The sequence below is a fragment of the Phyllobates terribilis genome, unplaced genomic scaffold (assembly GCF_046119375.1).
Source record: "Phyllobates terribilis strain yellow unplaced genomic scaffold, ASM4611937v1 Scaffold_4__5_contigs__length_816908805, whole genome shotgun sequence".
NCBI lineage: Eukaryota > Metazoa > Chordata > Amphibia > Anura > Dendrobatidae > Phyllobates > Phyllobates terribilis.
The window spans coordinates 419,390,562-419,534,740 of NW_027362764.1; the positions used below are offsets into that span (position 1 = coordinate 419,390,562).

The window sequence follows — 144,179 nt, forward strand, 5'->3', positions numbered from 1 at the left end:
CGGGCCAGTCCATAGCTTCAATGCCTTCATCTTGCAGGAACTGCTGACACTCCAGCCACATGAGGTCTGGCATTATCCTGCGTTAGGAGGAACCCAGGGCCAACCGCACCAGCATATGGTCTCACAAGGGGTCTGAGGATCTCAGTACCTAATGGCAGTCAGGCTACCTCTGGCGAGCACATGGAGGGGTGTGCGGCCCTCCAAAGAAATGCCACAGAACACCAGGATTGGCAAAGTCGCCTCTGACGCCCTGTGCTCTTCACAGATGAAAGCAGGACCACACTGAGCACATATGACAGACGTGACAGAGTCTGGAGACGCAGTGGAAAGCGATCTGCTGTCTGCAACATCCTTCAGAATGACCGATTTGACAATGCCAGACCTCATGTAGCTGGAGTGTGTCAGCAGTTCCTGCAAGATGAAGGCATTGAAGCTATGGACTGGCCTGCCCGTTCCCCAGACCTGAATCCGATTGAGCACATCTGGGACATCATGTCTCGCTCCATGCACCTCAGACTGTCCAGGAGTTGACGGATGCTTTAGTCCAGGTCTGGGAGGAGATCCCACAGGAGACCATCCGCAACCTCATCAGGAGCATGCCTAGGCATTGTAGGGAGGTCATACAGGCACGTGGAGGCCACACACAATACGGAGCCTCATTTTGACTTGTTTTAAGGACATTACATCAAAGTTGGATCAGCCTGTAGTGTGTTTTTCCACTTTAATTTTGGGGGTGACTCCAAATCCAGGCCTTTATTGGTTAATAAATTTGATTTCCATTGATGATTTTTGTGTGATTTTGTTGTCAGCACATTCAACTTTGTACAGAACAAAGTATTCAATGAGAATATTTCATTCTTTCATTCATTCAGATCTAGGATGTGTTATTTCAGTGTTCCCTTTATTTTTTTGAGCAATGTATGTTTATACATAGAATGTTAGAGTTGGAAGGGGCTGCCGGGGTCAACGCAGGATTCACTAAATCATCTCAGACAGAAGTCTGTCCAGCCTCTATTTGAAGACTTCCATTGAAGGGGAACTCACCACCTCTTGTGACAACCAGTTCCACTCATTGATCACCCCCTCACTGTCAAAAAGTTTTTTCTAATATCTAATCTATATCTTCTCCCTTTCAGTTTCATTCCATTGCTTCTTGTGTTTCCATGTGCAAATGAGAATAATGCTGATCCCTCTACAGTGTGACATCCCTTCAGATATTTATAGACGGCTATTAAGTCTGCTGCACACACACACACATATAAATACAATAATATGGAAAGAATAAAGATTTTTTTTTAAAAAATAAATACATTTAACATACACACTTGATTTAAAAACTAGGTCATTTTCTGTTGACAATTTCACTTTAATTTAAAAGGGGTATTCTCATCTCCAAGATCCTCTATATAGGTTTAATAATAATAAATAATAATAATAGCAAATACCTCCAATTAGAAATTTAGTATAGTTTTTCTAATTTGCTATGTTTCTTAACCCATGTGCATTGCAATAGCTTAGGCGTCCATGCTTATGACCACTCAGCGAATCAGAAGAACTATACAACATTTCTAATTTGAGGCATTTGCTAATATTATTACACCCATTACATATTGGGATAGGATCTTGGAGATGGAAATACCCCTTTAAATAAAGAAAAAACAACACCTAAAAATGACTACCTTAAAAAAAAAAAAACTTTTGATGGAGTAGATTGTAGTTTTTTTTTTTTCGGATGCTTATCATAGGTTTACCTGATCTTTTGGTGTCTACTACATAGGCAGATATTAATCAAAAATAAGTATTTCATGCTGTTTACCCGATTTCTCATTACTGGTTGGAGAACTCAGACTCTTTGGGTATTCGCCAGCAGTGACAATACTGAACGCTTAGCCTATAATATCTTCAATTCCTCTTTATAGCTAATGTATTTGTGACTGCACTAAGAATTTAAGAATGTAAAAGAGAATCAACAAGCACTATTAAAAATGTAGAATTGGGTAAGAATAATAAAAGCCATTAGACTTACTTTCATTGAAATAAAATGATGAAAAAACAACTGCTAAGCATGTGTTTCTTAATTATTTTACTTTTATTACTGTTGCACCATTTATACAATTACATATATTTTCAATGCATCCATTTTACATCTTCCGTTGTTTTTGTTTTTTTATTATTATTTTGCACTTTTTTTTTACATTTTCATTAGTATCTTGCTTTCCAATGAGTTTTGTGTTGGTGTCTGTGACATAGAATGGAAGAAAAACTGGAACTGCAAATCAACGCAGACTTTTTTTTTTTTTTTTTTTTTTAAATTATTCCACTGACCAATAAACAGAACTACAGGTGCACCCAACCACAGACATGCATTAATTCATCATGAAAAATCTAGGTAGACTAAGTAGAATGAGGATGTTATTACTTCCAAAATATCTGGAGAGGAATAAGAGACAGCTAAAGTAGGTTCTGTTGGAAAAGTTTGGCCGTTGCTTACTGCTTTTAAAAAAAAATTGACTGTAAATGAAAGCTAAGTTCTAAAAAGATTTGATTGCCTTGGCACAAGCCCTACGGGCAAATTCAAAAACATTTCTCCTGCAATGTTATTGCAGAAGGCAAAAAAAAAAAAAAAGTATAACTGTGTGGACTTTCCATATTGTAGCTGCTGCTCAGATGTAAAAAATAAAAGCAAATGATCACAAACATCTATAATCTAAATCTTTCTTAATTTACTTATTAATTGACATAGTTGGTGGAATGTGCATTTGTACATTTTCTCCCCCACAAAAATACTATTTGGACTTTTATATCATTTTTTGGGCATTACATGTACTTATTTCAAATCTAAACCAAGTTTGTTAGTATAGCTGAAAAAAATATAATCAAAAACAAAGAAAACATCATCGCAGGTTGTTTTAAGTGGTTATTTCAAACAGGCTGTCCATCTTACTCTTGAACTGCTACGGTTTGATCAGAATTAGCTGCTGGGGTTTCAGTAGCTTTAACTTCATCAGCTGGCCCTGCAGGCTCAGAGGCCTTAGTAGAAGAACTAGGTGCTTCAGGTTCTGGAGACTTCGCGGAAGATGGAGCAGCCTCACTGCTAGGTTTTGAGTCTGAAGCTTGAGCGGTCTCAGTTTTGGCCTCTGGTGCGGAGGGAGCCTCAGTCTTTTTGGCTTCCCCATCCTCTTTGCTCTTGTCATCTACTTTACTTGGTGCTGGTTGTTCTGTAGGCTGGGAAGTTTTTGCTTCAGTGGTAGGTTCAGAGGCTTTAGTGCCTTCACTATTGGCAGCTGGAGCAGGAGATGCAACAGTTGGTTCCTCTTGCTTGGCTACAGGAGGTTCAGCATTCTGAGCTTCTACCTTGGCTTCAGAGGAAGCCTCTGTCTTCTCAGATTCAGATTTTTGTACTGCATCCTTACTTGTTGCATCCTTCTCTGCTTCTTTGTCCCCAGTTTTATTTTCAGCAGCCTGTGGCTCCTTGTCATTTTTCTCTTCTTTATTTTCTTTTGCATCAGCATTTTCTATAGGTTGGACCTCCTCGTTAGTTTTAGTTGCCCCTTCTTCCTCTGTATTTGCTCCTTCTGCCTTTTTGTCCTTATCTTTTGATTTGTCATCATTTACATTGTATCCCTTCTTCTTCTTGCTCAACTTTCCTCCCATAATTAAAGCCCTGGAATCAAAGAAAAAAAGAAAAGGTTACTGATGTTCCAGTGAGAGTTTTTATATTATATAATTCAAGTAAAAACACACATCGAATATACATTCTTTGGATCTCTGTTAAATATATGTTCACATTACCATTATTTAGTTAGCATTCGCAATGTGATGTATATCTATTGATCTAAATGACCAAGTGCTCTAAAATCACAGAAAAGAATGCTTGGAATGTGCAAAAAGAACCAGATATCTGATATAGTATCTACAAAAGTTACTCATTAGCCAGTGGGTAATTCACTTTTTATATTTATCTATTGACAATGGAAAGGTGGATCTTATATTGGGTTTACATTTACTAAAAGTTACATACATAACGTTGACTTTTTCCTTGATATTAAGCAGCACATTTTAGCCCAAAAAAAAGGTTATACAGCCCAAATAAAGAACTCCTAACTTATGCAATCAATTATCAAGGTATAGCATACTGGCTGATTTTAGCTTTCACACAAGAACTCTCCTAATACAATTATAGTGATGATTAATGCACTCATGAGTAAATTAAAGCCAAGGTTACGCAATGTTAGCTTTACATCAAAAACTAAAAACTGCAAACTAAAACATATCAGATATAAAGAAAAACATCAAAAATCATCTAACTAAATATGTAAAAGTGTCCTCATTCTGCCACACAAAAACACTAAAGCAATCTTCTACAAAATCCAGGGCTGACTATCTGTCACATTAAATAAGCAACTAAACACAATTTTTTAATGTCAAGTGACAGGTAGATTTAAGCATTATAAACCTGATTTCACTACCACTTTAAGGGTTATTCTTGCGTAATAACACAATCCAGTAAATTGAAGTAACACGTTCTCCAGTATTTAATCAATAATTCATTTTCTGGGGTTAACGTAGACAGGAGTATACATATTTTGATGTATATTATAGAAATTCATGGTTTAAAAAGTGGTAAAATCAGGGTACTGCAGATGGAGCCATGTTTCAATGTGCTTTAAGATATAAATCTTAGTCTCAATGGCATTGCTTTGAAATGCCAGAATTGACTCTTGGGGTCAGGCTTGGACTGGCCCACAGGGGAACAGGTGAATCCCCAGTGGGCCCCTGTGCAGGATTGAGCCACTTGCCCTCCAACGTGAGCAGTAGTTGACCCAGTACATTTGATTCTATATGTACAGACAAAAGCAGCATCTCATCAGTTATTCTACAAACTACCCAGTTTATTATTATACAGGAGATCGGATACATGATGCAAATATTACATTTGCTATCAGTGGACCCCAGAGTCAAATGTAACTGGTGGACCCTTTGCAGCTCAGTCCGACATTGCTTGGGGTAGTGTTTGGGAATGAAAGCAGTTTCTTATCCCATATAACCCCTTTAAACAAACACTGGATAAAATTCAATCATATCACAAATATAGATTTTAATATTGTTCTGCTGAAGAAAATCTTTTACACGCTTCTCAATACAATACATCTAATGGCCATATAAGTTAAGCTAGCAAACAGAGCCATAATACAAATAAATGTTTTGCTTCTGCACATCAGTATTACAAGATCCATATCTGAAGAAAATACAAAAATGATAAAATATGTAGAAAGATAGATTAAAATCAAGCAATAGCTATGCATACAGAACTAAACTCTGAAATAACATTGCAGACAAAACAATGCATTTAGGACATCTAGCATACTAATATGCAAGCACTATAAAAAAAAGTTACCATTTTACCATTTTAAAATGCCAACTTTATATAAAAAGAAAAATCTATAAAAGAGCTGCAAAAAAAAACACAAATTAAAAACAGAATAAGGACAAAACTTCAAAACTAGCTTGTATTCTTGATCATCCAGTAATTCATTAATAGATAAACTGGAATGCACAATTATTCATCAAAAATAAATAAGTTACAAAAATCCAACAATTCATCGAGAAGAAGGTACCAAGAATCAAAAACACTGCTAATGGCTCACCAAATGCCATTTAAAGAAGCCCTTCTATGAAGTATTTATTAAATGTGTGTATATGTGCATGTACTATAGTGTGTATGTGCTAATATACTCCCATACCGCTGCTCTCTCGGGGATCCAGGGCTGTTCTGCTCCTTTTCTCAGTGACGTCACCACCCTGAAGACTCTCCAGGTCATGCTGCACTCTGTGTGACCCAGAAGTGGGTTTTACAATCCAAGTCTATGGAGCATCAGAATGATGCTTTTGTTGTAACAGAGACTTCTGGCTCATGCATAGACACAGAGAAAAGTATGACCCGAGAGTCTGATGAGCAGTGACATGACTGAGAAGAGGAGCAGAACACAGCTGGATCCTGGAGATGGCGGCGGTAGGAGAGTATATTAATACACCACACACACACACACAAATTTTAGTGAATGAAAAAAAAAAAAAACTTAACTGGAGGACTTCTTTGAGAGTCTGCAGGACAATATCCAGCATCCCTATAGGCATTTTGGTCTTGACCCTTCATGTATTGTTGAATGTGTGTCACTTTACTAAGTTATTGCCTAATGAATTGTTTGTTCTTATTTCTTCATGAATTCTGATGTAATGAAGTGACACATAGAATGATCTGACAGATTGTATCCTTTTTCCCCTGATTGCAAAGGATGTTTAAATATTATAATCCATCCATACACACACACACACACACACACACACACACACACACACGCACACAATTGGGGTGCAAAATAGGAAAAAATGTTTGTTTGTTTTTTTAAATAAAGTGGTGCGCCTTATAATTATTTTTACCTGGGGGCAGCGGTGGTGGAGCGGGGGTCACAGGAGCCAGGGTCAAACATACCAGAGATTGGCGGCAGAGGTGGCTGCGGCAGGAGTCAGGTGATGCTGTGGGCCCCATCCTCAGAAGAAGTGTCAGTGATTCAAGGCAGCGGTGGTGGCGGCGGCAGCTGGGCAAGTTCAGTGGGGCGATGCTGCGGCTCCATCCTAAGAAGTCGGCGGTGAACGGAGGAGAGGTTCCCTATCCGGTACATAGCCCTGCACTGTGCTTCAGTAAAACGGCGCCGGAGAATGCGCAGATCAAGATCTTGGTAGATGAGATCTCGATCTGCGCATGCTCCGGCGGACATTTTACCGAAGCACAGCGCAGGGCTATGTCAGGGCTATGTACAGGATAGGGAACCTCGCCTCCTCTCACCGCTGACTTCTGAGGATGGGGCCGCAGCATCGCCCCGCTGAACTTGCCAACCTCCCGCCACCACCACCACCTTAAATCACTAACAGTTCTTCTGAGGACGGGGCCGCAGCATCACCCCGCTACCGCTGCAGCCGCTGCCATCCTCCTGTGTCTGGGACCCCGATCCGATGCCACCGCCCCCACCCACAGGTGAAATACTGTAACTTCTCTTATTTCCTCCCAAATTTGGAAGGAAAAAAGTGCTTCTTATAATCCGAAAAATACGGTAAATACTTTTCTTGTTTCCCTTTTCCATCACATGTTGCTAAAAGCAATTGTATTCCGTTACAATTTGAACTCCTTATTTCAATGTATACTGTACAGTGGTGGGCAAAAGTATTGGCACCCCAGCAATTCAGTCAGATAATACTCAGTTTCTTCCTGAAAATGATTGCAATCACAAATTCTTTGGTATTTTTATCTTCATTTAATTTGTCTTCAATGAAAAAGCACAAAAAGAATTGTCCTAAAGCCAAATTGGATATAATTCCACACCAAACCTAAAAAAGGGGGTGGACAAAAGTATTGGCACTGTTTGAAAAATCATGTGATGCTTCTCTAATTCGTGTAATTAACAGCACCTGTAACTTACCTGTGGCATCTAACAGGTGTTGGCAATAACCAAAATCACACTTGCAGCCAGTTAACATGGATTAAAGTTGACTCAACCTCTGTCCTGTGTCCTTGTGTGTACCACATTGAGCATGGAGAAAAGAAAGAAGACCAAAGAACTGTTTGAGGACTTGAGAAACCAAATTGTGTGGAAGCATGAGCAATCTCAAGGCTACAAGTCCATCTCCAAAGACCTGAATGTTCCTGTGTCTTCCGTGCGCAGTGTCATCAAGAAGTTTAAAGCCCATGGCACTGTGGCTAACCTCCCTAGATGTGGACGGAAAAGAAAAATTGACGAGAGATTTCAACGCAAGATTGTGCGGATGGTGGATAAAGAACCTCGACTAACATCCAAACAAGTTCAAGCTGCCCTGCAGTCCGAGGGTACAACAGTGTCAACCCGTTCTATCCGTTGGCGTCTGAATGAAAAGGGACTGTATGGTAGGATACCCAGGAAGACCCCACTTCTTACCCAGAGACATAAAAAAGCCAGGCTGGAGTTTGCCAAAACTTACCTGAGAAAGCCTAAAACATTTTGGAAGAATGTTCTCTGGTCAGATGAAACAAAAGTAGAGCTTTTTGGCAAAAAGCATCAACATAGAGTGTACAGGAAAAAAAAGGCATTCAAAGAAAAGAACACGGTCCCTACAGTCAAACATGGTGGAGGTTCCCTGATATTTTGGGGTTGCTTTGCTGCCTCTGGCACTGGACTGCTTGACTGTGTGCATGGCATTATGAAGTCTGAAGACTACCAACAAATTTTGCAGCATAATGTAGGGCCCAGTGTGAGAAAGCTGGGTCTCCCTCAGAGGTCATGGGTCTTCCAGCAGGACAATGACCCAAAACACACTTCCAAAAGCACTATAAAATGGTTTGAGACAAAGCACTGGAGACTTCTAAGGTGGCCAGCAAGGAGTCCAGACCTGAATCCCATAGAACACCTGTGGAGAGATCTCAAAATGGCAGTTTGGAGAAGGCACCCTTCAAATATCAGGGACCTGGAGCAGTTTGCCAAAGAAGAATGGTCTACAATTCCAGCAGAGCATTGTAAGAAACTCATTGATGGTTACCGGAAGCGGTTGTTCGCAGTTATTTTGGCTAAATGTTGTGCAACCAAGTATTAGGCTGAGGGTGCCAATACTTTTGTCTGGCCCATTTTTGGAGTTTTGTGTGAAATGATCAATGATTAGATTTTTGCTTCATTCTCTTTTGTGTTTTTTCCTTGCAAGCAAATTAAATTAAGATAATACCAAAGAATTTGTGATTGCAATCATTTTCAGGAAGAAACTGAGTAATATCTGACAGAATTGCAGGGGTGCCAATACTTTTGGCCACCACTGTAGGTGTGAAAAAACCTTATACTTTGTGTTTTCGCATGTGCTAAATGTAGTATATAATTCCATTTTATGTCCCACTTTATAAAGCACAAAATATACTTATCTGGCTAAAGATTAATCAATTAAGCTACATGGCATATGTACTTTCTGTTCCCAAGAAAATGAAAACTTCACACAGTGCTCCCAAGTGACTGTGCTAAAAAAATTCTTCTTCTCCCTTTAGAACAGATTTGAGGAAACCAAAAAATTAATTTGTATGGTAAAAGCACAAAAGGCAGCAATCTGTTGCTGGATATCAAAACCTTAAATTCAGCAGTAAAATGTGCATTATAAAGTTAGCAAATGCTTAGTTTAAGCTTTTAAAATGCTATGGGAAGATTCATAAAGCAGATTTTTCCAGAATTATAGCACAAAATGTCTTGAAAGGTTACAAAGATTTGGTGCATCAAATAATGTAAAGAAATTCCTAGTTTTCCAAACCAGTGTGAAGGTTTGACATTTTTCTTTATTTTATTTTATAATGGATCTGTAAGCAAATGTGAATACAATTACCAGGGCCATGATGCAATAGCTAACACCTGCTACAGCTATGCCCCAAAAGAGGAAAACTTATCTAAAATTGTGTGCTTCCATAGGCTAGGGTCATACCACTGAATTTTCTCTCAACTGAGAGGATCACACTCTGATCACACTCTGATCACACTCTGATCACACTCTGATCACACTCTGATCACACTCTGATCACACTCTGATCACACTCTGATCACACTCTGATCACACTCTGATCACACTCTGATCACACTCTGATCACACTCTGATCACACTCTGATCACACTCTGATCACACTCTGATCACACTCTGATCACACTCTTTTGGATGTGCAGAAGATGGAAAAAATTCTACTTCATTCTGACAATCCATGAAAATCTCACCACACTCGGATGACATCAACGTTTTCCACAGACTCATTGACTTACATGACCAAATGCGATCCAAATATTGGATACAAATCGTTCACGCTGCAATTTTTTTCCCTCGTACAGACTGATGAAGAAAAACATTAAAACACGTGCATGGCCCCATAGAATAACATTGGTCAGTGTGCAATCCAATGTTTTGTCGGACCGCACTCGTAGTGAAAATACTGTCTTAAGGGCTCATTCACACATCAAGTTATCTCGTACGAATGATACATGTCTGTTTGTCATGAATAGCACTCGTACCTATGACATTATGTGGCTGTTCATGTGCTCATTTTTTCCTTGGACCGAGTGGTCCGCGAAAAATATCAGAGACATGTCCGACTTTTATCCAAGTGTCAAATCAAAATTGGCAATGCAAGTCTATGGGTCCGTGAAAAAAAAAAAAATCAGACCGCACTTTGATGTCATCTGAGTGTGGTCCAATTTTCATGGACTGTCAGAAAGGAGAAAGTGGTGACACTTTTTTTTCTTTACATGTATGAGGAAACACTGATGACAAATGGACAACACTATTTTGATTGGAGCTTGATCAGTCTGTTTTTCTCGCACATGGAAAAATCGGACGTGTGAAAAATGGGACATAACTAATAGACATCCCTTTATATTGTTTTCTGTTGATTTTTAGCAAAAATATATATATATATATATATATATATATATATATATATATATATATATATATATATATATATATATATATATATATGATCTGCTGAGTAATTGCTAATGCAGTATTAATACACTTATGCTGCACTGAGGAGCCTTCTTTCGTATGTGTATAAGAAGGCTCCTCAGTGCAGCATAAGTGTATTAATACTGCATTAGCAATTACTCAGCAGATCATACAATATTCAACTCTGCAATGTAAACTTGTCCCAACTATTTGTCAGCATTGCCATTGTTGCATAGGGCTTTATTTCATGAATTTATTATTAAGACATAATACAACATGTGGGGGAGGGAAGTATTTAAATTAGGGAATAATGTGACTATAGCGGTGATACCCCTTCATTCTGATGAGAAAAATTACTTTGTGCGAAGCCTTTCTTTTCAGAGAGCAGAATTAGGTGCAGATAATGAAATTAACAAAGGACAGAGTCAATATAGTATTGATGGAAACATAGGATTTATTAGTGCCTGGTCTATCCATGTGAGTGCTTATGACCATCATTGCATGTTAATGATTATCTACCTTTGAATTGACTATATTGTATGATGCAAAACAACATAAAAAGCCTGTAGTTAAGTTTTAAGTAATGACTTCAGTAATAGTAGCCACAGAAACATGTGACTCATGTGACGGATTAGGCCAGAGCAAAGCCTTGTCTACTAGTTAGACACAATCAGCATTTGTACAGGCAACTAGCTACAAAGCAGTGAAGCTGGGATTGTAGGAAGGATTATAATCCTCTATGACACATGATTGAATAATCTCTCCTGGTAGCGCAGGGATCAAAATTAAAAACAAGAAAAGTTTTGTTTTAGCTTTGAACTGTTGCTAGACTTTGTCAGGACTGGTTTAACAGTTTACAATAAAATTTCAATCTATGCTGTTTGCATTAGACATTGATGCAATTTGTAATCATTAATCCTACGATCGTAAATTAGTTCTAGCTGCAGCAGATATGATAACAATATTCAGAAAAGACCTAGTTTCAACTTTTTTTTTTTTAAGGGTCTTTTCTGGTACAGGAAATACATTTTCAAAGAATCAGGCTAATTTGATTATTCTAGAAATTTTCAGAACTTTCATCCATTAGCTACCATAGAGGGAAGCCTATCAATATGCATGAATACAAGTCAAACTAATGCCATTTAATTATTCATTTTCATAAACAGAAGAACAAGGAACAACAGGATGCAACAAGTAAAATTCCATTTATACATGACAAAAAAATCTTGAATATTACGGGATTTTGTCAAGGATTCTACCTTTTCAAATGCACTGGCACTGGTGGCCTATCCATCTAATACAGAGCGATCAGCATATATAAGAAGTAGGATTTTAATCAATAACTCAAGGACCACAAGAACAATTTCCAAGATTTGGAAGTTTCACAGACCATTTTTTTCACCCCATAACATGATTGGAAGGTTATGAATATAACTTTCACTACAAAATCAGTTTTATGCAAATTAGTTGATGCAAAAATACAGCACACGTAAAAACAACTACATCTAGTATTTTGTATGACCTGCATGATTTTTAAGGAAAGCGCCAAGTCTTCTATGGATGGAATGAACAAGTTGGCGACATGTTGCAATATCTACCGTATTTTTCGGACTATAAGACACACTTTTTTCCTCCAAAATTTTGGAGGAAAATGGGGGGTGCATCTTATAGTCCGTCCGAATGTTGGGGGGGTGTAAATTTATGTCTGGTGTGGGGGGAGCGGTATCTGTGGAGGAGCGGAGCACAGGAGTCAGCAGCCGCCTACTGCAGCCTACACTGTCCCCGCTGCTATAGAAAATTTATATTCACTGCTCCCCACGCCCATGGGGCATGGGGAGCACTGAATATTCATGCTCCTTAATAGCGGTATACAGTGTATCTCCTGTGCCCCCTGTTAAAGGGCATGAATATTCAACCTCTCTCCACGCCCATGGGCGTGGGGAGGGGGTGAATATTCACGCCCTTTAATGAGCGGGCACAGGAGATAGCCGGCAGCAGCCGCAGCGCGGCTCCGCTGTGTGCCGGCTATGAAGGAGAGTGAAGTCACTGCTCCCCGCGCACACAGCCCCGGCGTGGGGAGCAGTGACTTCCGGCAGCTGCTCTCCCCTTGTGAGCCGTGCATGGCAGTGACGTCATGCACGGCTCACATGGAGAGATCAGTGCAGGCAGACCGGACGCAGCGCTGGAGGAGAGAAGAAAGGTGAGTAGGAGTGTTTTTTTTTTTTCCATGTGCAGCCTGATGGGGATTAGGGGGACCATGCATACTAGGACAGGGATTAGGGGTGCCATGCATACCAGGACAGGGATTAGGGGTGCCAAGCATACCAGGACAGGGATGAGGGGTGCCATGCCTACCAGGACAGGGATTAGGGGTGCCATGCATACCAGGACAGGGATTAGGGGTGCCATGCATACCAGGACAGGGATTAGGGGTGCCATGCATACTAGGACAGGGATGAGGGGTGCCATGCATATCAGGATAGGTATGAGGGGTGCCATGCATACCAGGATAAGATTGAGGGGTGCCATGCATACCAGGATGGAGGGATGCCAGGCATACCAGGATGGGGATGAGGACCACATATAAAAGGAAGGAGGGCGGCATATATACCAGGATGGGGGATATTGTCAGAATTGGGGGACATTACCCCTATACCAGTGTCAGCAGAAGACCCCCTCCCCCTTAAAAGTGCATCATGACCACATTTTTTGCTTAAGTTTTTATTTTTTTAATTTTCCTCCTCTAAAACCTAGGTGCGTCTTATGGTCCGGTGCGTCTTATAGTCCAAAAAATACGGTATTTGTTTTCCATTTTTCAAGAACGGTCTCTTTTAGAGCCTGGATGCTGGATGGAGAGTGATGCTCAACTTGTCTGCAGATAAGTTAATAAATAATATTTCTTTCATGTAATGGGTTAAAATATGTTCTATGAAACTCAGTCTTGTAAATTTTTTGGAAATTGTTCTTGTATTCAGTGAGATATTGAAAAAACTATTTCTTTTCAAAAGGGGTGTACTCGTTTATGTTGAGCACTGTATGTGCCAAAGCATTTCTTACACTGAGTGGGCCTAGTGAGAACATGAAGCATGAGTTTTCAGCTGCCTGCCACTTCCAGTTATTCTGCTTGGAGAAATAACTAGCTTGTCTGGTTTTCAGTGGTTTGTGCCGCTTAGTGAAAAGCGTATGTGCATGCATCAACATATAGTTAGCACTTTAAAAATGCAAGGAAAATTGAAAAACAAAAAAGGTAGTTTATTTTACTATATGTTCACCTGGCTTCCCAACAGTTAGTCAAATTTTCATCATTAATGCCTTAAACATATTTAGAATTTGGAATCTAGTTCAAAACACAGGTTATCATACTTCAAAGGGTTATTTCCATCTTCATAGATGAGTGTTGTTGGATGGTGCTTGTAAAAACAAGCAAACATTTTTACATTTTACTGTTGATTTAAAATTTACAGCTATTTTTGAAATATTAACACTTTGCTTTAGTTTAAAGTTCATTGCCTAGGTGACTGACCACTGCTGCCTAGTTTGCGAGCATTACATTAAAGCTGATCAGGATTAGAAGATAATAATGCACTCAAGCAATCCTGGTCAGCTTCAAAGCAGCACTTACAAGCTCAACAGAAAAGAGCTTGCAACCACGTCACGTTTGGTCACCGCTGCTACACAATAGTGGTGGTCAGTCTACTAGACAATGAATTGTAAACAAAATAAACAAAAGCGTTAGTATCTCTAAAATGGCTGCAAATTTTTACAAGCATTAAGTTGCAAAAGTGCTTGTTTTTTAAGCACTATCTGACAATACCCATATATGAAAATGGGACTAATCCATTAAAAGTCTATTCTCAAGTTATCCCTAGAGAAGCTCACAACTTTTCAGTCTCTTTACAGACTTCTTAGTTAATGGTGTCTAGCAGGGTGGACACTCCTTGAGTGACAGTTCTTGTGATTAGCAAAGCTATATTAGGAGAACTATAAAGCTCAGCACAAGTTCTGCTGTAACACATTCAACTATTAGCACTGTTTTGGAGTGTAGACTACCATCATTGTATTTTCATACGGAAATTACTGTACATTTGAACAAGCACAGAGCTGCAGGCAGTGAGAGCCATGGTGCTGTGATTGTGATTTTACAGGATTGAAAAGAGCAGCTCATCAGCAGCTTAGAGGGAAAGGGAAGGAGATGAGCAGCCAACCGCTGTAAAAAAAAATAAATAACCAAAATCAATGGAATGGAGAGACCTGACTGGTATGCTAGGAGTTAACTCCTCTCCTGCAATGTAACTCCCACGCACAATTAGCCAGGGACAGGGCAGGTATTGGTTGTCAAGCTCCATTGAAACCAGCTCTATACTATGAAAGATAAAAGCTCTCATTGCAGCAGTATAACATGTCAATTATAAACTTGCTTATTTTCTTGTTGTCAAATTAGACCACGTTCACACATTCAATATTTGGTCAGGATTTCACATCAATATTTGTAAGACAAAACCAGGAGTGGAACAATCAGAGGAAAAGTATAATAGAAACACGTCACCACTTCTGTATTTATCACCTACTCCTGGTTTTTGCTTACAAATACCGATGTAAAATACTGAGCAAATGCTGAACGTGTGACCGTGGCCTAAAAGCAATTTAATTTGAGAATGCCCCTTTAAGCCAAATTTTTGACAATTTAACGTTGAACTGCGTCCTTGTCCATCTTTACTGATGCTTTTAGCTGTTGGGACTTTATAATCGTTCAGCCGTGGCTGTAACGGATATTAGTATTAGCTTCCAGGTGAGCTTCTACTTATATAAAGCAGCATAGCTGAAAACACAGAGCTGCAGCATAAATAAAAGGGGAGCCAAAGCTAAAAATCCAAGTCATTCACGAGGCTTGACATACTTAACAGTGAGAAGATTCAGCCATCAGCTTGGTCACCTGATTCCACCATTAACATTTTATTTCAATGGGGAGAAAGAAATAAGCTGCTGTCAGACACCTCTGCAAGGCGATTATCTCTCACAAAAACAAAACATAGGGCCTGTTCAAATTCAACAAGACTGATCCTTCTTCAACCACTCTGAACTTTGCCAAGCAGACATTGAATGCATATACCATCAGTGTCTCTCCTGGGACAACCAGCTGAGATCTATTAGTGTCAGGGCATGTGCTACTGTACTCACTTTAAAATGCTCATATAAAAGATATTGTACATTATCTATATGGGGAGCTGTAGGAGGATACTAAGAATTATATTCATTCTACTATACTTCAGATGACTGGAGCCTTCAAGGTTTCAGTAGAATTGTACCTAAGGCAGGTAAGATTCTGCAGACATAGGAAATTCAGGTTGTCCAGAGTTACTGTGCAGAGTTACTGTGCCTACATAATTTAAAGGTAAAGGTTTGAGTGGATATGCTCCTTGTTTTGTTACCCTTCACTTTGCAGAGAAAAGGCTTTCATCTTCCTCCCCAACACCGTTCTATAGCTTCATACCTACCTTTTGCTTTTTTCTTTCCCTTGAATACTATCCATCTATGACAATATGAACCATTGTTTTACTCTACAACAAGGCAAGATACGCCAAAAAAATAAAAAAAAAATCACTAAACTAGATATAAATCCTCCCCCGAAATAAAGGCCTTAAAGCAGGGGACTACAATCTTGCCAATGCAGTAAATGCAAAAGAACACATACAGTCAAGACTCTGTGGTATTTATTAACCTGTTTATTTCCTAGGAAAAGTATGTGAAGTACTGTAACAGCTGACTACAGGACTGGGGCATTTAATCCCAGCCTTAAAGATCTAACTTGTGATCTGATTATTACAAGGATTCTGTATAAATGTACAATGAATACTTACGTCAGTGATCTAAAACCTGTGGCTCTCTAGTTGTAGGAAAACTAGAACGCCCAATAAACCCTAAATGCCAACAGATTAGTTTGCAGACAACAGATTTGCGTGCAGCTCATTTTTTTTTATAGTATGCAGGTTTTTCTTTTTATAACTGATTAAATATTAACATTGGTGACAGTGAATTTTTGTTATTCCTAAACTCAGAACTGAACATGGCTCCTGTATACATGCAAAATTCACTGCAATGTCCTTTGTCTGACATACAATGTTTATTTTTGTTATGAGGGCTGTGATTATTCTTCATTAGAAATGATCAATTATACAAAGAAAATCCTAAGGCAATGGAGTGCACGCAGAAGTAGGCAGTACATTTCAGGCTCACCATTCCATAACCAGTCATTATCCTGAACACTTGCACATTACTGCAGCACCTGTAACATGTAGAAAAAAAAGGATTCACTTCACTACATCACTAATGAAAACAGATTTTCAGACTTCTGGGACAGTATTATTTGGAGTGCTATGAACACCAAATTCAGAAACTTCAGTCTAAAGAAATCAAGCGGCATTCCCACCTTGCCCAACCTGATACTTCTAACACTGAAAGCACCACTCCAGTGTTTTTATTGCTGCACTAGAGTGGTGCTACTAATGTAAGGTTCTTGCCCCTAGTCTTATACTTACCAGCCATCGTATTCATCTTTTAGCCAAGCCGCTCCGGTCAGTCTCCAACAATCTGTGACCTGCCGGATCGCTCGAGTGTTTGCTGGAGCAAGCCAAGGAAAGGTGGGGCACTTTTTAATGTAAGTCTATGATAGCCAGAATGGTGGACAGGAATGGCAACGGGGAGAGCTGAAGATGGCGGGTGGCAATTATAACATTAGGTGCAGTGACCTTACATTATTAGCACCACTCTAGTGCTGAAATAAAAAAGAAACACTGCAGTGGTACTTTAAAGGATTATTCCTAAGGAAGCAAGTTTTCTCCTATCCATTGGATAGAAAATAATTGGCTGATCGTTGGGGGTCCCCCCCCAGTGATCCTGAGATCTGGGGTCTAGAGCCCCATTCTGAATGGATTGAAAGTGTGCATGGTGAGCCTCTATTCAATTCCTTTTTTTATAGGACACTTGGTTATTTATGTGTCAGTCCCATAAACAATGAATGGAGATCGAGCATCCGTATCTCCACTCCATTCAAGAAAGGACTACAGAGCCCTGTTCTTGGTGTTACAGTGCCCCAATTTTGCAGTTGGACCCTCATTGATCCGCAGGTTATTCCTTATCAATAGCTTGTCTTTTTTGGGAATAACCCTTCAATATAAGCAGATGGAAAAAGTCTTCAGGCAGGAAGACCAAGGCTATGTTCACAGATTGCGCTTTTTCATGCATTTTTTATGCAACTTATCAGCTGCTTTCTACAGTACCAGCAAGGTCTATGAGATTCCAGAAATCTCATGCACACATCTAGGTTTTTATTTGATCGGTATTTTGTGCTTTGCATGTTTTTTTGCAAAATAGAGCATGTCACTTCTTTCAGCATTTTTTCACCAATTGGAAATAATGGGTGGTGAAAAAAAACACACCAAAAACACAAATGTTAAGTTTTTCAGCGTTTTTGGTGCGAAAACCAGAATGAGATTTTTTTTCCATTAATCTTTATGTACATGCATAAAGAGACAAAAGGACAGTGAAAAAAAAGGCACCAAAAACCAAGCAAAAAAGTAAGAAAAATCCTGGACAAACCTCCTGGCAAGAGATCAGGTATTTTGCTGCAGAAAAAAAAACACGCTGAAAAAAAGCAATGTGTGAACATAGCCTAATACAGCTTTTACGAAAAGGCAGAACAATGGGGTACCAGTACTGGGGTGCAAGCAATCTGGAACACTTTGTGACTTCAATTTTGCAATAAGGAGGCCATATTGCCTAAGTGCTAATGTAATAATGATACAAATTCGCAAGTCATTGAAAAATACCAACTGATCAACATCCACTGGGCAAGCAAACTAAATACTAATCATACAGATGTAACTCCGCTCACAATCATCTAAGATATTACACAGAATTGCAAATCTTTTCACAAGGACATAATAGTCTTTGTATTATAGCCAATACTTCTACAGTCTATCGATGAGCTCCTATTCACTTTCAGTTCAAGCCAAGTGTATCTATGCAAGTCTTTGGAGAAATTTTTACTTAAGACAGACTGCTTCATCTCTAGGAAAAACTCATGCACCCTACGTATAAAGCACACCTTCTACAAAACATGACTTTTTTTTTTTTTGGACAGGTCCCCTTAAAAAGTCTGTATTTATTGCTAGTTTCTTCCGACAGAGTTTTCACATTGCATGTGACAAAGCCCCTGATTTTCAATTATTTTCACTTCTACCTTATGATATGAATCATTGCTTACCAACCGGCTTCCAAATTAAATATCCAGCTACATGTGTGTTGATCAGTAAACAAAGCTTTGGCAAGGGAAAAAACTGACTAAACTTGATAGTCCATGTATTTTATTATTTTTTTTTAAACACAATGCTTGTTTTTCCCATTACACAATTAAAAAGTAAATACCTTTTTCTATCTGTCCAGCATTGGGTGTGCTTCTCACAAATGATATTGCACCATTGACCTCTTCTGTATGGTATAGAGCTTTAGGAGTATAATATTAGCAAATACAACTATCCATACAATTCTCAGCATTGTGTATCATTAAGATTATCCTTTGTATGAGGATTTGCATGACTTGGCTTGTTGTGTAAGCGATGCTAGAACAAGTAGCATTCATGGAGATAGTGGAAATGTTTGTGGCATTATTGACTTATTAATCTTATAAATATTTTCATTGACTTCCTAGTGCCTAATGTGAATAAGGCTGCTGTTCAACTAAGCACAGGTAGCAAATTCAGCAGAAGTGCACATTGTTTTACTGCTGGCTTCCTCCTACCTATGTGAGTAGAGCACCAGCCATGCAGAACAATGTCACATTTAACACTGTGCTGAAGGTGACAGTCTGTCAAACTGCGTCTCCAACCGTGCTGAATGTTGTAAAGTGCAGTAATAAAGAACTTTTCTCCCTCTTTATATAACTACCTGAATCTGAATATACTTGCACAAAATTCTAGATCTTTAAGCTCAGGACTATATGGGATTTGTCATGATGAAGTGTGCCGGACTTCGATGGTGCGTAACCCTCATATGCTTACATAGCAGGTGTAATAAGATCCACAGCCCACTTGAATTGTTTCTCAATAACTCCAGCTATGAAATCTGTTAGTGGTTTTCTTTGGTGGGGGGTCGTATCTAGTGATGAGCGAGCACTAAAATGCTTGGTTACTCGTAGCTCGGGTCGAGAAAATTGGAATACTCGAGTGCTCGACCCGAGCAACGAGCCCAATGTAAGTCTATGGGAAACTCGAGCATTTTTCAGGCGGCTCCCCCCGGCAGTCTGCAGATGGCCTAAAAATTGCCCAAATCGATGGGAACAGTTCTCAAATGACATGGGAACAGCATGGGGAAGACCCCTGGAAGCATTTCTGACTCCCAGGTCACTGCTATCAACAACGTGGTCAGAGTATTACGCCACTTTTACGGACTCACAACAAAACATACAAAAACTAAACCAAAATGGATTTTCCTGGGAAATATGTTAAGGAACATCCTTTCCGGGGTAATGACTTGTATAGAAGGCAAAATAAATAACCAAAAATACTCCTCCACAACTTGGGCCATGTTCACACGTAGCGTTTTTGATGCTTTTTTGCACTTTTGCATTACTTTCAACCAAGACAAATGCATTCACCAGGAAATTTCATTTTACAACCTTATCTGGCCATGTGGCGTGTGACACATCATCAGACACATGCATACAGTGCTGAAAAGACATGAGAACAGCATGGGGAAGACCCCTGGAAGCATCTTTGAATCCCAGGTCACTGCCTAAAAGTGTGCCCATCATAAGTGATCCTTGGTGCATGCGAAGATGCCTCCCGCCCAGCACCTGTCGTTGCAGACTTGCAACAATCACCGTCCACGTTCTTGTCTCACTGCAGCGTTCAGTTGTCCCTACCCCATTCCTTGGAATGCAAGCGTAAGTATGCAGCCAGCCACCCACCCACCCACAGACTGCAATATTATACTGCCAAATTTTTGACAGGTACTTGCACTTGAAATGTGGCCTTTTAGGCTCATGGAGGCGGAAGCTTTTCATAACCCGGGTGTCCATACTCTGTCCCCAGCCGCCACTATATTTCCAGATATCGCCTCCGCCTTCCACAAGCACGGGTCCCACAACATTACCCGTGCCCTCCCCAGTGCACTTACTGGGAAGGACCGCCGAATCACAAACACGTGGACAGGTGAATGTGGCCAGGGATGGTACGGAGCCAGTCCACAAGTTTTTTTGCGGAGAATTGTATTTAGCTCGGTGAAAGGACTGGCATAGAGGGAAACCGTATCTACCCTGCGTGTCATTTCTCCCAGGAAGTCCTGTAATTGAGCTTGTTGCAGAAGCAATGGCAGCCCGTCCAACATCAACTCGCACTTGTCGGTGGTGCTTTGACACACAAACACACACACACACACCTTTCTTTGCGCATTTAATTTCTTGAATACAGAGTTGGACAATGGCCTGATCTGTAATGCGTTTTGAGAAATAACATGCATGAGCATGGCCGATCCACATTAAAAAAGCAGCCATAGAGTGTCAGGGAACCTTCCCCCACACTTTTCTTAGCCAGGGCTGCTTTTCGGCAGGGTTGGATGGGCCCACCAGAGAACCGGAGACCCCTCCGGCGGGCCTTGGCTTCTCCTTCAGGAGAGTTCATAGTGCCGAGGTGAGGCCATGATGATGATAGAGGCCACCATCAACTTGGTTTTCTGTCACTTGGAATGCAAGTGCAGGAACTAGGCCAGCCATGCTTTGTTGTTCTTATTATTAACAAGTGGGTCTCCTATACTGTTCTTGCGTATCCAGCGACTGCAAGGGCTGCCAAAATTTGGACGCAACCCAATACCCCTTTGAGGAGACAGAGGAGGGTCTCAGTAAAAAAAATGTTCCTATTATAAAGGAGCGGGTTTCCTATAGTGGTGATGCCAATGCTGTGACAGCAAGGGCTGCCAAAATTTGGGAAAAACCCCACTAACAATTTAAAGACACAAAGAGCAGGGCCACAATAATAAGGTACGACATGTTCCCATTAGAAAGGACAGGGTCTGCTATACAGTTATAGGGTATGCAGTGAGTCCAACTGACTGACCAATTTAGGAAAAAACCCAAAAAGAATTTAAAGACACACAGAGCAGGGCCACAGTAATGACAAATTCCCATTAGAAAGGGGAGAGGCTCCCATAGTGTTGGCCTATGCAGTGAATACAAGGGCTGCCAAAAATTTGGAGGCACTTCAATGACCCTTGGAAGAGACGTGGAGGAGGGCCTCATAAAAAATGTTCCCATTAGAAAGGAGCGGGCCTCTTATACTTGTAATGCCCATGCACTAAGTGTCTGGGCTGACAAATATTTACACCTGGGGGTATACATGAACATACGGTATAAAATTTTTTTTTTTTACAGGCATCATAAACACCCTTTAAAAAAATTATGTGGGTGTTGGACCACGGACAACGGTCACCATGGTGATATGGTGGTGGAGGATGAGGAGAAGGAGGAGGACAAGAGCAAATAGCCAAAATCAGGAAGCATATACCCATGTGTGGGTGTGAAAAGGTGCATGAGAATACACCTCCTAAGGAAAGACACTGGATTTGAGTTTATGTTATGCTGCTATCATTCGGTGGTGTTGAGAAGTCTGGCTCAATCCAGCCCTTGTTTATTTTTATAAGAGTCAGCCTGTCAGTATTTTCAGTTGACAGGCGGATGCGCTTATCAGGTATAATTCCACCAGCGGCAGTAAAAACCCGCTCTAATAAAACGCTGGCGACAGGGCAGGCCAGGACCTCCAAGGCATAGAGAGCCAGTTCATTCCACGTATCCAGCTTGGATACCCAATAATTATAAGGCACAGCGGAATCATGGAGGACGTTGGTACGGTCGGCAAGGTACTCCCTCAGGCTGTGTGCCCACGATGCGCTTAAGAGTTTCCGCAGCGGTAAAAACACAAACGCTTAAAAACATATGGTAGAAGGCCAGCCATGTTCCCCAATGATAATCCGCATGTGCTATGCACATGCTGCGGAAATTTCCGCTGCGGATTATCATTGCGGAAAAAACGTAGCACTACCAATTATTTTGTGGAAGTGCTGCGTTTTCGCCGCCATTGACTTGCATTAGAACGCGCCAATTCCGCAAGACTGCATCTGTACTTGCGTAATTGGCGCGTTCTAATGTGCGGATGATACCCCGGTGTGGAGATTATATTCACCTTCCGACGGCCCCCGGACTCCTTCTCTGTGCTTGCTGATAGATCGCGCAGGACTGAAGGACCTGCAGTGATGTCACAGTCATGTGACGGCAGGTCCTTCAGTACAGCATGCCGCGATCTGCTGGCAGCCAGCACAGGAGCGCAGCAAGACTGCAGGGGCCATCGGAAGGTAAGTATAGGTTTATATTTTACCATTCTTTAAGTCACACTATATAAATCCATGCCGTTTGCATGGATTTATATACAGTTAGGTCCATATATATTTGGACAGAGACATTAATGGAGAATGACATAACGAAGGGATTGCCCACACCTGTCCATGAAATAGCCTTGGAGTCAATTGTCCAATTACTTTTGGTCCCTTTAAAAACAGGGTGGCACATGTTAAGGAGCTGAAACTCCTAAACCCTTCATCCAATTTTAATGTGGATACCCTCAAATGAAACCTGAAAGTCTGAACTTCAACTGCATCTGAATTGTTTTGTTTAAAATTCATTGTGGTAATGTCTAGAACCAAAATTAGAAAAAGGTCCATATATATTTGGACAGAGACAACATAACTGTAGTGTGACCGAGTTGTCAAGCACTTTCCAAGTGATGCTAAAAATCGCTTGGAAAGCGCTTGACACCCGCATGCGGAAATGCAAGTGAAGAACGCTTCATTTCCGCATGTCCCTGGCAGGAAAACGCATGTACAATCTGCATGCGTTTTTTTCTGCCAGGGAGATGCAGAAACGCTCAGGAAAAGAGTACCCAGCGCCTCAGGGCCTGTGCGATGGGAGGATCTGGGAAAACTCTCCCAGAACTTTGACAGTGTTCCCCTGCCTCTGCTGGATTGAAGTTGAATTTTTTTAATAGTTCCGCAACAAGGGCCTTCTGGTACAGCCCCATTTTTGTAGACCTGTCCACATCAGGAATAAGAGATATAAAGTTCTTGTAGCGTGAGTCTAGAAGTGTCACCAACCAGTAAAGACTGTCACCCAAAATTTTGAGAACGCGAGGGTCATGGGAAAGGCAGTGTAACAAACTCAGCCATGTGTGCCAGACTACTAACAGGCAAGACTTCCATGTCCTCACCAAGAGGATGACAGTCAATGCTCTCCTCCTCCTCCTCTGTCCATCCACGCTGAACAGACGGTATGACAGCTGTGCAGGTAGTACCGTCTATAGTGCATGAAACTAGCTCCTGTTCTTCCTCCTCTTCCTCATGGTCAAACAATCCACATTGGTACGAGATGAAGCTTGGCTGTGTGTAATCACCCTGTATGGTTCCTTGCTCCATCTCATCGTGCTCCGCCTGCAATGCATCCTCTTTGATTGTGAGCAGAAGACAGAAGACAGAGAAGCGGGATGGTGATGCTAATTATGGCGTCATCCCCGCTCACCATCTTGGTGGAGTCCTCAATGTTTTGGAGGATGGTACACATGTCTGATATCCATGTCCACTCCTGAGGTCTTATGTGTGTAATCTGAACTGAATACCGACGGCCTGGTTGATGCTGGTACTCAACAACTACCCTCTTCTGCTCACAAATCCTTCCCAACATCTGCAGTGTAGAGTTCCAATGCGTGGGGACATCACACACCAGTCTGAGCCGAAAGCTGCAGACGCTGCTGAAACACTGCAAGGGCGGCGTACTTTAACAAGCAGATCCGGCAGCTCCAGGTAGGATTTGAGAAACCGCTGAACCACGAGGTTAAGCACATGGGGCAGGCATGGTACGTGCGTTAGCTCGCCTCACCTCAGAGCCGCCACCAGGTTCCGGCCATTGTCACACACGACCATGCCTGGCTGTAGGTTCAGCAGTGTGAGCCATAGATCTGCCTGCTCTTTCAGAGCTGTCCACAACTCTTCAGCATTGTGTGATTTTTCACCTAAGCATATTAGCTTCAGCACAGCCTGTTGCAGCTTGGCCGAGGCAGTGCTGCAGTGCTTCCAGCTTGTGACTGATGTGGTCATTTCGGAGATGGAGGCTGAAGAGGAGGAGGAGGTTGAGGAGGATGAGGTGCAGGAGCTGTAGACAGTGGGGGCAACCCTGATTGACCTAGGGCCCGCAATTCTTGGCGTCGGGAGGACGTATTCCATCCCAAGGTCCGACTGGGTCCCTGCTTCCATTATGTTAACCCAGTGTGCCATCAGCGAGATGTACCGTCCCTGCCCACAAGCACTTGTCCGTGGTTAGGTGGACTTTACCAGTAACTGCATTGTTGAGAGCACAGCTAATGTTTTGGCACATGTACTTATGTAATGCAGGGACTGCACACCGGGAGAAATAGTGGCGGCTGAGGACCGAGTACCGAGGGACGGCTGCCGCCATCAGGTTGCGGAAAGCTTCCATCTCCACAAGCCTAAAAGGCAACATTTCGAGTGCAAGCAGTCGTGAAATGTGAGAATTTAGTAGTGTGGACTGTGGGGCGTTGGCTGCATATTTGCGCTTGCGTTCCAAGAGCTGGGGTATGGACAACTGAACGCTGCACTGGGAAAAGGACAAGGACGTGCTTCCTGATGCTGCTACTTGAGAGTGTGCAACGACAGGTGCAGGGCAGGAGGCATCTTCGCAGGGGATTGGCTTGCATGCACAACAGCGGAAGAAGCAATGGTGCCACCCGCAGACACTGTTCCTGGACCCTGGGGTTCGGCCCACAAAGTCGGGTGCTTTGCTGCCATGTGCCTGATCATGCTGGTTGTTTTGCCACCCCTGCTGATGCTGGCCTGGAAGGTGGTGCAAATGGCCTTTTTGGGGATATCGGCAGAGTCTTTAAAAAACAACCAGACTCGGGAAGACCTAACAGTTGTACTGGCAACTTATTTTGTATTGGTGTTACGGGGAATGGTTGCCTGCCTTCTGTCTGCGACCACCACACTGCTTCTTCCTGACTGTTGGGGTGCTCTGCCTCCCTCCCCTTGTGTGCTGCTGTCCACGCTCTGCATGTCCTCCTGCCAGGTTGGGTCAGTTACTATATCATCCATCTACATCTTCCAATTCTGCACCCTGGTCCTCCTCCTGACATTCTGGCAATTGTGTCTCATCATGGTCCACCTCTTGTGACACTTTCCCACAGTCGCCTTCGTGTGACCGTCGCTGCTCAAATATTTGGGCATCGCTACACGCAATCTCCCCTTGCCCCGCTTCAAGTGGTCCAGGCGAGAGTCCCGAATCTATAAATGGAAAAGTGTACAGCTCTTCAGATTGTCCAAGTGTGGGATCAGTTGTCTCTAGGTACTCGGCATGGTGGGAGGAAGGAGGATCAGGGTGAGGAATATGCGGTCCAGACTCACGGCTACTGAGAGTTGACCGTGTTGAAGACAGGGTGGTGGTGGTGGTGGCTAAGTGACTGGAAGCATTATCCGCTATCCAACCAACAACCTTTTGACACTGCTCTGGGTTCAATAGTGGTGTGCTGCGGTCCCTTAGAAATTGAGACAGGAAGGTCAGGCGAGAAGATGTGGGTGTTTGTTGTGGCACAATTTCGGCTTGTCCTCGGCCTTTGCATGCACCATTACCATCACGTCCAGTTCCCCGTCCCTTGCCAAGTGCCTTGCCCATTTTAAATGGAGGACAGTATCTTCCACGCTCACTACAAATGACTGAGTTTGGAGCGAACTTATATGTGATCCATGTGACGGAGAAAACAGAGTTTTAAATACCTGGCCTGTAGGTAAGTAGTTTGAACAACAAACTGCTGTGAATTTCTTCAATGGCACACTAAAGGAAATTTTTACTGGAGGCGAGAAATGGCAGTATTTTCTGACAACGTATATGTCATCCGTTTGACGGAGAAAACACAGTTTTAAATAGCTGGATTTCTAGCGCTCTAATATGGTAAGGACCTGGCTGTATTCTGCAGTGCCAACAAGCAAATGGTGTAGAAAAAATGGTGTTCTCTGGATTGCTTTTTAACCAAATAATGAGGATTAAGATCCAAAAGAAAAGTATTCCTGGCCCCTGAGACCTGGGCCTTTGTATTGAAATATCTAACAGCAGCAGAAGGCAGAATTGGAATGGAGCCTCTTGTGCTATATACACTGCCTGCCTATACACCCTGCCTGCCTGATATCTCTGCAGATGGATTAGTCCTCAGAAGGACTGTTTGTTAAGATGGATATGTGTAATATACCGTTTTTCTCCCTACACTACCTAATACACAAGCAAATCTGTGTCTGACGCAGCAGCATCTCTCCCTACACTGTCTGATCCGGAGTGACTGACGAACATGGCGGTGCCAGGTCTGATATAGACCTGATGATGCTGTGCAGCCAGCCAATCACTGTGATGCCCACAACCAACATGGCTACGGCATTACAGTGCATGGAAGGCAATCCCTGCATGTTCATTGGCTCTCTAAAGAGCGCCAAACATGCAGGGAGGGGACCCGAGTTCCCGCCCGAGCAACCCGGAAATACTCGGCAAGTGCCGAGCATCTCGAGCAGTGAGATGCTCGGTCGAGCACTGAGCAGTATCGAGCATGCTCGCTCATCACTAGTGGTATCCAATAATGTAAATGTTCTTGATCCCATTATCTTGGGCTTTTAACTAAACCACTCTCCATTTTCTTACTCTTAAGTAGCCCAACAAGCCGGTGTGGAAGAACTGGCATACCAAGAATTGTGCACCTAATCCAAATTAATATAGTTTAGCTTCAACACTGGTTTGCTTTCTAAGAAAACCCAACTTCCAAGAAATTCTGGTCCAAATTTATTTTCTCTGAATCAATTTAGACCTCACACATTCGTTCTAATGTTACATTGCTTTCTGCATAAAACTGTAATCTGTGATTTGTTCCATTTTGTTTTGACCCGATTTGCCTCATAAAAGGACCATTATGGAAACGTTTTCTTTAACAATGTGGATCATATTTCTCACTTGATGATCTTTGCCCCTAGTTGAGCTAGATTTTTTTTTCTATTTTTATCCATTTTATTTTTTGATTGTTATCATCTTACATAACCTATAGATTGTAACCATTGAAAAAAACAAATAAAAAGATATTTCAAAAGAAAAATATACAAAAATTCAGATTGTGTGACTATCCAGCACCTTAACTAAACCATTATTCTGAGCCCTACTATAAAATTAAACTAACCAATGTAATTTAATGTTAAAGTCTGGACTCGTGTCAATTTTTTTTAAGTTGCGGTCTCATAGTTCTGGAGGGTCCGATTTCATGTTCAATACAACACAGGCAGAGCGCTTTCTCCTCCCTTTCTGTGTCAGTACCGAAATGAAGGTGGATGGCTAGCATGCTCATTAGATCATTAGCTAAGCCACCCATGCCCCCCAATACTATGCATCAGCTGTGCAGGAGGGGATGGCTGGCATTGCTAACAAACTAATAAAGACAGCCCCTTTATCATGTCAACAATACACAGAAAGGAAGGCTTAGGCCACGGCCCCACTATCAGTATTCGGTCAGTATTTTTTCTCAGGAGTGGGAGCCAAAACCAGGAGTGGGTGATAAATGCACAAACAGAATTAGTGACTTGTTTCTGCATTTATCACCCACTCCTGGTTTTGGCTCCCACTCCTGAGAAAAAATACTGACTGGATACTGACCAAATACTGGATAGTGGGGCTGTGACGAAAATCTGACTGTTCCAGAACCAAAGCAGAAGTGAAGCTTCTAAAACCATGGAAATGGCGTTGAAATCACAATATTGCTGCAAATTTCATAATTATTCTACCAAGTTTTATTATTTCTATTTGGAAAACAAAAACAATATTTTATATCTTCAAACCTCTACTTTAAAGGGGTATTCCCATCTCCAAGATCCTATCCCAATATGTAGTAGGCGTAATAATAATAATATTAGCAAATATCTCCGATTAGAAATGTAGTATAGTATTTTTGATTCGCTATCTCTCTTACCTCATGTGCAGGCATTACAGGACCTTAGGTATCCATGGTTATGACCATTAGCAACTAGCTAACTAACCGACTATCAGTGGACGTAACCATGGATACCTAAGGTCCTGCGATGCCTGCACATGAAGAAAGAGATAGTGAATCAGAAAAACTATACTACATTTCTAATTGGAGGTATTTTCTAATATTACTATTATTACACCTACTATATATTGGGATAGGATCTTGGAGATGTGAATACCCCTTTAACCTCTTCACGACATCAGTCGTACATGCACGGTGCATGTCGGAAGTGGGTGTATGAAGCAGGCTCACGCAGACAGCCCACCCCATACCCGGCAGGTGAAGGCTGTGGATTACAGCCAGGACCTGCTGCTAACAATCTCGAACAGAGCAGTGACAGCGGCATTTAACACGCGCCAACGTGCACGGGCATCATTTTCTCCACTCATCAATGCACCCATGACACAATCGCAGGTCACCAATGAGTTGTCATGACAGTCGGAGGTCAGCTGATGACCCCTGTGCCCTTCATTATGGAGCTTCTTTGAAACCCTAACTGTGGGTGAGTGTGATTTCTGCAATGTATATAGCACAAGCGATTGGATAATCGTATCTTCAAGTCCCCTGAGGGGGCCAACAATAATAGTAAAAAAATATAGGTTTTAAAAAAAAATATGAAAAAAATGAAAAAAAAACTAAAAACGTGCAAATTACTTTTCCTCATTGAAAATAATGATATTAAAATTAAAAAAAAAAAAAAAAAACCACACATGGTATCGCCGTGTCCAGAAATTCCCAATCAAAATATTAAAAAATTACCAGATCAGTAAACACCGTAAATGGAAAAAAAAGAAAGACAAAATTACGTTTTTTTTGGTCGCTATAATTTCACAAAAAGGCTGTAACAAGCAATCAAGAAGTCACATCTATTCCAAAATGGTGCTAATAAAAACGCTGTCTCGCTCTACAAACAAAAAGCCATTACACAGCTTTAATCAGCCATAAAAATAAAAATGTTGCTTGTTCCGGAAAATGGTGATACAACCCAAAGAATTTTTTTTTTTTTTTTTTGCAACCTTCTGATTTTTTATTTCCACTAAAAAAAAAAAGTAATGAAAACTGGACATGTTTGGTATCACTAATCATATCGATGAGAAGAATCATATTGCAAGGTCATTATTATCACAAAATGTACACTGTAAAAACAATTCCCAAAAAACAAAACTAACTCAGAATTGCAACTAACTCACAATTTCACCGCACTTGGATTTTTTTTCCCCCATTTTCCAGTACATTATGGGGTAAAATTAATGGGGTCATTCAAAAGTACAACTCATTCCACAAAAAACAAGCCCTCATATGGCTATGTAGACAGAAGAATAAAAAGAGTTATGGCTCCGGGAAGAAGGAGAGGAAAAAACAAAACGCAAAATTGGAAATTGGCAGTGGCGTGAAGGGGTTAATATTTGGTGGTGATTTTGGAAAAAGATGTTAAGCAAGCCTCATTGACCTATAATTCCCCCCTTTACGTACATGGCTAGAATGGAGATGCTGATAAATTATACTCTGGTACTGATATTCTTTAAGACTTTTTCTTTTATTCAAAATCAAAATAGTCTGATTACCACTTCTCAAATAATGCTACTTGAGAAACGCAAGAACCAGTTGCCATGCTAACCACTAAAATTAGGTTAGTGGCTAAAAACCTACAGGAAAAAAGATTTTTAATATAGCTATTCATCTCAGTAACTGCTGTTTTAATTTTTAAATCAATAGTACTCATGAAAATAAGCAACTTTGTAATATATCTTATCAGAGAAATTTGCTTCTCTCTCTTACTACTGGACTAATGTTTCACTCTCAGCGAATACAGATTTTCCAATTATAGAGATAGGAGGTGACAGTTAGTGCTCATAAGATTCTATGGAGGGAGGAGCTAGAGGGAAATACTAATATCCTGCTGCAAGTTCTCCTCAAACATTTTAAAGGAATGCTTCAAATACCACAAAATTCATTCGTTTTTTCCGTTTTTTGGTTGCTTTGCAGTATCTAAATAAGACTGATGACAGTAACCTAGCCATAAGCACAGCAGAATACAGGAGGAACAGCAAAGTTACTTACTTTCTAAAGAACCTTGTTGGCAAACCTACAGCCTGAAAAAATACTGATAGCGGGTACTGTATCAAATTAATAATCAGTCAGAACAAGATGGCTCTTATTCCTCAACTATGAAGTCAGGAATATAAAAAGAAAAGTATAGGGTTCTAAAAAGGGAAGCATATGTACCTTTAAAAATATACTGTAATCAAAAGTGCCATTCATACAAGAGTCTGATAAGGAAACGTTAGTGCAATATTGTCAGCAGACTGATAAAGAAAATTAGTTAGTTCGGTACTTTTTTTTTCCTAGCAAGTGAAATCCAATCTGTGGCAGGATGTGAACTTATATAAGTATAGGTCATCAATGAACGCTCTTCTGTGAGCCGACATTCAAAGGAGAGTGTAAAACATGTCCTAGTGTAAATCATTACGAACACAATGGAGCGATTCATATAGTCTCAAGGCTTTGGCAATTAGACATTCCTGGCCAGTCTTTTAGTGCACAAGCAAATTTAATTAGTACTTTAGACACATGAAAAGGCCATAGCACAAATAGCAGTGTCCTGGATTTGGCAACTTCAGAGGACTACAGAGGAGGACAGCGGAGAAGTTCAAAACACAAGTTCAATGTCCAAAATGTCATTATATGTGAAAGCAAGAACAGCGTGGCCGAGCAGACACCGCCAAAGCCACATGATAAAATAGGTCCTTCATATCAAATGACCATATATTTGTATAGAAAAAGAAAAAAAAAGAAAAGATTCCATCTGGTGTTGTTCAGTTACTGCTACAGAACTGACTGTGGAAAAGCTGCAGATTTGCCATACGTTTCACCCATTGCATTACGAAGAATGAGCTCCACTGTGAAATATGCAGTATAAGCCGGTCAATTAACGCTGCAGATTTTCTATGGAGTAATTGGATAAGATTTTGTAAATTCCCATAATATTGCATATACACCCATGCACACATACCCTAAAGGCTAATGTTTCTCCTTGTGGAGAGTGAGATGCCAGAGAAAGGAGGCTTAAAGGCCATGCAATGCCTGAAGAGCATTGGACGGCCTATAAGTCCTCTCACCCTGGCATGTCACTCTCCACAGGAGGGAAAAATATTACCTCTTAGACCCCAGTCAGAGGCCTCTCATACAGCCAAATCAGAGCTCATGCTTTGCAGTGAGGAGGAGCAAAACCCCAAAACACGTCTGCAAATTGAAATTCTGGTTTAGCTTTTATCCTACATCATGTGGCAAGGCTATGTAAAAGGGTTGATATTGACTTTTATGATTGCTACTTCCAATAGTGACACTAGAGTTTAATTCCTTTTCCCATGCTAATTTCCCAGAGGAGCATAGCATGGCCTATAAGTCTCCTTACCCTGGCATGTCAGGCATGTCACTCTTCACAATTAGAAATGCTACCTCTCATATCCTAAAGAGGACATATCTCTCCTGACCAGTCTGTTTTCCTTATTTCCAACTGGAAATGTAACAATGAATTCTGGCAGTATCAGACTGTAGGCACACACCCTTTGTATGCGGCTTGACAAATGGTAACCATTGCCAATTTATTCATGTAGGAGGATTAGCCTTGAGAGGAGATTATGCTGTTTGGACCATGGGCAGCATAAATCAGACACTGCAGCCATGTATATTTTTCTTTGAAATGCTTCTGAGTTTCAGAAAAAATATACTCTATAAAGCCGGCTGGGGACTATGGCCTAGCTTCATCAAGAATGGTGTTGTTCACGCCAGACTTGATGAGGAGGCATGCTGGAGTCAGACGTTCCTGATTCATTAGGAGACATGCCTGTTCATGAATCAGGAGCATCGGACAAGCGGTGTGCACCTTGTCACAAATCTTACTCCAGTCAGGGACATCATGAATTTGACACACCCCAGCTCCGCCTACATTGTTGTAGCTGTCCGAAAATCGCATGAGAACGTCATAAGTCACAAAATTTTACTGCAGTCTAGCAGTGTGCTAACATTTTGTGACTTTTCAAACCTTTTTATGCCAGAATTCTGGCGTAAAAGCTTCGATGAATCGGGCCCTGTGTGTCCTGGCTGACTAAACTGAGGCAGGCGACTTCTCCCTGGCCCGCTTTCCAAGGCAGACCGATCCTCCCCATATAAACAAATAAATAGTGAGACACATTTTAGCCAAAAAGGGTCAAATATACATTGTACAATAACACAACCAGAGTCTGATTCATGATACCTGTGGTATGGGCAGCCTGAATCTTCTGTCAGGTCCACTTTAACAGTGGAACAGCACAACTTCAAGAATAAGCTAAAAAAATGCTGCAGGGTTGGTATTTTACTAGGAAATAACATTTACCAACACCAGGACACAAGAATAGTAGGCAGGTCCTCTCAAATTACCCCAGCGTCTCTCGAGGGTTGAGCATTACATTTAACCGCTTTGCGACGCCCCACTGTATATAAACGTCGGCGCTGCCTGGGCTCTGTGCAGCGCCGACGTTTAAAAATGGTGGGTGGTCCCGCAGCGCTCAGGACCCCCAGGGTCCTGCAAGCTCAGCGGTACCGGTTCAGAGCGATAGCTCTGACATGTGGCATCATGGGACCTGATTGGATCAGGTCCCCATGATGTTAACCTGTTCCTATCTTCTAGATGCCGCGATCCATAGCGATCGCGGCATTTAAAAGATAGTGACAGCCGGTGGTCGGCGATCGGGACCCCCCACATACCTTAGTAGCGGCGGGGATCCTGGTGCTGTGACCTCTGACATCGAGACCTGATTGGCTCAGGTCTCGATGATGTCAGCATCACACCAGCCAATCAGAGAGATCACTAGGGAAGTTTGTTTTAGCAACAAACTTTCCCGGGCGATCTGGCTGATAAATACACTGTTTCTCCTCCGATCTCAGTGAGAGAGCATAGGAGAAACAGTGTGACAAGAGCTGTCAGCCTTGCCACAGTAAAAGTGAAAAAAAAAAAAGAAAAAAAAAGTAAGAGTTAGGGTTAGTCAGTCCGGTCCGGTCAGTAGTCCAGTCCGGTCCGGTCAGTAGTCCAGTCCGGTCAGTCCAGTCCGGTCCGGTCCGGTCCGGTCAGTCCGGTCCGGTCCAGTCCGGTCAGTCCAGTCCGGTCCAGTCCGGTCAGTCCAGTCCGGTCCGGTCCGGTCAGTCCAGTCCGGTCCAGTCCGGTCAGTCTAGTCCGGTCCGGTCCGGTCAGTCCAGTCCGGTCCATCCAGTCCAGTCCAGTCCGGTCCATCCAGTCCGGTCCGTCCAGTCCAGTCCAGTCCGGTCAAAAAATATAAAAATAAAATGGCCCGTCAGACTTATACCGCAGAGGAGGTGTATGCCCTGTTATGTTCTGACACTGATGACAGTACAATCTCAGATGGAGATATGGATTTTGAGGGCTTTAGTAGCGGCGACACAGAGCTCAGAAATGAGCAGTGATTCTGGTCCATCCTCAAGCCCAAGGACCAGTACAGCAATAGGGGCAAATAGCGCTACTGGAGAAACGTCTCCAAATCAGGGAACACTGCCCAGTACAAGCGCTGTCCCTGCTACCAGTGAATTGGCGCACGCCAGTGTACAAGGGGCTTTGACACATGATCTAGCATTTTCCAGATGGGAGGCTTCGGATTCGGCTGCTCCATTCAGCCCTGATTTCAACGCCACTCCTGGTATAAATGTGGAGGTGGAAGATTTTGGACCAATTCATTTTTTTAATTTGTTTTTTACAGACAGCTTGCTAGAGCATATGGTCGTGCAAACAAATTTATATGCGTCCCAATTCATAAGCCAGAATCCCCGATCTTACTATGCTAGGGCAAATTTATGGACACCAACTAATGTCCCGGAAATAAAAAAAATTTTAGGACTTACATTTGCCATGGGGCTTGTTAAAAAACCAAGCATTCGATCCTACTGGTCCAACCACCCTGTTCAAGCCACCCCTATGTTTTCAGTTGTTCTTACTAGGACCCGTTATGAAATGCTCATGCGGTTTTGGCATTTTAACGACAATAGTCAATGCCTGCCCAGAAATGCCCCAGAACATGACAGGTTATATAAAATTAGACCAATCATTGAAAATTTGTCAGAAAAATTCTTAAGGCTCTACACCCCAACACAAAATATTTCTATAGATGAGTCCCTTGTAAAATTCAAAGGAAGACTGCACCTCAAGCAATTTATCCCATCTAAAAGGGCAAGGTTTGGAATAAAGATCTATAAAATGTGCGAAAGTTCAACCGGATACACATCCGCTTTCCGCATATATGAGGGGAAAGATAGCCAACTAAACCCACCAGGATGCCCTACTTATCTGGGGACATCTGGAAAAATTGTTTGGAAGCTGATAAGTCCATTTTTTCAAAAAGGCTACAATCTGTACGTGGACAATTATTACACCAGTATACCCCTATTTAAAAGTCTGGTTGAACACAGCATCGGGGCTTGTGGGACCATCCGTAAAAACCGTCCGGGGTTTCCACAACCATTGGTCAACCAAAAGTTTCAAAAGGGGCAGTCAGGGGCTGTACGCAACGGAGAGCTGCTTGCCCTGAAATATAGGGATAAGAGGGATATTTTTGTCTTCAGCTCGATCCACACAGATGCCACAAGGGCCACTGTAGAACTAGGATCCACCACTCCGAAGCAAAAACCTGTGTCAGTCATTGACTACAACAAACACATGGGGGGTGTGGACCTTGCAGACCAGGTCCTACAGCCATACCAGGTATCAAGAAAGTCCTATACCTGGTATAAAAAGTTGGTTATTTATTTGTTTCAGGTGGCCACATACAATTCTTTTGTGTTGTACAAAAAAGCAGGAAATTCAGATACTTTTCTTGACTATAAAGAAAAGGTAATTGAAAATCTTGTCTTTCAAAGTGTTAGCCCCGCTCATCCATTAGAATCTGAGGATGTGAAAAGACTCACTGAGCAACATTTTATTGCACTTATTCCAGCAACAGAAACAAGAAGGAACCCCCAGAAAAGATGTCGTGTATGTACTAAGAGAGGAATGAGGCGTGATACCCGCTACTATTGCCCACAATGCCCATCATTGCCAGCCTTATGCGTCACTGACTGCTTTAAAATCTTCCACACATAACCACGTTTTTAAACTGTAAAGATGTATCCCAATTTGTCAAACAATTGGTTCATTTAATGAATGACACATTCAAGTAGAGCTCACTTAATTTCCAGGGGGGGGGGGGTCTCCAGAATCTAAACCTTCCATTGCGTGCTTGTTTCTGGAAATCATCCATTGAGTTAAAATGGTCACTAAACCCATAGATGAATTCCCAGAGGGGTGTCATTTCCAAAATGGGGTCACTTCAGGGGGGATTCTGCAGTTCTGGTACTTAGCGCCTCTGAAAAGTGCCAGAACAGCAGAATCCCCCCTGAAGTGACCCCATTTTGGAAATGACACCTCTCTGGGAATTCATCTATGGGTTTAGTGACCATTTACCCATCTACTTATTTTCCCACCACTAGATTAATTTATACAGAGGAGTAGATTGTAAAATTCGGTCACTTGTTGGGGGTTTCCTCTGTTTAGGCACCCCAGGGGCTCTCCAAATGCAACATGGCGTCCGCTATCGATTCCAGTCAAATTTCCATTCCAAAAGTCAAATGGCGCTCCTTACCTTCCGAGCCATGCCGTGCACCCAAACAGTGGCTTTGCACCACATATGGGGTATCAGCGTGCTCAGGAGAAATTGCACAACACATCTTGGGGTCCATTTTTTCTGGCTGCCCTTGTGAAAATTAAAAATTTGAGGTTAAAGTAGCAGTTTTGTGAAAAAAAGTTAAATGTTCATTGTTTTCTTCCACATTCCAAAAATTCCTGTGAAGCACCTGAAGGGTTACTAAAGTTCTTGAATGTGGTTTTGAGCACCTTGAGGGGTGCAGTTTTTTGAATGGTGTCACTTTTGGGTATTTTTTGTCATAAAGGCCCCTCAAAGTCACCTCAAATAAGATGTGGTCCCTAAAAAAATGTTTTTGTAAATTTTGTTGTAAAAATGAGAAATCGCTGGTCAACTTTTAACCCTTATAGCTTCCTAACAAAAAAAATTTTGGTTTGTGCTGATGTGAAGTAGACATGTGGGAAATGTTATTCATTAACTATTTTGTGTGATATATTGCTCTGATTTAAGGGCATGAAAATTCAAAGTTTGAAAATTGCAAAATTTTCAAAATTTTTGCCAAATTTCTGATTTTTTCACAAATAAACGCAAGTAATATCGAAGAAATTTTACCACTATCATGAAGTACAATATATCACGAAAAAAACAATCTCAGAATCAGGGGAATCCGTTGAAGCGTTCCAGAGTAATTACTTCATAAAGTGACAGTGGTCAGAATTGAAAAAATTGGCCCGGTCACGAAGGCAAAAACAGGCTCTGGTGCGAAGTGGTTAATGCATCCTACAGAGCTGGCTAAATTTAGGCCCACAACTGCATTGCATTGGGTCTACTAGGAACCTCAGTCACAGATTAAATCTAAAAAGATGGAAAAAGTAGAGCTATTTTTTGAAGGAGGAAGCCAAGTATTGGACAAAAGGTGAAAGTTTCTCTTTCTCAGTCTATGTGGAGGATTATGGCGATTGACAACATGTAAATAAACATAATGCGGCAGATTTAATAATCCTGTCTAATATTTAGACACTGTAAACTGAATATCTGCCAAATCTGTCACAGATGCTCCAGCAGGATTATAAATTTGGCACATCTTTATGGTCAGATATATTTTCTCTTCTCATGAATAATACTACACATAACATTGGATCTATTGGATCTTCCGACCAAATTGTAATGGAATTCTCTTCTCATTGGCAATATTAACAAAATAAAAAAAGACAAAAAAAAAAAGTATTAAAAAAAGGCTCCAGTGCCATAATGAATTAGGCCCAAAATTGTCTAAACACTTAATAAATGTGGTGCAAGGCATGTACTTAAATTTTTGGTGCAAGTTGAGCACAAATATGATTTAATAACAAACTGTGGAAAACAATGGCCTGGAAGGGGTATATTGATAATGTATTTAGAAAATGGGGAGAACCTCAAAAGAGACCCCTCTCTAACGAGCCATAAAACTTAGCTTTTATTTCATATTTGATTAAAAACGCCTAGGGGTATATAAAACTTTGTCCCTAATCTGCCTCTAGTATTTAATAGTGGCAAGATCTTTGCCAGTGTCTCATCCCCTGATGTCGCCGCACATGCGGTGAAACATGTTGGGGGAACTTGTGCTATAAGTACAGTTTGTCCTATTCTGCCGTTTCAACGAAGGTACCCCGGGGTGCCGCTAAGTGTGTGTAAAAATACGAATACCACTGTTAAATACTAGAGGCAGATTAGGGACAAAGTTTTATGCACCCCTAGGCGTTTTTAATCAAATATGAAATAAAAGCTATGTTTCATGGCTTGTTAGAGAAGGGTCTCTTTTAGGGTTCTCCCCATTTTGTAAACACATTACAAATATGGTTTATTTAGTTTAGCAAGTCTCCTGTGATGCAGAGTCACTTCTCACGGACAAGCTGTAAGTCAGGGAAGTTCAAGAATCAGAATTCAAGAGCCAGGAGATAATGTCAAATAGGAGGGGAGAGACAAAGGCATAGTCATATCACAGTCCGGGATCAGAATTCCAAGAAGGTAGGGGATCATGACAAAGGGGCTAGGCAAATAAGAACTCAGAGAAAATGCACAGTACTCGAACTAAGTTACAACTGGCAATGTTCTAATCATTGCCAGCCAGCTAAATAGCCAGGTAATCACCAAATATGGGCTACACCTGGCGGAAATCCCATAGGCCCAGCCAAATTGGACAGCAGAGCTGTTATTCACAATACTGTCAGCTGATCCTATAGGGTAGCTGAGCTGTCACTCATAGCATCCTTAGGTAGGACACTGAGTGGTAGAATCGTGACATCTCTCCAAATATATTTACAACACAAAGCCATTGTTAGTGTTTATAAAACTATGTATTTCACATAAGATGATATATTCCAAAAGTATATCAAGCTTGTCCGCAGATTGATTGCATCTTTTATGTTGCTTAATGTTCTCTTTATTGAGCGTTGTGTATGTTGGTATCATAAATAAGGAATTGCAAAGCAGAAATCACAAGAGCATTGCTATTCTCCATGGGTGAGTGTGTTATAGTGACTTGTTTTATTACATTTGGGGATAAATAGCAGAACAAAACACAAACATAATAGACTAGAAACATATTGACTTTGTACCGAGAAGCATTCTACTTTGTTCTGTGAGATTCTCTCTGTAGTATTTTTCCTGTTACTGCACTCTGCACTTTTGCTGAGCCAGTGACCAATACAAACCCAGTCTAATCTACTTGCAGACATTGCAATTGGCTGAACTAATTGGTTGACCAAAATCTATTTCTGCTGACTTACCTACACTAGCTTGTTATGCATGGTATACTATACTAAAGAAGTGACTGAAACAAAGGATTGAACAGACAAATCAAACCAGGCCTTTTTATCCTCATGTTAGATAGTGACATTTGAGATGTAGCCGACGAAAGCAGACCAAATTCTTATGTCCACGACACAAACTTAACAGATACTGCTTATGGATTACAAACAGACTACTGTTTCTGAAAAAAAAAAAAAACATTTTCTCCAATTCCAAAATTCAGAATTCCTTTACAGTAAGTACAACCCCTGGCAAAAACTATGGAATACCCGGGCTCGGAGGATGTTCATTCAGTTGTTTAAGGTTGTTGAAAAAAAGCAGATCACAGACATGGCACAAAACTAAAGTCATTTCAAATGGCAACTAAAAGAAATCAAGATTAAAAATGTGATACCCAGAAGGGTAATTTTTTTTCAGACCAAGCAGAGGGAAAAAATTATGGAATCACTCAATTCTGAGGAAAAAATGATGGAATCAGCCTGTAAATTTTAATTTCCAAAACTAACACCTGCATCAAATTAGATCTGCTTAGTCTGCATCTAAAAAGGAGTGATCACACCTTGGAGAGCTGTTGCACCAAGTGGACTGACATGAATCATGGCTCCAGCACGAGAGATGTCAATTGAAACAAAGGAGAGTATTATCAAACTCTTAAAAGAAGATAAATCAGCACGCAATGTTGCAAAAGATGTTGCTTGTTCACAGTCAGCTGTGTCTAAAATCAGGACCAAATACAAACAACATGGGAAGGTTGTTAAAGGCAAACATACTGGTAGACCAAGGAAGACATCAAAGCGTCAAGACCGGAAACTTAAAGCAATATGTCTCCAAAACAGGAAATGCACAACAAAACAAATGAGGAACGAATGGGAGGAAACTGGAGTCAATATTTGTGACTGAACTGTAAGAAACCGCCTAAAGGAAATGGGATTTACATACAGAAAAGCTAAACAAAACCCATCATTAACACCTAAACAGAAAAAAAACAAAGTTACAATGGGCTAAGGAAAAGCAATTGTGGACTGTGGATGACTGGATGAAAGTCATATTCAGTGATGAATCGCGAATCTGCATTGGGCAAGGTGATGATGCTGTTCCAATGAGATTTATAAAGATGACTGCATGAGGAGAACATGCAAATTTCCACAGTCATTGATGATATTGTGCTGCATGTCAGGTAAAGGCACTGGTGAGATGGCTGTCATTACATCTTCAATAAATGCCCAAGTTTACATTGATATTTTGGACAGCTCTCTTATCCCATCAATTGAAAGGATGTTTGGGGATGATGACATCAGTTTTCAAGATTATAATACATCCTGCCATAGAGCAAAAATTGTGAAAACATTCCGTGAAAGAAGACACATAAGGTCAATGTCATGGCCTGCAAATAGTCCGGATCTCAATCCAATTGAAAATCTTTGGTGGAAGTTGAAGAAAATGGCCCATGACAAGGCTCCAACCTGCAAAGATCATCTGGCAACAGCAATCAGAGAAAGTTGGAGCCAGATTGATGAAGAGTACTGTTCGTCACTCATTAAGTCCATGCCTCAGAGACTGCAAGCTGTTATTAAAACCAGAGGTGGTGCAACAAAATACTAGTGATGTATTGGAGTGTTCTTTTGTGTGTTTGTTTTTCATGATTCCATAATTTTTTCCTCAGAATTGAGTGATTCCATAATTTTTTCCCTCTGCTTGGTCTGAAAAAAATTACCCTTACCGAGTACCACATTTTTAATCTTGATTTCTTTTAGCAGGGGCGAACCTACCGCCCGTGCAGCCTGTTCATTGAACAAGGGTCCCAAGGGAGAGGGGGCCCCTCCAGCCTCCAGCAGGGCCACCATCAGGGCATGACTGTCCTGACTCCAGTATGGGGCCCGGCCAGTCGGGGCCCCCCTCTTGTGCGTCTCCTCTTGGGGCCCCCGCAGGGCCGGCGTCAGCACCCGGCGAACCCGGGCAAATGCCGGGGCCCTGAGCAGGCGGGGGGGCCCTCACAGTCGGGCACCCCGCGCGCTATGGGACCCGTGAGCGGAGGAGAGCGGTGTCAGTGACCTCTCCCCTACCGCTTGCTCAGGGCCCCGGCACAATACTTACCCCTCCCCGTGCCTCCGCAGCAGCTCCTGCATCCTCTGCGGCTGCTGCACTGTGACATCTCAGGTCAGAGGGCGCGGTGACATCTTTACACCGCGCTCTCTCCTGAGCAGTCACAGCGCAGAGCAGGATGAGGCCGGCGACGCTGGAGTCCAGAGCAGCGGCAGCAGGTGAGACGTGAGGTGAGTATTTGTTTTTTTTTATTGTATGGAGGCCTGTGGCAGTATAAGGGAGGGGGGTGAGGTGGGGGTGTGTGACATCCTGCATGGGGCATTAGAAGGGAGGGGGTGTGTGTGACATCCTGCATGGGGCATTAGAAGGGAGGGGGTGTGTGTGACATCCTGCTTGGGGCATTATAATGTGGGGTGACATCCTATATGGGGGGGGGGGGCAGCCTGAATGGGGCATTATGTGGGGGGGGGGAGGGGGATCAGCCTGCGTAGGGCATTATGTGTGGGGAACAGCCTGCGTGGAGCATTATATGGGGGCTAGTATTCTGTATGGAGCGTTATATGGGGGCCAGTATCCTGTATGGAGTGTTATATGGGGGCCAGTAATCCGTATGGAGCATTATATGGGGGCCAGTATTCTGCATGGAGCGTTATATGGGGGCCATTATTCTGTATGGAGCATTTTATGGGGGCCAGTCTCCTGTGTGGAGCGATTCGCTGGTTTCGGAGCTATTGTGGAATTTACAATAGATATCACTCATGTAATGTAAGAAGTGAAATCTTTGCATTGTAATATATATATTTTTTTTTTTCTTCGGTATCTGTGCATCATGAATCGTGGTATGTGTTAAAAGGGCCCACTGAGACTCTTTCTCCCGGGGCCCACAAAAACCTGAGAGCTAAGCGCCGGGACATCTCAGCGCTGCTTTCCTCTGTGTAGCAGTGCAGCGCTGCTGCGGCAGCACCTTCATGATTCCCCTGACTTCCGGTCATGTGACGGCGCCGTCACATGGCTGGAAGTCAGGAGAACCTGGTGGCAGCGACGTGGACGAGCGCCAAGATTCTGCAGGGATCGCATGGGAGTAAGTATAACAAGTTTATTTTTTTTTAAATACAATTAACTAGGAGTGGGGGGAATCAGAGATGCACGGGGGGATGAGAGCTGCACATGGGGGGGGTGAAAGCTGCACATGGGAGAGGTAAGAGCTGCACATGGGGAGGGGTGAAAGATGCACATGGGGGGGTTGAGAGATGCACATGGGGGGGGTTATGTTTACATAACTTTGTTGCCCTATGAAGGGTGGGGGGGGGGGGGCAAAAAATTTCTTGCACAGGGGCACACTACAGTCTGTGTCCGCCCCTGTCTTTAAGTGTTTCTTAAAGTCTTAAGGCTGCCATTTGGAATGACTTTAGTTTTGTGCCATGTCTGTGATCTGCTTTTTTTCAACAACATTAAGCAACTGAATGAACATCCTCAGAGGCCGGTGATTCCATAATTTTTGCCAGGGGTTGTAGTGTAGGTATTTATTATTCCTCCACAACTTAAAAATTTCCAATTTACTTTTACAGATGTGTCTCCTTAACTCTTCTCTTGACTACAGATAGAAAGACAGATTTCAATGGGTTTCGGGTTCAAGTTTGGGTACAGTTCTGGTGCCCGAACCAAACTTCGGACAAAAGTTCGGCTGAACCCGAACTTTGAAGGGTCCACTCATCTCTATTCTTAACTGCACATAACTGTCACAGAAAGGTATGGAGGACACATCTATACATTTTTAATGCTGTCAACTACAGTTAGTGTCGATAAATCCACATTACCCGATTCAATGACCATGTCCGTATTCTATGGTCGCTGGATGGGAACCCTGAGAGTCACCAGAGCTTCCATCCAACGGCCACAGATTACTGACATGATGGCTGAGCCAGGTCCTGCAATTGATTAACACCAACTCTACTGTTAAAGAGGTTATTCTGACTTCGAGTGACTGCAGACTTTTTCCCAAATCATGCTTTCACAATTCCACGGTATTCCTGGTGCAAGCGGTTGGTCATGTGATTGCATATATGTGATTTGCATACGTGCAGTTACTTGCCAACTAGACTCATTTAGCTCCTCTCAATTTCACTTCTATTGAGAGAAGCTGAACGTATCTGGTCATCACGTGACCGCAGTTATGAAATTCGGAATACCGGGAAATCATTAGTGTGTACGCACCATACACCGTCACGATTTGGCATTATGCAGTCATATAGAGTGACTGCAGACGTTTGTCCCAAGCCTGGACAACTCCTTTAAAACATATAATTAACTACAGCAATAATGCTGCTAATGACCAGGGAATCAGAAACAACCCAAAATATAACATTTTACATCATTTAACCCCTTAAGGATCCAAGAATTTTCAATTTCAGGTTTTTGCCTCCCCTTGTTCCAAGAGGCATAAACACGTTTACTCTTTTTCTTCACCATAAGGTGGCTTGTTTTTAGCAGGGCAAATTGCAGTTTTGAATTACCCCATTCATTTTATTATGTAATGTACTGGAAAACAGGGATAAAAATCCTAGCTTAGTGAAATTACGAAAAAATACGCATTTCCACCATTGTTTTGGGGTTTTGTATTTACAGTTTTCATTGTGTGAAAAAAATGACCCGGTAACATAATTCGTCCAAGTCAGTATGATTATTGCAATACCAAAAACTTGCCCAGTGTTTTTATTTTAGTGGTTTAAAAAAAATTCTTTGTTTGTGCTGCCACTATTAATGCTAGGACTGCATACTGTACAGAGGAATGCAATTATTTTTTGGCATAGTCAGTGTGCATGTGCAGCACTGCTGTTAGGGTTCAGGTGATGCTTGCTCTGAACGTTGTCACTCAAAGTCAGGGAACTGCCCAGTATTCAAGTTGAGGGAGGTGTAACATTGCACCAAGCTTTTGGCCATGCCAAGGGTGCACCAAAGCTCAATCGTGGGCATATGTGCATATGTTATAAAACAGTAAGATGTATATGTCTAATATGATTATTTTAGGGGTTAAGTCCCACCCATACCAGTTTAATTAGTTAACTTAGCTTTTCGGGGGAGACAGACTCCCTTTAATCGTTTTCTAATTAAGACAACTTGTTATACATATAGGAAAACATTTGTATAATACTTTTAAAAACTGCACAGAACAACCTGTTTATTTAGAAATCATACTGATCTACTAATCAAAAATAGTTTTTTATTTATTTAGCTACATTTTCTTATGTCCATTTTTGGCAACTTATTATACCAAAGCATAAACTTTTATTCTGCAACCATAAGAAGTGCTTAAATGACAAGTTTACTGATATCAAGATTTAAATTATGTGGTATTTTTATATTAAAAAACAAGCAAAGCTAAAAGAAAAGAACAGGCAAATGCCGGCTTTATAGGAGACAGTTAAAAAGAAAAGTGCAACAACAGAATCAAAAGAGCTTAACTCTAAATCAACACTTTACAAGTAACTTGAATACACATGCAAGGACAAAGAAAATAAGGCAAACAATAAAACTTATGTGAGAACTGGGAGGAAACACAGAAGAGAACCTCAAACTAAATAACAGGCGCAAGGGACAAGTGTGGGAAAGGCAAGAGAACATGTCTAGTGGGAGTTACAGGAGATAACTTGGTATCTGTAGCAAAGAATGACAAGTATACAAATCATTATACAGCAAATCTCCAGAGGTCCAGAGGATCTTATGGTTAATATACAATAAGCATATTATTTACTCCCGCATTAAAAGCTGCAAGTTAAAGGCTGAATTTTAACCCCTAATAGCCAAATCGCTTCAGGTCTAAATGATCACATTTTGTGCATGTGGGTATTTTAAAAGCCTTAACTTATTTACTTGTTGAGCTATCAAAAGAGGGGTTTTTTATGCCAGTTTCATTTTCAGTTTTATTAGCAGCAAGTTATACAAAAAGCCCTAAAAAAATTACTGTGAGCACAACTATTAGGCAATTTGTATTTTAGATGATTATTATTGAGCAACTACAATGCTGTTTAATCCAAAAGGATAATAAACATAAAACCTGAATATTTAAGGAAGTAGAAGTGAGGTTTTGGCTTTAAGAGAATATCTTTGTGCAGAATTATTAGGCAACTACATGAAAAAAATCTAAAACTTCCCATCTCAGTGGTTTATTATCATGTGTTAGAGTAATATCCAAACTCAAAATGTACAAAAATACATTTCTGACATTTAAAAAAATATATCGGTAACTAATATAGCTGCTCTTCTATTCATTAACAGCCATAAGTCTTCCATCCATGGAGTGTGTCAGTTTCTTCATCTGTTGACGATCAACTTTTCGGGCAGCACAAACCAGAGTCTCCAAGACACTGTCCAGAGAGTCACCGTAAATGTCGGGTTTACGAAGCACCCACAAATTCTCAATAGGATATCCAGTAGTAATCGTGTGTGAGCATCTCTTTCCTTGGCCATGTCTCTGAGCACAAAACACCTTGTACCTCTGGCCACTCCAGCAAGGTTGCAGTTTTGGAATATTACAGTACTGTAGGTAATGGTTTCCTAGTTGCTTCACTTTTTATTCTTCTCAAATCTTTGGTAGTTAGTCAAAAGGATCACAAAAAAAAGTGTTTAGAAAAAAAGTCGCACATTAACTATTTGCAACAAAACTTTTGATGGTTCTGTGATTACGTCCCAATAGCTTAGTTATTTCAAGAACGCTGCATCTCTCTGTAAGACTTGTAACAATTTTTGACTTTTCTGTTCGTTAAATCTCTTTTTTTGGCCCATTTTGCCTGAGGAAAAAAAAAACTGCCTAATAATTCTGCACACCTTTATAAATGATGTTTGGGGGACTAATCAGAGTTTGACTCTCTTAACCTGTTCCTTATGTTCTACAGGCAGTTATTCCGCTTTCCATAAAGAGAACAAATGAACACTTGGCCAAGCATTAATGTGTATGGGGGACTAGGGAGAGATATCTGCTTGGCTGACCATTAACAAAAATATATGCACAACTTTAGATTATGTTCCCCAGGTTTTGATATGTAGTATATACAGTCTAGGGTGAAAGTAGTAGATAAGTGGCTGGTTATAAATGGAATCTGCTTGCTCCCTGACTAGATCCCCTTTGATTTCATGTGTGGTCCTTAGCAGGTTAATGTAGCAGCCTTGGCCCAGGCATTTTTGTAACGAGAGTTAAAAAAAAAAAAAAAACAACAGCAGTTTCATAACAAACTTTTAATACCTTCTCCTAATCCTTCTCGGTGAAGTAATCCTCTCAGTTTACAAACTAATTTAGATGGGTTTATTGTCTCCGTAAAACCATTATGCAGGATTGAAAAAAACATTACTTCCGAAAACAGTGTTAAGCCTGTCCACAGGTTATGCGTGGTATTGCAACGCAGTACCGGTCAGTTTAATGGAGCAAAGCTCCATTACATTTTTGGATAAATGCAATTATGTTGTTATAATTCTGTGTAACCAAAGTCCTTATTCTTTCTGGGAGAAACAGTCGGTGCCCCTTTGATTCTACAAAGCCTTACAGAATCATAATCAACTATGGTGCTGTATTTTTCAGGCTCAGTAGCATTATGGGATATTTGGTTGTTACACACAGACTGTCAAACATACGTATGACGGACTGAATTAAGCGTCAGTATTGTTGCCGAGGCCTCATATGTAATTCTCATTTGTGCAAGAAAACCTATTTTGAGGAGTTCTGATGCTATTTGGTAGGTTAAAAATATTAGTAATTATCACTTTATTCAGGTCCAGTACAGCGGAGTCATATCTCCCAACTTTTACAAATCAGGGGAAGGACACGTATTGTGACACATACATAGCAAGTACAGTATGTCCCTATTGAAGCCCTTTAGTGTTCTCACCAGCAATACATCTTTTATGCCCATTAAAGAGTATAAAACCTCCAAAAATACCCATACCTATACACACACAGTTGTAACACTGTATAAAAAAAGATGCAGTTTGTAGTAAATCTTTTATTGCCATAATTTGTTCTCAATAGAACATAAACATATATCAGAAGGTAAGAGTAAGGTCACGGCCCCACTATCAGTATTTGGTTAGTATTTTTTCTCAGGAGTGGGGGCCAAAACCAGGTGAGGAACAATCAGAGAAAAGGTATAATAGAAACAAGTCACCAATTCTGCATTTATCACCCACTCCAGGTTTTGGCTCCCACTCCTGAGAAAAAATACTGACTGAATACTGACCAAATACTGATAGTGGGGCCGTGGCCTTAGAAAGGTTTCCATTTCATTTGAAAAAATTAACTCATTTTAGAAATTGATGGCAGCAGCACATCTAAAAAAAATTGGCACAGGGCCATGTCTACCCTGGTGTAGCATCCCCTCTTTTTACACCAGTTTGTAAAGGACTGGGAAGTGTGTAGACCAATTGCTGGAATTTTGGGAGAGGAATGTTGTCTGGTTCTTGTCTGATGTAAGATGTTAGCTCCTTTACAGTCCTGGGTTGTCTTTGCCAGATTTTTCATTACATAATGCATCAACTGGTTTCCATTGGTGAAAAATGTGGCTTGCATGGAGGCCAGTTCATCACCAGAAATAATTTTGTGCACAACCATGCAGTTGTGGTAGATGCAGTATGTGGTCTAGCATTGCATTCCAGAAATATGGAAGGACTTTCCTTAAATAGTGGTTGTCTGTATAAGAGTATGTTTTTCTAAAACCTATATATAATGCTCAGCATTAATAGAGCCTTGCAAGATGTGTAACCTGCCTATGCCATGAGCATTAATGCAACCCCATACCAAGAGAGATGCAGGCTTTTGAACTGTGCTCTGATAAGCTGGATGTTCCCTCTCCTCTTGAGCTCACAGGACACTGCGTCCGTCGTTTCCATAAAGAAATTTGAATTGTGATTCATGTGACCACTGAACAGTTTTCCATTTTACCTCAGTATACAGGGTGGGGCATTTATATGGATACACCTAAATTAAATGGGAATGGTTGGTGATATCAGCTTCCCGTTTGTGGCACATTAGTATATGGAAGGGGGAAAACTTTTCCAGATGGGTGGTGACCATGGCAGCCATTTTGAAGTTGGCCATTTTGGTTCCAACTTTATTTTTTTCAATGGGAAGAGGGTCATGTGACACATCAAACTTATTGAGAATTTCATAAGAAAAACAATGGTGTGCTTGGTTTTAACGTAACTTTATTCTTTCATTAGTTTTTTTCAAGTTCATGACCACTTATAAAATGTGTTCAAAGTGCTGCCCATTGTGTTGGATTGTCAATGCAACCCTCTTCTCCCACTCTTGACACAGTGTTAGCAACACCGCAGAAGAAATGCTAGTTTGATGTGTCACATGACCCTCTTCCCAAAAAAAAAAGTTGGATCCAAAATGGCCGACTTCAAAATGACCGCCATGGTCACCACCCATCTGGAAAAGTTTTCCCCCTCCCATACACTAATGTGCCACAAACAGGAAGTTGATATCACCAACCTTTCCCATTTAATTTAGGTGTATCCATATAAAATGGCCCACCCTGTAGTTTAAATACTGTTTGGCCTCGAGAAGACAACAGCATTTCTGGATAGCATTGACTAATAGCTTCTTGTTTGTTTGATAGAGCTTTAAACTTGCACATGAGGATTGCATGTAGATGCTCAGTCATTTCTGGACATATTCCTGACTTCATTCAATGATTTCCATGATCGAATCAGGCCTGTTTTAATGTAGCGTTGCCTGAGGGCCCATAGATCACAAGTATCCAATATTGACTCCTGCACACGTGGATTTCTCCAGAATCTCTTGATATTACATACTGTAGTATGTGAGATATTCGAAGATTATATGTCTAAAAATTTGGGGGAAAAATATTCTGCAATGTAAAATTACAGTCAGTCATTCACAGATTGGTGAACTTCTGACCATCTTTGCTTCTGAAAGACTCTGCTTCTCTAGTATGTTTTTCATTAGTACCACTTACAGTACAGACCAAAAGTTTGGACACACCTTCTCATTTAAAGATTTTTCTGTATTTTCATGACTATGAAAATTGTACATTCACACTGAAGGCATCAAAACTATGAATTACCACATGTGGAATTATATACTTAACAAAAAAGTGTGAAACAACTGAAAATATGTCTTATATTCTAGGTTCTTCAAAGTAGCCACCTTTTGCTTTGATGACTGCTTTGCACACTCTTGGCATTCTCTTGATGAGCTTCAAGAGGTAGTCACCGGAAATGGTCTTCCAACAATCTTGAAAGAGTTCCCAGAGATGCTTAGCACTTGTTGGCCCTTTTGCCTTCACTCTGCGGTCCAGCTCACCCCAAACCATCTCGATTGGGTTCAGGTCTGGTGACTGTAGAGGCCAGGTCATCTGGCATAGCACCCCATCACTCTCCGTCTTGGTCAAATAGCCCTTACACAGCCTGGAGGTGTGTTTGGGGTCATTGTCCTGTTGAAAAATAATTGATGGTCCAACTTAACGCAAACCGGATGGAATAGTGTGCCGCTGCAAGATGCTGCGGTAGCCCTGCTGGTTCAGTATGCCTTCAATTATGAATAAATCCCCAACAGTGTCACCAGCAAAGCACCCCCACACCATCACACCTCCTCCTCCATGCTTCACGGTGGGAAGCAGGCATGTAGAGTCCATCCGTTCACCTTTTCTGCGTCGCAGAAAGACACGGTGCTTGGAACCAAAGATCTCAAATTTGGACTCATCAGACCAAAGCACAGATTTCCACTGGTCTAATGTCCATTCCTTGTGTTCTTTAGCCCAAAGAAGTCTCTTCTGCTTGTTGCCTGTCCTTAGGAGTGGTTTTCTAGCTGCTATTTTACCATGAAGGCCTGCTGCACAAAGTCTCCTCTTAACAGTTGTTGAAGAGATGTGTCTTCTGCTAGAACTCTGTGTGGCATTGACCTGGTCTCTAATCTGAGCTGCTGTTAACCTGCGATTTCTGAGGCTGGTGACTCAGATAAACTTATCCTCAGAAGCAGAGGTGACTCTTGGTCTTCCTTTCCTGGGGCGGTCCTCATGTGAGCCAGTTTCTTTGTAGCGCTTGATGGTTTTTGCAACTGTACTTGGGGACACTTTCAAAGTTTTCCCAATTTTTCAGACTGACTGACCTTCATTTCTTAAAGTAATGATGGCCACTCGTTTTTCTTTACTTAGCTGCTTTTTTCTTGCCATAATACAAATTCTAACAGTCTATTCAGTAGGACTAACAGCTGCGTATCCACCTGACTTCTGCACAACACAACTGATGGTCCCAACCCCATTTATAAGGCAAGAAATCCCACTTATTAAACCTGACAGGGCACACCTGTGAAGTGAAGACCATTTCCGGTGACTACCTCTTGAAGCTCATCAAGAGAATGTCAAGAGTGTGCAAAACAGTTATCAAAGCAAAAGGTGGCTACTTTGAAGAACCTAGAATATAAGACATATTTTCAGTTGTTTCACACTTTTTTGTTAAGTATATAATTCCACATGTGTTAATTCATAGTTTTGATGCCTTCAGTGTGAATGTACAATTTTCATAGTCAAGAAAATACAGAAAAATCTTTAAATGAGAATGTGTGTCCAAACTTTTGGTCTGTACTGTATGTTTCCAACCTTTTTGTTAAAACAGTGTTAACTGCGTTGATATTTGCTGCAGTCAGTTTTAAACTTCTGATGTGTTCTATATTCTGTTGTGAATAAAATATAGTTATAAGATTTCCAAATTATTGCCTTCCTATTTTGTTTATATTTTACAGTGTCCCAACTTTTTAAAAGTTTTGGGTACATGCAAGCTGAAAATGTGGTACATAAAAGTTAAGAACGGAACAAAATAGAGCTAAACATTTTAGGTGTTAACATACAATCATGGGAAAGTATGGGTAGATATACATGAGGTGCTACATAAAAAGCTCATAATAGGTTTGTAGAGGAAATACAGATAAAGAACTGTTAGCCAACTGTTCAAAATGTGACAGCAGAGCTTTTGTACAGAGGGATCCTGCCTGATTTAAAACAACCGTATTGATATTATTGATTGAGCAACCTTGAGGCGACATTGAATAAAACAGTTCTCCATCCAGGGCACATGGGAGATACAAAAGCCTGGGATACTAAACTAGGTTGAGAAAGTGGTTGTTCTGAAAGCACGAATGTACTGAAAAATGTATTTCAGCAGTGCTAAACCTGCAGAAAATGCAATTGTTTTTTATAATTTCAGGAACCATTAAAACTTTATTTCAAATACATTTTAAAGACTTTGACATGAAGCAAATAGAAATCTGATCCTCCAGATCTATATTATAGAGGCAAAGCTACTCTGTGTGCCTCCACTGGACTCCTGGCTGGCATCCTGCTCAGCTCTGTATTTTAGAATTGTTTACCTCCTATGCAACCTAACCACGTACAAGGCATGGCATATGCGTGGAAATTTCCAGAATGTAAATCGTAAGAGCAAAACCATATGCAGACATTAAAATGTCATTATAATTTCACGAAACTTATGATATTCCATAGTGGCATGTCAGAAGGTTTAATCAATGGGGATCAACATGCTGAAATTCCTACCGAAAACCTGAACGAACAGGCAAATGTTTCACCTTTCATTTGGCAGAACCTCCAGGTTTCTTTTGGTTGGGGTCCTTAACCTTGCCGCTCTCAGGATCAGCCAAACACATTAGATTACAATGGGCAGAACACTATTATTAGCGAGATGAGCCAGCTAATGTGCATGAGGACCTTCTGACTATGCCCCAACAAATGAAGATATATCTGTACAAGAGATAAATATAAATATACAGTTGTGTTCTAGGAGACCCATACACATTAGATTACCCCAAAAGATTATGTCAGGGAAGATAAAAGTTGAATAGTTTGAGTTTCTCTACAGGACTGACTGACGAGGTGAATAGACTTGTATAAGTCAGAGAAATGCCTGTTTGATTGACAGCCAAGATATATGACCAGCTTTAATGGTATATGAGCCATAGACTTTAAAGCCACTAAAAGTTTAATGGGCTAGGTGCTCCTACCCATTAATTTAATTGATCAAACATTGTATGCCAAGATTCATTTAATCTAGGCGGGAAAAAGGTCTGAGGCCCGCATGCAAACTGCCAAAGGATTTCTTCCTGGCCGCAGAGAGCCAGTAGATGCTGGTTACCTTCTTCCTCTATTCAATTGTATTTATATCTAGCAGACGCAAATACATTTGAACACTTCAATGCCAGGACAGAGAAGCACTCATTAGATCTGCGCCCCAACGTTCTGCAGTGTGATTAGGTCATCACACTGTGACTGTCACCACAGTGCTGCAGAGGTGGTGGAGACATGGCTGAGATGGCGGTGAAGGTAAGCGTTGTATGGAGGAGTTGAAGATTGAATGTATGAAATATTATTGTAGATGGGATGTACATGCAGTACGTCCTGTTGTTCCTCAGGATATAATGGATGGTAAAAAAAAAAAACTCACAGCATCTCCTTACCATTGTTAGGCACATTCTTGGGAGTTGTAGGTTCATGCAATACAAGTGTATATGCAACTGACCTGACGTTCTGGTGCTGACACATGTACTGAGGGTGGCTCTGATCATGTACTCCCTGTGATTCTAATCCTGTACACATGTAGCAAATGTGGGAGCGGTGAGAAGGATTTGGAAAGTTTCTGCTCAAAAAATTCAGTGTGAGGTTTTCCAAGTCCTCTCCAAAAACCAAAGCTTCTAAAAATTTGGTTCTGGTTATGTATTCAAGTACTGACAGTAGCCCCGCTGATGTAGTCATGTAAGTGCCTCTTTAAATTTTTTTGCGCCCCTTGGGATCAGTTCAGTATGACAATGTGGCCCTTTGAGCAAAAAAATTGTGTTTTGTGCACCCCTGATTTAATCAATAAAGTCTCTGCGAGCGAAGCGTTCTTGTGTATCTGGCACTCAGGAGAGTCAGCCGTTGGCCATTAACTCTCCACTGTTTTAAGGGGCCTATCAGTAATCACTACAGATATAAGATCCTTAATCTAATTTTCACAGTGTTGACAAGTTCAAAACATGTGGCAATGTAAAATACCATGAATAAAAAAGAATACAACATACATTTACACCAGAGGTCCGAAAGATCCAGCAGTGTTGTGAAATTATAAATTTTAGGAAGTTATATGTGAAGTTTCAGCTCTTCATCATTCACTTTAAAAGGGAACCGGTCATTGGTTCATGCTGCCCGCGATTTGGGCTGCATGAATCAGAAGCTTGGCTGCATGGTTGCAGCTACAGTGCCTACAAGTAGTATTCAACCCCCTGCAGATTTAGCTGGTTGACACATGCGGAATTAACTTGGCATTGTGACATTTGTACTGTAGATCAGCCTGGAAGTGGGAAATGCACTGCAGCAAATTTTGTTTTTGTTTTTTTTTTTTTGTTTTTTTTTAAAAACGTTAAAAGTTAATTCAGAGTGTCATTTATTATTCAACCCCTCAAACCACAAGAATTCTGTTTGGTCCCCCTAAAGTATTAAGAAGTAGTTCAGGCACTAAGAATAATGAGCTTCACATGTGTGGATTAAAGATCTCTTTTGCCAGCCTTTTCTGACTATTTAAGACCCTCCCCAAACTTGTGAACAGCACTCTGACATGGTCAACATGGGAAAGACAAAGGAGCATTCCAAGGCCATCAGAGACAAGATCGTGGAGGGTCACAAGGCTGGCAAGGGGTACAAAACCCTTTCCAAGGAGTTGGGCCTACCTGTCTCCACTGTTGGGAGCATCATCCGTAAGTGGAAGGCTTATGGAACTACTGTTAGCTTTCCACGGCCAGGACAGCCTTTGAAAGTGTCCTCCCGTGCCGAGGCCAGGCTTGTCCGAAGAGTCAAGGCTAACCCAAGGACAACAAGGAAGGAGCTCCGGGAAGATCTCATGGCAGTGGGGACATTGGTTTCAGTCAATACCATAAGTAACGTACTCCACCGCAATGGTCTCCGTTCCAGACGAGCCCGTAAGGTACCTTTACTTTCAAAGCGTCATGTCAAGGCTCGTCTACAGTTTGCTCATGATCACTTGGAGGACTCATACAGACTGGTTCAAGGTTCTATGGTCTGATGAGACCAAGATCGAGATCTTTGGTGCCAACCACACACGTTTGGAGACTGGATGGCACTGCATACGACCCCAAGAATACCATCCCTACAGTCAAGCATGGTGGTGGCAGCATCATGCTGTGGGTCTGTTTCTCTGCCAAGGGGCCTGGCCATCTGGTCCGCATCCATGGGAAGATGGATAGCACGGCCTACCTGGAGATTTTGACCAAGAACCTCCGCTCCTACATCAAGGATCTTAAGATGGGTCGTAATTTCATCTTCCAACAAGACAACGACCCAAAGCACACAGCCAAGAAAACCAAGGCCTGGTTCAAGAGGGAAAAAGTCAAGGTGTTGGAGTGGCCTAGTCAGTCTCCTGACCTTAACCCAATTGAAAACTTGTGGAAGGAGCTCAAGAATAAAGTCCACATGAGACACCCAAAGAACCTAGATAACTTGGAGAAGATCTGCATGGAGGAGTGGGCCAAGATAACTCCACAGACCTGTGCCGGCCTGATCAGGTCTTATAAAAGACGATTATTAGCTGTAATTGCAAACAAGGGTTATTCCACAAAATATTAAACATAGGGGTTGTATAATAATTGACCCACACTTTTATGTTTAAAATTTAATAAAATTCAACTGAGCAACATAACTTTTTGGTTTGTAAGATTTATGCTTCTGTTCATAAAACCTACTCTCATTTGCAGTTTGAAGGCTCTAACTTATTTGCATCTTATCAAACCAGCTAAATCTGCAGGGGGTTGAATACTACTTGTAGGCACTGTAGGTATATATTTTTTTTTAATGCTCTGGTGTTTCAAAGAAAATACATTTTAAGCCAGGGGACTATGGTCAGAGGCCAGACTAGTCCAGCACCACCCTGGCTCACTCTTCCCAGGATTGCTGCAGATAATTGAATGGTCTCTTTCCATGAGCACATGAGGGAGAACCTGGTCAATCACATGTAACAGAGCTGGATAGATCAAGCTGGGGGCAGCATTGGAGTAGTCTGGTCTCCTGCTAAAGTTCCTGGATGGATTTTTAAAGTTCATCCACTCTAAAATGCCGAAGCGATTCAGTGAAAAATTTACCTGGCTGCAATTGCGCAGCTAGGCTCTGATTTATGTTGCCCGCAGTTTGAGCAGCATTATTCAGATGACAGGTTCCTATTAAATTTAGCCAAGCTGCAATGCCAGACACTACTTATGGACAGGTGTAATACAGTTTCTCGAATCAAGCATCTATTCTTTTCTAATGTTGAACAACCCATTTAAGCTAGAAGATCATGTTCGATTTGGGAATGTGAGAGTGTGAACTGTGATAGCAGCAGTAGAGCATTAGGACCCTGTGAGTATTGCCTGGCTGAGCTCAGAGCAGGGGCAGATCAGGAGACCCTGTGTGTTCTGAAGGCGTCTGCTGTGTGAGACGCTGGACGGGGTGTCTGAGGAGAACTGCAACAATAGTCTCTCTCTCTACAAGCTTTCCTGTGGGGGTTGATAACCCCTGGCCCTGGTGAAGCTGTGTCCCTGCTTAAGAACAAGTGCTGAGCTGGGGAAAGCTGTGTGGCTCTTTGGAGTTTTGTGGAAGTCCATGCTGAGTGACTAGAGACTTTGTGCTGAAGGAGCCAAGTGTCGAGAGAGAGAGAGAAAGAGACCGAGGATATCATCTCTGTGACGGAGCGCGTGGTCGGTGGTCTGGAAAACCGTGAGTGACTGCGAGAGGAGAGAAGGGGTCCGGTGCCATTCACATTGAGAAGATACTGATAAGCCTTGTGAAGAGTTCTTCCCAGACCTTAACCTGAGGCTACAGGACTAAAGAACCCGGCGTGTGGGCTCGGCATCGGCCGACAAGACAAGGAACCTTTGCTGTTTATGTGAATGTTGCTTTTTATTTGGCGCCAACTGTTTCCCGGGACTAGCTGCAGCCACCGCGATTTACAGGCCTGTGATAGACCGCATCTAAGGTTAACGGTACCGGAACTTTAAGATACCTGTGTATCTCTATACCAGGGGAATAAGAGCAATTGGTATAGTTTCATGCATTGTTATTGTTAATAGTGGTAGGATGGTACTCCGTGTGCCATCTCAGGGGTCCCTATAGAACACCCTCACTAGATAGACAGTGTTTAGGTAAAATTGTTCCAGATCTTTAGAATAATTTACAAACTGGAAACCTTGAGATTGGCACATTGATTTCAGCTTTTGCTGATTGTGTGTATTTAGTAGAGACAGTGTCCCAGGCAGAACCGGAGACGGATTCATGCAATACTGAATTTTAGTCGAATCCCTGTTTTAGTAAAGAAAGTGTTTATTTCTGTCTCAGTCACTGGATCGCTCTCGGACCTCCGGTCATTACATTTTTGGGGTAGTCGGCAGGATCCAGTGCTTGTCATGGACGGAGGCGAGGGAAGAAATGACTACCGCACCGGCAGGCCCCCCCGACCCCCGCTGGTAGCGGAACCCCTGGCAGCCGCGGCGTCTTTGGGAGGATATGTGCCGGTAGGAGCTTTACTCCAGCACATGCTGAAATACAACGGAAGTAACATGCCGTTGCAGGATTGGGCTGAGCGGGTCCAGAGTGTTCTGCGGATGTGTAATCTGGCCCCCGCATTACGAGCAGAGTTGGTATTAAATGCACTAGAAGGCGACACTAGGCGGGTGGTGATGGTACGTCCAGAGTCAGAGAGGAGCACGTTAGAGAAAATCTTGGAGCTGTTAGAGGGGAGTTCGGGAGGCCGGGCTTGCGTGGCCCAGCTTTGTTCCTTGTTTTTCAATCGGCCCCAAAGGGAATGTGAGACCTTGATGCAGTACTCGAATACCTTACAGGAAACGTTACATGAGGTGCAGCGACTAGAACCTGGGGCCATGGGGGCATTCTGAGAGGTAGACCGCTTGCTCCGGGATCAATTCATAACAGGGTTAGCCAATAAACTCCTTCAAGACAAACTGATGGAGATGACCCAAGCTACCCTGGAATTATCCTCCTGGCAGATTTATCGGGCCACGGTGGAAAGGGAGGAGGAGTCACCTCTGGTGGTCGAGGGGGCAGTGGACAGTGCACAGCTGGAGGGAGGTCGGGCACCAGTTTCAGGAGGGGGAGGACTGGTAAACGTTGTACAGGCTCTGCGTGCCGAACTGAAGTAGCTAAAGCTGGAGGTGTCTAAACTCAGAGCTGGGCCAGTCCCTACTCCCACAGAAGGGCCACCCACCGCGTCCTCTGAAATGGTGGTTCCGCAGTCTGCCAGGTCGTCCTCCTTGAATGATTCAAGTTCTTGTCCACAAGGAGCAGTCACCTGCTAGAAGTGTGGGTGTCGTTGACACATATCCAGATACTGCTGGATGTCTGCAGCCCCGGAGCCTCCTTCGCCGGCGTTAAACTCCCAGCCGCTGCAATAAGAGGGCGAGCAGCAGCGGCCAACCCCCCACAAAGCCCTCGACAGGAAGAACAAGATTTGTTTGCATGCAGTCCAGTGCTGGAAGCACAGTTTGAAGGGCGGAAGATGAGATGCTTGGTTGACAAAGGATCCGAATGTACCATAATGCCCTTAGAGGTGTACGAACGGCACTTCAGTCAACTAGTGGTTCCCGAGGACGGCCAAGTGATACGAATTACCGCCGCTAACAATGGCCTACTGACGGTGAAGGGGATCGTGTGGATGCAACTGAAAAGGTTTGGTCAAGAGCTGGGTCAGAAAGGGATAGTGCTGGTGGACCACCCTCCTAGAAGAGGGATGGAGGTGACGCTCGGAATGAACATTGTGAGATTTAAATCATCAGATGTATGCCAGTGAGGGACCCAGATACTGGGCTCGTGCTACCCACCATTGACCCACACAGAGAATGTTACACCGTCTAGTGCTGAGCAGCGATCTCCTGAAGAGTGCGGTCCCTGGGGGTCGGGTGGGCCTGGTCCGAGTGCCATCGCGGACCACGATCTCGCTAGCGCCCCGATAAGAAAAACTCAATGCTACCGGTTGGGGCTGCGCAGAGACTGAATGGGCTTGAAGTACTATTCGAGTCAGCCCCAGAGAAGTCCTCGTTCGCCAAGGCACATGTGGCCCGGTCTCTGGTGATTGTGAAGAATGGACGGGTGCCGGTCAGATGCATCAATGTTCTAGATGAGGCTGTTACAATTCCTGCTGGGACCATTCTAGCTGAACTGTTCATGCCAGCAGGGAAGGTGCCTGACAAGGCGCCCAGATGAGCAGTCTTCCTGCACATACGTGGTCGAAGTAGGCCGGTCCAAACCCCCTACCGAAGAATAGAATGGTCGCGTGATCATGGACCAGATGGGATTGGATCGGGAGAAACTGACCCCCGTGCAATTGGAACAGCTGGAGAGGGTCTTGTGGGAACATCAAGATAACTTTTCGCGACATGGAGGATTTCGGTTGTTCCCACACGATTGAGCATGAGATTCCCACGGGGGATACCCCTCCTATTAGAGAACGTTATCGTCAAATTTCCCCAATGCTCTATCAAGAGGTGAAGCACATGGTGGCCAGTATGCTTGACAACCAAGTGATCCAAGAGAGCCAGAGCCCCTGGGCGACCACTGTGGTCTTGGTGCGGAAGGATGGGACCCATCGGTTTTGTGTGGATTATCGCAAATTGAATGCTCACACGGTGCGGGACGCATATCCATTACCTCGCATAGAAGAGTCTGTCGGCATTGGGTCGGGCCAAATATTTCTCGATGTTGGATTTAGCAAGTGGCTATTGGCAGGTACCAATGGCCGAAAAAGATCGGGCCAAGATGGCGTTTGTCCTACCAATGGGTCTATATGAATTCAACCGAATGTCCTTCGGGCTCACTAACGCCCCGGAAACCTTCTAACACCTGATGGAACATTGCTTAGGCGATCTGAATTTTGAACCAGTCCTGATATATCTAGATGACATTGTTGTGTTCGAGACCTCATTTGAAGACCATCTTGAGAAGTTACGTCAAGTTCTCCGGCGGCTCAGTAGTTATGGCCTAAAAATAAAACCAAAGAAGTGCCAACTGTTCTAGAGTCAGATTGAGTATTTAGGCCATGTGGTGACTTCGGATGGGGTGCTGCCCGCGACCAGCAAGGTCATGGTCATGCAGGAGTGGCCACCTCCCCGTACCCTGCGAGAGGTTCGGGCCTTCTTGGGTTTAGCGGGGTACTATAAGCGATTTGTACTTAAGTTTTCACAAGTAGTGAGTCCCCTGAATGAGCTTTTAAGAGGGACGGCACAAGGCCCCCAAAATCGCCCCATCCCATGGGGACCCCACCAGCAAAAGGCATTTAAGGAGGTGAAGGCCACCCTAACGAGTGCTCCGTTGTTGGCGTATGCCCGGTTTGATTCCCCTTTCCTGTTATACACTGATGGCAGTCTGCATGGGCTGGGGGTGGTACGAGCACAAGTGCAGGATGGTCAGGAGTGAGTAATCGCCTATGGCAGCAGGCCTTTAAGAGACACTGAACGCAACCAAGGTAACTACAGCTCGTTTCGCCTAGAGCTACTGGCCCTGGGCAATGACAGAACGCTTTGCGGAGTATTTAACAGGAGCTGAGGTGCTAGTCATAACTGATAACCCTCTGGCTCACCTAGAAAATGCAAAACTGGGAGTGTTGGAGCAGCAGTGGATCGCTCGCCTTGCTAAGTTTAACTATCGAATTAAGTTTCGCTCTGGGCGGGAAAATGGAAATGCGGATGCACTCTCAAGGGTGCCCCTTGGGTCCTCGGGGGAAGATGTTGATGACCAGCTTGAGGACACTGAAACCCCTGACTTGGGGCAAGTACCTATCTTCTGAAGTGTGGTACATTCAAGTGGGGTGGCATCAGGGATGCCGTGTGTTCTGGGAAAAACACCCTCGGATTGGGCGAAAGACCAGAATGATTGCCCTGGCATTGCACTAGTGCGCAATTGGAAACAAAAAGGGGTCTGGCCGCGTGCAGAGGAAAAGGCTCAGCTGTCCACGGAAGGAATGAAACTACAGTGACAGTGGGATAAGTTGTGTGTGGAACAGGGCCTCTTGTACCGTAAGGTGTACCTGCCATCTGACCTGCAGCTAGTAATCCCTATGGGGATGGGTCCGGTGGTCGCTCGCAAGGCACATGAGAAGGGGGCCCACTTTGGGAGTGAAAAGACACTCCAGTGGCTACAGCAAGTCCTCTATTGTCCTGAATTTGGGGGGATGGTGACAGAAGAAGGTCGTCAGTGTTGGGTCTGTGGGCTCAGTTGGAGCCCTGAGCAGCGGGCGCCAACACAATCTATTAAGACTTCCGCTCCCTTAGAGCTGCTCATGATTGACTATGTCTTGATAGGAATACCCAGACGTTGAGTATCCTATTGCTTGGTAATGACAGACCACTTCACCAAGTATGCTGTAGCAGTGCCGACAAGAGATTAGATGGCGGAGTTAGCGGCTAAGGCCGTGTGTCGACATTTCATCCAGGTGTTTGGGTGTCCGCAAAGAATACATTCGGATCAAGGGGCATGTTTTCAGGGGGCATTGATGAAGGAGCTGTACCAGCTGTATGGTATCGCATCGTCGAGAATGACACCTTACCATCCCCAAGGTAACAGAGCTTGTGAGCACTTTAATCGGACTCTGTTGCAGATGTTGATGTTAGAGGGTAAACAGCAGGTACGCTGGCCTGAGTATCTCCCCGAATTGATGTGGGCCTACAGTCTTGGCCAAAAGTATTGAGAATGAGACAAATAGTAATTTTTCCAAAGTTTACTGCTTCATTTTTTGTAATGGCAATTTGCATATACTCCTGAATGTCAAAGAGTGATCAGCTTAACAGCAATCACTGTACTTGCAAAGTCAATATTTGCCCAGAAAATGAACTTTAACCCCCAAAACACATTTCAACATCATTGCAGTCCTGCCTTAAAAGGAGCAGCTAACCTCGTTTTAGTGATTGATCCATTAACACAGGTGTGGGTGTTGATGAGGACAGGGCTGGCGATCAGTCATGATTAAGTAAGAATGACATCACTGGACACTTTAAAAGGAGGCTGGTTCTTGGTATCATTGTTTCTCTTCAGTTAACCATGGTTATCTCTAAAGAAACACGTGCAGCCATCATTGCACTGCACAAAAATGGCCTAACAGGGAAGAGTATCGCAGCTACAAAGATTGCACCTCAGTCAACAATCTATCGCATCATCAAGAACTTCAAGGAGAGAGCTTCCATTGTTGTCAAAAAGGCTCCAGGGCGCCCAAGAAAGACCAGCAAGCGCCAGGACCGTATCTTAAAACTGTTTCAGCTGCGGGATCGGACTACCAGCAGTGCCGAGCTTGCTCAGGAATGGCAGCAGGCTGGTGTGAGTGCTTCTGCACGCACTGTGAGGCGGAGACTCTTTGAGCAAGGGCTGGTTTCAAGGAGGGCAGCAAAGAAGCCACTTCTCTCCAGAAAAAACATCAGGGACCGACTGATATTCTGCAAAAGATACAGGGAGTGGACTGCTGAGGACTGGGGCCAAGTCATTTTCTCTGATGAATCCCCTTTTTGATTGTTTGGGACATCTGGAAAACAGCTTATTCGGAGAAGAAGAGGTGAGCGCTACCACCAGTCTTGTCTCATGCCAACTGTAAAGCATCCTGAAACCATTCATGTGTGGGGTTGCTTCTCAGCCAAGGGAATCGGCTCACTCACAGTCTTGCCTAAAAACACACCCATGAATAAAGAATGGTACCAGAATGTCCTCCAAGAGCAACTTCTCCCAACCGTCCAAGAGCAGTTTGGCGCCCAACAATGCCTTTTCCAGCATGATGGAGCACCTTGCCATAAAGCAAAAGGTGATAACTAAATGGCTCATGGAACAAAACAGAGATTTTGGGTCCATGGCCTGGAAACTCCAGATCTTAATCCCATTGAGAACTTGTGGTCAATCATCAAGAGACGGTGGACAAACAAAAACCAACAAATTCTGGCAAAATGCAAGCATTGATTATGCAAGAATGGACTGCTATCAGTCAGGATTTGGTCCAAAAGTTGATTGAGAGCATGCCAGGGAGAATTACAGTCGTCTTAAAGAAGAAGGGGCAACACTGCAAATATGGACTTGCTGCATTAACTCATTCTAACTGTCAATATAACCTATTGGTACTCATAATATGATTGCAATTATATTTCTGTATGTGATATAAACATCAGACAAACACTAATAAAAACCAGAGGCCAGCAGATCATGTGAAAATATAATTTTGGTGTCATTCTCAAAACTTTTGGCCATGACTGTACAATAATAGAGTGCACAGCACTACTGGCTATTCACCACACATGTTGATGTTCGGGAGGCCAGGGCAGGACATCGAGGATTTGAGCATGCCAGGTCCCTCCTCCAATCCCCCTCTGACCGTATCAGAATGGGTTCGAGAACACCGGCAGTGATTAAGGGTGGTGCATCAGGTGGTGGGTGATTGACTCAATCAGGTGACCCATAGGGACACGCGTCCCGTGAAAGCTGAGCCTTTCTCCCCGGGGGATAGAGTGTTAGTGAGAATCAAACGACGGTTCGGAAAGCTGAGTGAACGATGGGAGGCGACTCAGTACCTGGTAAAAAAAACGGGTGCGCCCTGAGATTCCAGTCTACGAGGTCGAACCGGTGGAGACAGGGGGAGCAAACCCGTAATCTTAATCGTAACATGCTACAACGGTGCTGGTTTTAAGATGTGGTCCCCGTTCCCACGGAGCCACAGGCCGTGTCCCGAAGGGTAGGCATTCCTAATGCTCTTAATTTGATAATGAGTCTCCCTCTGTGCCTGCTTACTTGCCCCCTGCGATCAATCTGTCCCCTTGTGGAGAGAGTGTTGAGAATGTGTTATGTCCTTCAGAGAACAGGGAATCAGGTCAGTTACCGGACCCGGATGATGTGGCACAGGGCGCCACACTTCAGGAGAGAGCAGCCTCATTGGCTCCCTCTGATGATACCGCTGAAGAGACTTCTGCCCCCTCGTGGACTGAGCCTGTTGGGGTGGGTCTCAGGAGAACTACTCGAGCTACGGCAGGTATACCCCACAGCGCTATGCACAAGACGACTTTAAGCGGGGAGGTGTGTCATCCTCTAGTGGGGTGGCATGGGAGAGTGTGAACTGTTATAGCAGCAGGAGAGCATTAGGACCCTGTGAGTTTTGCCTGGCTGAGCTCAGAGAAGGGGCAGATCAGAAGACCCTGTGTGTTCTGAGGGTGTCTGCTGTGAGAGACGCTGGACGGAGCGTCTGAGGAGAACTGCAACAATAGTCTCTCTCTCTACAAGCTTTCCTGTGGGGGTTGATAACCCCTGGCCCTGGTGAAGCTGTGTCCCTGCTTAAGAACAAGTGCTGAGCTGGGGAAAGCTGTGTGGCTCTTTGGAGTTTTGTGGAAGTCCATGCTGAGTGACTAGAGACTTTGTGCTGAAGGAGCCAAGTGTCGAGAGAGAGAGAGAAAGAGACCGAGGATATCATCTCTGTGACGGAGCGCGTGGTCGGTGGTCTGGAAAACCGTGAGTGACTGCGAGAGGAGAGAAGGGGTCCGGTGCCATTCACATTGAGAAGATACTGATAAGCCTTGTGAAGAGTTCTTCCCAGACCTTAACCTGAGGCTACAGGACTAAAGAACACGGCGTGTGGGCTCGGCATCGGCCGACAAGACAAGGAACCTTTGCTGTTTATGTGAACGTTGCTTTTTATTTGGCGCCAACATTTTCCCAGGACTAGCTGCAGCCACCGCGATTCACAGGCCTGTGATAGACCACATCTGAGGTTAATGGTACCGTAACTTTAAGATACCCGGGTATCCCTATACTAGGGGAATAAGAGCAATTGGTATAGTTTCATGCATTGTTATTGTTAATAGTGGTAGGATGGTACTCCGTGTGCCATCTCAGGGGTCCCTATAGAACACCCTCACTAGATAGACAGTGTTTAGGTAAAATTGTTCCAGATCTTTAGAATAATTTACAAACTGGAAACCTTGAGATTGGCACATTGATTTCAGCTTTTGCTGATTGTGTGTATTTAGTAGAGACAGTGTCCCAGGCAGAACCGGAGACTGATTCATTTTAGTCCAATCCCTGTTTTAGTAAAGAAAGTGTTTATTTCTGTCTCTGTCTTGGTTTAGGACTCACTGGATCCCTCTCGGACCTTCGGTCATTACAAGAACACCAACCTGCAAGCTGTGAATGCAGGTCTGCACAGGCTGCAAACTCAGACCCAGCCCTAGATAAGTAAAAGAGAATAATTTTCAGTTACTCAATTCTTTTTGTAGATTACATCTACAGTAGACATGAACTCTAAAACGCTGTTCAAAGGTAAATCTATTGTTTCAGTAAACTGATGAAATATTTTGTTTAGATAAAAAGATCCATATTTCATTGAGCAGCCTGAGGGCCTGAACAAGACTGAAGATTTAGGCCATATTGGAAGAGCGAGTAACAAGTTTCTTCAAAAATTTAATTAGGGTACATTTATTCACCCAAAAAAGGTACTATAGATGCTGTGGCTTATTATATAAAGCCTTACGCACAAAACACAGTTAGCATATTGTATATATAAAGTATACTGTAGTACTTCAGTGCAATAAAAACTAAGTGTTACAATGCATGGTGTCGACAGAGCAGACAGTACAACCTATTTAATTACAGTGTAAAAATATCCAATAGGTTGCCAGGGAAAGATGATGAAAAGTTGGTATGGTTTGGGAACGAGAAAAGTTAATGACCTAGCGATGTTGTTAGATACATATTTATGATGTGATTTTTATTTCAATATACAACATGTACAGATGAAGTATTCGGAATTACAGATGAGGGATAGTTGCTCCCCAAACACAAATCTCAAGCAGATCAGTGCCTGGTTGGCAAATTCGGAGCACTTAGACTATGGCACTTTCCTGAAAGCATTTGCAACTCATTAAAATACTTGAACTGTGTCTGAAAATATATGCGCTCAACCTATTTGGCAGCCAGTGAAATTAAATATGCCAAACCAGTGGCAAACAATCATCGCCTCACTGCATTTCTACAATGCATTATCATCAGTAGTTTTTGGCATTGTTACATTTGCAAAGGCTAAATTTAACTGTCTGTATGCCTGAAACTTCAATTGAAAGGCAATGTGCACCGATTTCTGCAAAAATCAGGAATACTGGTGAGATGAATGTAAAAGTGTCGTTGTAAAACTGTACATGGGTTTCATGGATAAGCAATTCACAAGCTACAAGAAGTTTTCAGAGTTATTGCCAACATTGAAAGCCATTACCTATCCATAGCAAAGGTAATAACTTTGTGATCGGTGGGTGTTCTGACCAGTTGAACGGGTACGGATCCCGAGAAATATCTCATTAGAATGCCCTGCATGCGTACCACTACTCCATTCATGCTCTATGAGTTACAAGTACTGACTCCCTGCTTTTTACTGCAGGTCCCATAGATAGTGAATGACGTTTCATTTTGACAGGGCATTTTGGAGCCTCTTGGAATCAGTGTAGGTTCCATTGGTCAAACCCCCGAACAATCAATGGTGGGATTAGATTAGAATACAGAAAATGGAAAAATATTGACGAATATATTTTGATACTTCTGTTCATCTTTAACTTTGTATAAAAAAAACTATATCTATATGAAAGGTAACTATACTAGTTAAAATAGATATCATGCATAAATTTCTGCTAATTTCAATAGGTGGCACTAGAGTTCAAGTCCTCATTCTCCATGAAGAGGCAATTTGCATGATTTAAATACTACATTAGAATTACATTCACAGTTGTTCTTGTAGTCATTGGAAACAAACAGAGAAAGTGCTCTTATTCCGTGCATTTGATCTTCAGACAATGTTTAGTTTATGCTGAAAAAAAAATCTTTATACCATTTACTAAATACTTGAACAATGACCAACCACGGGGAATTCCATTTACTATAATGATTGGTTGAGACCTCCATCCCCCTCATCTGCCTGCAATAGATCTGGCAATATATTTTACTGATCCTTTAGGCATGTCTCAACGTTAACTGCAGATGTACAAGGGTATGTGCACACGGTGCATTTTTTATGCTGTAAATACGCACGGAATTGGCCCCAAAAATGCATTGCAAACCTTATCCCAGCATTTTCTATGAGAATTTGGAAGATCTGTACACATGATCAAGAATTTTCCTGAAAGGAAATCATGCGAGTTTAAATAAGCAGCACTGAAAAAAACGTATGCAAAAACACACAAAAAACGCATCAAAAATGCACGGAATTTCCGCAGCGTTCTTGATGCCAAGAGGTGCAGAACCTTGCAGAAACTATGCAGAAATTGCAAGCAAATGCTGATCATGCGCACATACCCGCACGCTTCAATTTAGCAACAATGTAGTATACAGAGGTCTCGCACCCATGAGCGTATAACAAGGCAGAGTGCTATCCAATGTTTTATCAGATAGCTCTTGGACCAATGCTATTCTAAAGGGCAATACCGCCTAGCGCTTTTTTTTTCATGCCGATTAGACATGAGCAAAAAATTGCAGCAATCTAAGTGTGTCCGATAATCAGACCATGTACAAGTCTATGGGTGCATGTAAAACATCAGACTGCACTCGGATGTTATCAGAGTGCAGTCTGACATCAAGAACTCAGACAATAGAGAAGTTGAAATTACTATCTCCATCTTCTCCACATCTGTGATGCGATTCTCTCAACTGAGAGAATCGGATCACACTCAAAGTTTCAGAAGTGTGTCATTAGCATTATCGGCCAGAATCTACGGCCATCTGAACACAGCCTAAAAGGTAGAAACAGACTTTTAGTTTAGAAGCTTATAGATGAGTATAATTGCAAAATGCTTGCAAAAACTTTCTGTTCTCCTGATTTAACTAATTTTCTTCTTCATTGTTTGTGTGCCGACTAGGAAACTGGCCACCGTTGCAGTTTAGCATGCATAGGGCTTAGAAGCTCCTTTATGTTAAGCTTGTAAGCACTGTAATGGGGCTGGCCATTGCTGGAGCGTGCTGTAAGCTACAGATCCTAGACAGCTTTAGTGCCACTTCACTTCCAATGCTGCCTCATATTGGGACATCAGAATTGCACAGTTTAGGCCAGCAGCACTACTATGTATGAACTGTCAATCAAGCATGAGCGTCCACTCCCAAGCAATCAGGAACTCAGCTGGCTGGAGAATGGATGCTCCTGTACTGTAAACATGGGAATAATCTATAAGCTGATAAACCTCCATAAAAATTGTTAGATAAAAGTATAACTTATTTCATCATAAAATGTTTGTTAGCAGCACAATAATCAAGGTGATTACAACTGTCAAAGTTTAAGTCCTTCATACAAATTAAAGGAATGTCATCCAGATCCGGTGATTTTGGTGGGACCGGCACACCATTTGGTGTATTTTGGAGCCTGCAGATTGTCCACATCAAATGATAATCCACTACTGTTTACACCATTCTCTTTCTTAAAAAACACATGCACGCTCAGCAGAATTGTGCAAGAATGTGTATGGAGAGTCTGGGAAACTGGCTGTTGGTGTGCAATCATATCTAAAGGAAGATTTACATTACCATATTTTGCATTGAACAATTGCTGATCAGTACATTTTTACCGAATGGCGGTAGTTTCATAGCTTATTTACACAGTCACACTGCACTTAATGATGCGCACTGAGCAATATGTAATAGATTGCTCAGTGTACATTGGCCGGCATTGTTCTCGGCAGCGAGTCCTATTTTTACAGGACGATGCGCTGCCAAAAACGATCATCTTTTTTGAAAACCAAAAGATCTTTTCATCGAAGGAACAAGCATTTAAATTATAATATTTCCATTCTCAATAAGAGCATATTATAAAAATAATCATTTAATTAATGCGAGTTTAATAAAAGGTCAACAATGGAATCTGAATGGTCACTATTATCTGAAATGTAACGTTTCAAAAGGAAAAATGATGCGATAATCTAATGCTACAGTGAGTGTCTCGTGCTACAGTGAGTGTCTCGTGCTACAGTGAGTGTCTCGGTTAGGACACGGCCCCACTGTCAGTATTCGGTCAGGATTTTTTCTCAGGAGTGGGAGCAAAACCAGATAAGGAACAATCAGAGGAAAGGTATAATAGAAACAAGTCACCAATTCTGCATTTATCACCCACTCCTGGTTTTGGCTTCCACTCCTGAGAAAAAATACTGACCAAATACTGATAGTGGGGCCGTGGCCTCAATGGGATATACTGAATGGAAAGGACTATAAACTACATAATTGTTAAAATCTATTCAAATACTTATTGATGTATTAAATAGCTTGTGCATTTTATTGCTTGCACAGAACTAAAGAGTTAATCTATATACTGAATTTGTACAGATGCCTCCAATTTCACTGTAGGTCAAGCAAGGCCATTCTTTGTGAAATCAGCCAGTATGAATGTGGCTTTAGGGTTGCAAATAGCTTGATGCAAATCAGTGCATATGATTGTTACAGTCAAACCTTCAGACAGCAAATAGCAAGAGTAGTCATCAAATTAAATCTATACCCATTATACAGTCCACATGGAGCACTTCTATTCATTTTCCCGCAACAAAACTGCAATATGCAGTTTACCCATATACATGCAGCTAGAACAGGTCTACAAAAATTTTTTTTTCATGTGCCAAGGTTTTTCGAACGAATTTAGGGTATTTTGAGGGTGCAGAATTCAAAAATACACATTACTTTTGCTGAATTTGTTCTAGTTTTTGAAATAATTCATCCATGAAAATAAGGCATTCCCCCATTGCAACTTGTGTGTGATAACAAATGCAATAGATTTTGGTCTATCTTTTGACTAACTGTCGTAGGTAATGAAATATCTCAGAATTGTTTCGTATTTCAATTTGTAGGCTTACAATGCTATAAAAGCGACTTCTTGAAGCCAGAATCCTACTGTAATTAATCTCAGGAACTAGAGCCAATCTGGCAAAACCGAAGCCATAGCCTTAATCAGCAACATAAACTTAACATAAAACCGTTCAGACATCACTGGCTTGAAAAAAATCACTGTATACCAGTTTATTTTTTCTAGTACATTGTGAAAGAATAAAATTAAAGGGGTTGTCAAACTTGGAAAAAAATAAAAAAAGTTGTGTTGAATTTACTTTAATTATGAAAAATGCGCAATGTGGAGATGTGCCACTTCCAGCTTCCCCGTGTCAGGGGTTGGCTCTCTGGATCAGTTCAATTAACAAACCAGCCATCTTTTACGTCACTGATTATACATATACCGGTGGCAATGGATCATCATCAGGGCACTTTATTTTAAATTAAAGTAACCTTTGACTATTTTCTCTTTAAATCACAGTAAAGCTAATCATTTTCTAGCTGGACAAACCATTTAGCAGCCCTTTGTTAACCTTACTAAATGGCCATAATCATTGTAATCTAATTCTCATGAAATTTTATCTCAAGGCGTGTTCAAGCAAGCAGCAACACATTCTCTCTCCAGGTAGGTCTGATAGCATTCTGTAACACAAGTGTTCAAGCAGCCAGTGACACAGTAAAATTACATTTGCAAATAGTTCTCCTGGCATATTCAAAATGACATGGGGTAATGCAAACAGGTGAACAGTGCCTGCCTCCTTGAGCCGCCACCGGCAAGCAGAAAGCTGAATTTCACAGCACAAACAGGATCTGAAACATATCAACCTTTCAAATATCTTTACTGTGAATTTCCACAAATGTTGCCAGATAAAAAGTACACTACATTACCTCCTGTACTGGTCAAAGTTTTTTTTCACACAGAAAGATGGGTGGTGATATTTTGCTGTGAATTGATTTCCAAAATATATGTCCATCAATTGTCCATATGTAGAAGTGCCAAAATAAACCATGTATTACCTAATTACTAAAAATTCATATTCTGAAGGACAATTTATTAAAATGGAGTATTCTCATTTTGGACATTTCTAGGTCATCCACAGGATATACCATAAGCACCTCCAGGACCTTCATCTATCCATTAATCTATATTAGAGATGAGCAGATCATCTAATTCGCTTGTTTGCATGATTTTTCCCTTGGAATGTCAGGGAGAAGTTATTCTCTACAAATTTAATGTCCCTTATTATGCTCTGAGATCTGTCCAAACCCCGGAGTATAATAAAAGCAATATGTAAAAAAATTAAAAAAATGAATATACTCACCTCACCGCATCTTCTGATTTCCAGGCCTCTCGCACAGCACCAGACTTCTGGGTGTCAGTACCCAGGAGGGTTCTGCATAGGTGGTCAACGGCACGTCATGACGTGATGTCATTGCCCTCATGCACGCCCGGGCAGAACCCTTCCAGGTGCCATAAAACCCAGGAGTCCGGGGAAGTTCGAGAGGACTAAACATTCCAACATGAGTGGCAGAGAATCAGAAGATGCTGCAAGGACTGGACGTGTGGCGGTATGAAGAGTATAACTTTTTTTTTTTTTTTTTAGCTGTTTGATGGCACATTATGGTTCAGAAAAATGTTGGCCAGTAGAAGGCATCTTGTTGAATGAATCCATGTGGAAACGAATTACAGAAAATTTGGCAAATGCGGATTTACAAGCTGTGATGCTTTCAAATGGGGGTGCTACTCTTAGGTATTAACCATGCAGGGTGGGCAAACTTTTGCATCGCTCATTTTCCTTTTTGTAATTTTTAAAATCTAAAAAGATTAAAAAAAAATTATACTTTATTTTTATTTTTTTGCCTAATATACAAAGGAAATGTGTCATCTTTAACTTTAGGCCTTTTAAAGATCATTTCATTTTTAACTTGCTTAACTGTTCACAGTAAGGCTATGTGCCCACGATACAGAAATGCTCAGGATTTTTTCCTGAGCGTTTCTGCATCTCCCTGGCAGAAAAAAACCGCTTGCGGATTGTACATGTGGATTGTACATGCGTTTTCCTGCCAGGGACATGCGGAAATGAAGCGTTCTTCACATGCATTTCCGCATGCGGGTTGACAAGAGCTTTCTAAGCGATTTTAGCATCACTTGGAAAGTGCTTGTCTACTTGGTCACACTATATAAATCCATGCAAACGGCATGGATTTGTATAGTGTGACCCGAGAGAATGTAAAAAAATAAAAAATAATATACTTACCTTCCGATGGCCCCCGGTGTCTTGTTTCCCTCTGTCCCGGCTGCCAGCAGCGCTATATGAAGGACCTGCCGACGTCAGCGTCGCGTGACCCGTCACATAACTATGACATCAGCGCAGGTCCTTCAGTACATCACGAATTGCTGGGAAGAGAGGAGGAGCGCACCGTGGGCCGCCAGAAGGAAAGTATATATTTATTTTTTATTTTATTCTTTTTTTTTTTTTTTTTTTTTTTTTTACAGTTTTTTATGGTACCCAGGTCCAGAGGAGAGTCTCCTCTCCTCTAGACCTGGGCACCATCCGCACATTAGAACGCATGGAATGCGCATCTACATATACAGTGATGTGTAATCCATGCAATCTAATGCAAGTCCATGGCGGCGAAAATGCAGCACTTCCGCAAAATAATTGGTAGTGCTGCGTTTTTTTCTGCAATGATAATCCGCAGCGGAAATTTCCGCAGCATGTGCACAGCACATGCGGATTATCATTGGGGAACATGGCAGGCCTTCTACCATGCGTTTAAGCGTTTCTGCAGCGTTTTTGCCGATGCGGAAACGCTTAAAAAACGCATCGTGGGCACACAGCCTAACACTAATTTTGACGAGGGGGGCCCAAACTTTTACATGCCACTGTAGATATCTGATTTCTATAGGAATACTTTCCAATGGGTCGTCTTAGATTTTTATTGTTAGAAACAGCATAACTTGTCAATGTGCCAAATCTGGTATTTCAGGTTTTTTTCTTTTACTTGTATGGGCCTCAGCTGCTATACCAAGTGCGCTAATGGATTAAAGTGTTGCTATTTCTGGGGAGAAAGAACCATTTTTAATCATCTTGGGCAATATCTCTAAGGTTGCCATATTTGGATAACCCTTAGATAACCATTGGAGGAATGCAAAAACTAAAGTTTCAGAAATGAAGTATTATATAGTGTCCACTGAAATCAATAAATATTGGACATTTGACCTAGGACAGAGACCAGTTGAGCAATTTGCTCATCTATGAAACAATAACCAAAAGGAGTAAAGGTCATTATGAGAATACTATAAGTCCTCTGAGAACAATAAACAGCTGATTTTTTTTGTATTTCGGTGTATGGCCTATAAACCAAGGGTTTTTCAGGGCAGTACTAAATCCAGTATGTGAATGAAATCTGCTTTGCCATTCCAGCAGAGCCTTTATAGTATGAATAAAGTACAAGGTAGAAATTGAAAAAATGAGCCTCCTACAGTTAAAACTATTCCAGAGAAGTTTGTTGTTATAAAAAGGAGTGTTTCAAGCATATCATTTCCAGTGAAGCAGAGTGATTAGCCTGTGGTGGGTTTCCTAAAATAGCTGAATACTGTACACTTCAATGTACACGGCATATAATGAGGAAGATTTTTAAAGATAATCCTAAAACAGATTGTGGCGTAATAGTGGCCTTTGCCAATTACAAGAATAATCTAGGGTTATTGGTACAGATTTGCTAATCCTGCTAATTCTTAGACAGTGTAAATATATTGAACAGTTTAAAAATGCTCCAAATTTATCACATCTGATTCAAGCTATGCCAATAATTTGAGCTAAAATGTTGGAACCATTTGGACCTCAACTTAGCATGTCGCAGAGGTTCACTGGCCTTCACCATTTAAACCCTACACAGGGATTTGGATTTCCAACAGGGAATCCTGGGTGACACCTACGGAGATGTTGCTGGCCAGTGGAGCAAGCTGGCAGAGGAAAGTCGACTAGCCGAGTCAAAACTATAAAGAACATAAACACAAAAATCAGGAAGCATATGGAGGGTCAGGAAGATGGAATTTGATGGAATGATAGGCAGGTTTGGTAGTGAACCTGTTGTTCCCTTCCTGGTCCGGTTATCTCTGTAATGCCTGCCATACATATTACATATAGAAATCGAAACTATGGTAATCAAGCACCAGTGGAAGAAATATTAAAAAGGTGTAACTTTAGTAGATTTCCATTTTCATAAAAATGTAAATATATAAAAAGGTAAGAATACATATAGCCGCCTTATGATTTTTTAACTTGCAAGAGTCCTTAGACTAAGAACTTTTGAGAGTTTGAAAAATGTAAGGCGCTTATATGTATTCTTAGCTTTAATTATATTTACATTTTCTAAAATGATTGTTCTTGGCATGATTCTTTTTTTCGCGCGGTAAAACCTGGCATTTTAACAGGGGTGTGTAGACTTTTTATATCCACTGTATCATTAATGCAATGTAATTTACAATTTTTTTTTATTTCTGTTACAAGTGGTTGGTAGTATGACACCTGTATGCTCACAGAAGGGGATCTATGGTTAGTGCTCAGACGAGCAGGGGTTAATTTGTGTTTTGTACCTGGATGTAAAAGCTTTAGGTTTATTTTGTACCACAACAATAAAGAACAGGAGTCCTGTTTGTTGAGAAATTGTGTCAGTGTCTCTGACTTCATGGATACAATTTTGCCTACCGATAATTGTTCCCAAATATAAACATTATACCACCGGTTCAGTACCGGAAAACAAACCTACTGACAATCATGTGATTCCCCCTTTTTCATTATGAATATCTTCCTCTGGCGTTATATCAGTTATTACAATCAAAATGATAAACGGCAGGCATCTCTGTACATTGGTACTAGAATATAACATTTTTTGTTTTCAGGTAGCAGGGCAGTATACTGTGCAAATTTGATAAAAGACGTCTAAATTTGACTTTTTATACCTTTTTGTTTAGCAGCAATATTTAAGCAATGTCAACTTCCTTTAGGCAAGATGTGTCAAAATGCTGACAACTACATCATGTGAATATCATTTCTTCATATTCGTTTGACATATGATATTACGCTAATGATTACCATAAATGCCTGTTTCACATATTTCAAAAACAGGATCTATGCAACATGAGGTTTAAGGAGGCCACTCATGAAAAACAATCTGTCTTTAATTCTACTTTAAAAAAAGACTCAGCTTAGAACTTCTCCACACTATTCGTCTACGGCTTAAGTAACTATTGCAAAGCATATTTCCAAATGCGGTTAACAGAAGCCAAGGTAAGATGGCAGCCCCATTTTCGGGCAGAGAAATATAATAAAATAAATCAAACAGAACATGACAGGTAATCTGATGATGCAAATTGGTTAGCATGATCAGTAGATGTGAGGAGATGAACATAATGTTTGCCTCTTTGCAAAACATGACGTGTTAGGGGGTAAATTCTAAGAGGTACACATGCAAAACCCCTGAAAATGGGGATAAACATTACGATTTCTTGACAATCTTCCAGACATTTTTGGGCGCCTTTGAAAGCATACGGATTTCAACCAAGGTTATCATTTTTACCCCATTTTCAAACCTTTGGGGAGGGTGGGAGTTTAGGGGTGCACTTGAGGGATAGTTTTTATCGTAGGCGGTTGAACTTGACAGGATCACAAATGAAAGGCAATCGACCATCACTGAAGAGTTTTTCAAGCCATTTCATTCAACAGTTTCAGAGAAAAGTTGACTTATTTAGAATTGTTCCAGCCACTTTCCAATTTGGGGTGTTTAGAGGGTTGCAGCCCATAGAATTGAAAACACCAAAACAATTTCCATATCATGAAATTCAGGGTCTGGCCTACAGCCATGCAAAATTTCGTTTCAATCCGACCATTGTTTCTATATCAACAGTTGCTAGTAGATTTCTTTCTACTGCAGCCTACTAAGGGATAATTCTACTATGCTTCAGTGAGAGTATTTTAACAAGACTTACAATACTGTATAGTTCCAATATTTAAATTACTATACTGTAGTTAAGCTGTACGAGTAATGCTGCATTGTATATACTATCCATTCTTCAGGAAAACTATCTGATAAACTAGATCTTGTTGAATAGGTTTCTAAACAAGACTCCGTTAATGCTGCCACTTAGCCGGCTATTTTTAGTAGGATTGTACAAAGAATATAGATCAGACCTTTGTCTTGTTTACTTGCCGATAATGGCACACATGGGACATTCCTATAGCCGCTATTTGGAATTTAAAATCCCTTGTGCATTTAAAATAGTTGTATAGCAAATAATAAAAAGGTCACAGTACTGTCTGTATATGGCAAAAAGGGAACTTCAAAAGGCCACCTAGTATACTTTGATAGTTACAGTTCCAAATTCTTTAAGAAGTTACATATATTTCAACGCACATTGTACTGTGTCTTAAAGGGTAACCGTCGTTTTAATTTTGATATCATAAATCCACGGTTCACAAGAAAATAAACGTTGTAATATATTTTAGCAGATAAATTTGCTTCTTTCTTGTCATGGACTGATCATTTATTCACAATATATTGGTAAAATCTGTATTCAGTGATGACAGACTCTTTGGAGATGGTAGTTACTACTGGTAAGATTCTATAGAGAGGAAGAGGGAGGACGATGACGGAGGGAGGATGATGACGGAGGCAGGACGATGACGGAGGCAGGACGATGACGGAGGCAGGACGATGACGGAGGCAGGACGATGACGGAGGGAGGACGATGACGGAGGGAGGACGATGACGGAGGGAGGAGCTTTACCTCTAGCTCCTACCCCCTAACTGCCTATGAAGAATCCATCAGTGGGAACTATGATCTTGCTCAGTAATGGGAGTCTGTCTTCATCTTCACTGAATACAGATTTTAACCGGGCATTGAGAAATTTGAGAATGAATGAGCAGTGCAGGGGGAGAAAGAAGCAGATTTCTCACATATGATGTATTAAAAGTTTCTTATTTTCATGTGTACTATTCATTTATCAAATAAAAATTAAAACAGTTACAATCAAGCTGACATACCTTTAAAAAAAATCCTAAATATAATCATTATCAAATATATCATTACTTAAAAGTGTATGATGTAGTCATTTACTGCAGTACAGCATTTGGCTGGGTTCAGACAGATGTATTTCACAGTCCATTTATAGACCACAAAGCTAGTACTGATCGTGGGTCTCCTGACCAGAACTTGCAGCCGCAGTCGGTGCACACCGTGAAATAGAGTTGTTTGACCTCGGCCTAAATGGTAAAATACTCATATACCTCCATTAGCGGTCATCCAAATGCTTATTCAGTAAACCGCTGTTCTTTCTGGCCTCCCCATAATATATATTTCACACACACACACACACACACACACACACACACACACACACACACACTTGGCTAAGCATGCATTTTTTCTCAATGGAGGATAATTTGCTGTTAGACACCACTGGCGATGGCATAAAAACAAATTATTGGGCCCATTGAAAATTACTATGCCCAATCTGTGCCCCACCCTCCCCCCTTCTCCCACACATGCCAAACAAATTTTTGCCGAACACCTAACATAGCATTCAGTACAAGGAATGGTCGGTCACTCCCTGGTACAATCAACATGATAAAACAATTCATGGCCGCATAGAACAGCTTCTAATTTATAATCTGAGCCAGAATTTAATTACTCAGCATTTCTTGCAGCAAACTGCAGATCATTTACACCAATAAAATAATCCTCAATTATTATCTCTACTGCTAATATTAACTAAAAGGTGTTTCAAATGACCAATATACTATTAAAATAAACATTTTGTTTTATACTGTCAGAATTTTGTCTAAAAAGGGGTCATTATTGTAATAATGGCAAGTGGGATCATAAAACAATAAAGTATTGTAAGCAAATCCAAGGTTATCACAAACAAAATGGATGATAACTATGTATGTGCTGGCACTACAACCGGCTGGCACTACCACCCTATCCTCATCAAATATAGGCCTGTGATAACCAAATAGTGCTACGCCTACCTGATAAGGCTGTGTTTGTACTACAATTTATGTGATATCCACTGTTCAATATTAGAATATCTTGCTACCCACATTAACAGGACACCAGAGCAAATCACATAGGTGGAATTTGTGCTGGGGTGCCATGTATCAACTGAACGAAAGCTCTCCATACAAAGCCATAATAGAAAATTAACCATCTCCTCTGATGATACTGTAGTGATATTGCTGGTGTGCCACCTCGCCTTCAAATATCATGGAAAGTTATCCTTTAGCTGGTAAGGAGCTTGTCCTAATGTATGTAAGAGAAAGCTAGATTAGGAGTTCCAATGGGCTATTGATATAATATAGGCATCAGGCAATCAATAAATCTAGGTTTTATCATGGCAAAGTGGATTTATTCCAGAAGCAGTCCTACATTTTTTAACAATCTCTTCTAACATTACAGAATATACCTTTCCATAAATTCGCACATACATATCTACTATTACTTCTACTATTCTCATTGTATCATAGCTGACATGAACATGTAGAGCATAGTGTCTACTTACTATGGAGAGTCCATCTACTCTAAATATTCCTTTAATAAGAAGCAAATAATCTATAGAATAATAAATTCCTTAGTCATTGTAAGTTAACATTCCATGGAAAAACATTTTATACTGAAAATGTTTAATCATTTCACCATGGAGAATGAAGTAGTATCTGGTTTTAACATCAGTTGCATATACAGAGTTGGGCCACGGCCCCACTATCAGTATTTGATTAGTATTTTTCTGAGGAGTGGGAGCCAAAACCAGGAGTGGGTGATAAATGCAGAATTGATGCGCTTGTTTCTAATATACCTTTTCCCTGATTGTTCCTCACCTGGTTTTGGCTCCCACTTCTGAGAAAAAATACTGACCAAATACTGATGGTGCAGCCGTGGCCTTAGAGAAGCATCCTTAGAAAGCGGTAACACAGCACTCCTAAAGCAAAGTCTTGAAGAAGGATCCTTCACTACAACGATATAAAACAAAGCTCAGCAATTGAAGGGTATTTCACCCATTAGAGGCACTTTCAAAAAGGAGCAAGGCTTCGTATAGGCATTCTGTCCAGTCTGGTTAAACAGTCCCATATGTGAACTGTGTGTGACACATTTCTATCGTTGTAATAAACTTTCAGAAATTTGAACTACAGTTCTCTTTATGGGATTGGATCAGGTGTATCAAAGATCATGGCATGTCACTGACTCACCGGTTGTTGTTCTTTGCATTGCTTTTAGTTGGTACTAATCATTGCCTATTGGAAATGTCACACCAGACCTGCTATTTTGGAGATGTGCTAATCCAGTAGTCTAGCCTTCACAATGTGAACCGTCCAAAATATCAACTTTTTGTATCTTACTGTTTACTTGCTGCCCAATATAACCTAAACCCTTGAAACGTAATTTAATTTTAACATTATGGCTATATGTTGAGCACAACACGATTTGTGAATTATTCTCAAATTTGTATATATATTTGGGGTTTACAAATATTGGCATTTTACAAAGCAGGAATGGATACAGTCAACAGCGAGACCCCTACATTGTACCACTAATTTTCCAATAACTTTATAAAGCAACCTCTTATCCCTCAAACAATCTAGCAGTTTTTGTGACTTATGAAATTCATTAACTTAATCTCTTACATGTAATTTAAACTGCTGTTTTTTTCAGTGGTACTGAACACTTTTAAAGGACCCCATACATATTGTACTAATGTTGGTCTAATCTGCCAACATCAACAGGTTGGCCGACACTCTAACGTGTATGATAGAACTGGACAATTTATTGTCCGAGAAGAGGTCAATCCAGCATATCTGATTTCAGACTGCTGATTCACTTGTTCTCCCAGATATAAAAACTGGTGGCAATTCGCTCATTGAAAACACAGGAGCACTCAGCCAAACGATGGCTCCTGTGTATGGTAGAGCCAGCCGAGACGGCTGCCAGCCGAACGATCAGTCAAAGCATTGTTTAGCCAACAGAAATCTCATGTATATAACAGCTTTACTTACTTAATTTTCTAGATCCAAAGATTTTCTTCCTCATTCCCTACTAAAGTCAATTCTGGATTCCAGCATTAGGTGTCTGGAGTATCCTCTTGTCAACAAATCTAGTCAGTAACATCTGACCTCCCCGCCAACCATATGCCTACCAGATTCTGCTTCTACAACTCTTAATAGTTTTCCCTTTTATCTTCTAAATGGTGCATAACCACTTTGCATGATACCCTGCCTTTAAGGATAAGAAGGAAGGCACCAAGCAGGACTAACTGCAAATGTTAGGCAGAAAACATCTTACATCGGAGTCCTGAAATTTCTGCTCCCGTTTACTGAGTGCAACAACAACAAATACAATCAATTAAAAGGTGTCTATATAGTATAGATAGTCATTCAGCTGCAATTTTTCCCAACTTCCTCAGAGAAGAAGGCAGAGGAGACAACATGCTACTGCCAACAGTTCCTCTTATATCTACCAACAAGGGAGAGTCGGGACACCATACACATTACACCGCGTGCAGAATTATTAGGCAAATGCGTATTTTGATCACTTCGATACTTTTTATACATGGTTGTCCTACTCCAAGCTGCATAGGCTTGAGAGCCAACTACCAATTAAGTAAATCTGGTGATGTGCATCTCTGTAATGAGGAGGGTGTTGTCTAATGACATTAACACCCTATATAAGGTGTGCTTAATTATTAGCCAACTTCCTTTCCTTTGGCAAAATCGGTCAGAAGAGAGATTTGATGGGCTCTGAAAAGTCCATAATTGTGAGAGGTCTTGCAGAGGGATGCAGCAGTCTTGAAATTTCCTAACTTTTGAAGCGTGATCACCGAACAATCAAGCATTTCATGGCAAATAACCAACAGGGTCGCAAGAAGCGTGTTGGCCAAAAAAGGCACAAAATAACGGTCCATGAATTGAGGAAAATCAAGCGTGAAGCTGCCAAGATGCCATTCGTCACTAATTTTGCCATATTTCAGAGCTGCAACGTTACTGGAATATCAAAAAGCACAAAGTGTGCTATACTCAGGGACATGGCCAAGGTAAGGAAGGCTGAAAAACGACCACCTTTGAACAAGAAACATAAGATAAAACATCAAGAATGGGCCAAGAAATATCTTAAGACTGATTTTTCAAAGGTTTTATGGACTGATGAAATGAGAGTGACTCTTGATGGGCCAGAGGCTGGATCAGTAAAGGGCAAAGAGCTCCACTCCGACTCAGACTCCAGCAAGGTGGAGGTGGGGTACTGGTATGGGCTGGTATCATCAAAGATGAACTTGTGGGACCTTTTCGGGTTGAGGATGGAGTGAAGCTCAACTCCCAGACCTACTGCCAGTTTCTGGAAGACAACTTCTTCAAGCAGTGGTGCAGGAAGAAGACGGTATCGTTCAAGAAAAAGATGATTTTCATGCAGGACAATGCTCCATCACATGCATCCAACTACTCCACAGCGTGGCTGGCCAGTGAAGGTCTAAAAGAAGAATAAATAATGACATGGCCCCCTTGTTCACCTGATCTGAACCCCATAGAGAACCTGTGGTCCATCATAAAATGTGAGATCTACAGGGAGGGAAAACAGTACACCTCTCGGAACAGTGTCTGGGAGGCTGTGGTGGCTGCTGCACCAATGTTGATCGAAAACAGATCAAGCAACTGACAGAATCTATGGATGGAAGGCTGTTGAGTGTCACCATAAAAAAAAGGTGGCTATACTGATCACTAATTTTTTTTGTTTTTGCATGTCAGAAATGTTTATTTCTAAATTTTGTGCACGGATATTGGTTTACCTGGTGAAAATAAACAAGCGAGATGGGATTATATTTGGTTTTTATTAAGTTGCCTAATAATTCTGCACAGTAATAGTTACCTGCACAGACAGATATCCTCCTAAAATAGCCAAATCTAAAAAAATCCCACTCCAACTTCCAAAAATATTAAACTTGGATATTTAGGAGTCTTTTGGGTTGATTGAGAACATAGTTGTTGATCAATAATAAAAATAATCCTCTAAAATACAACTTGCCTAATAATTATGCACACAGTGTAGTTTAAACTTTTTTCTACAAATTTGAAGAAAGTTCAAAGTTGAAAAGCCAAAAGTCACTTTTACACAAAATTTTTCCACAGTGTGATCAAGTATTGTCAAGCTCAGTCTTTAGTGACAATGAGATATGATAGTCATCTGACCAAACAGATTTTGCATTGATGGCATATGTTTTAACCCTTGTGCACATTTATATCATACGGTAGCATACTTATTTAGTGATTTCTATTCCAAACAACTAAAGTTTATCAATTTTATCAGATAATGGATTAAAACTAATTTTTTTTTAAATTTAGGGCAAATTACAATTGCAGAAATTGGCTGTCTAAGCACAATTACAAGGTTTGCAAACCAAATATCTTGGGTAAGATAATTGTGGCACCCCAGGGGTCTGGTTTCCACAGTAACAGCAATGTTATGTCTGAGAGCAGGTGGGAGGTCTCTTGGTCAGGAATCCTATGCATGCCACACCTCCTGCCCAGTCCTGGGAGGGGAAGAACTTCCCCTATATAAACCTGGGGCTGAGACAGGGTTAGGCAGTTCAGAGGGAGAGTGCAGCCAGGAGGGCTGACAGGGAGCTGTGGCTCCGGCTGGGCCCAGCTCCTGGGCCATGCCAGAAGTAGAGACAGAGAAGAGAAGCAGCTATGGGAAGAAACAACAGGAGCTCTGTGGGAGCAGTGTTACAAGGAGTCAGGGGCTGGCAGCTGCAGAGCTCGCCCTGACTGAGAAGATTTCTTACCGGACCCGGAGTCCGAGGCTGTGGGGACTAACTCCTACCCAGCAGCAGAATCCGTCAGGCAGGGGATTTCAGGTCCTCTGGCCAAGAAACCCGAAGGCACGGTCACACGCATGGGACCAGCACCGCCGTCGTGGATCGGAAGCTACTAGAAGGCCCCGAGTCACTGGCCATACGGGTGAGCACCACACGGTACACTCAGGGACGTGGGCTACTTATACCCGCTTCTAGCAAGGTAGCCAGAAGAGTATCGTTAGTTTGGGAGGCCTACAACTCCGCCTGGCCAGGGGAGATCCCATCTGCTCAAGGACTGACCAGGCCCCAATCGCTAGCCAGTACTCCGGGAGGGTCTATCGTTGTCACCAGTAAAGACCCTGAACTACACCGTACCGTCTCCGAGTGGTTCCTGCTACCCCCATCATCCACGTCGGCTGCCCTGAGGCCATACCCCTCCCGTTGGGGGTTATACTATCACGCTGCACAATCCTACCACCGGCCTCAGCGGTCTGCCCTGCAGCAGCAGCTCCTTAGCTGTACTCAACGGGTGGCGTAGTCGTCCAACATCTACTGCTAATAGACTCGCCACTTAGTTGGACTCCCTGGGCACGGACCGGGTCACCGCCACGAGACTACAACCCTCAACAGATCCGGCTCCGGGTAAGCTCCCGCGTGCGCAACGCAGCGCGACACAGGCCCAGGGGTGCGTCATAATCAGGTCTTCATATCATTATCATAGCTTGGGCTGCCACTATAGTGTTTGGGAAGGAGCCAATGGATTGCAAGGCTGAAGTGATTGTCTTTCTTTTCCATTTTATTTCTGAGAAACCCTTGACCTTTCGTTCAGGACATAAAACATCATTGCCTTGCATGGAACTTGACAATAAATTATAAAATTTCTTTTCTGAGTAATTTAAAAAGGTAGATTTTGCTAAAAAGGTAACTCCAATAGTCACAGTCCCCGTTGGACCAATAATGTAAATTCCATATATCTTTGGAGTGTGGATAGAAACCGGAGGAAACCCACGCAAACTCCTTGCAGATGTTGTCCTTGGCGGGATTTGAACCCAGGACCCCAGCGCTGCAAGCAACAGTGTTGACAACTGAGCCACCAGATGGGGTTGGTTGCTTAGTATTATACATGTGCACAGATAAGACTTGCAAAAGGTGCCAGTCGCATAGATATGTGTGGCGCCCATGTGGGTTCAGTCGCCACAGAGGTACTGCATCTCACCCAGAGGTATGGTACCCCAGTCAGGTAAGTAGGGAGTACTACCCAGGACCCAAACACCCACATCCAACACTACACTATTCCAGACCAGCAGAAGGGGCAAGATGCACTGATCCACTGCTGAGCCCTGTCCCTGGTTGGAAGGGGTGGAACCAACAGATGGGGAACCATGTAGTGGGTGTGGCTGGAGGAAGTAGATCAGTGGAACACCATCAGGAAGAGTATAAAAAGAAGGTAGAAGGTTCTAGAACAAGCCAGTCTCCTGCTCCAGTGCTTGGAGCAGGAGTGCAGTGTAAGTTCAGAGAGTCAGAGTGAGAGTCGGGAGTGGGAGCTCAGAAGGAGCTCCGCTCAGGAGACAGGAGGAAAGCGGGCCTAGTAAGAGAGGCCCAGGAGAGTGAGAGAGGACGGGAGCAGAGGAAAGGCTCCAGAGTCAGAGGGGATCCCAGGGACACTGAGTGAAGGAAGCCACCCGTGCGCTCGAATCTACACAGATGTGGAGGGATCAGGGCACAGAGGGGACTGGCCCCTAAACTAGTGGAGAACAATCAGGCTTAGCTAGATAACTGGAGGCTGCTGTACTTGCAAGGTGCAGCTGCCAACCACCACAATTACATTGCCGAAAAGGTGGCCATATAGGGTCCAGGGGATTGCAAGTTGCCCGACAATACCAGAGGCTACCGGCTTGGGACACCGATGGTGAGGCGCAGGGAAGGAGGGTGAGAGCCAGCGCAGGGAAAATGACCAAGAAAGGAACATAGAATGGGGTCCCGTTTAAGTACTCCTGAGATACTTGAGAGTTGCTGAACCCCTTCCCTGGTGAATACAGGACAACGTGGGAGGTTACACACTGGCCCTGGTAACCTGGAGTCTTGAACAACTGAGTAAACCTTGAAGACTGTACCCCACTGTGTCCTGGAATTATTGCTGCGCCATCAGGAGCCCTGCACTACACAGCACCAGCAACATCTACCTCATAACATCATCTTACACTGCCCTGGAGCGAAGCTCTGCCTGTGGAGAGCTGAACCAACTCTGCTGCATCACCATCATCTCCAGAGGATCTGCACCGCAGCGCCGGCTCCATATAGCCGCATACCACAGGTGGCGTCACGAACATTATCTCTATAAAAACTTTATTCCCTTTGACTGTTCTCCTTTAATGGACCGCCCTGTGTCACGGACCGGGTCACTGCCACAGTGACATTCTCAGCACTGACCGGCCTGGCTACTGAGTACCCCACAGTCCAGGGGGCGCGTCATATGCCTAAACTAGTCTACCATGGCAGTATGGAGTATTCTTAGGACAAATGTAAGGGTTGTGGACTGGACTGTCCAGATCCTACCCTCGAAGACACCAATCGCATTGTGTGTAATGTGTCGTGTGTCTTTTGTATATACTGTTTTATGCGAATTGCATTGTGAAGTTTGCCTGCGTTCCTGTATAATTTGTAGGATGTAATAACGTAGGTAAGCATAGGGTTAGACATAGTTTAGTGCATAGGACATAAGATAGGTAGTGTAGTTGACTGTAGTTAGGTAATAACATTAGGGCAAGATAGTGTCAATGTTTGGGACTAGTACATAGTGGAAAGGGCCTAGTATTAGGCAGATAGGGTTTGGAGAGTGAAGAAAGCAGTGCTGCCATTGGGGTGATCAACAGCAAAGAGGAGACCCAATAACAGGGATAGCAAGATCCAGAAAGAGAGGTGACTAACTAGTCACCGTGGCTTTCCGGAGGAGACATCCCTGAATAGAGCGCAGAGTCACGAACCCTCAAACTTGCAATGCCGAAGGTAACAAGCCTAAACAGGACTCAGTTTTGTGGGACTAGTGGGGTCCCGAGCAGTAGATTCAGGGCACCAGTAGTGGAAGAAATAGGACACGGAGCCGATGAGTGAGTAGAGAGACTTGCTGATCAAGACTGTGGCATTAAAGCTGGGTTTTGTGGACGTAGGATGAAACAGACAAGCTGCAGAGTCCTGGAGTAGAACTACAGAGGAAGGATACGGTGTGAGGGAAGAATGCTTTATACCATAGGGGAAATGTCCATAAGACTTTGTAAACGCTATCCCTTGTATAGATCATTTGACAAGTTATTGTTCAGTAAAGACTATGTTTGAATGACAGGTTCCATAGTTAAATAAGAGAGACTATGGTCCTGGCCAGCCCACACTACCGGCTACAGGCAGCCTGCACTGGCACAAGGCCCTCACAGCACCAACACCTAGTCAGAACCCACTCTTATGTAGCGCGCCACAGCGTAACACGAGGGCATCACTCGCGGCTACCACCCCGCGCCACGCTACACATAGGCAATTCAACATTACTAAAGAAACCAGTAAGTCTGCAATTTACCAAGAAATTCTTATATACACAGCATAATTAAAGCCCAAATTTACAAGTAGCTTTCTTTTAACATTCTTAAATTTCCAACTCTATGCACGTTTACATACTTCACTACCTGTCTTCAGTTTAAACTCTTGTTCAAGGATGTGACCTCCAACTTAGCCTAGTATGGAGATCCATCTTCAATTACTGATTCTGACTTTATCTATGAAGCCTCCCTGCATTGTTCCTTACGAGGCTCAAATTTAAATATGGTATATAACTGAGACTGGAGGCGATTTCATTTGTTTGACAGATGCAAACCGAAGGAAATCATTTGGAGAAAAAAAAAAAGGATGTCAAAGAGAAATGATTACAATCAAGTTACGTGACATGTTCGATTCATAACCCACATGATGCTTTGTCACTAAATGTAAGCCTTTCCATCGATCGTGATATTACTTTTTATTTACAGTCCACAGTGTTTAATAGAACTTCCCATCCCATAGCTCAATCTAGAGTAGTGTTTTCATTCCAAAGCCAAGTACCCTTTACTCAAACAAATGACGTCAAGAATATTATCAATATTATGATCAGCATTGAAAACACAGTATTAGCATCTTGTGAATGCTCCCAAGAGACAAATTATGCAGCTCTCAAAATGTGGAAGTGAAGATGGATGCAGCTCAACACACCGGGCAATTAATTAAATTCAACAATCTATATTGGCAAATCCTTTTAAAAACTTGTAGAAAAGACAAAAAAATGGACATCTAAGATGACAAAGCATATATTATGGGGTGGTGTGTATAAAATATACCATACGCGTTTCGAGTGAAAAACTCTTGAACACTGGCTAAGTTTTTCACTCGAAACGCGTATGGTATATTTTATACACACCACCCCATAATATATGCTTTGTCATCTTAGATGTCCATTTTTTGCCTTTTCTACAAGTTTTTTAAAAGGATTTGCCAATATAGATTGTTGAATTTTAATTAATTGCCCGGTGTGGTGAGCTGGATCTATCTTCACTTCATCATTGACCCAGGCGCTGTGCAGCAGCGAGGACGCCGTGCTCCATGCCAGACTGGGATTACATCTCAGGGGTGAGCTGAAATTTTCTCTTTATTCAGCTCTCAAAATGTACCTTCTGGTCAATGTTACTAATATGATGAGTGAAAATATAACAGAAGTTGAGGATTCCACGAAATTACAAACAAAATGTATATGATTGTGCAGTTTGCATGAATTCCATAAACGCTGAGGCCTAGAAAAGTGACAACCTCCAGCCTAGTCTGTAAAAGTAACGATGACCAGTTGTCCCCACTATTCCTACACAAGGCAGTAGATAGAAATATTTATGGTTTGCCGTCAGGTTCATTGCAGAAAAAAACATTAGGGAGCCAATGGAAGCGAATTCTTGTTACAAACCAGAAACAATCAAGATCATTTTATATTAAATTTACATTTATTAGACTTGGCTGAAATCTGGAGAATACTAATGTCTCCAGAATGCCGGATGATGTTAATCATATTGTACTGGTGCTTTATAATTGGGAAAGAATGTAGATTCATTGAAAATGACATGTTCCACAGATGACTATTTACCATTCCTGTGGTGAATGGAGGAGGTGCACAGTTTTCAAGAAATCTAGATTTATCTTATCTTTTTGCCTTGTTATTTGACAATGTTTGCCTCTGAGAAATGTGTGACCTCTACTTTATTGTAAAATAATTTAAGAACATAATTCCTTCTAGACAAAAAATATGTGGGAAGAATTCCAAACAAATATCTAAAATAGCAAACAATTGCATTCCTAGCCTGGCTGTATTTGGTCTAAAAAGTCAGCTCTCAACTGCAGGAAAGAGAAAAATGCAAGAAACTAGAAGTAAAGTTTCTACTATTGGAAGTTTCCCCGGGATTGAATTTTTGCTTCAAATCCTCTTTTTTAGTCCTTTTAATACTTAGGGGAGCAAATTATACACCTCTGCATAACATTCTTTTGCTGGGATAGATATGAATAAACCTTTCCATTGCCTGCAAATTTTGGGATAATTCAGGGGGGATGCAGAGGTTACACTGGCACTGGGGACCTGAAGCTGAGGGGAGCACAAATGTTCCTTCTGGCCCAAATGGCAAAACCATCATTATAAATGATGCTGTGGGGCTTTGAGTAGGATTAGGATCACACTTATGTTTGGAGTATCATTTTTCTGTTCCATTATAGTTAAAAAATAAAAAAAAATTCTGCAAGAAAACGATCTGTCCCATAATAGACTGTAAAGGCACCAAAAATACTTCACTGAATATAATGGGGTGTATATGCAAAACAGGGAGCTTTGAAACACCCTAGGCATGACAAATAGCTCAGTGTACGGTTACACCCCATCAATTTCCAATACAAGTACTGTCATATCTTGATTTACAGTGTTCAAGCGAGCGCTGCCTGAATACTGCGGCCAGGCTCAGATAGCATTATTGCCGGGTCTCATTGCGGGCTACTGTCTTCAGGAGAGTGCCAAACGGCGTCCTCAGACAGTATGACAATATGTGAACATGACTACTGTGTCCATGGAGGTGCAGAGCTGCTCATTGAGTTCAGAGTTCAATGTGTGAGATTTGACACTAATGCCGACTGTCATCACTGCCGCTTCTTACAGTATTGCAGCCAGGAGTCAGCAATAACTATGAGAGCGTGGCTACAGAGTTCAATTAAGATACGAAAGTGCCAAATATGAAAATTTAGAGGACGTAATAGTGCACCAAAGCTGCCTCATTTGAATTGGAAATCATTTTTTAATGCCAATTAAACCACTTAAAGCAATACTACAGGTATATTTGTATAGGGTCAAGTCCCCTGTATGCCTTTATGAGAAATAAGCCAACTAAACAAATCATACAGTTTGTTATTTCAGAAGTCTTAAAGGAGTCGTCCTCTAGTAGGACAACCCTTTCTCATTACTTATATTTGGCCACGATAAAATAAAAAAACACCTATACTCACCTTCTGTGCCATAGCTTTTCCAGTGGTGTCAGCACTCGCATTCCCAGGGCTCACGTGAGGTTGTTAAGTCATATGAGCCCTATGCCCAATCACCGGGTAAATTAACCCCACCTTCGGATGTATTGAACTTAGAATCATAGAATGGTAGAGTAGGAGGGGACCTCCTGGGTCATCTGGTCCAACCCCCTGCTCAAAGCAGGATTCACTAAATCATCTCAGACAGATGTCTGTCCAGCCTCTGTTTGAAGATGTCCATTGAAGGGGAACTCACCACCTCTCGTGGCAGCCTGTTCCACTCATTAATCACCCTAACTATCAAATTTTTTTTTCTAATATCTAATCTGTGTCTCCTCCCATTTAGTTTCATCCCATTGCTTCTAGTCTTTCCTTGTGCAAATGAGAATAAAGATGATACTTCTACAATGTGACAGCCCTTGACATATTTGTAGACAGCTATTAAGTCTCCTCTCAGTCTTCTTTTTTGCAAGCTAAACATTCCCAAATCCTGTAACCGTTCCTCATAGGACATGGTTTGCAGACCGGTCACCATTCTGGTCGCTCTTCTCTGAACTTGCTCCAGTTTGTCAATGTCTTTTTTAAAATGTGGTGCCCAAAACTGGACACAGTATTCCAGATGAGGTCTGACCAAAGAGGAGTAAAGTCTGATAATGACTTCACGTGATCTATACTGTATGCATCTGTTAATACATCCCAGAATTGTATTTGCCTTTTTTGCTGCAGCATCACACTGTTGACTCATGTTCAGTCTATGATCTATTAGTATACCCAAGTCTTTTTCACATGTACTGTTGCTTAGCTCTACTCCTCCCATTTTGTATATGCTTTTTTCATTTTTTATTGCCCAGATGTAGTGCTTTGCATTTTTCCCTGTTAAAAACAATTCTGTTAGTTACTGCCCACTGCTCCAGTTTATTTAGGTCTTTTTGAATCCTCTCTCTCTCTTCTCTAGTGTTAGCTATCCCTCCTAGCTTTGTGTCATCAGCAAATTTAATCAGTTTACCCTTAATTCCTTCATCTAAATCATTGATAAAGATGTTGAATAATACAGGTCCCAGGACAGAGCCCTGTGGTACCCCACTTGAGACATTCATCCAACTGGATGTGAAGCCATTTACGACCACGCTTTGAATCCGATCCCTAAGCCAGTTATGAATCCACCTAACAGTTGCCTTGTCCATTCCATACTTGGTCATTTTTTCAATAAGGATGGTGTGAGATACTTTGTCAAATGCTTTGCTGAAGTCAAGATATACTATATCTACAGCATTTCCCTGATCCACCCAGTCAGTGATTCTGTCATAGAAGGAAATTAAGTTAGTCTGACATGACTTGTTAGTTACAAACCCATGCTGACTCTGGTTAATCACTTCATTCTTATCCAGGTACTTACATACATGTTGTTTAATAATTTGTTCAAAGATCTTTCCTGGTATAGAAGTCACACTCACCGGCCTATAGTTCCCTGGGTCCACCTTCTTCCCCTTTTTGAAGATAGGAACAACATTTGCTCTTCTCCAGTCTTCTGGGACTTCTCCTGTTCTCCAAGAATTTTCAAAGATTATGGAGAGTGGTTCTAAAATTTCTTCTACGATCTCCTTCAGTACTCTGGGCTGTAATTCATCTGGACCTGGAGACTTGAACTCATTTATGTTAGCTAAATATTCCCTCACAATCTTTCTGTTTACTGATAACTTGGATTCCTCTATTCCTTTAAAAGGACAGTGAAGATCAGTTGATGTTACATTTTCTTTCTGAGAGAAAACAGATGCAAAATAGGAATTAAAAAGTTCGGCCTTCTCAACATCCTCTCTTACCATTTCACCATTTTCATCCTGTAAAAATCCTATAGCATCTTTGACTTTTCTTTTACTTTTGACATACCCCCAAAATCCTTTTTTATTGCTTTTGACATCTCTTGCAAGCCTTAATTTAATTTATTGTCAGCTTTAGCTAACCTGATACGTGCCCTGCAGGATCTGCAGACTGCATTAAAATCTTCTTTAGATATGCCTCCCTCTTTCCATTTGATAAACATTTCTTTCTTTCCTTTTAGCATGTGTTTAAGTTCTGTGTTCAGCCATCCTGGTTTCCTTAAATGCTTCCCATTCTTCCTACTTTTCGGGATTGTTAACGATTGCGCTTTGAGAATCTCATCTTTAAAAATTTCCCATCCTTCCTGGACATTTTTGTCCTTAAGGACATCCAGCCATTGGATCCCTCCTATTCTCTTTCAGAGTCCCTTAAAATCAGCCTTTCTGAAATCTAACCTTGAAGTTTGAGTCTTCACATGTCTTCCTCCTCTAGTTATGCAAAATTCGATAATAGCATGATCGCTGCCTGCTAGGGTCCCAGCCACTTTTACCTCCTCAACCATTTCATCCCTGTTTATAAGGATTAGATCCAAAGTAGCAGATCCCCTTGTTTTCTCCCCTACCTTTTGGAAGATAAAGTTGTCAGCAAGAGAGGATAAGAATTTGCTTGACCTGTTAGCTTTACTTGAGAAAAATTCCCAACAAATGTCTGAATAGTTGAAATCTCCCATGACCACTATGTCATATTTTTTGGAGAACTTGGTCATTTGATACATAAAGAGTTCATCCATATCTTCAGCTTGCCCAGGTGGCCTGTAGTAAATGCCTACAATGGTGTCCTTTCTGTTGTTCTCTCCTTGTATTCTTACTCAAACAGTTTCTACAGAACTCCCAGTCTCTGCTTCAATCTCTGTGCAGATATACGCTTTTCTAACATACAATGCGACACCTCCTCCTCTTTTATCAAGTCTGTTTCTTACAAATAAGTTGTATCATTTTAGCCTTGTATTCTAATCATGTGTATCATCCCACCAAGTTTCAGTGATTCCAATGACATCATATTCCTTTTCCTGCGTTAGTAGTTCCAATTCTCCTTGTTTGTTGCCCATGCTTTGTGCATTTGTATAAAAACATTTTAGTTTGTGATTGGTTTCTCTTCCTCCCATATTTTTATTATTTAAATTTTTTTGCCTTTGTTCTTCCTTTCCACTTCCAGTAGCAGAGATCTCAATAATATTTGTCAGCTGTATATCTTTTTTCTAGCCTTTTGCTTCCCTTCCCACATTGACAGGAAGCCTGGGCTACGGCTGCTCTACAATTTCTTCTTGATGGTTGACTTGGCCAAAAGGTGGGTAAAGTTATGTCAGCACCGATTGGAACGTGAGTGCCAAACAGCACCGCCCCAGGAGGCAAGTATAGGAATTTTATTTTAACAGGCCAAACATAAGGAAGGAGAAGTTGGTAAACCTTTACCAATAGGCAGTCGTTTGACTCTTTACATAGGCAAACCAAAGTAAACGATGCATAGATAGTTCAGTGTACAATGGTTGCCATGGTTCTGCTTACAAAGAACGATGTTCTGCCAAAAAAAAAATTATCTTTAACGATGCACAAAAGATCATCTCACCAGATGAACGAGCGTTTTACTCATTCATCAGGTGATCGATAGCCTGTTTACACTACAAGATAATTATGAAACGAGCATTTTGGTTCGGGATTATCTTTAGTTACCTGCTTAGCGAGAGACGGATTGTGTTGTGTTGATGCTTGTTTGGAAGTAGGGGCCTTGACATTTTTTGGCCCATGAAGACTTGCGCTTTGAAATCTGAAGGTTCCACATTTTGGAAAAAGCACCGCAGCATCTTTTGTTTATGCCATGAAACTAAGCAATTAATAGAGGAAATCAGACGCGACATGTCCCAGACATTGCAGATGGATCACCATTCTTTTACCACACCAAAACAGATGCCCATCACAGGATGAATAAAAATGTCACCTTATATTAGTATCTGTAAACTGTAATAGTTATGACATTAAGTTACTAATCCAGTTCTGAACATCTGGACGTAAAACTCAGCAGATCAGCCCATATTTGATCAATTACAATGGCTATTTCTTGTTTATTTGCAGTGCTAGTCTTCTATTTCTTATGTATTTTTCTACTCTTTTATTGCTATGGGAACAGCTCTTTCCGCACAGGTTCCTACAGCGTTATATATGTATGTGGGTCATAAAGAAAAGCAAGCGTTGCCAAGTTGATGGCTCGTAATATTTAATACCGCTCTAAACTGCCATGTGATGCTTGGTGAAGATGTGCATACCGCCAAGCATTTTCATCTAAGGTCTACTGAAGCACCGTCAGCCATTTTGTCTATAAATAAATCATTCACACAGACATTTGTGTCTCTTTTGCATGTTAATGTCAGCACATGATGTTTTATTTAGGATACAGTACATGACAGCTGGATTTCTGAAGGCTACGTTTGACATTCTTGTATAAATACAGATGTAGGCCAGTCCGAAGTGTGATGATCTGATGTATACATTAAAGGAAAACAATTTGATAAAATGAAAAGCCCAAATCTAAAATTTAAGAAGAACTAAGTGGTTTATAGATATTTATTTCATGTAGTAATGTGTCTGAAAAGTAAAGAAGATGCTTATAGATCTTTTTTTGCCGTAAGGCAAGTTGTATGTACACCAATTTTTGCTCATATCATCCCTCTCTACATCATCATGTTCTATTTAATTATGTACAGAGACACCATTGAGCATTTTTTTTTAATATAGTTGTTTTTAGCGCCTTTTTTTCTATTCCATATTATCAGCCGCTATCCTGCTTCTCTCAGTTTGTTTCCTGGCCAGTCCTCTGCACGACTATGGATATATCATCTTATGCAAGTATACAGAACATGGGCAGTGATACAGGAGGTCATTGAAAGCCGCGGAGAAGAAGGTCATGAATGAGTAGAAGGATGTAAAGGTTTGGTTTCATGCATCCACAACGCCAGAACTGCACTTATTTCCTCCTTGTCTATCGCCTCTTTCCTCTGTACTCTATAAAGCTTTAGATTCTCCTCTACCTGCTGCAGACCCGTTTACAGCCTCCTCCTGTTATCTTTAACACTGAGAATAGGGATGGAGAATCAGAAAGAGTCATCAGAACAAAGCAGAATCTCTGATGAATTTGTATGTTTTGTGCAGATCACTCAGCTAGATAAATGACAGAAAAAGGTTTGGCAAGATGACAACTTGGCTACATTACCATGATGGGTGTTTAATGAGATTTTGATGTTGCCGATTTTCTTCACCTATTAGCCAAATTAGGTTACTTGCATTTTTTCATTGCATTTTTATTTTTTATATGCATTTTTATTTCGTTCTTAACACTGTGGTTTTTGTTTCTTTTTTGGCATGTCAATTTTAAAACGTAAGAAATTGTTTGATACTTCCTGTTACTTAGATTTCACAAAACGTTATTGATAAAGTCGTGTGTATTACATGCAGTTTTAGTGCATTTCCGCAGCAAGAACTCATTACAAACGCATGTGTTTTTTACCTGTGAATTTTCCATATCTAATATAACTCTGTGGGGAAAATCAGCACATAAAACTCAGCGTATCTGCAAGAGAAATTGACAAGCTGCAGATTTGAAAAACGCACCGCAGGTCAGTTTTGCCCAGTATAATAAAAGCACAATGGGCATGAGATCTCTATAAATTCCATACACTTTGCTGGAACTGTCTGATGCTGCATTTTTTTTGCACAGTGCAACATCAATAGCTCATCGTTGGAACTTAAAGGGAATCTATCACCCCCTGGGAGATATCTATACCTCTACTATGGGCATACAGGTTATAGAAAAGTAAATCTATAGAGGTCTGATTGCAGAGAAATCGGTTTTTATAAACTCCATTTTGTATAGGCTTGGCTTCCCCTGGATCCCAAGAAATCCCTGCCTAACTGTTTATTATTCCCCAAAATCCCCGCCTATATGTTTAGTTACCATATCCCCCCCCCCCTGCCCTGCACGTTACAGAGCCCTGTGACGTGCACTGTGCTCCCTGGCTTCCTGGGCATGTGCAAAGCACCACTCACAGAGCGCGCTTTGCTTCATCCCGGCCCATCTCTCCGTGCACTGCACCGTAGGGTTCTATTGCGCAGGTGCCGGGGAGTCCCTGTCACTTCCCGGCTCCTGCGCAATAGATTCCTAGGTACTTTACAGAAATGAAAGCAATGTGGAAGGAAAAAAAAATGAAAAAAATTTTACTTGGACAATACAATTTGTATTTGCAGTTTCTTCTGAATATGCCAATACCCCATATGTGGTGGAAAACTACTGTTTGTTGGCATGGCAGGGAAGAAACACCATTTGATATTTGGAGTGCAAAATTGTCCGGAATAGATAGCAGATACCATGTCGACTTTGCAGACCCCCTGATGTGCTTAAACAATGGAAAAACCCCACAAGTTACCCCATTTTGGGAACTACACCCCGCAAGGTTCTTATCTAAAAGATGTGGTGAGCACCTTAAACCCACACGTGCATCACAGAATTTTATAGCACTGAGGTGTGAAAATGAAAAAACATTCTCACTAAAATATTGGTTCTGCCCTAGATTTTTCATTTTCACAAGGGTTACAGGAGAAAATGGACCAATTTTTTGTGCAATTTCTCCTGAGTACACTGATATACCATATATGGTGTAAAACTACTGTTTGGGCACACGGCAGGGCTCAGAAGGGAAGGAGCACCAACTGAATTCTGGAGCACAGTTTTGTCTAATTTTTGTCTTTTCAGTTTTGTCTGATTGTGGATGGCAGGTCACGTTTGACAAGTGACCCCCATTTTGGAAACGACACTTGTGGAATTCATTCAGAAGAAACCTCCCGATGGGTCCATTCACTATGATGAGGCAGCAGAGTTACTTTGCACTCCATCTAGCCTCAGTTCAGCAGTGTTCTTTTCAGAGGTGCACAAAACTGTGGCTGATCACGCTTTTATACATATGTAAAAGGCAAATGCCGCTGGATCATAGAGGCCAGACAGCATCCACAGTGTCTCCATCTGCCTCATTATAGAGAATCCTCGCCAGGGGTTCGGTCTGAATCATGGAAATCCTGATGTAAGCGCTGAGCACAGAGTGCAGGATAAATGTGAGCCGAGCCTTACTGCATTCTTTGGGAGGCATAATGAGCAAATCAACAGCAGGTCAAGAATTGGTTTTATTTATTTTTTAGACTGTTCCTCATGCGGTATAAATGATTAAACGACTTTATTCTTCGGGTCAGTGCGATTACAGATTTCTCTTTTATGTTTGACTCCCTGTCACACACAAAAAGATGCTTTTTTTTGCTAAATACAATCTTTGCATCCCCATATTTTGAGAGCTATTTGTCATATTTCTGCCAACAGTGTCATGTGTCTTGTTTTTTGCAGGGCGAGTTGACGCTTTTATTGGTAGAATTTTAGGGCATATGACATTTTTTGAGCATTTTCTATTTCGATTTTTGGGAGGCAAAATTAAAAAACAGCAAGTCCGGAATCGTTTTTTGGGGGATTTTATGCTGTTCACCATATGGTAAAAGTAATAAGACCGCTTTATTCTTTGTGTGAGTACAATTACAGAGATACCACATTTATGTAATTTTTTTATGCTTTACTGCTTTTACACAAAAACAAATTTAATAGAAAAAAAAAATTGTTTTTCCATCGGTAAGTTCGGAGACCTATAAGTTATTACTCTGCTGACAGCTGTATTGCAGCTTGTTTTTTTTTGTGGGACAAGATGATGTTTTTAGTAATGCAATTTTTACTTCCATGCGACTATTTGAATGCATTTTATTCCCCTTTTTTGGAGCAGTATGATGAAAAAGAGGAGTTTTTTTTGCCAGGTTTATTTATTTAGTTTCTTTTACGACTTCACTGAAGGGGTTCAATAACGTCACAGTTTTATAGGTCGGGTCTTTCCAGACGTGGCAATACCAAATGTGTATTTTTTCTACATAAATATACCTGTTTATTGGTTTAGTATTTTTTTCATTTTTTGTTTACTTTTTTTTTTTTAAGTCCTTCCATTGGACTGAACTTTTATTAGCCTGATCACTGGTCTAATGCATTGCAATGTATTATACCTGTCAGTGCTGCACTGACAGAAACCTCAAACCATGCTCCTGGCATGGTCTAACAAGCTTGCCTCGGCTGGTTGACCAGGAGGTAGTCATGACAACTGTTGGGTCCTCGTGATGACGTTGGGGGAGCCCCCTCTTCCTCTCCCAGCTGTCTAAATGCTGCTATTGCTATAGACTGCAGCATTTAGGAGGTTTAACATAGTCTTCCTTCAACTTTAAAAACTAAGTCCATCTAGTTCAACCCATAGCCTAACATGTTGATCCAAAGGAAGGCAAAAAAAAAACATGTGGCAAACACTAAGCTCCACATTGTAGTATTAATTTATGCAAAGTTTGTTAAAATTACAGTTCCCATTTAACAAAATAGCTAGCCATTAGAGATGATCAAATCTTTTGAGATTCAAATTCACTGGGCTAAAAGAATTTTCTGTAACAAAAAATAAATTTGGATTTGCAGCGCACTAATTATCCTTGAATCAAAATATGGGAAAGCTAGAGAAGGCATGTGTAACACTCAGAGGACTTTATACAACCCCTTTCAATCTCTAACACAAACACAGCATTAGTAAAGTTCAAGTGATCTCACCATAGAAAATGGTAACCCACAGCCCATTTAATAATGCAGCACTGACAGACTTTTATTAAAATAAAAAAAAAGTCCAAAAATTATCCCACTTAGTCATTAGTGATCAGACAAATTGACTCAAATTTATGGTGCAAGCTGTGAGAGCTATCATCATCCTGCTGTGACTGAGATGGGCAATATGCCATATATTCCATAACACCTTCTCCACTAATATGCTTGCCGGAGGCAAAGGAGGTCAGTAGTGACCTGTTTGGTTGTAGGACTTTTCGGATAGCTGTACCAGTGTTGGTAGTTGTGCTTCTGCTGCTGTTAGCGGTTCCCACAATCTTAGACGTGATATAGTTTTGTTCTTTCTATCCCCCCCCCCCCAACCCCCACATTGCTAGCTTTTTTCTTTTACCATACATTTTGGACAACACTATAAATCACCTTCAGACAATGATACTGTCTGGAGTGTTTGTCCAATGTTTTAGGGCTTTTTCTTCCAATCGCTATTGCTAAGCTGTGAGCTCTGACATCCTCTTTCGGTTCTAAGTCACCGTAAAATGGCTGCAGCATTTCCTGTCCAGGCTATGATAGTCCTTTCTGATTGGCTACATTATACTATTTGATGTAATGGCTGCAAGGCGTTATGGGGAAGCATATGTAATTGAACCTGAGGTCATATTGACTTCTGATGCAATCTTCTATAATGTGTAAAAAGGCATGAGACACTTTTTTGGTGACAAGTGAATTAAATTGCAACTAGTACAAATTCAACAGAATTTCATTAAAAAAAAAAAGAAAAAAGAAAACGGCTTGTATTTGAGGCGCATCAAATCACTTGACTCATCTCTACCAGGTGTCAGCTCTTGCAGATCGCTACCTTACTTTTCAAAAATGACAGATCTCACATGTATATGTATGATATCACTTTTAATTAAAGCATCCCTGTGACGTTATCTCTACAGCAGTTATGGATTGGTAATGTCATTAAGGGGACAGCAGGATTTACTCCGAGAAGGTATTAGGAGTACATCTCCTCCTCCCTGCTCTCCCTATACACTGTGATGTCAGTCACAGCAATGTGAGCATATCATCAGTGCTGTATAGCAATGATTGACAGCAGTCCGTGCCAAACTAGTCCGCTACCCTAAAGCGGACAGAGTAGGTTGAATGAATTATTGTTTTCAAACACGCACGCTTAAGGCCCAATTCATCATTTGCAAGACTTTTTTTAAATGCATTTTTTTTTGTCTTTTTGTCTTATAGTTTACAATTAGGTTTTTTTGTCATTTCTGTTAATCACTTTTGTAATGATGTAAATATGTGCAAAAATTTACGGCATATATAAAATCAAAGGGGGACTGGAGTACATTTGAAAAAAAAAATGCACCACTTTGAAATCAGGTGCAAATATCTGGGAACCCTAAAACTCGCCCAAAGTGGCGAATAAACTTTAAAAAAAAGAAGCTAAAAACTGTGCAAATTTGAAAGATTAATTCAATGCAAACAATAAAAACTGGCACAAAACACTAAAAAACTAATGGAACAATGAATCAGGTTCTCGGTGTTTAGGAATATTACAGGCTCATTAAAAATGGTATTACCTTCATGTGGTAAATCCTGCTGTCAAGTGTCCTTTAAAGCTGTTGCCAATTTGTAACTACTTTGTTAAATATGTGATAGTGCCATAGGTAACAGCCCAAGATCTTGCATTTTGACAGTAGCTGCTGTGGAGGGTTCTGGGATGCTGCTCAGCATGTCAGGATCCTACAACCTGGAAGTTTGGACCAGACATTTGCAAGAAAGTTGAGTCTTTAGATTCAGTTTAGGGGTGACTATGCTTATTTTTTATTAGACATATTTAAATGAGTGTTTAGTGCATGTCTACCTATTATTTTCTCAAATAAAACAGTTACACCAAGAAAATAGCAGGGCCACACTGGGAAATACCAGATGGACCAGTGCAGATGTGGGCAACATTTTTAACAAAGTCAGCGTCTTAAGGATGTTGATACTGTAAAAACACTGTAGTGAGCAGAGAGTCATCGGCTCACTGCTCCACTACTTACTCCGGCAGGCGACAGTGCGCCTCCAACCTGCCGTCTCTGCACAATGACATCACTACATCAAACCGCCTGCACCAACCAAAGACTGCAGTGCAGGAGTGCATCACTGCACAGTGTTCAAGTGGGATGAGGTGAGTATTAGTTTATTTTTATTCTTTGACAAGCACTGGAGTATTTTATTATTACTATAAAGGTGGGACAATAAGGGTCATCATTAAATGGAGGCAAAATGGAGGGTCATTATTAAGAGGAAGCACAAAGGGGGAGTACATTAAAAGGAGGCACAATTAAGGGTCATCAATAAGAGGAGACACTCATGGTCATTTTCATAGGTGGTGCAATGCAAGTCAACATTATAAGGATGAACAATGGGGGTCATTATTGTAAGGAGGCATTATTATTATGACACAGATGGCACTATTATTAAAAGGAGGTACAGAGGGCATAATTATTTTGAGGTACAGGTAGGGCATTATTTTTATAAGAAGGTACAGAGAGCATTATCATCATTATTATAAAGACCCACAGGGGGCATTATTATTATTATTTCAAGAAGGCACAAGTGACATAATTATTAATATAAGCAGGCTACATTATAATAAAGAGACATAAGTGAGCAGGAGGCACAAAGGGACATTGTTATCATAAGAGGCTGTAAAACTAAAAGCATACACAGGGGGCATTATTACTATAAGGAGGAACGGGGGGCAGTATTACTATGTGGTGGTACTGAGAGGTCAATACTACTACCATTATTGAACAGGGCGTAGAGGGGGCATTATTACCGACAACAGCACTAGTTAGAGCATTACATATTTTGTGTAGAATTATGAAGACGGTGCTGGAAAAGCAATAAGCCATAAATATGTTTGTGGGCTACATTCTGCAGAAATGAGTCATGGATGAAAAAAGTGGTCATAGAGTTCTGGGCCTAATGGAAAATTAAAGGGAAAGTATCTGACGATGCCGAGCCAGAACATCACTGGTGAGTCATTAATATCTACCATTATATGGTGGTAATATCAGTTTTAGTACAGTAGTTTTGGTTAACGATCAGTATGGCAGTATTATCACTACCGTATATGCTCTTAATATGTGTTTTGAACTGGCATCATTTGTCTTTATATTGTAGTGTTGATGGTAATATTGGTCTTAGTAGTCATGTTTAATCTGTATGGCGGCATTCCATCATTATGTGGTTTTATAACGTGGTCATAGATAAAGAGGTATAATTTAACCTTATATAGCTGTATTATTGGCCTTACAGTAAATCTTGATTTTCTCCAAGGTCATGCAGGGTCATATATATAATACTGTGTGTTTTCAACTGCCAGGGCTGAATTCTAATCCTATTCTCGCCCTGGGCGATAGGTACTCTTTACAAAGTGACTTGAAACAAACAAAGAAAAAAAAAAAAAGGCTTATTCCCACATCAAATTATTTTCATAGAGCACAGTAAATGCATATTTATTAATATACAGACTAAGCCCAACAGTTAGGTTTCTTTCTTGTGTCTTTTTTTTATCATTATCTGCCCCTGTGTAGTCCGCATCACATAGCTGAATGGGCAGTTCTATTTCCCAGCAGCACTTGCTTCTCAGTGATTCAGACTTTTCCCCCCTAGCTGATTTGATCTTCTTCAATGTACAACAGTATAGCTGCAGTGTGATTTTACATTATTAGCTGGTTGTAGCAAAGCTCAACTCTCCTGCCCTTTTCCACAATGGCAATGTGCAGCTGTGTTTGTTGCCTGCTGATGACAGATCAGTTTGGTGGAACTACCAGTGCTGCTCTATTGACGCTTAAAGCAGAAGATAATCCTCTGTCATATGCATTAATAGAGCAACATTTGCAGTTTCACATGAATGATCTCTAAGCAACAAACACAGCTCAATTAATCTCAGCCCCTTTCTATAGATCTCCCTCTTGCAGCTTCTTTCTCTTGTTTAGCCCACTTATATAGCCCCATCCTGTAATACAGAGCTCCTTTTACCTACCAGCACACCATTTAATTTTTATGAGTTATGCACAGGAGGAGGTGCGCACCCTTGTCAGTCACATAATCCTTTACAGTAGAAGCTCCATTATAGACATGTCCAAGAGCACAGTCATGCTGTCTGGAACCTAGCAAAGAGAGACTGCATGGTGCATGATCGATTAGGAGCTAGAACTACTGCAGGATGGTGCTAATGGCAACTGGAGGGTAAATAGAGCCTGAAGGGTTATCCTTACAAGAGTGATATGGGTAAAACAGGGAAGAGTTAAAAGTTGGTTACATTGACACAAATAAATATATGTGTACATTATTATAAGACCACATAGTTATTTTGGAAATAACCCTTTATTGTTGATTTGTCTTTAGATTTAAAAATACCAACTGCATACATTACTAAATACATTAGACTTAATTTGAAAATCCCCTTAAAAATGGCTGTACTGTCCAGATATATGCTATATAGGCCCTCATTGTAAAAATGCCACTCAGGGACGGTAATCTAACAATTGCTTAAAGTTACCAGCTAAAGAAAAAAAAGTAGCGGCTATATCAAGAGCTAGATATGTTCAAGATTTTATCTTCCCTGTGAAGCTTTTTAAATTACAGGCACTTGACTTTGTTGTTATGAGAGTAAGATCTAGAAGATTATTTATGGCTACTGTGGCTCATCTAGGTATTTATATCATAAGATAAGCTGCAAGTTAGACCGCTGACATACATAAAGCAAATATAAAAGTGTGAACTGAATTTTCGTAAATGCGCCAATGTGTTTGCATACCAATATGGATTTGGAACTTGAAGCAGCTGACAGACATATTTTGCATACATGCATGCAAATCCTGAAAATTTTTATAATGTTTGATATGTCACGGTTCCTACGCATTTTTACTGATAAAAGAGAATGGAATCATGTTCTTGTTTGCTAAGGAATGTATGGTGGTATGTCATTTGAAGACGACACAAGATTTCCACTAACTGGGTCTTAGTGAAAACTGCAGGACCTGTTGCTAAGCTACAGCTTAAAGTCAAAAAAGGGTGTCACTAGTTTTTGCTGCCCTATATGAGGGCACATGATGTAGGGGCAGAAATCCTGATTCCAGCAATGAATCACTTACTGGGCTGCTAGCTGCAGATGCGATTAAGTCACTGTTTTATCTGCAGATCTGCCAGTTCTCTGAATTTTGAGCTCTGTAAAACCCTACAAATATCAGTAATTGAACGGTTTCTGTGTACACTGTACACAGAATGGTAATCTTCTGCTAAATAATAATCATTAATTGAAACTACAGCAAGCAGCCCAGTAAGTGATACATCACTGGAATCAGAGTCTCTGTCTATTTATTATGCTGCTCTTCCAGATTCCCTTTAGGGTCATTCCTAGAATGTCACTATTTTTCACAAAGCACTGTATATGTATACTTCGTGTTAATATACTGGCCAAGCCCAACAAATACATTTTTGTCCCTTTGTGTCTTTTTTATCTCTGCTTACATCTCTATGCATCCTACTTCACATAACTGAATGAGTGGTCCTATTCTTAAACTGCTAAACCAACATTTCTCAGCAGCACACTCTCCCTCTGCCCTCCTAACTAGCCTGACCTCTCCTAGTAGTGGTCTCAGAGCTAGCAAGAAGTCAGCTGGCTAATGAATGTGGAAAAACAGCTCAAGCTTCCAGCACAGCTCTGCTTTGCTCAGCTCTGCTGTGCCTCTACCACAGATATTTCTCACATGAAGTTAACTTTTTTTTAAGAATACACTTTATGCTTCTGTGCACTGTATTGCTCTGTATACACCTCTGTCAGACCTATTTTATCTTTTGCCAATGCTACTCTGTTGATACAAATGGCAAAGGATTATCTTCTGCCATATAAATCAACAGGTCAGCATGTGCAGTTTTGCATCATTATTCTGTCAGCAGCATGCATCAAAATTCAGCAGTGCTTCTAAGGTTATTTCAAGCTTCATTATGGAGACACAGTAGAACAAAGTGCAGAACAGTTGAACTCTGCGAGAATCCAGCTAACAGATCACTAATATGAAAACACACACGTAGTTATATTGATGTACTGTATATGGCAGAAGATAAAAATTGGTCAAGCAAACTAGTTTACAGAACCATACAGTGTACAGAGACACAACGTGAGCTCTATGTTTATGATGTACTATATGTCAGCAGTAGAGCATAGTAGAGATATGCTGCAAGGCAGGTGAGTGAGACTGCGCTGCGCATGCTTGAACAGGAGCACTGGAACTACAGCAGGACGGATCCAATGGCAACTGGAGGGTAAACAGGACATGTGCTGCCTAGAAGAATGATCATATTAACAATCGTTCCATGCTCGCGTAAGTTCGGTTGACAAGTCTAAACAGGCTATTAAATGACTGTTTATTTCGACATGTAGCTGATCAGTTGTTTTACGGCAACAGTTGGCCAGCGTAAATGCAGTCTTAACCTAATGTTCTGTGGAAGGGGAGGGGGGGGGGGGGGGGTCTACCTGGTTCAAGGGATTTATGACATACAATTGGATTACATAATAGGAACACAAAAAAAAGAGGTGCAAGAATTGTTAGGCTGCGTGCCCACTATGTGTATTTCAAGCATTTTTGCCGCAGAATTTCCTCAGCGAAAAGGCTTAAAACGCTTGGTAATATGTGCCCCATGGTCCCCAATGATAATCCGCATGTGCTGTGCACATGCTGCAGAAATTTCCGCTGCGGATTATCATTGCAGAAAAATCCGCAGAATGTCCATTAATTTTGCGGAAACGCAGCGTAATCGCCGCCATTGACTTGCATTGAATCGCTTAATATCTGCATGACTGCATGTAAACATGCAGATATTAAGTGATTCAATGTGCGAATGGTACCCGTAGTTAAAAAATAATTAAAATTAAAAAAAAAAAAAAACATTATACTTACCTTCCGATGGCCCCCGGTCTCCTCAGTGATGCGTCCTGGCTTCCCGGCGGTTCGAGATGGTGAAGTCGGCGGTCGCGTGACCTGTCACATGACTAAATGACGTCATGAAAGGTCCTTTTACACAATCGCGAACCGACAGGGAGCCAGGACACATCGCTGAGGAGACCGGGGGCCATCAGAAGGCAAGTATAATGTTCTGGGGGGTTTTTTTTACCATTTTTATTCTTTTTTTAACTATTACTTGGTCACACTATATAAATCCATGCTGGTTGGATTTATATAGTGTGACCAAGTTGTCAAGCACTTTCCAAGTGATGCTAAAATCGCTTGGAAAGCGCTTGACAACCCGCATGTGGAAATGCATGTGAAGAACGCTTCAATTACGCTTCTACCTGGCAGGAAAAACGCATGTAAAGTCTGCATGCGTTTTTCCTGCCAGGGAGATGCAGAAAAAATCCGGAGCATTTCTGCTTCGTGGACACTTAGCCTCACAAAAGTGGAATAAGAAGTTCTAATAAAACTCAAATATTGCAAATATAAAAAGTATCTATATCAATTTTCAGTGGAGTTGGTCATATGCTTAAGCAGAAAGTCCACAAAGAACTACATAATACACAAATAAAAAAAGCAAAGTTAGAGCTAAATAGCAGTATGACTGAGTGGTGTCATGATAAAAGCTCACATGCCATCAGCTTTTGCATCAACAAAACCACATGCTCTGCATCCTGCCTTGGATTTTGCCTTTCCAAGATTTCAAATGGGTAAAACCCTGGTTTGGGCAAAACCCTGATCCACATGGTTCTGTTGTCCGAAATTGGATTATATTGATGTGCTGATTATTCAATGCTGTATTGCAAGTATGCTAATTGTGCGTTAAAATAAAAAAATTCTGTGAATTTTTTTACACCGTTTTGGCTATTCTGATTTATAAAGAATTGCGCCATTTATTTGAAGAGAAACATATTGGGCATTAAGAACAACTGCCAAGTGTAAACCAACAATCCAACATCGATCCTAATGGAGACTGCCTGATTAGAAGAACCACCTAGCCAAAGTATTCATTCGACAGCTATTTGTTTTTATTTTGGGACACCATTCAGATTGTGACATTGTTGAGGGGACCTTCAATTTGCCATTTTTGTTTTATGACATACCCTATGTTAATACCAGAAATTAGACGTTTAATCAAAATAGAATGAATTTCTTTATTTTTTTATTGTGTAGACGATTGAACTTAATAATTTACAATCAAAAGACAAAATATTCAAGAGTAATCTTTACAACTCAAGTACAAGGGTTAAGTACATGATATTAGCACTTTTATATGCCTGTAAATTTGCTTCAGTTCAACATTCAAATGAATGCTTCATGTGAAAATAACCTTCTGTTTAAAACATTTAAGATTTTTTTTTATATTTCTGTTTCACTATGGTTTTCACTTTGCCCACTGAGCCATTTAACAGACTGCCACTTTCAGCAGTCATCTCTTCATCATTGAAGGCAGAATTACAAGGAATGGTAACCTCTATACATACACTTCTCAACACTGAAATTGCCACCAAGAAGAAAAAGTAATGGAATAATGCAAGAAATGAAAACATAATTCTCAAAAAAAAAAAAATCTCAATTTATTAGGTATGGAGCAAGAGCATCAAGCCCACAAAAACATGCACGTATAGGCCTTGGCATGCTATTAGTAAGGCTGTTAATGGTTGTCTGAGGAATGTTCTGCCACATTCAATGCAGTTGGACATACGTGTCATCAAGATCCGCTGCTGGCAGCTCCCTTTGCAATTGTCAACCAATGAGGTCCCAGATGTGCTCAATGGGAGACAACTCCAGAGATGCTGTAGTCCATGCAGGCTGATCAGAGTAACATGACTCCTAGTGGGCCTGGTGTGGTCATGTTGAAAAACAGACCATGTGACACTTGGCAAGGAATAATAGCTTCCCAGGTTCCATGATTTATCAGTTTTGTTTTGGAAGTAAAATTGGACATCATATACCAAGCCTAAGGGCAGAGAGACTGCCGTATTTCTTGTGCAAGGATCACATCATAAACCACGTACTGGCCGGCACCTCTCCTCACCTGAGCTTGACAGCTGCATAGAAATACATCACGCTGTCACTCTCAGGTCAGGAGAGGTTCCTGGCCAGTCCGTTCAGTGCATGCGATCATCGCAGGCATTATACGGCAGTGTGTCCCTGCCCTTAGACATCAAAAGTATCTACATAAATTAGAGGTTTGCACAATATTGGGCTGCAAGCCAGACGTTAAGCTATGGGTGTTTCATTGACCTCACAGAATTGCTCTCAAAGGCCATCATGGTACCAAGCTAGACAGCAATGCAGGCTGGAATGGATGTCTGTCCTCTTTATTGAGGAGTCAAGCTTTTGTCTTGGATGCAATGATAGCCAGAGACTATGTGGGATACACCACGTAGAGGCATTCTTGAGGTAATGTCGCACTAGGGGTTAGTGTGGGGTGGCAAATTGTATGGTCCTCTAGTCTTCATTCTAGATACAACTTGGTGTTACATTGATTTGGTTTCTCCATAGAGGCGGTTTTCAACATAACAATGCCAGGCCACATGTTGCTCCTGCTATTCTGAGCAGTCTACATGGCCTTAACATTCTACCATGGCCCGCAAGGTCTCTAGACTAGTCTCTCATCAAACACAATTGAGACATCATTTGTCGGCCATTAATAATCTCATTGATCGCATGCCACAGTGTGCATCAGCGTGCATTTTTGTATGTGGTGCGCATACTCAATACATCGAAGGCCCAATTCATCATCTGATTTTTTTTTTTTTTTTTTTTTTTTAAATTATAATTATTTCTTTCCATTTTTGTATTATGGAATTAGTTGCCTTTTTTGTACCAAATTCTTCAAATTGGCACATGTAATTCATGAATTTGGCACAAATTCAAAAGTAGTCTTTTTCCGTCTCTTGAACCGTTTTATAGACATTTTAGCCCAAAAAGTCTCACATTTTGTAAAATGGCACATAAATTGTGCCAAAATACATCAGTGGAGGAACTGGAGTTGGGCCAAACTTTGAAACTTTTTAAAAAGTTGCAATTGATGAATCAAGTAAAGACATCTGGAATCACTATGCTCTGCCCAGCAAAGCAGAAAAAAAAAAAAACCACAAAATAGACTTCAAAACAGATGCAAATAGTACAGTGAATTGAAGAGAGGAAAAAAAAACACTTGAACTGATGCAAATTTTATGAGCTTGATTTTTGCCTTCATCCCCGATCAATTGAATCCAATGACTTTTGTATTAATTGTGTATTCCTAACAGATGCCACTTCTCATATTGATTATTACCATTTACTGTTTCGTCTTTTATTTAAAATCCACCCAAACCTCACTATAGAGAAGAATATTGAGGATATACAGTGCAGGCATGAATTCATCTTTACCAACCCTGGTGGATCTCAGATATAATGAAACATACAATCTCATTTTTCTGCATTGAAGCATCAAAGTAAAAAACAGGCAATTTCTGAAATAGTCATCGCTGAATGCTGCACACATTGCAACAATAGTTGTCAAATTGTTCTCTCTTATCTATAGCTGCATATAGAGAAACATAAGTATCAATTAGGCGCAGATGATGTCTGCACAATGGTGGCTTTTAATTGGTGCAGATGTGCCCCATTCATGGCACAAGGCATGCTATAAATAGGAGCACAGGTGGATTTGGTGCTCTGCGCTGTCATTCCTATGCTCCATTTTAAACAATCTGAGCATTATGTACATTTACACCAAAAAGGTAAATTGGACAGTTAGGAAAAAAAAAAAAATTGTAAACCTTCGTAAATTTCACAGCCCCCATAATTCTACAATTCTTACGTTGACATGCCTAGTCATGACATCTGAAAGTCACAATTATATTTAATTCCACACAACAATCTACCTAACCACAATCTAGAAAAATAGAGCCAACCTATGCCGCCACATGATCTCACTTTACAGTTCTGACCAGAAACATCAGATTTTTACAGAAAAGGTTAACATGAACTGTCCATCTATAGACACTTGGTTTTCAAAAAAAATCTGATAAGTATTGCTGGCTGTGATATAGAATAGCATGGTGTGAATGCTGCCAAGTTCATTTTCACCTTGCTGTCAGCACAGTGCCAATTTGGCCTTGAGCAATGTGAGACAAAATGGTTACTATGGATACACTTGCCTAGTAGCTACGGCCATGCGAGTATTAATTCGGCCATATTACGGCTCTGTGGGAATACTGTATATTAATCAAACAAAACAGAATTGAATTACGAGAAAGTAAGAAAATTGCCACCCGTTCCCCAAAAAAAAAAAAAAAAAAACAGCACACATCCAAATTTTGCACTTGAAATGCGATTAGAAAGCCAGGTTTAAGGTTGTCAGAGATGAGCGGATCAATTTACGCGATTCCAGGTTAGTGGTATCTGGAGGCCCGCGAATGTCTTACCTTCTAGCGTTCCCGGCATTTGATTTGTCAAGCCTGGTGAGACGTCATCTTTGTGACGAGGCGCACAGATGACGTCGCACCAGCCCTGTGACGAGGCGCACAGATGACGTCGCACCAGTCTTTGCTAATCAAAAGCTGTGCAAGAGTTGCCGGGAGGTAAAAGATTTGCAAACCTCTTGTGTAGCCACTAGGTACCACTCAACTATATGCTGGTTCAGAGTCCCGAAAATCGATTTGCTCATCTCTAGTTGTCAGGTAGCAACCAGTCAGTCTCAGATCTTAAAGGGAACCTCTCACAAGATTCATGCTGAACCATGGGAATAATATATCAGAAACTTTCTGCACAATTGTAGTCAAGTATGGATGGATTTCTTTTAAACACTATTACCATGGGCCATAGGGACAGATCTGACTAGTCCAGTGCAGTCCCCATATTGTGACTATACTGGTCTCTCCCTAGGAGTCCAACTACACACTGCCGGATTTTAGGAGTCCACAATTAGTCATGCTGTAATTTCTAGCACCGCCATCTTAGCTTGATTGACAAGCTTTTCACTGGGCTCCTCCTGCCATCTTGCACATGCTCAGTAGAAACTAGTTTTCATAACACTTCCAGCATGTCCGTCAGTGTTTCTCACACTATTGCTGCAACAACTAAATTCACCATGGGTAACACTGCATATATTTACATTATACTGTATGTAAGGTAGAACATGGTAGATTTCCCCAGACTTCAGATAGATCTTTCTGGTAATCTTCGTACTATGGACGGAAGGGTGGAAACAAACTATTGATGGAGGTGCAAGCCTACTGAACCACCACCATTAACATGATTTACAAATTTGTTAGGAAAGAAACATGAATAAACAAGAAAGAAAGAAGTCTAGAAACATTTCAGCTAGTGCTGTGAGTGGTGTCCTTAGATTGGCCGGGTTTTTCCTCGAGAAAATTTTGGTTTAAACAGTGTCAAAAAATAAAGGCGTAAAGAAACCTGGGAACAATCAAATCATATGTGCATTTTTTTTATGCTGCCAACATAAAATTTTTGTAAAAAAACCAAAATGTGCTGTAAGAGGGAAAGCCGCAGTCGCTCAGTGGTTAAGCGCTTTGCAACACTGGGGTCCTGGATTCAAATCCCACCATGAACAACAATCTGCAAGGAGTTTGTATGTTCTCTCCGTGTTTGTGGGTTTCCTCGGGGTTCTCCGGTTTCCTCCCACACTCCAGACATACTGATAGGGAATGTAGATTGTGAGCCCCTATGGGGACAGTGATGATGAGGTCTGTAAGGCGCTGTGGAATTAATTAGCGCTATATAAGCAGAGCGTAATAAGATACTAATAGTAGTAGCTTACTGACTCCTATTTGTTCATGGCTGCCAAGATGGCTCACCCACCTATCATTTGCACTGCTTTGTCCACCCAATATGGTCACTGATAGAGATGTACGCGTGTACACCACCACTTTCACACAAGATGCTCCACCCAATCTACTTGCACGCTTCCATTCTGATGAATAAGCCTTGTCACTTGGCCATCCACCCCATCCACACGTGATATGTAGCAGCTGAAAATATCCAGTAGTCGACTGACAGCGGTCGCCATTATGAGGCATTGCCTGCACACATCTCCCCTGCAGGTTACACAGAGCCCAATATGATCTATTATCAGTATCCACACATATATATTAGTATGCAATGCCAATAATATATATTAGTATTACTAACATGCAATGGACAGGGGCGCACAATACTGGATCGCCACAGGTGCTTAACAATGAGAAAAGTGAGGAAAGATCTGCCATCTTTGTGGCATTTGAATAAATCTGGGAATTGGCATGGCTTACACCCAGGTACTTAGCCTAGTGCATAAGATGCCATATCACTTGGTAATGGCAGCTTTATAGAAGCCTGCTTGCTTTGTATGGAGCATTTCTGACAGTAGGGATCTGGCTTTTTGGATGCAGGGTACCAAGGAGAGCAGCTCTCCACGCCCCACACCTCTGCGCATGCGTGAGTCAAAGACAAAGGAATTGGTAATTACTGTAAAGTCTCATTCATTTGCACTGCAGTATTCTTCTTCTAACAAGAGCCCAACGTGGATGGATCGTCTCATCAGTTCCCAGACCTGACACTCCACCTAGATTGCTTTTGTTCTGCAGATGCTTTCAAAATCCATACGCAGAGGATTTAGCATTGGCTGTGTACTGTATATACAGTATGTCATGCACCTATGTACTGTGCCACGATGAGTGGGTGCTCGATCAGTAACACACGACGAGACAATAGCCAGCCGTGCAATGGCTGCTGCAGCCGATCTGGACAGCTGTCATCCAGCTGTTGCACATGCATCATGCCAAGCTGCCCACGACCAGGACCACAGCCATCATTAGTGCCAGATCTGGGGGTGACTGGGTCCGCACTAACATGGCAGGGTGCATGTAACCCCTTCCACCCCAGCGCTGTCAAGCAATCCCAGAAACGCCCAGTATGGATGGATCTCACAGAAGCCAGATTAATCCAAGTGCACAAGAGCCGCACAGCTCAAGACAAAGAACACACGAAAAGAACAGTATTTAGGTCATTCATCCCCTCTCCCCCCAAATGCAGGCATGTCAGAGGAATACGTGCAGAACTCGTGTGCCACCAGGATCGTACCCATCTACCATAGGCAGCACGTGTGTGGTTCCATTAGCCCTGCACTGGGCTCTTTTACAGTGTCTCACCGTTTTCTTACACAGTGCATTCTAGATGGATTATTAATAGGCTGCTATAGTCCCCATCTGTAGAGAGGAGCTGCCTTGTGTGTCTGCACTATAGAAAGCTGCAGCTTACCTTGTGGTATAGTCTGTGCCTGTCCTGGGGTGTTAGTGTGCCCTGCTGTCACAGAGGGTCCTGCCCTGGTTAGTCTGGTGCCTGTGTCTCCCTTGCTCGGTGGCTGGCACTGTAGTGATTAGCAGGCGTTGGAGCAATGTCTGTGCTGCTGCTGCCTCTGCATTTCTCCCTCTCCCTCCTCCCCTTCTGCTTCTCCTCCCCCGTCTCCCCCTTTCCATCTTCTCTCCCACTCCCTCCCTTTCCCCAGTCCATAAGCCACTGTGGGGCTCTTTTTTTTTTTTTAATAAACATTAAAGTGTGTGCTGATCATTCTTGCTCTCATATTTAGGAGAGCACCCTACCCTGAGCTTTAGATGGGGTTGGCAGGATGCACAGTGTGGATGGCAGCCTACCTACTACAGCACTGGAGTGGATATTGGGGTACCCCTGGATGTGATGCTGCTCCCCAGAGTCCTCTTAGAAGTAGATGTCCCCCTGTCTGTCCTTCTGTCCTATCCCTGATGGAAGGGAGTTAATTCCTGCACAGACCTCACCTACTGGGTAATTACTGGCCAGGTGATCAGCGTCCACAATGGAGATTGCACTGCTTGGACTATACTTTTAGTGGAAAGAGTCTTTCAAATTGGCTGTTATTCCTTAAACAAGACACAAATAGGTCTACAGCTTAATTTTTTACTGAATTTGGCACACCTTTTAGCAGTAGGAGTGATTGAAGGAATTAAATGTTACTTGTATTTTGCATTTTAAAACTGTAAATCAGGTTATTTTTCAGACATCTATGTAGAAGTAACTTTTTATATGTATGTACTTGTATTTTTCTTCAAATATATTTTTTAAAAGGAATTGAAAATGTTTGGTAAATTGTGATGTTCGTCACTTTGGCTCCCCCTGCAGGGCATGTCGTGCATTAGTCAAGGAAATATGTTAGGCAAACTGTCAGTGTGCTCAGCTGGACTGTGGGTCTTCTACAGATTTATATGATTTACTATTTTTATTAAAGCTTGATAACTTTTTTGCATTTGCATCTTCAAATTATAATGTTTTGATTGATGGTATACAAGCACATTTACACATGGCGGATGAGGTACAGGCCTTTCTGCATCTACATAATATGCTTCATTAATCTCAATGGGATGGTTTTTGCTGTTTGTGCACAGATTTTTGCAAATTGAGCTAAGATGAAGGAAACGGTTGCAGAAATTTTCTGTAACCAATCTGCTACATTCAGCATTGCTGTGTGTCCTAAAAATATTATTTGTCACTAGGTTTTGAGACACTTAACCATTTCATTATATAGCTGGGATTTAGTTTTCCTAATATGCCCATTTCAGAAGTATGTGTGTGGCTATGTAGTAAGAGGCACAGAGAAGTGGGGCGTACTGCCTTCGGTTTCACCTGTGCCCACTGCTACTGATGGAGCGCTCCGGATTAATCTCTGGTAGCTCCTAAGCCCTTTAATTACCTAATGCTGAAATGTCCTGTTCTGATGGGGCACGTCTAGAAAGCTAAAACCCAGTTTCCCTTAGGAATCGCTCAGATGAGTGTATTATGGAGACTGTTCAAGTAGAGATCCGCACGGACCATTGTAATTCAATAAGGTGTTCAGATGACCGTTTATTCACACCGAGTGTCCATGTGGAATAAAATTGGAGCATGCACTATTCTCTGCCATATTTTGGATTAGATTCTATGGATGCGCAAAAAAAAAAAAATCCGGTGCCATACGGATCATCTGTATAGCATCCGAATTTTACAGATAAATTGCAAATCTTCACTCCGGAAACTTTATTTGATCATGTTAATTTTAAAATGTACGGATGTCACACAGATGGCACGTGGTCATAAAATACGGACACATGGATGGCACACAGATGGCACGTGGTCATAAAATACGGACACATGAATGGCACACAGATGGCAGGTAGTCATAAAATACGGACACACGGATGGCACACATGGCACGTGGTCATAAAATACGGACACACGGATGGCACACAGATGGCACGTGGTTATAAAATATGGACACACGGATGGCACACAGATGGCAATTGGTTATAAAATATGGATACACGGATGGCACACAGATGGCACGTGGTCATAAAATATGGACACACTGATGGCACACAGATGGCACGTGGTCATAAAATATGGATACACTGATGGCACACAGATGGCACGTGGTTATAAAATATGGACACGGATGGCACACAGATGGCACGTGGTCATAAAATATGGACACACGGATGGCACACAGATGGCACGTGGTTATAAAATACGGACACACGGATGGCACACAGATGGCACATGGTTATAAAATACGGACACACGGATGGCACACAGATGGCACGTGGTTATAAAATACGGACACAGGGATGGCACATAGATGGCACGTGGTCATAAAATACGGACACACGGATGGCACACAGATGGCACATGGTCATAAAATACGGACACACGGAGGGCACGTGGTCATCATAAAATATGGACACACAGATGGCACACAGATGCAAATGTGGATGAAAAATCGTCTGCGTTTTTCTGGATAAAAATTGGAAGATTTTTCATAGGCTCGTCTGAACCTGGCCTTAGGGTATGTGCCCACAAGAGTTTTTTGAGGAATGTTTTCCAAAATCTTCCTCAAAAAGTGCTTAAATATTCCCCATAAAAATAAGAGTTTTCTGTTTAAAAAAACTTTTGGTTTTTAAATGCCTGAAAAACCTCTCCCTGCACATACCCTTAGGATATGTGTCCATAACCTGTTTTTTTTCTATAGATCTTGAAGCCAGGAATGAATCACAAATAGAGGACTCTATTAAAGGAAATACGGAAGGAATTTTTTTTCATCCATTCGTTGCTTTAGATTTAAAAACTGCTTCTGAAAAATGGAATGTGTGAATAAACCCTTAGTGATAATTATGATTAGTAGCACGTTAAGAGCAATCTGAATTTAGAATTAGTATGTTGGAGAAATGGGAATCCCACATGAGCAGAGACCACTGACTGAATTGACTTCTTTTATGCTGATTTTACATATCTGTGTTTCACAGTCCATGTTGCGACGCATGGACCTGGCCATGATTCTCCTGACCAGAATTCGGCAGCCGTATATGCATGTATGAAATTATCGAGTTTGGGTCAGTTTACCTGCAGCCATTCTGTGCAACGCGGTCCGAGCATTGACTGAGTCTTATACCATCCTTAGACTAGGGTCACATGACTGTAAAAAAAAGAGTTTCATCCAGAAAAGTGGGATGTTTTTTTATATCACTTGTCATCTATATGTAATCTGTGTGCAGTCCGTATACAATCTGTTTTTACGGTAGCATCTTGTAATAATTTTCAAGACCATTTTACAGTTTCTTATGTTATAGAATTGCAATGTATCCGTAAAAATCCAATGCCATACTGTGTCACCGGATTTTTTTCTCGCACCCATATACTTGAATGGAGGAGTTTTTTTTAGATTTCAGAGTCAAATCGCAACACGCTGCGATTTTTCTCACGGACAGGTTCTCCGTGAAATTGCATTGAATAATATGGGTCAGTGTGCTATCCGATAAAAAAATCTGATAACACTCATGCAATTTATACTTTCGTGTGCACGAGCCATATTGTGATGGTTAGACAAGCAGTTTATGAGCCAAAGTCAGAAGTGGATTGAAAAAAAATGATAAAAATAAAGGTGATACCTATACTTGTCATTGCCGCTGGATCTAATGCTGACCTTTCCTAAAAAAAAGTTCATTAATAACTGTACGAATGATTGCAGCCTAAGGCTAGATTCACACATCTATGTGAGTGTTACCATCTGAAAGAAACGGACTGATTTTTTTTTTCTCAGGTATCATTCTAGTTGCATTAGTTTTCCCCTCATCCCTTTTTTCACTGAAGCAGATAGTCAATGGAAATAAAATGTTCAGACACTCTATTTTATTTTTTACTATGAGCCCAAGAACTAACAGGTGCCCATTAGCCGCGATGAGGTGTACCTTTCTTTGATGGGGCCCTAATTTAATATTTATCAAACATGCCTCTCCTGGGCTAAGTACCTTCACCTTTATAAGTATATTTTATGTAGCAGTCATGCAACCCAAATTCCATATATTCAATGTTTGCATACATACATCTTACAGTGGCTGTTGTATTTATTTGTATACCATTGGCTAGGCCTCATTCAGAAGTCAGTGGTTTTCAAAAACGCAAAAAAATAGTACTGGTATCATCATTGTTTTGAATCTATGTGTCATGTATGGATAAATAAATTACAAAGCTCCTTCTATCCTCTGCAATGTTAAACAAAGAGATGCCATCTGTGTGCTGTCCCTGTTTTTCATGGACCCATAGACTTGTCTTATTTTTTATCCATGCTGCCAGAAAAAAGCGGACATGTGAACAACCTCATAGACTATCATAGGTACGTGTTCTATTTGTGAATAACCAGGATAGAACGCTTACATGCAACATGGATGTGTGAATGGGGCCTTATCAGTTATCACTGAGTCAGTGTTCTCTCTGTTATACACGAACAGCACACTGAGCAAGAAAAACAGCAGTCTGTTTTAAACACTGACATGAAAAAATGGTACCAGTGTCATCAGTGTTTTGGATCATTATGTAATCCGCGTGCCCGTTTTTACCATCCGTGTGTCATCAATATTTTTCACGGATGGATAAATAAATGATAAAGCTTCTCCTATCATTTGCAATGTTAAATACGGACAGCACATGAATGCCATCTGTGTGATGTATCTGTTTTTCATGAACTCATAGACTTGTATTGGCCCTTATCATCCATGATAATGTAAAAACACAGACATGTGAATAGCACTATAAATTATAATGGATACGTGTTGTATCCATGAAACACAGAGGTGTGAATGAGGCCTTAGTGTGGTTTTCCACCACAAAGCTGTACTGCTTGCTAAATACTTAAAGTGTATAATGTACACACTGCTGGGAGTCGGCTTTGCTAGTTGGTTCAAGCGGCCATCACGTGCCAACTAGATTCTCATCTTCTTCTCTCAGTAAAATGTTGACGACTGTTTCCAACTGTTTACTCAAGTATATGAGTAACGTTCCATGTAACAAAGGCAGTTGATCCAGCACTTCCAATAACACATATATCTTTATTTAGGAAAATTCATCCATAAAAGGTATATGGTTCCATAAAAATCCACATGAATGTATGGAAAAGTACATCATCTGAGGAAATAGTCCCAAGAGAGATGCATTCAAGATGTTGGTTGACGCGTTTCGAAGGAGAATTTTTATTCTGTCTAATTTTCATTCCCATAGTAGGTTATGAATAAGAAGTATCACTTCGAAACGCATCAACCAACATCTTGAATGCATCTCTCTTGGGACTATTTCCTCAGATGATGTACTTTTCCATACATTCATGTGGATTTTTTATGGGACCATATACCTTTTATGGATGAATTTTCCTAAATGAAAATATATGCGTTATTGGAAGTGCTGGATCAACTGCCTTTGTTACATGGACTGTTTCATTTGGAATCTGGATACGTGCATCTATGGATAGGTGAGCTGATTGTTTGCTATATGAATAACACCCTGCGTTGACCGATGAGAAGCTAGTCCCATGCTCAAATCACATACTTGCAGTCACGTGACGACCACTCGAAAAGGCCAGCACAGCTGAATCCTAACAGTGTGAACAGTATACACTGTATTCAACAAGCTGCCCTGCTTTATGATTTATTTGTGCAGATGGCATATTATCACTCCATATAGATTTATGGGTTTTATAGGGCCACAATCCAGTATTCTGAAAAATTTCTCAGGCTATAGTGTATATCCAAATATAGATGCCCACAGATGTTTCCCCTTAATTTTCTGGTACACATGTACAGAAAAATTCAATGCAGTCACGCTTCATACTTTCTGGACATTCTCCTGATCTGTTACTACACTTCCTGTGTTATGTTATGAAACACAATGTTCTCGAAAGCTCACAGTTGGTGAAATCAACTTTGCTGGTTGTAAAAGTTCAGTTTGGAGGTAGCATGTCTTCAGCAATTCTTGGTTTATTACAGGTTTCACCGTAAGCAGGATAAAAATATTATATTAATGTAATGACCCACATTGTTCTCTGTAAACTGTGCGCCCCTGAAATGTTAAAAAACACCACACTCTGCAGACGGGTATCTCTCCAATTTGGCTCATTGACCTCATTTACATGTTATTTAATCTTTTTCTTTTCAACATGGCTCAGCTTAGAAGATGCTGTCATGGACCACCACCTCCTGACTCCAGCGGCTCTAAAGGTTCTCTTACACTGAATGCAAGGGTTCATAGGAACGCTATCTCCCAATAATCTTTCACTGTTAATGCTGCTAAAGTCTGTTCACATGGAGAATTTTTAAGCGTTCAAAGCTTTTTTGAGGAGGTCTTCTTCTTCTGAAGTGGTTTTGAGGAGGTTATTTCTGAAGCGCTCTTTGCAGCCTTTTGATTGGACAGTGCTTAGTTTAGAGAGGTTTCCTTCAAAATCCACTGTAAGGAAGTGACATGCACTTTTTCTTTTTTTGTCAGACATTTTTCTTTATGATGAAAAAAAAGCTCTTCATATGAGCAGATTTTCCATATAAATGCATAGAAAGAGTTTCTGGAGAGGCTCTGCTCCTAAAAACTCCTGAAGAAACTTCATGTGAATGCAAAAGAGGTGTGTAGTTTAGAAAACACATATAGGATATAAATAAGACTATGTAAACACACAGATTTTCAAGGAATTTTTGGAGCTGAAACGGAAAGGAAGCTTTCCAGATGTGCCCCCTAATTGCAAAACTCCTCAAAAACTTTGAGTTTCTGCTCTGAAAACTCGGTAAAAAAACATTGTGTGTTCATAGCATTAAGGAAAATTGAGTTAATACAGAGATCTCCTGTTCCTACTGGCCAGACTGGACAACAGTTACTAAAAGCACATTTTTCTGTGCAGGACATGTCCTGTTCTCTGTTACACAGACAGCTTATTGATTTCAATATGTTGTGGCGCTTCCGGGAAATTAAACACTTACTGTCAGGCATTCCCATAGATTACAGCTGATTTTGGTGTGTTTTTGATGCTGCATATTTTTGCTGCATCAAAAACTCAACATCTCACATTTCCAGCAAAGTGGATGGGATTTTTTACTCAGTGTAAACTGTCCTACTGTATGTGTTTCAGATCCACAGCACTTCAGTTTCTCTTGCGAGTACACTGACTTTTATGTGCAGATTTTCCCCATAGACTTCAGTTTCTAGTGCATTTCCATTGTGGAAATGCATCAAAAATGAATGTGATCCATAACTAAGTATATCAATAAAGTTTTGTCAGAGTCAAATACCAGAAAGTATCAAAAACAAAGCAGTTTTATTTAAAGCACCAAAAAGAGACAAAAACTGCGATAAAAACACGTAAAAAAACCACACACAAAAAAGCAATGAAATAACGTAAGTAACTTAATATAAATAATAAGTGCAGAAATTTGGCAGCGTCAAAAACTCACCAAAAGCTCCTTGCCAGAATGTAGCCTCAGACAAAAATGTCGAAAGCAGAGAATCTCTCTTAAAAACTACATAAAAACTAGTCCCTTCCTGGTAGTCCTTATCCTTTATACAGCGAATAGTTGAACGGAGAATGGTAAGTAGCTCTACTGTGACTAATGCCGCCACCATACTCCATCCAACTCCCATAGTCCATTTTGTATAATTAAATACAATAAAACCTGGGTAGATCTATAAGCGGGTTACATTTTACACTGCAAATTCACAACAAAATAAACCTGTGTGTGTTTCCATGCAGATTTTTCTGAGGATTGTGCTGCATATTTACCACCGATTTCACCCTTGCTACATTAAAAATCTTTAGCATTTCCGCAAGAGAATGAAGTATCAGCATGCTCGTTTTTCTGTTTGAAAAATGCCTACACCCCGTTGATGAGATTTGTAAGATTAGATTTTTACAATCTCATCCACATGCTTTGGACAATAATTCACTGCAGATTTTTTTCCCTGGTTTTATTGGTAAGGCCACATGCACACGTTCAGTATTCAGTATTTGGTCAGTGTTTTACATCAGTATTCGTTAAGCCAAAACCAGGAGTGGGTGATAAATACAGAAGTGGTGTCGTGTTTCTATTTCCTCTGATTGTTCTACTTCTGATTTTCGCTTACAAATACTGATGTAAAATACTGATAGTGTGAACGTGGCCTTAATCTGTAAATAAAATTGTCAGCATGTCTGCCATATGTGAATTTACCCTAGTTCACATACAGCTTTTAAGCATTGAGCTAAAGGATTTGCTTCAAAGCAGTCATTGATGTTCTCTGGCAAGTGTGCCTTTATTTCTCAAACGAACCTACAAATTTCACTTTGAAATTAGATTCTGATGAAATGTTCCATTTAGAGTTCAGATTTTATAATTTTCAACCATTGTATCCACCTAAACAATTGCCTTGACTTATTTTCTTTACTATATAGTTAGGAAAATTGCTGTAATTGTGTAAAAAAAAAAAAAAAAAAAAAAAAAAAAAAAGGCAGATCTAATCAGTGTGATAAGTTATCATAAGACATAGTGTTCTTCTTGATAGAAAAATAATGTTGTTTTTTTTTGCCTTGGTTAGTGTTTCCCACCTAATTCCAATAGGGTAATATAGTTTAGTTTCTCTCCAATCTCATGATTTGCAATGAGAAATAGACCCCCATTTTGTGGACCCCCATTTTATATATAATATATATTGTTTTTTTTAGTTATCACAGGATATAACGGAGATAATATCAATTTATATAGAGGACAGGGCTCATCATAATTAATCTATACTACTTCATGCAGTGTCTCATGGTAAGGTCAGCAAAAGTTTATACATTTTATGTTTGGAGGGTTTTGCCTTGAGTTACACTGTAACTTTTGTCATGGTGAAGTGTGTTACACTTGGGAATCAATCCTATAAGGTCATGAGCTCATTTGTCCTCCCATGTAATCCTTTACTCATGTTGGCCGAACACTGTCCTCACTTCTTATGATATTAGCAATAGTGTTGAGCAACCCCCGTAGTGTTCGAGTTCGGTTCGGTTCGTCGAACACCCGTGTGTTCGTCGAACTGTTCGTCGAACACCTTCGAACACCGTTAAAACCAATGGCAGGCAAACAAAAACACATAGAAACACATAGAAAACACCTTCAAAGGTGTCCAAAAGCTGACAAACTGCTCAGAAGACACAACTAACACATGGAAAAGTGACAAGTACATATAGTCATGCGAAAAGAAAAGAGGCGGAGGAGTAAAAGGAGGGGGAGACACAGATATAGGCATGTCATGCCCTTCTAAAATCCAAAAAGTGAGAAGCCGACACGTTCAGTCCGCTCCTGCCCGTGCCACCTCCGCGTCGCCGGGTTTGTGCCAGAGCCGCGGTGAACCCTGACGGCCAGTCCCCCTCTCCCAATACTGGTGCCTGTCCGCTGGTGGGTCGAGCGAGCCCCCCTGTGGTGGAGGCAGCTCTAAGCTTTTTAATTTAAATTGTCTCTCTAATTTGAATGAATACACTTTAAATCCATTTACAAGGATCTATTGGAGGGCAAGTCTCATGCCAGCAGCCGCGTAATTCCAGCTCCAGTAGCGTCCACTAAAGCTGCTGCAGTTAAAAAGCTTTTATAAGGATCGAGCTCGGCTGTCCACCGCAAGGCATCCTACTGCCAGTCCCAGCCCCTATGCCTTGGGGTGCCTCCTGATGCTCTTCACTGAGTATCCTGTGGTCCCGAAGCATTTCCTTTGAAAAAATTAAGTGTCCAAACTACAGGTGGTGTAGCTTGCTTAACAGCCGGGATAATCCGCTGACTAGCAGACACTGCTACTAGGCACAAAGTATTTCCTGGGCTAGATGCAGTTAAAAATTTGTAATTAGATACTCTCGTTGGATGCTGAGAAAGCATTCCATAGAGTCTCCTGGCACGCCATATATGATTCTCTTAAAAAGCTTGGGGTAGGGGTCTAGGGGACCCTTTTATAGCCAAAATCACGGCCCTGTATCGCAATACGTCACCTAGGCTGAAGATAAATGGAACTGTAGCACCCTGAGGGCTCGGTTGCTACAGAGGTATTGCACCTCACCCAGAGGTGTGATATCTCACTCTCAGGTAAGGATGTAGTGTGGATCAGAACCCGACACCTGCATGCATTACACCACATTGCCGTGGGGCAGGGCGACCAATATGCCCCTGAGATGGGCACGACAGTCCCTGTCCCTGGCTGGAGTGGGGGGAGGGAACACTGAGGAAGGGGAACCCTGTAGTGCAGGAGCAGGGAGGAAGCAGTTCCTGGGTGCATTGAGAAGGGAGTATAAAAGGTGGGCACCATCTTAGTTCAGTGCAGAGAAGTCTGAGCAGAAGTGGCAGGGAGCAGGGGCTCTGCATGAGCTCTGCTCCGGAGGCGGGCCTAGTAACAGAGGCCCAGGCCTGGAAGAGGGAGAAGGAAGGAAGAGGAGCGGAGAAGGCTCCAGGAACGAGGAACGAAGGGATCCCAGGGGTGCGGACGGGCGAGTCGCCACCGCACGCCCGAATCCACCTGCGTGGAGGGGTCAGGCTAAAGCGGGAGACCGGTCCCCGAAACTAGTGGAGGCAGGAAACGACCCTCAGCTAGAAACAGGAGGCTGTGACATTTTATGTGGCGCAGCCCCTCGCTACACCCGCTAGGAAGGCACCACATAGGGTCAGGGAAACTGGCGCCAAGTTTACCAAGAGGAGGCCCGAGGCAGCCGGACAGAAGGGTTGGTAAGAAAGGCCAGACAAAGGACACACAAAGGGGGTCCTGTGAAGCGCTCCAAAGTTATCTGGGAGTTGTCTGAGCCCCTCACCTGGTGAGCACAGTACGACGTGGGCAGCCGTTACCTGCAGACGTGGTCTGGATAATAAGAACTGTGAGTAAAGGCCCTGGACTGCATCACTGACTCCGTGTCGTTACTGCTGCTGCCCTGCACCATCACCCCCATCCTCCGCATACACTGCCCTGAGGCTATACTCCTCCCGTGGGGAGTTATGCTACGCTCTGCTGCACCCACAACACCAGCCTCAGCGGTCTGCCCTGGAGCGGCGGTTCACTCTGACCGCAATCCACGGGTGGCGTAGTCGGACATTTAAACATCAAAACCACATAAATAGTTCCGCCACTGGTTTGACCGCCCTGAGCCACGGAACCGGGTCGCCGCCACGGAGACTACAACCACCAGCTTCCACCAAAAAGGGTCCGGCTCCGGGTGTCCCAAGGCCCAGGGGGCGCGTCAGAACATTTTCATCACCTTTCACAATCACCAATGGGACAAGGCAGGGATGTTCTCTGTCCCCTCTCTTATACATCCTAGTGACGGAGCACCTGCTCTCATCAATTCGCCATAACCCCAATATTAGGTGGATTGAGGTGGGAGGCACCGAGTACAAGTGCTCTCTATTTGCTGATGATGTCCTAGTATATATCACTCAATCACATATATCCATCCATGCTGTTATGGCTGAAATAGATCACTTTGTTACATGGTCAAATTTTAAAATCAATGCAGCGAAGTCTGAGGCCCTCGATGTCTCCCTCCCCAAATCCATATAGGATTCCATCCAGTCCAACTTTCCCTTTGCCTGGCCCTCACAGGGTATCAAATACTTAGGAATTCCTATTCATAGAGACCTCTCCCATCTATGTTATCTTAATTTTGGGCCCTTTATTGAACAACTCCATACAGACCACGGTTGGCAAGTTAGAACTGTAAGATTCACTACGTGAACCACTAGTGTTTTGTGGAAAAGCACATGTACACTGTGTTCCAAATTATTATGCAAAAAGTGTTTAGGAGTGATAAGGGAAGAATTTGTTTGTTTGTCAGTTAAACTCATTGATGGTGATGTGTGTCAGGGCTCTTTATATCACTGTAAGCAATTGCAGACACCTGTGCTAATTAGTTTGGCAGGTGTGTCCAATGAAAGGCAAGACTACTTAAGAAGGCTGTCTCACATTATTAAGCAGCCTACATTTTCTGCCAAAATGGGAAAGAAAAAGGATGTGTCGGCTGCTGAGAAGCAACAAATTGTGGAGTGTTTAGGTCAAGGCATGACTACAATCAACATTGTGCGATGATCAGGATGAAGTGTCTTGGCAATCAAGAAGTATGTAGCTGATTCACAGTACACACGTATGCGTGCTGATAAGGGCAAATTGAGGACTCTTTCCTACAGGCAATTACGTCAGGTTGAAAGAGCAGCGGCAAAAAAGCCTTGTCATAGCAGCAGACAAGTTTTTGAAGCTGCTGGTGCCTCCAACGTCCCCCGAACAACAAGATGCAGGGTCCTTCAGAGGTTTGCAGCTGTGCATACGCCATCCTGTCGACCTCCTCTATCCACTTCACACAAGCAGAAACGGCTCCAGTGGGCCAAACATTACATGAAGACTGATTTCAAAACTGTTTTGTTCACGGATGAGTGCCGTGCAGCGCTCGATGGTCCAGATGGATGGAGTGGAGGATGGCTGGTTGATGGACACCCCACGCAAACACGGCTACAGCGCCAGCAAGGAGGAGGTGGAGTAATGTTTTGGGCTGGAATCATGGGGAGAGAGATTGTCGGCCCCTTTAGGATCCCTGAAGGCGCTAAAGATGAACTCCATAATGTATGTGGATTTTCTCAAACAGCACTTCCTGCCATGGTTCAAGAAGAAGAACCGTGTATTTCACAGCAAGATCATTTTTTTGTATGATAATGCACCATCTCATGCTGCACATAAAACATCTGCATCTCTGGCTGATATGGGCACAAAAGGGGACAAACTTATGGTGTGACCCCCATGCTCCCCTGACCTCTATCCCATTCAGAACCTTTGGAGCATCATTAAAAGGAGTGTCTATGATGGCGGGAGGCAGTTCACATCTAAGCAACAGCTCTGGGAGGGTATTCTGTCCTCATGCAAAACAATTGAAGCAGAAACCATCCAAAACCTGACAAATTCAATGGACGAGAGAGTTCAGAAGCTCCTTTCGAACAAGGGGTCCTATGTGAAAATGTAACATCATCTAGAATAAAGTTTTGAGTTGAAAACTGTTTGATTTCAGTTTCTAACAACCTGCTAATGCTTATAAATTCAAAAATGACCATTTTTTTGGTCTTTATTAAAATGAAAAGGTTGATCGAAAAGTTTGGGGGATCTAAGAGTGTGGCAACCCAGTAGTCATGATTACTTCGAATTCTGACAATATGAGGGTCATGCTGCAGGTAGTGCAGCAAGAAGGCACTTATGTGTCTTGCGCATCTCGGAGCCCCAAAATTATTTTCCGGGCTAGATGCAGCTAAAAATTATTATTAATTTTAAATCTGGTGAAGCTTTAGTATAGATGGCCTAATAGGATCAGTGCTGCACACTGCTACAAAGCCCAAATTATTTTCCAGTCAAGATACAGATAAAAATGATTAGTAATTTTAAATCTGGTGGAGCTTATTATAGATGGCCTAATAGAATCAGTGCTGCACACTGCTACAAAGCCCAAATTATTTTCCAGCCAAGATACAGATAAACATGATTAGTAATTTGAAAGCTTAAAACGGTTGGTAGGGTGATTTTAACCAATCATCAAGCTTTTACTCTCCCCAGGATGACACAGGGGTAGAAAAGTCGTTTCGTATCCATGATTTGTTCATCTTTATGAACGTGAGTCTGTCTACATTATCAGTGGAGAGCCGCGTGCGCTTATCTGTCAGCACACCACCAGCAGCGCTGAACACACGTTCAGACAGAACGCTGGCTGCGGGGCATGACAAGATCTCCAAGGCGTAAGTGGCTAGCTCCGGCCATTTATCCAGATTGGAAGCCCAAAAAGAGCAAGGGTCCAGTGACACAGTCATGGCTTCAATGTTTACTTGGAGATACTCCTGTACCATCGTCTCTAGGCGTTGACTATGTGTCAGACTTCTTGTCTCCTGTGGCCTTGCAAAGGATGGGCTAAAAAAGTGGTGAAATGATTCCGCAAAATTGATGTTACCAGCAGATACTGTGGTTCTGTTACGGTTTGAGTGCTGAACACTTGACGGTCCCACGGTTGGCAAGTTGGAACTGTGAGATTCACTACGTGCACCACTGGTATTTTGTGGAAAAGCACATGTAAGATTCTGCAACAGTCTCTGCTGATACTCCTGCATGCGTGCATCCCTTTCTATGGCAGGAATAATTTCTGCAAATTTACTTTTGTACCGGGGATCTAACAGTGTGGCAACCCAGTAGTCAGGATTATTTCTAATTCTCACAATTCGAGGGTCATGTTGCAGATAGTGCAGCAAGAAGGCACTCATGTGTGTTGCGCATCCAGGAGCACCAAGTCCCTGTTGTGTTGGTGGCGAGGTAACAATCATGCTTCCTTCCTCTGTCCTCTCCCCCCAACCTCGCACAACAGAAATGTGATCAAGGTCTCCCTCATCTGATGAGTCTTCCATCAGTTCGTCCTCCACTTCTTCCTGGGCTCCTGCACCTTCCTCACTAGTTTGGCTGCTACCATACGCCCTGGTAAAACCATCTCCCCCACCCTCACATGCCTGCCGCCTTGGTGCGGCCGACCGTCTGGACCTTGCAGATGTTAGCCCTTCCGCATACAACTCCTCCTCCTCTACTTCCTCCACCTCCTCTTGTGCCACCACCTGACTCCGAATTCTGTTTAACATGTGCTCCAGCATGTAAATCACCGGAATAGTCATGCTGATAATGGCATCGTCAGCACTAAACATCTTCGTCGCCATTTCAAAACTGTGCAGAAGGGTGCATAGGTCCCTGATCTGAGACCACTCCGCCAGCGTGATTTGCCCCACCTCTGGATCTCGTTGGCCCAGGCTATACGTCAGAACGTATTGCACCAGGGCTTGTCGGTGCTGCCACAGTCGCTGCAACATGTGCAGAGTTGAATTCCACCGGGTAGGCACATCACATTTTAGCCGGTGAAGTGGCAGGCCCAACGACTTCTGTAGAGATGTAAGTCGCTGAGCTGCGGGATGCGAACGGCGGAAGTGAGCACACAGCGACCGTGCCCTCTGCAGAAGGCCATCTAGTCTGGGATAGTGGGCTAAAAATTGCTGGACAACCAGGTTCAACACGTGAGCCATACAAGGCACGTGTGTGACATTGCCCCGGCGAAGGGCCGCACCCAGGTTTGCAGCATTGTCGCACACGGCCTTCCCTGGTTTCAGGACCAGTGGAGACAACCATTCATGAAATTGGTTCTCCAGAGCTGACCACAACTCCTCAGCTGTGTGACTCACATTTCCCAGACATTTCAATGTAAAAACCGCCTGATGACGTTGAGCCCTACTGCCAGCATAGTAAGGAGGTGTGCAGGATCCCTTCTGCGCAGTTAGAAAGCTTGTGGCATGACCAGACAGGCTTTGGGTGCAGGTGGAAGACCGAGAGGAGGTTGAGGAGGCAGAAGCAGTGGAGGAACTTTGACATAAAGAGGATTGACGCACAACTCATGGGGACGGCAAGACTTGGACAGCAGACCCTTGTCCTGCTGTCACCATAGTTACCCAGTGCCCAGTCAGCGACATGTAACGCCCCTGTCCATGCCTACTCGTCCAAGTGTCTGTGGTGAAATGCACCCTGTCACACACAGAGTTTCTCAAAGAAGCGTTGATGTTGTGTGCAACATGCTGGTGGAGCGCAGGCACAACTTTCTTTGAGAAGTAGTGCCGACTGGGCATCTGGTACTGGGGCACTGCGACGGACATAAGGTCTCGAAAATCCTCTGTGTCCACCAGGCGGAAAGGCAGCATTTCTGTAGCCAAGAGCTTGCAGATGGTGAAATTCAACCTCTTAGCTTTCTCATGGCTAGGAGGAAATGGTCTTTTACTTGTCCACATCTGAGGGACCGAGGGCTGGCTATTGTGCTTAGACGGGGTTGATAAGGGTGTCCCCGGCAAACTGCCGGTCTGTGAGGAAGATGCAGGCGGACATGTTAGGTTGCCTTGATCCAAAGGTGGTGCTATCGATGTCGGACAGCGCTCAACACCAGCTGGTGTTACCACCTCCAAAGAAAATGATGACCTGCCAATCACGCTGGCTGTTGCGGGTAAAGAGATGGCAGGTCTGCGCCCCAAAACAGGTGTGACTGCTGTCCCCCCAGTCACAGAGGATGAAGAGGCCGCGGATGCACAAGATATGGCAGACGGTGGTTGGCCCGGCCGGCTAGGCCGCATTGTAGCACACTGAGCTTCCCACTGCAACTTATGCTTCATGTCCATGTGCCGGTTCATGCATGAAGTACTCAAACTATGTATTTTTTGGCCTCTACTTAGCTTTTGCTGACAAATGTTACAGATAACACGAGTTGGGTCATCTTTATCGATCTGAAAAAATGCCCAGGCTATGCAAGGCTTAGCACCCATGCGACCTGAAGAGCCACCACGACTTGTGGTGAGAGGCAGAGTTGTGTTTGAGGATGCAGTTGTTGACGTGCTTCCAGTACTACGTCTCTGTCCAGGAAGGCGCAACCTGACCTCGTCGTCACTAGCATCTTCCTCCACCTCCTCTGCTGACCTCATCTCTTGGCTGACTGTGGGTTGACAGTAAGTGGGATCTCCAACCTCATCATCATCACCCTGTGCGTTATCACACCCGTCGTCCTCAGAGCCAACCTGTTCCTGCCCTGACAAAAAACTAAAGTTGTCGCTCCAATCAGGTATTTGAGTCTTATCATCGTCTTCCTCATTGTCTCCACTAACAGGAGTTACAGTTTGGGAATGAGGGTCTACATTATGGTCAGAACCTTCTGCGTCTGGTCCTGGATCAGACTCATAAAGATTCTGGGCATCAGTGCAGATCATTTCCTCGTCTGGATTCACAGAAGCGCTCGAGTCGACCTCTGATTCCCTGGCTATAGTATGAGTAAACAGCTCTGCAGACTCAACCATCTGTTCTACCTCATACTCAGACGGGCAGCTGGAGATTTGGGAGCTGTGAGAAAGCAAGGCGATTGGGGTGACACCTTTGAGGACTGGAGTATTTGTGATGTTGAAGTTGATGTGGAGGAGAGCCCACTTAAAGGAGCACTTGATATCCGTTGAAGCACCTGCTGTTTTTGTGCCTCATCTGGAATTTGTAGCGATTGGCGTGGCCATAAGAAAGGGATCTTATCACATTGTCCGCTAAAAGAAGTAGACATTTTAGTTTGGCTGGAAGATGGTCTTTCTTCTGCAGATGTTACTGTTGCTTTAACACCTACCCCACGGACACAACCTTTTTTCCCCTTCCCAACACGCCTATTCCCCTTTCCACCAGCAGCAGGCCTTTTTCCACTCATTTTGGTGGTTAACTAATTCACAACTCTGGACTTGTTTGCACAAAAAAACAATGGATGGGAACCGAGCAGAGCTGAGTGGCCAAACTGTGGTATTAGGCCAAAACTATTGGCTGGGTTAGATGCAGAAAAAAATTATATTCAATTTGCAACCTGATGGAGGTCAGTATAGATGGACTAATAGAACAAGTCCCACACACAGCTAGAAGCCCAAATATTTTTTCAGAGGTAGATGCAGAAAATTTTTTTATTCAGTTTGCAACCTGATGGAGGTCTGTATAGATGGATTAATAGAACAAGTCCCACACACAGCTACAAGCCCAATATTTTTTCAGAGGTAGATGCAGAAAAAAATTATATTCAATTTGCAACCTGATGGAGGTCAGTATAGATGGACTAATAGAACAAGTCCCACACACAGCTACAAGCCCAATATTTTTTCAGAGGTAGATGCAGAAAAAAAATATATTCAGTTTGCAACCTGATGGAGGTCAGTATAGATGGACTAATAGAGAAAGTCCCACACACTGCTAGAAGGCCAAATATTTTTTCAGAGCTAGATGCAGACAAAAAATTATTTTGAATTTGCAACCTGATGGAGGTCAGTATAGGTGGACTAACAGAACAAGTCCCACACACTGCTAGAAGGCCAAATATTTTTTCAGAGCTAGATGCAGAAAAAAATTATATTCAGTTTGCAACCTGATGGAGGTCTGTATAGATGGATTAATAGAACAAGTCCCACACACAGCTAGAAGCCCAAATATTTTTTCAGAGGTAGATGCAGATAAAAATTATTTTAATTTGCAACCTGATGGAGGTCAGTATAGATGGACTAATAGAGAAAGTCCCACACACTGCTAGACGGCCAAATATTTTTTCAGAGCTAGATGCAGATAAAAATTATTTTTAATTTGCAACCTGATGGAGGTCAGTATAGATGGACTAATAGAGAAAGTCCCACACACTGCTAGAAGGCCAAATATTTTTTCAGAGCTAGATGCAGATAAAAATTATATTCAATTTGCAACCTGATGGAGGTCAGTATAGATGGACTAATAGAACAAGTCCCACACACAGCTAGAAGCCCAAATATTTTTTCAGAGGTACTGTAGATGCAGATAAAAATTATTTTTAATTTGCAACCTGATGGAGGTCAGTATAGATGGACTAATACAACAAGTCCCACACACAGCTAGAAGCCCAATATTTTTTCAGAGGTAGATGCAGAAAAAAATATATTCAGTTTGCAACCTGATGGAGGTCAGTATAGATGGAGTAATAGAACAAGTCCCACACACAGCTAGAAGCCCAAATATTTTTTCAGAGGTAGATGCAGATAAAAATTATTTTTAATTTGCAACCTGATGGAGTTCAGTATAGATGGACTAATAGAGAAAGTCCCACACACTGCTAGAAGGCCAAATATTTTTTCAGAGCTAGATGCAGATAAAAATTATATTCAATTTGCAACCTGATGGAGGTCAGTATAGATGGACTAATAGAGAAAGTCCCACACACTGCTAGAAGGCCAAATATTTTTTCAGAGGTAGATGCAGATAAAAATTATATTCAATTTGCAACCTGATGGAGGTCAGTATAGATGGACTAATAGAACAAGTCCCACACACAGCTAGAAGCCCAAATATTTTTTCAGAGGTACTGTAGATGCAGATAAAAATTATTTTTAATTTGCAACCTGATGGAGGTCAGTATAGATGGACTAATAGAGAAAGTCCCACACACTGCTAGAAGGCCAAATATTTTTTCAGAGCTAGATGCAGATAAAAATTATTTTTAATTTGCAACCTGATGGAGGTCAGTATAGATGGACTAATAGAGAAAGTCCCACACACTGCTAGAAGGCCAAATTTTTTTTCAGAGCTAAATGCAGATAAAAATTATATTCAATTTGCAACCTGATGGAGGTCAGTATAGATGGACTAATAGAACAAGTCCCACACACAGCTAGAAGCCCAAATATTTTTTCAGAGGTACTGTAGATGCAGATAAAAATTATTTTTAATTTGCAACCTGATGGAGGTCAGTATAGATGGACTAATACAACAAGTCCCACACACAGCTAGAAGCCCAATATTTTTTCAGAGGTAGATGCAGAAAAAAATATATTCAGTTTGCAACCTGATGGAGGTCAGTATAGATGGAGTAATAGAACAAGTCCCACACACAGCTAGAAGCCCAAATATTTTTTCAGAGGTACTGTAGATGCAGATAAAAATTATTTTTAATTTGCAACCTGATGGAGGTCAGTATAGACGGACTAATAGAGAAAGTCCCACACACTGCTAGAAGGCCAAATATTTTTTCAGAGCTAGATGCAGATAAAAATTATATTCAATTTGCAACCTGATGGAGGTCAGTATAGATGGACTAATAGAACAAGTCCCACACACTGCTAGAAGGCCAAATATTTTTTCAGAGCTAGATGCAGATAAAAATTATATTCAATTTGCAACCTGATGGAGGTCAGTATAGATGGACTAATAGAACAAGTCCCACACACAGCTAGAAGCCCAAATATTTTTTCAGAGGTACTGTAGATGCAGATAAAAAAATTTTTTATTTTGCAACCTGATGGAGGTCAGTATAGATGGACTAATACAACAAGTCCCACACACAGCTAGAAGCCCAATATTTTTTCAGAGGTAGATGCAGAAAAAAATATATTCAGTTTGCAACCTGATGGAGGTCAGTATAGATGGAGTAATAGAACAAGTCCCACACACAGCTAGAAGCCCAAATATTTTTTCAGAGGTAGATGCAGATAAAAATTATTTTTAATTTGCAACCTGATGGAGGTCAGTATAGATGGACTAATAGAGAAAGTCCCACACACTGCTAGAAGGCCAAATATTTTTTCCAAGCTAGATGCAGATAAAAATTATATTCAATTTGCAACCTGATGGAGGTCAGTATAGATGGACTAATAGAGAAAGTCCCACACACTGCTAGAAGGCCAAATATTTTTTCAGAGCTAGATGCAGATAAAAATTATATTCAATTTGCAACCTGATGGAGGTCAGTATAGATGGACTAATAGAACAAGTCCCACACACAGCTAGAAGCCCAAATATTTTTTCAGAGGTACTGTAGATGCAGATAAAAATTATTTTTAATTTGCAACCTGATGGAGGTCAGTATAGATGGACTAATAGAGAAAGTCCCACACACTGCTAGAAGGCCAAATATTTTTTCAGAGCTAGATGCAGAAAAAAATTATATTCAGTTTGCAACCTGATGGAGGTCAGTATAGATGGATTAATAGAGAAAGTCCCACACACTGCTAGAAGGCCACATATTTTTTCAGAGGTAGATGCAGAAAAAAATATATTCAGTTTGCAACCTGATGGAGGTCTGTATAGATGGATTAATAGAACAAGTCCCACACACAGCTAGAAGCCCAATATTTTTTCAGAGGTAGATGCAGAAAAAAATATATTCAGTTTGCAACCTGATGGAGGTCAGTATAGATGGACTAATACAACAAGTCCCACACACAGCTAGAAGCCCAATATTTTTTCAGAGATAGATGCAGAAAAAAATATATTCAGTTTGCAACCTGATGGAGGTCTGTATAGATGGATTAATAGAACAAGTCCCACACACAGCTAGAAGCCCAATATTTTTTCAGAGGTAGATGCAGAAAAAAATATATTCAGTTTGCAACCTGATGGAGGTCAGTATAGATGGACTAATACAACAAGTCCCACACACAGCTAGAAGCCCAATATTTTTTCAGAGGTAGATGCAGAAAAAAATATATTCAGTTTGCAACCTGATGGAGGTCTGTATAGATGGATTAATAGAACAAGTCCCACACACAGCTAGAAGCCCAATATTTTTTCAGAGGTAGATGCAGAAAAAAATATATTCAGTTTGCAACCTGATGGAGGTCAGTATAGATGGACTAATACAACAAGTCCCACACACAGCTAGAAGCCCAATATTTTTTCAGAGGTAGATGCAGAAAAAAATATATTCAGTTTGCAACCTGATGGAGGTCTGTATAGATGGATTAATAGAACAAGTCCCACACACAGCTAGAAGCCCAATATTTTTTCAGAGGTAGATGCAGAAAAAAATATATTCAGTTTGCAACCTGATGGAGGTCAGTATAGATGGACTAATAGAATGTTGCTATGCCCAAAAGATTTTACTTCACTAGGTGCAGTAAAAAAATTGGTATTCTATACACAGGTGGTATATCTTGCAACACAGATAGGCTACTCCACTGACTAACACACTCTGCAATAGGCCAAAAAGGATTAGCTTTGCTAGATTCAGCCAAATGCTGTGAAAAAAACTTGCACAGCACTGGCACAGACCTGCCTGGCAAAAACTGATAGGAACTGATGTAACCTAGTCCTGAAAAGGACTCCAATTACAATTAGTCTTTACTCCCACAATCTATCTATTTAAGAGCACAGACCTGCCTGATAAAAGTCGTAGGAAATGCTGTAACCTAGTCCTTAAAAGGACTGCAATCACAACTATTCTCTACTCCCAAGCTATCTGTAGATTTGTGCGAAAATTGGCTTGAAATTAACAAGGTATAGCGCACACAGCAACAGCGGTGCCGTCTAACACGCAGCTGCAGCAGTGAGAAAATGGTGGCGACGGGGAAAATGGCTTGGTCTTATAGGGCAAGGACATGTGACATACACTGCCAATGACACATGCCCTTGCTTGTGTGAAAAAAAGCACTTCGCTCCGTGTGTGCGCTGCTGATAGGCTGACAGATTGCACCTCCCCACTGCAAATGTGGGAAACAGAAAAAAAAAATGGAGATCTTCATTGTTCCTGCAGAGATCCATCCCCTGCCCCTCCCCCCACCCCGCTGTACACTCAAACTGCGTATTAACATTAATTTTCATCATTACTGAGAAAAAATCCAGTTATGATTTTGGTGCACGAACAGTTATCGAACATAACCTCGAACAGCCGAATTTTTCTCAAATCGTTCGTGTTCGCCGAACGGCTCGAACACCGCCCAAAACAGCTCGAATTTGAGATTGGCGAACAGTTTGAGTAGAACAATGCTCATCTCTAATTAGCAAATAAAAATGAATGTGCTCTAGAAGCCATGAAATTCATAAGATAAGGTAATTTGAAAGCAGAATCTGTCTCATCAAATATGTTCCACATTCCTTCAAATAAGCATTAGGCTTCAAGTAAATTGAAGTTTTATACTGATTTTCATTCATTTTCTCTCTATTGTGTTTATATTGATTTAAAGAGATACTCCTATCTGATAAATGTTATGGCATATAGATTGTAAAAAATGCCAAAACTAGGTAATAACTGCAGGTCCAGAGGTTAGGTCTGCACCTACCAGGCATTTAAGGCACGCCTTTGGAGTAAGCCATAAATGTAGATCTCTTTTTATTTGCGTTTTCCTTCATTCTCTAGTCAATAATAGGGATCACTGACCGTCCAGTTATAACCTCAGTTGGTAATACCCTGGAAGATAAGAGGCAGCCTATTAATTCCATATCCATTACATAATGACTAGTGTTGAGCGATTATGTTCTGTCCGAGTATGCTCGGGCCGAGCTCCGAGTATTTACAGCTGCTCGGTGATATGTTTGAATCGCTCCCGTGTGCATGATTTGCAACTGTTTGACAGCTTTATTACATGTGAGGAATGTGTAAGAAATAGACATTCCTCACATGTAATAAAACTGTCAAACAGTCGCAAATCATGTACAGGGAGCGATTTAACCATATCACCGAGCAGCTGTAACTACTCGGAGCTCGGCCCGAGCATACTCGGCGAAAGGGTTAATAGAACATACTCGCTCAACACTAATAATGACATATTTCATAATCGAAATAGGGATTATACAAAATCTGGCAACATATATCCAGTTTCTGCATGAGCTCTGTATTTAGGACTTGCCAAGTATGGAACTGGCTTACTTGATTGACTCTTGTATCGAGTTAATTCTGAAAAACTGACCAGAAGCTTCTAAAACACCACTGGGAACCATATTGTACAGAACATTCAGTTACAAATGGAGTGATAAGCAAGTTATAGTGTAACTCCAGGCAAAAACTGAAAAGTCAGCCTTTGCTCTGATTTATGGCACAGTATACACTTCCAGGATTTTAGTAATATCCTCTGCGGAAAATGAATAAGCTAACTAATGTATTTGGTCATCAATATAAAATTCCCAGACAACCTCTTTAACATTTGATTTTAATGTGTTTCCGCTGCGGAAATGCAATAAAAAAAGCACAAGCATTTTTTAACCCGCAAATTTAGTTCAAGAAAAATTTACATATTGCGGATTTCAAAACAGCACCGTAGGTCAGTTAACACTGCATTTAAAAAAAAAAAAAAAAAAAGCTTGAACTTGATAGACCTAGGTCTTTTTTCAACCTATGTAACTATGTAACATAGTGGGCATGAGATTTCTATAAATCCCTTTCACTTTTCTGGAAATGTAAGACTGTGCGTTTTTTGTTTAAGGGAGTCTGTCGGCACAGAATGGCTGTTCAAACCAAGTATAGGTACTTGGTGCACACTTGGCATGGCCAAACAATTCAGTGCACCTTTCTACCTACTTGTTTTCTTTCTCTTTCTGCCCTCTCTTTTTTAATTGAATGTTCTGGTTTTCTAGTGTCAGAGAAGGGTGGAGATAGAGGGAAAACAAGTAGTTGGGAAGATGCACTGAAAATGTTTGGCCACAACAAGGGTGCACCATATGCTTGTACTTTGCTTGACCAGTCGTTATGTGCTGCTGACAGATCTTTCAGCAAAAATACACAGAATCAAAAACTCAGCAAATACTCATCGTGGGAACTTTACCTAAAAGTACTGTATATATGCTATTTTAACGGTAGTTGTATCCCCATGGTAGGGCTGGGACAGCCAATTAATAATAAATGCAGTCATTTCATTCTAAATGACATTAGTATCTCATTATATTACAGTATATAAATATGTTATATATATTGTGATGTCTGATGTGTGTATAGTTTATGGATTAGGAAAGCTTACCAAAGCTGGTGCATAGAAACTAGTTGAAATAATTTTCTAGAGTAATTAGTAAGGTCACTGTGTAAAAACATAATAGATCTAGAATCTGATCTCTCGTCATGGGCAATCCCTTCATCTAGTTTTGATAATCCTCTATCCACTTATTTTTACAGCACTGGTATTTTTCGATTTTACGCCCACATAAGGCTAAACTGTGTTTCATAAGTGGCTTGAAATTGTTAATGACATCTTTATCATAAATTGTCGCCCATGCTTCCCGGGGTGTATCCACAAACTACGAATAAGGTTCTAGTGTCAGATTACTGTGGATCATATGTCTTTTTAAATAAAATGTTTATAGGTTGCTTATTTGCTATTACATTTTAATATTTCATTTACTTAGATAAAAAATTTAGGGTTAAGAAGTCACAGTATAGACTTTAGCCATACTTCACAATAATGCTTGTATCGCACAAATAAGGTCAAACTGTCCTTGCAATTCAATGTACTGTACTGTGTAAATAGAAACAGGGTAAAAGTAAAACCAGGGCTGTGGAGTCGGAGTCGGAGTCGTGGAGTCGGAGTCGATATAAAATGGACCGACTCTGACTCCTAAAATATATAATAAATTGGGTACAGTAGTTCAATGCAGAATGTGCTGAATATTTTTTCATAGGAATTTGGGAAAGTTATGAAATGTCCTATAAATGGCTGTTCTATTCCTGCTCTAAGGCTACATTCACACACAGCGTTTTTGCTGCGTCTTTCAGCTGCAAAAGCCAATCAGCTTTTTAAAAAACTGCATCACCTGAAAGGTTTTTGACATCATAGATAATGTTTTCAATAGCAAAAGCAGATTAGAAAAACGTCGCACAAACTGACATGCTCATTCTTTGTGAGGATCCGTTTTTGAGCCCAAAAACGGATCCTTACAAAACTATGTGTCTGAATGTCATATCTTGAAACCCATTGACTTTGCTGGGATTCCCAGAGACACTGCATTTTACTGCAAAAAACAGATCTGCAAAAACGCTGTGTGTGAATGATGGCCATAGCCAGCAAGGGGCAGGGGGGGCAGAGATGTTTAAAAGACAGCTCATACCGCTTGTTGTGATTGAAGGATGGTGTACCATTATCATTATTTGCACGACCTGCTTTTACAGCTCTTAATGGAGAAATGGCCCGCAAACTTGGTGTTTCTCTGGAAAGAGAAAGTATTAGAAAATTAGTGATTGAAGAAGCCCTTAAACAAAAGGAAGATCTTAAAAAGACTCTTCATGTTTCTTAAAATGGATGCCTACACACGTCACAGAGTGAACTATTTTGCCATCAATGTTCGATATGTTTGTGACAACAAAGAAATTGTTACCAAGACACTGGCAGTAAAAGATAATAAAGCTCATCACACCAGCCAGTTTCTCCAGGCCTTAGTGGAAAAAGTTCTGCAAGATAACGAACTCAAAAAAGAACAGGTTCTTGCTATTGTAACGGACAATGCTTCAAACATGATAAGTACAATTAAACTTTTGAATGAGAGTAATGAACAACAGCTAGAAGAAAATGTAGGATTCAGTATGTTTGAGATGGAAGGTCACAGTGCTGTTCATGTAACTGAGGAACAAACAGATATTACAACAGAAGAACAGCAAAATTATACTTTAGAAATAGATGATCTTGTTGAAGCTGCTTCACACCTCTTTCCTATTCATCACATGCGCTGTGTTGTGCACACGCTTCAGCTGGCAATAAGAGATAGTCTGCAAGAGGGACATGCTGAAAATCTGATTGGAAAAGTGAGGAAATTGGTTATTGCCGCTAGAACCCCTAAAATTGATTCCATCTTGAAGAGACGTGCTGGGAAAGGGGCAATTGTCGATCAAGCCACTCGATGGGGCAGCACTTATTTAATGACTGAGCGATTGCTTGAACTAAAACCTTTTCTTATAGATATGGCGAACCCTCAGGTAACCCTAAATGAAGGTCAATGGACACAGGTGGCTGAATTGAAGGAATTGCTTAATCACCCATTTACCATGACTAAAAATTTACGAGCTGAGGATTTAACACCTGCCCTTTTCATAAGGGAGTGGAAGAACTTGCTATTTTGCCTGTCCCAAAGAGGAGGTTTAATTGCAGATGGCATTTCTGCTTCAATGAAACGGACAGAGACTATTGGAAAATAAAAATTTTCTGGCAGCTGTTTATGTGGACCCAAGTCATCGTATACTGCTTGATGATCAACAGCTTACTAAAGGAAAAGAAGCTCTGACTGAGGTAGCAGTTAGGATGAGTGGCCTACAGGAGGACTGCCAGGCGCAAGAGGACTTGGGTCCTGACAGTGCTACTGCTGCCATATCTTCATCCTCATCAGATGAGGAGTTTGACTTTGACAAGTATTTGGATGACATGGAGCAGGCAAAGCATTGCCGCAACTCAAGTTAATGTAGAGAGGTTGTTCTCTAGCCTTAAAATTATTAGGTCAGATTTGAGGTCATCTATGAAGGAGGATCTGATGGAGGCAATTCTATTTCTTAGAACAAATTCATAGACTGCACAAATGCTATTTAGTATGTTTTTGTTGAAAACTGCTTTTTGCCACTTACATAGTTTATTACATAGTGATATATATATATATATATGTATATATATATATATATATATGTAATCGATATTACATAGTGTATTACATATTTACAATTTATTACAGTTTTGTGTTCTAAAGTTGTATTCCAATAAATATATATTATGTTCTATCTAAATATCTTCATTATTGTATCATAAAAATGATTAAATGTCTGATGTTCACATTGTACTACAATACATTTTTCACTTAAATATAAGCAATATATGTGGGAGTCAGAGTCAGAGTTGTGGAGTCGGAGTCGGAATTGGTGTAAGGGAAATTGAGGAGTTGGAGTGGCAGGTTTGGCTTACTGACTCCACAGCCCTGGGTAAAACAATACCAGAAGCTCGAGTTTATTCTGCTTCTTTCAGACGAGTCAATGTGCAAATGTGCAAGAGGGGACTTTACTTTAGATGGGCGAATATATTTCAGTGGAATTGAACTCTAGTTAAATTTTAGTAAAATCCACACTGTATGAAATACAGATTTTTTTTCTAACTCGTTCCGCATTAATTTTACAAAATGTCAGTCTACTGGTTGGTAAAAAAACAAAAGCTAATACTAATGTCACCGTTCACCTCTCTGGATGCCCCACTACTCGTCATTTGGTCCTCAGAGCTTCTTCTTTTTGCAGCACTGTATCTCAGGTGTCTTCCCTTTAGATCGGGACTTCAGACCAGGCCTTGGAGGTAATTGTGCATCGTAAGGTCACAGCGCATGTACTTATGTTATGACATTGTAATTTATGCGCAGAAATGTCTGAGTCCTGGTCGCTGCCATTGGTCCCGTCCCACAGTGAACACAACAGAGATGCGTCAGACCGGTGGAAAAAAGAGGCTCTGAGAACCGAATTGTGGGCAGTCTGAGAAGTGAGTGGTGAGTATTAGCTTTTTGTTTGTTTTTTTAAATTTTACGTTTATTATATTCTAAAATCGTAGATCATAATAAGGAACATTCAATTCACAGAGAATAACTTTGCTGTGTATCACATTTTCTGTGAAAATCCATGTGATTTGACAAATTTGAATTTTACTGGATCTATTCATCTCTGGAGTTTTACTTACACTAACCTTGCTTACTCTAACGCAGAATAACATTTTTTTTTTTTATCATAATAGTGCTTTAAGAACTAAACGAAGAATGCATCACTTTGCTGATGAATGGTTTGGGAACATGCAGCATGTGATCTGGGGCACAGAATTGAGATGCCCAATTGCCCAGTGACAAAGTGCCAAGCAACAAAGGTCAATAACAAAAGTCAATCCAGACCCCCCTACTCTTTTATTGAGCTAGTATGGATTAACAGAAGCCGGAGCTAATATATATATATATATATATATATATGTGTATCTATATATTTATATACATACAGTGGGCTGAATAAGTATTTCATACGCTGCCAATTTTGCAAGTTTTCCCGCCTACAAAGAACGGAGAGGTGTGCAATTTTTATCGTAGGTACACTTCAACTGTTAGAGACGGAATCTAAAAAGAAAAACAGAAAATCACATTGTATGATTTTTAAATATTTCATGCAATAAAATGCAATTTAATTCAGTTTTTGATCACTTATCAATCAGCAAAAATTCTTGCTCTCACAGATCTGTTACTTTTTCTTTAAGAAGTCCTCCTACTCTGCACTCATTACTAGTGTTGAGCCACCCCCGTAGTGTTCGAGTTCGGTTCGGTTCGTCGAACACCCGTGTGTTCGCCGAACTGTTCGTCGAACTGTTCGTCGAACACCTTCGAACACCGTTAAAACCAATGGCAGGCAAACAAAAACACATAGAAACACATAGAAAACACCTTCAAAGGTGTCCAAAAGCTGACAAACTGCTCAGAAGACACAACTAACACATGGAAAAGTGACAAGTACATATAGTCATGCGAAAAGAAAAGAGGTGGAGGAGTAAAAGGAGGGGGAGACACAGATATAGGCATGTCATGCCCTTCTAAAATCCAAAAAGTGAGAAGCCGAGACGGCCAGTCCGCTCCTGCCCGTGCCACCTCCGTGTCGCCGGGTTTGTGCCAGAGCCGCGGTGAACCCTGACGGCCAGCCCCCCTCTCCCAATACTGGTGCCTGTCCGCTGGTGGGTCGAGAGAGCCCCCCTGTGGTGGAGGCAGCTCTAAGCTTTTTAATTTAAATTGTCCCTCTAATTTGAATGAATACACTTTAAATCCATTTACAAGGATCTATTGGAGGGCAAGTCTCATGCCAGCAGCCGCGTAATTCCAGCTCCAGTAGCGTCCACTAAAGCTGCTGCAGTTAAAAAGCTTTTATAAGGATCGAGCTCGGCTGTCCACCGCAAGGCATCCTACTGCCAGTCCCAGCCCCTATGCCTTGGGGTGCCTCCTGATGCTCTTCACTAAGTATCCCGTGGTCCCGAAGCATTTCCTTTGAAAAAATTAAGTGTCCAAACTACAGGTGGTGTAGCTTGCTTAACAGCCGGGATAATCCGCTGACTAGCAGACACTGCTACTAGGCACAAAGTATTTCCTGGGCTAGATGCAGTTAAAAATTTGTAAGTAGATACTCTCGTTGGATGCTGAGAAAGCATTCCATAGAGTCTCCTGGCACGCCATATATGATTCTCTTAAAAAGCTTGGGGTAGGGGTCTAGGGGACCCTTTTATAGCCAAAATCACGGCCCTGTATCACAATACGTCACCTAGGCTGAAGATAAATGGAACTGTAGCACCGAGGGCTCGGTTGCTACAGACGTATTGCACCTCACCCAGAGGTGTGATATCTCACTCTCAGATAAGGATGGAGTGTGGATCAGGACCCAACACCTGCATGCATTACACCACATTGCCGTGGGGCAGGGCGACCAATATGCCCCTGAGATGGGCACGACAGTCCCTGTCCCTGGCTGGAGTGGGGGGAGGGAACACTGAGGAAGGGGAACCCTGCAGTGCAGGAGCAGGGAGGAAGCAGTTCCTGGGTGCATTGAGAAGGGAGTATAAAAGGTGGGCACCATCTTAGTTCAGTGCAGAGAAGTCTGAGCAGAAGTGGCAGGGAGCAGGGGCTCTGCATGAGCTCTGCTCCGGAGGCGGGCCTAGTAACAGAGGCCCAGGCCTGCAAGAGGGAGAAGGAAGGAAGAGGAGCGGAGAAGGCTCCAGGAACGAGGAATGAAGGGATCCCAGGGGTGCGGACGGGCGAGTCGCCACCGCACGCCCGAATCCACCTGCGTGGAGGGGTCAGGCCAAAGGGGGAGACCGGTCCCCGAACTAGTGGAGGCAGGAAACGACCCTCAGCTAGAAACCGGAGGCTCTGACATTTTATGTGGCGCAGCCCCTTGCTCCACCCGCTAGGAAGGCACCACATAGGGTCAGGGAAACTGGCGCCAAGTTTACCAAGAGGAGGCCCGAGGCAGCCGGACAGAAGTGTTGGTAAGAAAGGCCAGACAAAGGACACACAAAGGGGGTCCTGTGAAGCGCTCCAAAGTTATCTGGGAGTTGTCTGAGCCCCTCACCTGGTGAGCACAGTACGACGTGGGCAGCCGTTACCTGCAGACGTGGTCTGGATAATAAGAACTGTGAGTAAAGGCCCTGAACTGCATCACTGACTCCGTGTCGTTACTGCTGCTGCCCTGCACCATCACCCCCATCCTCCGCATACACTGCCCTGAGGCTATACTCCTCCCGTGGGGAGTTATGCTACGCTCTGCTGCACCCACAACACCAGCCTTAGCGGTCTGCCCTGTAGCGGCGGTTCACTCTGACCGCAATCCACGGGTGGCGTAGTCGGACATTTAAACATCAAAACCACATAAATAGTTCCGCCACTGGTTTGACCGCCCTGAGCCACAGAACCGGATCGCCGCCACGAAGACTACAACCACCAGCATCCACCAAAAAGGGTCCGGCTCCGGGTGTCCCAAGGCCCAGGGGGTGCGTCAGAACATTTTCATCACCTTTCACAATCACCAATGGGACAAGGCAGGGATGTCCTCTGTCCCCTCTCTTATACATCCTAGTGACGGAGCACCTGCTCTCATCAATTCGCCATAACCCCAATATTAGGTGGATTGAGGTGGGAGGCACCGAGTACAAGTGCTCTCTATTTGCTGATGATGTCCTAGTATATATCACTCAATCACATATATCCATCCCTGCTGTTATGGCTGAAATAGATCACTTTGTTACATGGTAAAATTTTAAAATCAATGCAGCGAAGTCTGAGGCCCTCGATTTCTCCCTCCCTAAATCCATATAGGATTCCATCCAGTCCAACTTTCCCTTTGCCTGGCCCTCACAGGGTATCAAATACTTAGGAATTCCTATTCATAGAGACCTCTCCCATCTATGTTATCTTAATTTTGGGCCCTTTATTGAACAATTCCATACAGACCACGGTTGGCAAGTTAGAACTGTAAGATTCACTACGTGAACCACTGGTGTTTTGTGGAAAAGCACATGTACACCGCGTTCCAAATTATTATGCAAAAAGTGTTTAGGAGTGATAAGGGAAGAATTTGTTTGTTTGTCAGTTAAACTCATTGATGGTGATGTGTGTCAGGGCTCTTTATATCACTGTAAGCAATTGCAGACACCTGTGCTAATTAGTTTGGCAGGTGTGTCCAATGAAAGGCAAGACTACTTAAGAAGGCTCTCTCACATTATTAAGCAGCCTACATTTTCTGCCAAAATGGGAAAGAAAAAGGATGTGTCGGCTGCTGAGAAGCAACAAATTGTGGAGTGTTTAGGTCAAGGCATGACTACAATCAACATTGTGCGATGATCAGGATGAAGTGTCTTGGCAATCAAGAAGTATGTAGCTGATTCACAGTACACACGTGTGCGTGCTGATAAGGGCAAATTGAGGACTCTTTCCTACAGGCAATTACGTCAGGTTGAAAGAGCAGCGGCAAAAAAGCCTTGTCATAGCAGCAGACAAGTTTTTGAAGCTGCTTGTGCCTCCAACGTCCCCCGAACAACAAGATGCAGGGTCCTTCAGAGGTTTGCAGCTGTGTATACGCCATCCTGTCGACCTCCTCTATCCACTTCACACAAGCAGAAACGGCTCCAGTGGGCCAAACATTACATGAAGACTGATTTCAAAACTGTTTTGTTCACGGATGAGTGCCGTGCAGCGCTCGATGGTCCAGATGAATGGAGTGGAGGATGGCTGGTTGATGGACACCCCACGCAAACACGGCTACAGCGCCAACAAGGAGGAGGTGGAGTAATGTTTTGGGCTGGAATCATGGGGAGAGAGATTGTCGGCCCCTTTAGGATCCCTGAAGGCGCTAAAGATGAACTCCATAATGTATGTGGATTTTCTCAAACAGCACTTCCTGCCATGGTTCAAGAAGAAGAACCGTGTATTTCACAGCAAGATCATTTTTCTGCATGATAATGCACCATCTCATGCTGCACATAAAACATCTGCATCTCTGGCTGATATGGGCATAAAAGGGGACAAACTTATGGTGTGACCCCCGTGCTCCCCTGACCTCTACCCCATTCAGAACCTTTGGAGCATCATTAAAAGGAGTGTCTATGATGGCGGGAGGCAGTTCACATCTAAGCAACAGCTCTGGGAGGGTATTCTGTCCTCATGCAAAACAATTGAAGCAGAAACCATCCAAAACCTGACAAATTCAATGGACGAGAGAGTTCAGAAGCTCCTTTCGAACAAGGGGTCCTATGTGAAAATGTAACATCACCTAGAATAAAGTTTTGAGTTGAAAACTGTTTGATTTCAGTTTCTAACAACCTGCTAATGCTTATAATTTCAAAAATGACCATTTTTTTGGTCTTTATTAAAATGAAAAGGTTGATCGAAAAGTTTGGGGGATCTAAGAGTGTGGCAACCCAGTAGTCATGATTACTTCGAATTCTGACAATATGAGGGTCATGCTGCAGGTAGTGCAGCAAGAAGGCACTTATGTGTCTTGCGCATCTCGGAGCCCCAAAATTATTTTCCGGGCTAGATGCAGCTAAAAATTATTTTTAATTTTAAATCTGGTGAAGCTTATTATAGATGGCCTAATAGGATCAGTGCTGCACACTGCTACAAAGCCCAAATT

The 144,179-nt window shown here is 41.7% G+C and overlaps 1 protein-coding gene across 2 annotated transcripts; it reads right to left on the reverse strand.

Annotated features, from left to right (window-relative positions):
* Positions 1 to 2,068: 2,068 nt before the first annotated feature.
* Positions 2,069 to 111,417, reverse strand: BASP1 (brain abundant membrane attached signal protein 1). Of its 2 annotated transcripts, XM_073678622.1 has the most exons (3): positions 111,215 to 111,417; positions 64,338 to 64,387; positions 2,069 to 3,664 (listed from the first exon to the last, which is right to left on the reverse strand). In XM_073678622.1, exon 3 carries the CDS (start codon positions 3,652 to 3,654, stop codon positions 2,941 to 2,943), a length of 714 nt encoding a protein of 237 aa, XP_073534723.1. In that variant the 5' UTR covers positions 3,655 to 3,664; positions 64,338 to 64,387; positions 111,215 to 111,417; the 3' UTR covers positions 2,069 to 2,940. The 2 variants fall into 2 exon arrangements, with proteins under 2 accessions (XP_073534723.1, XP_073534722.1); XM_073678621.1 differs by lacking the exon at positions 64,338 to 64,387 and having other exon boundaries at positions 111,215 to 111,414.
* Positions 111,418 to 144,179: the final 32,762 nt, after the last annotated feature.

Excerpts from the sequence above, each read along its gene's own strand:
- BASP1 (XM_073678622.1), bottom strand. The coding sequence starts at position 3,654 with ATGGGAGGAAAGTTGAGCAAGAAGAAGAAGGGATACAATGTAAATGAT.